The 128023-nt window shown below is 45.1% G+C and overlaps 1 protein-coding gene across 1 annotated transcript; it reads left to right on the forward strand.

The window, feature by feature from the left end:
• The first annotated feature begins 47008 nt into the window (after positions 1-47008).
• On the forward strand, positions 47009-114413 carry SPRED2 (sprouty related EVH1 domain containing 2). The gene is made up of 6 exons (XM_034060899.1): positions 47009-47153; positions 85494-85671; positions 87000-87168; positions 90081-90145; positions 109597-109746; positions 110868-114413. Exons 1-6 carry the CDS (start codon positions 47107-47109, stop codon positions 111516-111518), a joined length of 1260 nt encoding a protein of 419 aa, XP_033916790.1. The 5' UTR covers positions 47009-47106; the 3' UTR covers positions 111519-114413.
• Positions 114414-128023: the final 13610 nt, after the last annotated feature.

Consider the following 128023-nt stretch of genomic DNA (forward strand, 5'->3'; position numbering starts at 1 on the left):
TTGCCACTAAATTGATTTCAAGTGAGTTGAACAGTGCTCATTACAGAGGCTGGAGATAAACTCTTTGATAGAAGTCAGCCAGGTCGACAACTGAAGGCAAGAACATACCATCTCCTTGGAATAAAAGAGTTGGCCCAATGGGATAGATTAAGTAAGACACAACTTGTTGTAACATGGTTGCTTCAGGAATGATGCCACATGGCTGGGTTTCCTTGCATGAGTCCTGTCCTTGGCGGAGGTTGTACTGGTTGCATTTGATGTTTGTTGCTGCACCAAAGAAAGCCATCTATGTGATGCTTGCTAATTATAGTATCTTCTGTTAGAATGGCTACAAACGACCAAGAACGAAAGGCCATGAAATATATTAGGTCCTTATGATTACACAACTTGCTGAACCATTTTGTCAGTCCATTGACAAGTCCATTTGTGAGAGAAGGAATTTTCCAAGAGGTAGGCCTGGAAACTGGGAGATATTCATAGAATCACAGAATGGTTTGGATTGGAAGGGACTTTAAAAATCATTAAAGATCATCAAGTTCCAATCCTCTGCCACAGGCAGAGACACCTTCCACTACAGCAGGGAGCTCGAAGCCCTGTTCAACTTGGCCAATCTTGTGTGAAGTATGAAAACAAGACAAAAATAAGGGGGCAGGGGAAGAAGGTGAGAAGTCACAAAACTACTCATGGTCCATGGATGATTTCAGAACGCCTGTGTTACCTGAACACTTGACCTTGCTCTGCCCTGGATAATTCACAATGCTGGCATCAAGTTGCCACTTGCCAGGAAAATCGTATTGGGTTACTCACCATCACATGAGCTGGGCCTGCCTCCAAGCACTGCAGAAAGTGCTGAAAATTGCACGTATTCATAACCCTTTGCCAATTGACTGCCTATTTCCCAGCCATAAGGGTTTTGGTAGTTTGTCCTCCAGCCTTGTTACTAACAGCACTCAACTGAACATAACATTTCTGCTGAGCATGCTGCGGCACCAACAGATGCTATAAAGCCAAACATGCGCCTGAAGCCTTGCTCAGAACTCTTAGAAGGACTTACCTGGGCTAACACAGGCCTTGGGTCAGATTCCAGTCCCTCATATCAAGGCCAGCAGTGGGGTGAGGAACCAAGATGTGGACTCATCCACTAGATTTTACACCACCAATCACAGTTGGTTTACCCTTAACTTGAGTTAAAGGTTACCTCAATCTACTGAGCCCTGTCATCTCATTCTGAAACGTTGGCTATAGATTTTGTCTTCTTGTTACACAATTGCATTTTGGTCTTGAGTGATGGGTTCTTGAACTCTGGTGGAGCACTTTCATTCCTGTCTGGTCACAGCACAGCATTCACTGTACTACATGAATGCATTTTCCTCTCAGAGCTTTAGTAAAGAGCTTCTGCAGGATGCAAATCTGCACTCCCTCAGGCTTTAGACCATGCATTCTTCCAGCACGATAATGCCAGTATCCTGAGGGCAATACAGACAGTTGCTGGGAAGGACTAGCAAGAGGATCTGGAACTTGCTTTCATTTCTACCCATTACACATTTCTGATGCCCTCTACCCTTTGGCAGAAATACTGAACTACCAGAAAGCAGAAGCAAATTTCTATAGTTTCAAACTAATAGTAGCCAAGGCTGTGTTGACAGGCCGAGTAGTGCCCATTGCCTTTAAATGGATTAATTCTGCTGTTTGGAGAAGCATGCAAGGGAGTCTTGGCAGAACAGGAGTTAAGATTTCAGAGTGGTTGTCCTGTAATAGTAGCTTAGCTTAAAGAGTTACAGGTGTTCCACATGTGGGCCACCATGTTCAAATTGGCATTCTTAATACCACCTCCCAGAACTGCTCAGGACTTGTAGCTCTGTCTTTCCAAGAGTTGTGATTAGTTGACTTCCCCAGAAACCTGAGGTCCCAGTCAAGGCCCATTTTCCATTTCTTCCCTCTAAACCAGATAAATATACTTCTACCTATTTTAATCTACTGTACTTCTTACTCTTTTCTTCCAGAAGAAAAAAATGTTGGCTGTTTCTGTGCTGCAGTTTTGGGGAGGCAAAGAAGTTTCACGCCAAAAAAAGCATTTCAGTCAGTTTGTAGCTGTTACAGCCAGGAAGCACTTGTTCTTCTGTGAACAATGAAAGGGCAATCTCTGCAGAAGTGCAGGATGTTCTGGACACTGCCACTGAACTGCCCACCACTACACAGCTGTCAGAGGCAGCCTATCTAAGCAAGCACAGTGGTCTTGGCCAGGTGCTCTGCAAGGCCTAGAGCTACCCCTGGAGGAGACCAGTTTGGTCTTGAGTGCCTCAAGGCTGCCCCTTCCTTGCAATACAGGCAATATCCAAAGTCCCTTAATACTCACAGGTAAGTGCCCAAGTACTTCTGGGAACTGAGGAGTCCTCTGTAAATATGCAGTGTCAGAAGTGTAAGTGACAAAGGACATGGTATTGCACAGGGCTCCCCGTTTTCCAGCTCCTGGGATCCAAAAGGCCACATACTAATATTGAATAGACAACACACTGACCCCACTGAACTACTTGGGGCCAGTAGAAAAGACTCCCACAGATATTCATGGATTGAAACAGAGTCGCTGATAAGTGTTTGTAGATGCATCCTATTACTCACACTGAAAGAGCTTAACTACTTCTAAAGGACAAAAAAGAAAGCACATTCCTAAATGTTATTTCAAATAACTCCAGTGCTTTAAATAAGTACACTAAATATCTCTTGAAGTGTCAGATTCAGAATGACTCTGCTCATGGTAAAAGAAGGCTTGAGTTTTCCTGGTAGCAAGATGGAGATCTGGTGCATAGAGATGAAAAACATTTCTCTCATTAATTTCAATGGATCTGCCTGGAGACCCAAATCTTAAGCACATGCTTATGTACTTGACTGAACACAGAAAGGACTTAAGCACATGTTTAAGTGTTTTGATGAGTGTTGCCATATGAATTTCAACATGGATTTTCAGATCTCTGGCTTGACTGACAGACTCAACCCTTTCAAACATGTATTATCTAATTAGTGCCTGAAGGAAAAGGCCTAGATATAGAACATTTGTCTTTTAGCATACAACTCACACAGCATTTCATGACGTCTTGACACTTATTAATTGCATTCAGTTTGAATATAAACACTGTCACATGACCCTTAATCGAGAATTGGCTGAAATACCATAAATAAAGGATTACAAGCAGAGAGCGGGAAGGATGGATCTCAGGGGATGCCACAGGGAATTTTGACTGTGTCCAGTCTTGTCCTCAAACGATAAGGAAAATAGAATTAAAAACAAGCCCGTCTGCAGATGGCAGAAAACAGACATGAGAGGAGCTAGAAGAACATACCTAGAAATGTTTGAAATTTGGTGGAAAGAAAGGAAGAGTTACAATGGAAGGGAAGGAAGAAATAAATTTCTGTCTTCTTCCTCTCAGCTGGAACAGAGATAATATTCTTGACACCTTCTGAGTTAACAAAAACCTCCATGAATGATCCAAAATATGCACAGAGCAATAGTAGAGACAGTATCACGGTATGATACAGAGCAGTAACAGTGGAATACTGTCTTCAGGAAGAAAGGCAGAGGTAGAATGTTTCTGTAAAACTACCATGTCTTTTTAAAAAATCCTAGCAGCAGGAATGGCACCAGTATAAATCCCCTTCTGCCTCCCTAATGCCTCCCAACCTTCCTCCCTGAGGCTGTTCCAGCTTTGCCATTTCCAGGTCTACAGACTATGGACTTCAGTCATCCCAACTCCTGTTACAGGCTGGGACTTGTGACAGAGGCAAAACAAACTACTTTTCCTAGCTTTGTCATGACATCTCATCCAGGAAATACCTTCCTTGCTCAAGCAATCAGAGCCTGGGACCAGGATGTGACTGCCACCAACAGGCAGCGGAAGAAGTGGATGACACAGAAGCACTCCTATGGTTTAGTCTTGTACAGGCATGTAGGACTTTGCATGTGTTCACAAGAGCATGGAAGCTCCTAGGGGATTGCAGGACAAGAGCCTAAACTAGCATTGGAAACTAACAAAAGGACTGCAAGCTGACAACCTCTTTCTGGATGGAATATGCTCTACCCTTCAGCTAAGAGGAAGCAGAATGCTGAAGCCTGCATCCTGTGTTTGTAGAGCTGCAAGAAATTAGCCCAAAGACATTTTTCCACATTAGTTTGGCATTTGCTAAAAGCCACTACAGTTGCATTTATAGCATATCATTTTTCAGATGACCAGAAGACTTATTTTCATCTGCCTGTCAATTCATTCATTTATCATTCAGACCTTTCCTTTAAGTAAAAATGTTCTCTCATAACTTTCATACCATTGTAAATTTTTACCATGTGGGGGAATCAAGTAAAATTCATCAGAGCTTTCAATCAATGTGAGATATATATAGATACAGAGAGAAATATATGAAGAAAGTGCAGCAACAGTATTAAATTTCAGAGCAAAATCATTTATTCTGCCTAACAATGAAGCTGCTATCTGGAAACAAGAATGATTATTCATAATACTACCCACTGCTATTACCAGAACTCTTTACAGCCCCCGATAAGCTTTTATCCAACATGTTTAACATGTCAAAGTCAATTTGCCTTTCCACATGTATATTTCGTAATGTTACTTAAGTATACAACCAGACACCCAAGTATTACATAGAGTATACATTTGTTTGTATTTGTTTAATATTGCCCTAGCTCTTGACAACTTTAAAAGAACAGGCATCTTACAAATAACTGAGGTTTCTTTAGGAAAAGATCAGCCATGAAAAGTTATGTTTTTTCTAAGCATCTTAATGGTAGAGGGTTTCTATTTAAAAGTAGGAAGAAAGGTTGTGTAATTATATATCTTTATAGCTACATATTGCAATATATAGTCTAATTTACATAACTAGAGTAACAAAGGACAAGGTTATCTCTCCTAACAGCCAGCAATGGCAAACTCCAGATAACATGAGAAATAAGGGGTACACCAGGGAGCACACAGCAGACAAACTGACCACACAGATTCAGCTCAGATCCATCAGGCCTCCTGACCCCTGCAAGGACACTAGTCCCAAGCCAGCTATTGGAATCACTGACAATGCACTGTGCAGGTGGGGCTTCAATAGCTCAAGTACAGCAACACATAGAGACACAGATCTAAGGTCTAAGTGTGGTCAGTGCTGAATCAGAGCTTTGAGCCCCACTGACACAGGGGTTATCTCTACCTGTGTTCACACTTCTAGAGGCACCAGATCTATCAGCTACCTGCTCAAGAGCTGCTTAACAGTACTGCCATCACTTCTGGCATCAACATACTCCTGAAAGACATACAGTTATTCTCCCTCCTGCATCTAAGCCAACACACTCTATGTCTCTACACAGAGCAAGCTCAGGAAGCCCCATATTCATAGCCGTGGTATAACCCAAAGTACCCTGACAACATCCTGCAAATAGTTTCATCTGCCCAAGGAGCTCCACGATTTTACCTGGAGCACCTGCACAGATAACACCCACTGCTTCCTTCCCACACCCCCCAGCCCATCCCCAAGTACATCCTCATCAGCTCCCAACACTGCCAATGGAGCTAAGAACAGATCACCCACCCTTCAGAGAACAGTTTCTTCTGCCTGGTAACCTCAGGGTCCTGCTGCACCTCAAACACAGAGCCCCATCTCCAGAACCATCCTTCCCACAAAGGCACAGCTCTCTCACTCCACTCCAACTGAACAGCTTTTTATAGCCCAGCCTCCTCATGCTGCACAGGACTCCCAGGCTGACTTGAAGGCTTTTTAATGCTCCTCTGCCTAGTGAGGATGGGAATGTGCCCCCTCACACTGCTTTACAAATACTGAACAACTTCACATTGCCTCTGCAGGACAGAGAAATTGTCTTGTCCTCAATGGGGAAACTAAGGCAAGCAGCTTGAGCATCATCCCTGCTGACTGTCAGTACCAAACCTGTCCCTTTCTTACCTTAGCACACTAAGTCAGGAGTAAGCTGTGTAGGCTCTAAGCAGATCAGCTCCTCACACACAAAAAGCCTGTCTGAAGTGCCCAGCACCGATGAGCTCTGAAGCTGATTTCCATACAGTACTAGCAGGGCTTTCTTTTGGATGAAGCACCTGCACAGCCAAAAATGAAAGCCTGAGGAAAGCTTATTATCCATGAAATGTAGACTTACTGAAAAAATACAAAACCCCTCAGCATTTTGAATTTAGCTTACCTTGGAGCATCCCTGCTAGTTTAATGGACAGACACATAGGCATGCGAACACTGAGGCACAGGTTAAGAACAGTCAGCTGAAACCTAGGGCCCTGCTTTCTTCCTGTTCACATCTCTGAAATAAGCCCATTGGGGCCAGCATGTTTTTATGCTTTCCTTTCACCAAAATTATGAGCAAAATCTAAACTATTTCTGGTAAAAAACTTCTGGAACATTCAGCTTTAAAATACGTGTATTCCTCCCTCACACTACGTACCTGACAGCACAAGAGAATGACAAAATACAATGGGTTTGTGTGATCACTTGTGTTCTTCTGATTAAATACAGAAAATACTGACAATTTCCCCTGAAGTTACTTTGGCAAAGCTCCTGCAGTCATTCTCGCAGTCTACTGAGCAATTCCTCTAACAAATGCAACACCCAGAAAGATTGAGTTCGTGTCACAGTGACACATCTTTACAGCTGAGAATCGTTTTCAGGCTTTGAATCCAGCTAAAAAGAGACGCATTAGCAAATGGAGACAATGCATTCCTGTTTCCTTTTAAAGGAGATATGACCAACACACATGATGAATTCTGAAACCTTTACATGATATAAATAAACAGACATGATTTTTCCTTATTATTAAATGGAGCATTAGGCAAACTTTTTTGAGATAGAAATGAAAGAGACCAGACTTTTTCCCATCTATACCTTGGACAGCGCTGACAACCATGAAAATAGGGTAAAAAGCCTTCCTCCATACCTTGCTATTGTCTGGATGACCACTGAATTTTAATAGCAACTTCAAATAATGAAGATAGGAAAATACCAGGATCATAAGAACAGTGCCATTTTATTGGGAAACCAGAGGATTCATCTGTTAGCCAGCAATGAGAAATCAAAATAACTGCAAGTAGCCTTGGGGCTAGAATCTGCTCTTATTTACACCAACCAGGTAATTCCATTTATTGCAGTGGGATTACTCCAGGCAGATATTGTGGTCACGCAGCTGTTTAACACCTCGTGCAGAATAGAGCCCTCCAAGGAGAGAATTTGGATCCATGCATTTACACTTTCTATCAGGCACATACCCCTCAGGGGCTATAATGCAATGTTAAATAAATAAGGTAAAATAAAAATAGGGACTTCTGGCTCAGGTTTTAACTCTGCCCTCCTGCACAAGGTTCCAACTGATTTACCAAGTTAGTATTGTGCCTGGAAGGCACAGGGAAGTATGAGGAGTAAAGAGCTCATTTCTCCATTACTAATTCCTATTACTGTTATCTGGAGTCAAGAATAAGGTGATTCAGAGTGAAGATATCAGAAAAAACGATCAAATAACTTGAACAGGCAATAACAGCACATTGACTAGCTACAGCAGCTGGATTACAGGTGGTAGTTCTTGCTCCAATAGAATGGCTGATATAGGAAACAATTTTCAGGGTGAATCACGAGACACTGCTCAGTGGAGCAAGAGAAGATACAGTCTCTGAATGAATTCTCCATTGCTGCAACCTGAAGTAAGATATCATCCTAGGAGGAGGAAGATAGACTTCATATTTCCACATGCCCTTATGTTTCCTTATGCTCCCTTAGGTTTCTCAGTCACTGTGGAAGAAGTGTCAGCTGTTGATGAATCTGTCACTGGAAGGTCAGCAAGTAACATGGTTGGGGATCTATCCCCTGCAAAGGGTGTTTCCATCAGGCTGTACTTGAAGATGATGCCTTTGGTTGAGAACAGGACACAAGGAGGTGTTTGTGCACATCAGTAGTTCCAATGGTGTGACCAGCGATAACAGAAATTTACTTCCTACCACTAGCTCAGGCAGCAGAATCTCATCCAGGTGTCTTTTTTTTTCCTGACCTTTCCCAGTCATTGGTGGAGCATATTAAAACAAATGTATTGCCTCCATCAGATCGCCTTAGCTCCTAAGTAGGTTCTTGTGACCTCATCACAGTAAACTGTGAAACGAATGATCTGCAATATAAAATGACTTCCAACCAAACTGATGCAATTCCACAGGCCTTTAAGGACATGATTTCAAGAGAATGTATGCAGATGCTTTTAATCAGATGCAGACAGAAGCGGTTTGCTGAATGAGAAGCTAATGTACAGCTGTGAAAGAGAAAGGTTGGCTTGTTAAGCACAAGATTTCTCACATACCTGGAATAATATACCTGCTTAAGTTGGAGAGAAGTAACTATTTTGTACCTACACTACCCACTGAAGGCCAAGCAACCAAGTATGTCTTTTGTCTGCACTGAACTTGCAGAAAAGTCCAGGCAAACAACTTTGCAGAGAGAAAGCACTGTGTGCCATTGCACAATACGGATGACATTTTTCTTTACAAAACACTGCAGGGGGATGGCAGGGTATCAGCACAGAGAAGTTCTCTGTATTTGGTGACTAATTCAACTTTGGAAGATATTGCTCCTACAGCAGATAACAGACTTAAACAGGAGTCCTGCCCCTGAAATCATTTTCCATCAATCTCAATCACTCTGAAGGGCTCAGCCACCAAAGGTTCCCAAGTCAGCTGGCACACAAATGTCCAGACCCTGCCAATATTTTGTGATCCACTTACTGTAAACACACAGCTAATGAATGTTCATTCCCTTGATGAGTCTTTTGGAAAGTGGAGACACGTCTAAGAGCGTTTAGGAGGTAGTAGTACTCCAAAAAATTGATGAATGTTCTGACACATCTTAAAAGAGAAGCACTAATGCCTTCAGCCAAATGAATAATGCTAATCTTGTATAAAGACATGAGTTATCTCAGGAGACTCAATGTATTCATTTCATTATCACTAACACTGCAGTTGTTAAATATTCTGACCCCATGGCATGGGGAAGGAAGGGAACAAGACTAATACAGATGAAAATTGTTAGCTGTTAAGAAAACCTTTGCATCACTGTGATGGCAGTTTTGTGCCAGCCTGTGAATTACAGATTTCCACCATCAGCAACGGCCATTGCTAACCCAGAATGCCCACTTAGCAGATTCAGAGGCTGTACAGCTCTTCCAGCAAACAGAATGCCCAGACTCTGGGAGAAATGCTGACCTGCAAGTGAAAAGGAGATGTGCCAGAGTTGCTGCTCATCTTCCCACTGAGCTAAGCCAGAAATCATCAACGCAGTATCAGTAGCCTACAGGAAGACTTGAACTCGATTTGTCTTAGTGCCCAGAGGGACTGCTCTTCTAAATAACTGAGAACAAGACGCACTGTAGAGGCACACTGGTGTGCACATAGACATGCATAAATTTAAACAGAGAGTTTAATAATGTTTTAACAATATTGTGCTGAACCACCACGAAAAACATTATTTGACTTGAGTTTCTTTTCACTACAAGGCAGATGATGGGACCCTTTGAACACAGAATTTGGCAGTACGAAGTAACCTGCAAATGGGGTGTCCGACATAGCACATCTCCTATAAGGCTGCATTCACTGACTGCCATCTTAGAAAGCTTCGAGGCATCAAGGAAGCTGAATGTAATCTTCCGGTCCTCTCGGCCCTTCCACAGAGAGCTTGTCTTCAAAGGAAGGGAACAGGAAACCTGCCTCTGTGTGTGATCATGTTGCCATCTAGTGACCGCAACCTAGAGACTACTCAAGCCCTAGCGCTCCTCCACAAGCACCGACAATGCCGTGCGTGGAGCAATGGGGTCTTGTATAACCAAGACCTCAGGGGAAGTCCAAGCTGTTGCCAAGATATACAGGATTATTTTTCGTAATGTTACAAGTCTCACTTAAGCAGAAACAGCAAGTTCCTTGAGTAGAGTGATAAGGATCATAGAGGTTGTAGCTCTTGCAGTATCATTTTTGTGCCACCCTTCAGCTCTAGGGCCAACACAGTGGTTCCCTTTCCTGAATTCACACGGGGAGTTGGCCAGACCAACTACAACAGGCAGTCATGGCCAGGGGGCCTCTGCCACTCCTGTGAGATTTGCTCAACTTTTCCTGTTGTGCACAAAGAACAAAATATCCCAGAAAGGTACCCGGTAGTGCAAGGCCTCCTCTACTGCTTTTTGCACCTAGATTTAATGGCAGATTTTCTGGGAGAGAGGGGGAAATGCAATTATTGTCCACAGCCCAAAAGATGCAGGTAGCCAGCACCCTCTTTTATATGACCAAGACATGTAGGCAAATAAAATGTGGGGATTCCACACACAGGCGGTCCTGAAATCCAGCTCTCCCTGTTCTTTAATCATCCTTTACCAATCCTGGCCCAAGACACAGTCTTCATAAAAGTTGTTTGTTTTTTGAACTTAGAGTTACAATGCCTCTTTTTTTTTTTGGCAATTTGAGAAGCCAGACTTCCTTTCATAAACATGTATGTGCTCAGTCCATATGTATGTAAATAAGTGTACCTATATGTGTGTGTGTGTGCACATGTGTGCATGACTATAAGGACATCTACACCAACAGAGCATCCTCTCCAGGGTCCAATCTTTTTTGCCCCCATATACACATTGTTACAAAGTCATTTGTAGAAAATTGGCCAAAGATAAAAGGATGCACTTACATGTGACTCCTTGCAGTATCTCTGCAAGTTTTTCACCCTGCCTAAACACCAGCCGTTACCACCACAAAGTCTTTGCATCCTGAAAATTACTTCTCCCCACAGTATCAGGTTTTGATAAATCTCTTTTTCCCTTTATTGAAAGAAGGACTCTGTTTCTGCCTTAACAGAGTCACGCATCAATCTGGATCAGTATCATCTCATTGGTTCTGTCTATAAGCATACACACAGAGTAACAAAACCAGCTCATATGTTTTCCTCTTATTATTCTATGTATTATCTATTTTTTTTTGGGGGGGGGGGGATCTAAGAAGCCACTGATTTGTTTTTACTAAAATGTAAATAAATTTTCAACCATATATTCCCTGATCAAATACAGACAATGAAAGGCTAATTTCAGCATACTTTTCTCCTTAAACTGTTATAGAAGTCTCGGTGTGGTTTCCTGAGAGATATGATACACACAAGAATTGCTACCAGATATAATTTACTGGCTCCAATTTATTAAAGATCAAAGAATAGGGAAAATAGGCCTCATCTTTCTTGGCAGTGGAACCTTTAGATCCTCACAAAAGGAAAAGAAATGAACATGAGGATATAGAGTTGCACTGGGGAGAATATCGTGATCACACTGAAATACCCAAAGGACATAAGGATGGCTTCCAAAAATCTTCATAATAATTAAATGCATAAACCAAGTCAGATTAAGATTACCAAGCGCCATGGCTATAAATCAACCTTGGCGCAGCTATGCTAGTGTGAAACAGCTGAAGATCTTCTTCCACTGTGGTGACGCTCTAGGGTTTGGGATGGGATAGTTCCAGTGGAATACAGAGAAGAGCACACAGCATGGGAAATAAGGGAACCACATTTCTTAAAACCTTTTCCATCAAAATACACTAGCTGATGAAGCTAACCTCTGCCACTCTGGTTAAATTTGCTCACTTTTCCTGTTAAGCACAAAGAAGAAAAGCACATGAAGAAGAATGCAGGATGCCCATGTGCGGGATTGCTTTTTTTTATTCTATTATGCTATACATGATTATTCACATAGTTCAATGAATTCTTCCCAAAAATAACTCACTAGCTGAGACTAGAGACAGAAATTTTGTTGTATTCTCTCCTATGAGAATTCATATTCCCCAGGCAATTCCTTGAAATCAGGTTTTACTTTAGTCTTTAGTAAAGTGTTTCCTTTCCAGAGAGACCACCCAGAAGAAAATAGGACACTCCATAGTTTCATATTCTTTGAGGAGCAGAATGCTGAGTTCCAGCCCAATACTTACACAGCCAGCAAGGAGTTAATGTGTGGAGCAGCTACTTCATGTTCTGCAGCTATGTATGTACTGATTAGCAGTGGTTGGAATAAAAGACTACAGCCCAAGGAAGGCGGAGCATTCTCAGAAACAGCAGTCTGGCAAGAAGCTGTCAAGGGAATAGATCCAGAACCCCCAAGAAGAATGAGACGGACTGACTGGGAACAATTAAGGAAAATTATTCCAGTCTCTATAAAGGGGAGAACAGCGCATCTTCCTGATACTGTGAGGTCCCTGGAAATCGCCAATAACATAGGATACTGAAGGGACTAAAAGACCAACAGATTGGATAATGTCTTGGAGGATAACAGCAAAACCCCTTACAAGAAGAATGGAAAGTGTTCCCCAGTATTAGTCCCTACCAAATGTATTGATGATGCCAATAGTGCTTCTATAGCATGTTTCACCACTGTGCAAACCAGACAACTGCTGGCTGTTCATTTGAGGCGTCATTCACAGTAGTCATCTATTACTGCCTTGCTACGCAAAATTTCAAATAACATAGCAAACTGCTCCAATGCCAGTGACCAGAGTTTCCATTCAACCCTATCTGACCAGAAGCTGCACTATGCTGCTACAGAAAGCTATCTAAAAGCCCATTCCCAAGCTCATTAGTTTTTTAATTACCCTATTGACAGTGCTAATGATTAGCAATGTCTATTGAGAGATATACAACTGAACTGGCTAACTGACTGACATTACCAGCTCACTTCATGCAGACACTTGAACAACCCCCAGTCCCACCTAAAAACCTTCTTAGTGAATCTTACCCAATTCCAGCTTGGGAAGCAGACAGAAGTAGTCACCTTAGAGAAAGATAAGGATGTTAGAGATCAACAATCATCTGTTCCCCATCTCTGTACTTAGACTTCACCTTGATTCCATCAGGTTTTGTATCTTCTTCAAAAAACATGTTTTGCATAAACTATTATGAAACTGGTTACCTTAATTAGGCAAAGAAAATTCCTTCTGTCTGTCTGTTGCTGAGTTTTGGTCTCAGTGTAATCACACAGCAGTGAGTTTGGCAGACTAATTCTGCAAGAAGCAGGTCTCCTTAAAGATCGGAGACTCAACTGGACCCATGTTTCAAGCTGGAGTGAGGGCAGTTTAAGCTAAGAGAATTGGCACTCTCTCCACAAAATAGGACCAAATGGGGAGGACTGAGTCATGGAAGTGTGAGACAGAGGCATATGAAAGGAGAGCACGATAAGCAGGGACTCAGTCCCATTGCTACTGCAGAGGATGTGCCAGTAAATTATGTTCCACAGATGATGAAACAAGGAGAAAATTCCTGCCATCATTCCTACCCTATTCCTTATTTGGGGAACTTTATCACATCCCATCTCCTTGATCCTTGTAAGGCAAATGAATCTGTTCTGTGGCAGTGACCTCCTTCTGGTACATGGGGACTAGACAAGCTGAATGCACTACATGACCTCAGCACATGTGTCAAGTACTTTTGTGCCTCTATGCCTCTTTTGGGGATGAAGACAGGAGCAAAGCTGGCGACTTGCATCCTGTCAGTCAACATGTATTCTCAAATTCCCCTGATCATGATGTGCCTGGGTGGAGCAAAAAGATGGTCCTGTTTTTTCCAAGCTAATATGCTCAGCCCTGGTGTGGAAAAAAGAGGCAAACCCATGGCCTGACTTTCAGAGAATTGTCTAATAGTTGAGATTGGAAGGGATCTATGACAGTCATCTTGTCCAACCCCCACTGCTCAAGTAGAGTCACTTAGAGCAGGCTGCCTAGGATCATCATAGAATGGTTTGAGTTGGAAAGGACCTTAAAGATCATCTAGTTCCAAAGCCTCTGCCATGGGAAGAGACACGTCCCACTAGACCAGGTTGTTCAAAGCCCTGTCCAACCTGGCCAGGGGTAGGGCATTCATCACTTCTTTGGGCAACCTGTTCCAGTGCCTCACCACGCTCACAGTAAAGAACTTCTTCCTTATATCCAACCTGAATCTCCCTTGTTTAGGTTTTAACACATTACCCCTTGTCTTATCGCTACAGTCCCTGATAAGCATTGTCCCTGTTGTTTTCAGTGGAAAGTACTGGTGCTTACCTCACCTGTGCAAGGCAGATCTCAAACCTTAGGCATGTGTTTTATTTACAGAAACATATAAATAAGGAAAGCAAGTGATAGTATTTCACAGGAAGTGGTGCTATTTGGAATGGAGATGGACTCTGATACAAAAGACTGTAAAACAGTTATTTCTACATACACACACACACCAAAAAAAGCAGAAATTATTAAAATATTTATGTGCAGGAGTAATGCATAGCCCATAAAACTCTGACTGCAATCTTACATCAGAATGAGCCATCTGCTTATTTATCCATCTTAGTAACCTGAAAATACATAGAATAGCAAAACTGCACAAATTGTCTCTCCCCTGAAAGAAAATACATGTTGCTATCTCAAAAGTGGGACGAAAAGAAAAGCAAGTGTCCCTGCAAATTAATTGATTTATTGAAATTCTTAAAGAATCAACTGGAAATGGTAAAAAATAAGGCTTCTTAGACTGTGGGAAAATTCAGTAATACAAAATCCTGTTATTCTCTTTGAAAGGTCTTAAAGTGCTTTGTAAGGGACTGCTATTAATTTACAGATGGGAAAGCCAAGGCCTTGCAAGGTGATATGATTTATCCAAGATCATTTTACCACCCAGTAGTGGAAAGAGGAATACAGATGAAGTTTCTTAATCCCCAGGCTACCACCAGCTTCCTTTAAGCTTACCTCTATCACAAGCAGGACTCCAACAGCAGTTGATAATGAATCTGTTGACTCTTGTGTCCTCAACTGTGGCTTTGCCAGAATCCATGTGGAAACTTGGAGGGATACAATGTTACTGGGGGACACTGCCACAAATGTTCTTCCTCAGGCAACTAAAGACATGAAGGTGCAACAGGAATCCACTTCTGCATGAAGAAAAGCTGCTGCCACTTCACACTGGGCTGGAGTGAAACAACCTGGTGTGGGAAACGCTGGGCAAAGGCTTTGAACAACCTGTCCCAGACCCAGTCACTTGAAGGCATTGCTTCTTTCTCCCTTAGGGGAAGTCACTCATTAATGTGCCACCATTTCTGTGTCTCCTTCTACATCAGAAGTGGAATGAGAACATGTGAGAACTCCTATTCTTGAGGGTACAGTTCTGCACACCCATGCTGCTGTGTCAACCTCTTCCACACTCCCACTTGATCCCAGGTACCTCCACCTTCAGAAACATTAAACAATGTGGCAGGTTTAACATTGAGGCCACGGCACCACATGGCAGCTGACCAGGCCTCTCCGGCAGGCCGGAGCAGAGAGCCTCAGCTGAAGCGGAGCCCCCGTCCAGATGAGGATGACCCGGCTGCGGGAATCCTTTCCACCACCAATTACCTCTTCCAGCCGAGCAGAGCAGGGATCCCCAGAGCCCCTCGGGCAGAGCCAGGGCCGGGTGCCATAAGCCCCTTCGATGCAGGCGCTGCTCGGCCCGCCACAAGATGTCGCCGTCCCCTCAGGCAGGGGGGCGGTGGCCGCGGGCCCGGCTCCGCTCCGGCTGGGCGGGGGCTCACCGGGGCCGCCCGAGACCTGCGGCCGCCGCCGGCCTGGCTCGGAAGCGTGCCGCCATGTCGTGCCGAGGCACCACAAGGCCAAGGGGAGACGAGTTTCGGGGTCCGCCCTCCGCCCGCGGGGCTGCTGCCGCTTGCCTGGCGGCTCCTGCCGAGGTCCGACGCCTCATAGAAGCGTTTGGGTTTGAAAAGACCTTTAAGATAATCCAAGTCCAACCGTTCACCTACCGCTGGCGAGCCCGCCACTAAACCATGTCCCTAAGCACTGCATCTACAAGTCTTTAAATACCTCCAGGGATGGTGACTGCACCACTGCCCTGGGCAGACTGGTCCAGTGCCTGACAGCCTTATCTGTGAAGAAACATTTTCCTAATATCCAGTCTAAACCTCCCCTGGTGCAGGTTGAGGCCATTACCTCTTGTCCTGTTGCCTGTTACTTGGGAGAAGAGACCGACCCCACCTCACTCCATCCTCCTGTCGGGCAGTTGTAGAGAGTGATAAGGTTCCCCCTGAGCCTTCTCCATGCTAAACCCCCTCAGATCCCTCAGCCATTCCCCATCACACTTGTGCTCCAGGCCCTTCACCAGCTCCGTTGCCCTTCTCTGGCCCCACTCCAGCACCTCAATGTCTCTGTTGTAGTGAGGGGCTCAGAACTGAACCCAGGATTCAAGGTGCAGCCTCACCAGTGCCCAGTACAGGGGGATGATCACTGCCCTGGCCCTGCTGCCACACTATTGCTGATACAGGTGAGGATGATATTGGCCTTCTCAACTGCCTGGGCACAAACTGGCTCATGCTCAGCTCTGTCACTCAGCACCCCCAGGTTCTTTTCCATGAGCAGCTTTCCAGCCACTCTGCCCCAAGCCTGGAGTGGTGCATGGGGCTGTTGTGGCCCAAGGCAGGACCTGGCACTTTGCCTTGTTGAACCTCATACCATTGGCCATAGCCCATCAATCAACCTGTCCAGTTCCCCCTGCAGTGCCTCACTATCCTCCAGCACATCAACACCCCCCAGCCAACTTGGTGTCATCCACAGATCTACTGAGGGTGCACTCAATCCTCTCATCCACATCATTGATAGGTATTAAACAGACCTGGCCCTAGCACTGAGCCCTGGCGAACACCCCTTGTGACCGGCCACCAGCTGGATTAAACTCCATTCACCACCACTCTTTGGGCTCAGCCACCCAGCCAGTGTTTTACCCAGTGAACAGTAAACCATCCAAGCTGGGAGCAGCCAGTTTCTCCAGGAGAATGCTGTGGGAAATGGTGTCAAATCCTCCACTAAAGTCTAGGTAGACAACATCCACAGTCTTTCCCTCATCGACTAAGCTCAGTCCTACTTGCTGAAGAAGGCTTAAGCCCTTCGGTCCCTAGGAGGACCAAAAGGGCCTCCTGGGGCACACAGGCTGCCTCCCCTCCGCAGTGATGTGTCCTGCAAAGCCACAGAGTGCTGGCTCCAAACCAGGTACCCTCTTTGCACCCAGGGCATGGGAGGCTGCAGCTCTGGGAGGCTGTTCACAGGCCTCACTTCCCTGCTTTCCATGGCCAGTTCATTCTGCCTTGTTCCTGTGACTCCACTGTCCTTTAGCCAAACTTATTTTTCACTGTGCCTTCAGAATAAAACAAAACAAATCCATCTGTCTAAAAGGATGCCTGCTGTTCCCTGTTGCTAGGAGCATTTATGGTGACACAGTGGTAAGGTAAAGCTACCATCTTTACTAAATCCCCCCATCTGGACCAAGCATCCCTCCAAAAATTACTAAATACAACAAATTGATCCTGAAATGTGTCTCTTGCAAGCCTCAGCAGCCTTCTCTCCTGCTCAGTTGACTCCTGGAAGGCAGTTACAAGTTAGGACTAAACAACCTGGCTAGGATGCAAACAGCTGCTCTGCTGGAAGATGTGTCCACCTCCCACTTACTTGTCAGCTCCTGCCTGCTAGAGGGTTACCACCTTCCCGGCACTGTAGGTGGGATCACCTTATCTAAGTGCTGCCTAATCCACTTCAGGCACAATCAGACAGGCTGGCTCAGTCTGAATTGGTGGGCTGAGCTCAGGCAGCAGATTTTCTTTGAAGCCTGTAGTAGATGCTAGACACACAACTCCATTGAAGTGGTAGTGGTATTAGCTTGCCATAGGTGCATCCAGATGGAGAAGAGAGTGAATGTCTTGAAAGCTGAATGACCTTTTCCAAATGTACCACCAACCTTTCACTAAAGATGTTCTGGTGATCCTGGAGGTGGCCTCCTATCCCTGACATACATAACATCTAGATCCAGCCCAGACCACACATGTTAGTACTCTTGTTCTGAGTCCAAGAGACTCAAACACATGTGAACATAAGTGTGGGGGAGACGGAAGGAAAGAGGTCATCCACAGCAGCCTCTGAGCAATCCTGTAGCAATGGGGTGTACGGCAATGACGTAGGAGGGTTCAGAACAGGAATCTGCTCTCAGAAAATATTTGCCCTCTGTGACATGAGGAGCCTGCTGATGTCAATGAGACAGGAGTGGCAAGCCCTGGTCCTCCATAAGGAATCAGATTTTCCTTTTTTTCTTAATATTCACAGGATTATTATGAACATCTGGTAAACAAATTCTTAACAATTGACAAGATTTTGACCATTTCCTCTCAGACAGCTGGCTTAGAATAGTGAGACACAGACTCTAGGGTTTAGATTCACTCTTTTTTTCCACATATAGTTTCTTCCACACAAGCACCAAGCAAAGTTTCTGCTTATGCATAACTGTATTCACCATAACTGCTGGGGGGGGGAGAGTTTCCCCTAAGACTGTGTTTAAATCCAACCATCCCCCTTTTCAAGACTGTGCTCATTATTACAAGATGGACACAATGGTACCAGCTTTGTATGATTCAGTGTTTGTTTGGTACCTCTGAAAAAGATTTAACAATCCTAAACTGTCCAGGAAGTTAGAAGAGTTACGCTACGATTCAATGCACAACAAGGAGATAATTAAACTGGCGCACAGGAGAATCCTTTCTAATTGAGTCCCTGGATCAGATTTTGCTGGCAACCATTGGAAGTGGAGATTAAAAGAGTTTAACAGCTTCCATTTTCAGAAAGTGATTTTTAAGAGGAAAATATCATACTTCATTAAGGATTTCATTGGAGCCACAATGAATTATGTTCTAAGCAAGACATACTTCATTACTATCTTTGCTTACATTGGTTCTGTAGATTCAAGTGCATTCTAAGGGAGGTTATTTTTTTTGTTACCATGGTAAAAATTATTTTAACTGTATATGATCATCATTGCCCCCTCTGTTTGCTCATAATCTCTTCTACTCCTCCACTTTCCCCTTCCAAATATATAAGCATCAAGATTTTTTCTTCTTCCTTTCACTCCACAGAAAAACAATCTCTTAAACACATCCAGGGATGACACCTGTTTATTAACTGCTCTGGATAAAAACCAGCTCTCTTTGTATAGTTAAGTATTCAAGACAAATCCAAAAATTTTAATAGCTAGAAGTTAAACTCTCTTTTTTTAGCCTGGCTTCCTAATGAAATGAGGCTTATGTGAGCCTGCTGTCTGTTTTCCTCTCCTTTCCCATCCTCCTCCCCCATTCAAATGCTTTTAAACCTGTTGGCCAATTCCAGCTGAATTTGGCAGAGTGGTAGGAAAATAATATCTTTGCAACCTTACCAAGCTTAATGAAAGTCAGCACTGGGCTGAGAGGAGATACCCAAATAAATGCCCTTGTTTGAGGAAAGATGAGGTAGTTCCACAGTCACCCTTTTGGCTCAAAGGATGACCCAGCAACATGCACACACCCACCAGCCTTTACATACTGGAGCTTTCCCACCACCAAATGTCTGCTGCTTGGCTAGCTGTGGTGCAGGAAAGCAGGTGGGACTTACACAATGTGGGGAACTGGAGGTGGTGTGGGACTGTGCAAGTCACTGTGTGAAGCTGTAGTTACAGGGTTGTATATACAAGGCATGGGGTAAAGAAGCATAGGAAGCAGCTTTCACTGCATCAGCTGCTCCCAGAACAACTACTTGCTGTGACTGATACTACCCACTTGATAATAGCCACCTTCAAATAGCTCAGTAATCCAAATCGGCACGATTCTTTCCCCATGATAACATTTTGCTGTTCTACATAAGCAATTTGGGTAGGTCACATACAAGAAGATTTCCTGTACAAAACACTGAGCAGGAATATTCCTTATCTTTCCTAGCCACTGCCTCCAGACAACCTATATTATGCCCTTTGCATCCTGGGTGGGAGCCAGGACTGCTGGAGTGATGAATCAAGAACATCCATAAGGAAAATGAAATGGAGGAGGCTCTTATTCAGTACATTCATCTTTTGTTAATTGTTGCTATATTTCATTCCAGCCCCCCATCCTTCCAAACGGCTGGGACTGTGACTCAGCTTCAGCAGCTTACATGCTCAGAAGAGAGAAGAGTCACCCTCCTGGGGCTGATTTCACTATTGCTTCATAAGCTCCGCTGCTCAGCAGGCTTGTCCATCACATGGATCCTTTTGCAGATCTCACTCATCCCACATCCCGGATTCGTGTCTTGTCCCAGGCAGCCAACCACAATGGACAAGGACAGCTACAGCATCAGGGGCCAACAAGATTATCCTGCTAGCAGGACAGCTGCATATTGGTTATGATACCAGACAATGCCAGACGATGAGACTAGGTTTTGGTCACCTGGCATCATTGTCCTATCCTCATCACATAATCTAAATGACAGAGCATGAACTGGGCCTAAAGGCAGAGAAACAAAACCCACTCTCCAACCCTGCTGCAGAAATGCCAGCATCAGAAATGGCAGCACCTGATGGACAGGCAATGCAAACCAAGAGGGGCAACTCTTTCTTTGGCTGTTGGACTTAAATCCTGTAGATTTGGGTTGTCAGTCATGAGTCAGCTCTGAAGCAAGCTTGTGCCTTCAAGGTATAGTATAGATGCTTCAGAGTTGACACCTAATAAGTCACTCTCTGTGTATGGAAAGCTTAACATTGCTGTTCCTAGGAAGCAATTACACTAGATGGCAGGTTTGGAAGGAGGGGTTCATGTAACTGGCAGCCAGAAAGGACTCGAAATAAAGTTAATGAGATTTCTTTTAAGATAACTGCTGTGTCCTCTTCAAAATAGGGCAAGGCCCCTTAGGTGAAAACTGAGGGAAAAACATAGTGAAAGCACAACAAAACAGCAGTGAATAGCAACTGGAAAACAAACTAGAAACATATGTAAAACAAAGACAGAGGCAAAACAGACAGTACTTTCCAAGCCTCACCCTTTATGCCCCAGCCCCTGGAGCCAGGAGATTGCATACAGTCCCCACTGTCATTAAAGACAGCATTTTCTCCTTCTTGCTATCCTCTGTAAAGAAGACTTTAAGAACATTACATAGATGCACTTTAAAGGAAAGCCAGAAAAGGCACCCAATTTTGGCTAGCAAACACTGGGTCTTTAAAAGCAGAGCAACCTGGTAATTCCTTGAGATTTGCCCCACAACTTTTGAACAGTGAGGAAACCTTCAAAATGCTGGTAATACTGCCTGGATTGGATGAATCAATAGTTTGGGCCCTGGAAACACTATACAACCATGCTGCTTTCTAAACATAATGTGACTATTTTCACTAAAAAGGTGTTTATGTGCAAATATGTAGCTTTCAGGTCAAAGAGAAACCTGGTATCAGCAAGGAAACAAGGAGGACAGAGATGACTAGAAATGCACTGAAGCTTGTAAACTCTGCATTGTAAGTCTAATGTTCCCAAGTGCATCTGGAGATAGTACATTTATATTGCTAAAGGACCCAGCTCACACCACAATGACAATGGGACACTATAATGATATTGCTGGGACACTGTAATGATGTTGGCAGCTGACTGCAAGCCTTCTACTGCTAATGTTTTAGAATAAGTCAGACACCACAACCCATATTTAGAACATGCTTTTCAGAGACACTGGCCACCCACAATTCCTACAGGGCTGGGCACAGACATCAAGCCAACAGCTGTAAAGCTCTCATTTCCAATGTTGTGTTTCCAGTCAACACACGAAGCTTAGGTAGGGAACATCTTGTCAGGAATGTCTTCTGGGTTTGTCCTTTGGTTTTTTTCTCATCCTGTTTCCCAGCTACTCGTACTGAGGAACAAGAAAATCAAATGACTTGCATGGAGGTCACAGAGTGAGTCATCAGCTCAGCCCAGTGACGGTCAAATAATGCTTATTTGTAAAACTATAATTTTATAGTGCTCTGCTGCATAGCTTTAAAAATGAATGTATGGGAAAAATACACCCACATATGACAAACGTACTTACACTTTCTCTGCTTTGGGTGGACGTTCTGTTAGTCACAGGGAAGCATCTGTGTAAAGCTTTTTTTGTTGCTGCTCTTTGCTTCTCTAGACATTTCATCAAATGGTCCCTGAGTCAGAAGAAGTGGGTTTTGCTATTAAAGTCTGTGTGGAGGCTGCATTCCAAAGCTGTTGGAGGATTCAAAGATAAATATTCCTACTTTGGGGAAAAAGGGAAAAAAATCAAAATCTTTGATTTAAAAACCAGCAACAACAACAATCCAAACTGAATGCAATGTTTATGAAGACAGTAAATAACTAATGATCCTGCCTGATACTCGCTTTGGAACTGAAACCCAAGAGGAGTTTCATTAAAGTACAAGTTCCTTTAAAATTGCTTTCAATTGCATGGCGTGTGTGCCTACCATGCTAAAAAAAAGGGTATTGATTCATATTGAAACTAATTCCAACAGCAACAAAGTATTAGCCAGCAACCTCATAGAGCCACTGTGCGATGAACAAAGCTCTCTGGAGCAGGAGCCATCTCTGTTCTGTGATTTGTATTTTGTGTGGTAAGGGTGGAATGCAAGGCTGTAATAATCTGTCCCAAGAAAATATCTGGGGGTGAGCCTATAGGTTATGGCTCCATTGGCTTGCTACTTTGGAAGCCTCATGTATCCTCTCAAATACAAGGCTTGCATCAATAAAATGAGGGAGAGCTGTGCAGGGGAAGATGGTAGAATCACCCCATCCTGTGAAAGAGTTTCCCAAATACGTATAAAACCAGTAGCTGAAGAAAACACCAGAGGTGCAATATGAGGAAGTTGGACTTCAAATTGAATCTAGGTACAGTACTCAGAGCAGCATCCCCACCTGAGTTCAGGGCAGCCACTGAGCAGCACCTTCAGACCCACAGTTGCCATGGACAGCAGACATGACAAAGAAAGTCTATGTTTTCCCTATGTAGTATCTGTCATCAGCCCTTTCATGGGGGTACCCAAGTTTAGATGATTTTCAACTAAAAGAGGGGAGATTCAGGCTGGATGTGAGGAAGAAAATTTTTACAATGAGGGTGGTAAAACACTGGCACAGGTTGCCCAGAGAGGTGGTGGATGCATCATGCCTGAAGACATTCCAGGACAGGCTGGATGTGGTTCTGGGCAACCTGATCTGCTTGAAGATGTCCCTGCTCATTACAGGGGGATTGGACTAGATGAGCTTTGAAGGTCTCTTACAACCCAAACCATTCTATGGGCTTAGAAGGATTTTGCCCTCCTGCATGAGGCAGGAAGTGTTTCCTCCTTTTTGCCCTGAGTACTCTGACGTGCAGGATGGAGTGGCTGAGTTGTTCAAGGATAGGGAAGTCCACAGCAAGACTGGGCCCTGAGGTTGACTGCAAAGTTGAGTTCTTACCCCATCACACTTTGCCCATGTCCAGCAATATCCCATGGCTGGGATGATCTACTTTGTACTAAGAGTGCTCTGAATGAGGGGAGAAAGTCTAAGAAATCCACCTAGCCTCCCTGACCCCTGTAGCTTTAACTCTTTCTTGCCCGGCCTAGCAGTAAACAGCTTAGAGTGAAGAGCTCTGCCTCTAGAGGTGATGAGCCTCTGAAAGTGGAGCTTTGCGGAATGAAAGCTGTTGAGCAAGTCTGCACAGGAAAAGGGGACCATTTTGTTGGAGCTGGCCTGGTCCCAGCCTCACGTTGCCTCTGTGATCATGACGGGGAAGAACAGTCCTCAGGCAGCATTGTTGCACCTCATCTCCGATAGCCAGATCACCGAGGCAGTTATAGCTCATGTCCAAGAAAAACTCAGAAGATGAATGAATAAAAATGCTGAAATATTAGATCATCAATAGAACGATGAAAACCCCAAACAGACACAAACAATGTTAGTGCCTTTTTCTTCTGCTTTTTTTTTTGACTTCAAGCTGAAAACCTGTTTGGGCCAGAATTGTTTGGAATCATGCTACTGAATGTGCCTATAGTTAGAAGATAAAAAAAAAGAGGCGTTAAAGCTGCTAGGAGATGTGATCATCACAATGAGGGACTGGTTGCAGCCTGCAGGAACCTGAAAAGAAACTGGTGAGTGCAGGAGTTAGAAGGCATTGCTATGACAACAAAGCAAACCACCCCTGAAGAGAATAGAAAATATGTACAGCCATGCCAAGATCATAAGCAAAGAAATGTATATTCTGAGAGGAGGCAAACGAAACATTGGCTTGGAAAACAAAATTATGCCTTTAGCATGATTTCTTCTTTATATATGGCACCTACTCAGGAAAAGCATGCATTTAGCAGAGGGAAAGAAACTTTCGTCAAAGCACCTCTTTGCCCAGTCCTTACCCTTTGAGGAGGTAGCAGAAAGATCTGTGCTCTCTGTTTACACTCTCAGATTTCGGTTAGCCGTGGTTGTTTAAGCTATCCATAAGGTGGCCTCTATGCTTTTTTCCAGCCAACACTTACTGTACTTGTGAACAAATTTAATGCTTACTTGCTTACATTTTCCCTCCTAATAAAATTAATCTCATTTACCAGAAGATGCCTTTTTATTCACATTCAAAGCTTAGGGTACTCCATGGAGGGTTAAACCTAGAAATTCCTCTAGCATTCTGGCAGAGAAGGGCTCCATGTTCCTCTACAGCTGCACATAAGTCATTAACAAGATTGGTCCAAGCAGTTGTCTGGACCATACCTAGCAGAAAGCTCCCTGGTGGCACTGATGCTTGATGACAGTCAACTCTTGAAATCAGAGCCAGTGTGTGGATGTTGACATAATGGTCTACACTTTGTGTGCTCAGCCAGGAGAGGGAAAATCCTCTGGTTCCCAAAGTGAAGGAGCAAATGAGCAGGCCAGGGAAATACACTACAACAAAAGTGTGCTGGAGAGACAGTGAGCAACATCTAGGGTTTGTCACTAGGAGCAGAGCTAGGCAGCTTTGTGCCATGGTATTGTTCTGCATAGCAGATGTCCTACACTGGGACAATTGAACAGATAATGCTGGAGGCAGAGCAGTATTAGGCCCTACCTGGACAGTCTTATGATGGCAATGGTAGGAGGGAGGATGTCATATACACAGGCTCAAGTGGGTTGTCCTCTGTCTCTACAGGGCCCTCATGATGAAGTCTCTGACTCCCTCCAGCAGACCTAAGCAGTTCTGCATCACTTTCTGGCATAAACACTTCCCTGCTTCAGCCTCAGAGATTTCATTCTTCTGCACCACTCCTTAGCCAGACACCAAAACACGGAGCTCAACTGTTACAAACATACACTGTGCCCCATAATACATCTGGAACATCAGCAAACTAATGCATGAAAAACACCATTGTGGGCTAAGGAGATATCCTGCAGTAACAACAACAAAGTGTATATGTCCTTGCCTGTCCTGTGAATGCTACTGCCATGGAGCTGCATGCCCCCAAGCAGAGACATGGCCTGTGCCACCAAAGGGAATTTCAGCCTACGGCAACGCCACCTACGTACCCAGACACGCTAAACTGTCAGAAACACTCATCTGTCAGCATAGCTCTGTCTACACCAGCGCCTTGCCAGCAGTGGGGGAGTTGATTTCTTTCCACACCCTAGAATTACACTGGCAAACTCTGTAGGTTACACTAAGCCACAGAGTGCAGGCCACGTGTGCATACACTTTATTGGCCTTCATTTGATCCTGTGCATTAAAGGCAGCTGGGCTTCCTCTCTTTCCAACTAAATAATAATTACACCTATTGTTCCCAGTGGGCAAAGAGACCCTGTTCGCACATATCCAGAAAGACAAGGCATATAATTAACACCTTGCTGGGATAGAGAGCTTTTGTTCAGGTTAGTTATTACATGTCTTGCAGCCTGAAAACAGTGCTTCTTACATTCATTTCAGCTCATTTCCTCCCTGCCTCAGAGCTTAACTCCCTGCTTCTTCCCAGGTCTTTGTGCATGAATGTGTCCAGCAGCAGTGCTCAGTAAACTGAGGCCAACAGCTTAATACAGATGTCTGGAGCAGGGGGTCCCAAATCACCACATGCATCCCATGTTCCTGCATGCAGAGGGGTGCTGTGGCTGTCCTTGCTGTTGCCAGACCCAGTTGCAAATGAATGGCAAAGGTCTCCACCAAAGATGCAAGGCAAGGACAGCTGTCTCACCTTGAGACTTGAGCTACAGGAAGAAGGTGAAGTTCGACCAGATGGATGGGTTTAAATAACAGCTCATTGCTTTCTTCCTCCTCCTTCCTTTGTCTTTTCTTCCTTATCCTGTTCCCATCCACACTGCAGCTCTCATTCTCATGCTGTGTTCTGTCCCTTCCCTTCCCATGAGCTGGACTCCACCCTCTGTTGACCAGTGTGCTAAAAAAGTCTCTTTTTTTGTGTATGTGTGTTTAGATTTTTTACTTTTTTTCACTTTAGGTTTCATTTTCCAAGCCTCTGGTTCAGTGCATTCAACTGAGGGAGCCCAAACATACTGAAGACCTGCACAAAGCTGGAAGCAGAACAGACATGGTTAAGGGCAGAAAGGGGGTGGACAGGAAGAGGGGGAACATGCTTCCCTCTTCCAGCAGCAATCCGTCATTAGATCAGCTTAAGCTCTCTTCTGTAGCTTTGCCATTCATTTTACCATCACAGTGATTTGGATTATAGTGCTATGAGGAGGTAGGGAAGGTTGAACTACATTGTGTCAGTGATAATGTTGCATAGGTACAGTTACAAAAGTTAGCAAAGTTACAGTTAGCAAAGAATCGCTTCATTTCAGGGCCAAAATCACATAGGTACTGTATTGCCAGAATAAGGGCTATCCTTATGACATGAGCTTCCCAGAAAGGCAACTCATAAACCCTCTGGGACATGGTTACTCCCCAGCACACTAAAAGGCCCCATGACCTATCCAGGCAGAGCAGGGAAATCCTCCCCACTCCAGTGTCCCATATCACAGCCTCTGTGCACATGAACTGCTGACAGGACTGCACTTGCACTGACAGCCACCAGCACTCAGGAATACAAGGCAGAGAGCAGCTGAAGAGCAGAAGCTATACTTAAGCCATGAAGAACCACAGCAAGACCAAAAACCAAATGGGTTGAAACAATCAGTGCAGGTTTTGACCATCGACTGACAAAGGAGCAGCTGTGGCTACTGCCTTACAGGAATAAGCCCTGGCAAGCAGTGGGGTTAGCAACACCCAACTGACAGGCGTTTGCATAGCCAACATTTCATCACCTCACTTCAAGCTCAGCCCAGCTGGAACTACCTGATTTGGTGAGGCCTCTGCAACCCCAAAGTGGTGCTTTGCCCACCAACAGCTTTAACTATAAATACCCAAAGCATCCTACTGATACAACCTGAGTGAGAAGGAGCACTTATATCAGCTTAAAGACACCTAAGTACCAAGTTCCTTTGATGGGACTACTCTCTGGTGCCTGTCATCAGCATGAAGCTAGAGGTCAGCTCTGTATCAGAGCACTCCCAAATCAGCAGGATTAACTTAAAACCCCTTTGTCAGCTCCATAAACTAAACCTGGTGCACAGCTGGGTTGGTAGTGTATAACATTTTCACTGCCTCAATACAGATAAAGCAGCACTGGTGCTTTGAGGAGAAAAGGTATAAAAAAGTCCATTTCACACCTGTACTGACTTAATAAAACCAATGGTAGCTGTGTTTTCTAAATGAAAAGTGCAGTCACACTCATGCGATCCTGGCAGACCTAAATCTCCTGTAGTTCTCTCTTCTTTTGCTGCCTCTAAATGCAATAGCATCTGGTGCCCTGGGGCTTCAGCCCTTCTAATTAACTAACAAGCTTTATCTCCCACTGGTGCAACTGAAAGGTGATTCTGCCATCTCAGGAAACACTGATTGCTCTTTTTTTCCCCTCTCTGTTCTAATTTAAATAACATACAGTCCCACCCTACCAAATAGCCACTGTAAGGAGCTTTAAATAGGTCTGTACTTACCACAATGAGATGGCAGGAGACAGGTAAGCAATTAGGCAAAATAAGCAGCAAGTTCCTCTAATACAACAGCCATGCAAAGGTACTATTCATTTCCTGTGACAATTGCATCTGAATGATACAGGATGTTTAAATGGATTTGACACATAACATTTTGATAATGATCTCTGGGTTGAGACCTCAGTGTTACGAAATAACATGAAGGTCCTTCATGTACATACCCCACCAAGATTAGTAGGAACTAAACAAGCATCTAAAACCACCATGATAGCAATGTCCCTAAAACACATGGTGGTATTGGGCTATGGTTTGAAATGTTATTGTTAGAATTAGCAGTTAAAAAATAAAAGCAAAATAAACCAAACCGAACCAAAACTCCAGCTTTAGTTCTTATTTTCCTGTTCTACTCAATAGTATTTCCCTATGCTCTACTCAGCAGCTGCCTCTGGAGAGGCTAAAATATCCCTGCACAAGAGTCAGGCACTGCCAGTAGAAGGACACACAGTGCTGGAGATGGGCACTACTTCCCCTATCCCATGAAGCCAGCACAGAACAGCAAGCAAAGGAGTGTTCTTTCAGATCCTTTTGTAATACCAAGTCAGGAGGGCTCAGCAGTGCCCAGCAGGCCAGGCAGAGGCAGAAAGGATTTGTCCCAGCTGCCAAGGACGCGCCTTTCCTACTTTCCATGAGAGGTCTCTAATCTGCTTTTGCTGCTGATAGCTGGAGATAATAACAGCTGTGTTGCCTTGGGCATTTTTCTCCAGGATCTCATCTGGTCCCTTGAATAGGAACAGCAGATACACTTCCTTAAGTTCCCAGTCTGTTCCCTGGATGAAAAGTTATCTTCCCTTCCAGTTATCTCAAAAGGAGGCTCTGGGAAGCGTGGCTTAGCCCTGAAAAGGGTCCTGTTGTGAGGAGACAGGGGAAGTAAGATTAAAGAGAAAAGCAGCAGCAAAGCTGGACCACAACATCTGATTGAAATCTCAGGTTTTACTCACAGTTTACTGAAACCCTCCCCCACTTCCAAATTTTCTCATGGCAGGATGAATTGCTCCATCAGCAAGTGTAAACGGAAATGATTAATTTACCCCTCCCATCCAAACTGATTACCAAGACTTCCATATCTTCTGGACCTGAGTAATGAATGAGCTTCCTGTGATTATAGCCAGGCACACCATGAGGGCTCTGGTGTTAGCATTCACACCTCTGGGTCAAAAGCTGTAAGGACCACACAGGGTATGTGTGCTCATCAGAGACAGCAGCAATGTTTTAGCATGGCAAACAGTAACCCCTGTAGTCTTTGACCTTGTGCACAGTAGTAGTATTGGTTTTAAAAGGAAAAACATTACAGTCTGTGTTTCACACCACATGGAGCACCAGGCTAATGGAAAAGTGCTGGATTCCTGGTTTTCCCACCATGCAGACCAGCTTGGACTTTGTATCTGAAATGTGAGGCTCAGTTTCCTGGAAGAAACACAAAAGGAATCAGAAGCTTCTATCTTGCAGAGAGACAAAAAGCTGCCACAGTTAATGGATGGTACCTTGCTTTCTTATGTGACAAACCTCACTCCTGGTGAGACAGAATTCAGCATGAGTTGGAAGCTGCAGTTTCTTACAACTCCTTCTCTTGTAGTGGTATGGTTTCCAGTGGCTGATTTTACCATGTGCCAAGCGAAAATCTGTCCTCCTGCTATCTTTGGCCTCCATGCTATCAAATGCTGACCCTGATTCAGAGCTGCGCTGGTCTGAGTTAAATGGCATAGCAGTACTAACTCGCTCCCTGCTGCTAACAGCGATGGGAAAACCAAGCTGAAAATCCAAGCAGGGACGTGATGGTCACCATCCTCTGTTCTATCCTTCAGGTCAGATGTTGAGCCAAAGCTTCTCCTCCAGCTGCTTTCAAGGTAGAAATAACAGTCACCATCATTCTCAATAGAATAAAGCCCGAACCTCAGCCTTAGCACACAGGCCAGCATCTCCCTTCCCCCCGGAGGAAAATGGTTTCTGTGTTAAACTTTCACAACTAAACTTGAAACCCAGTGATGTTTGTTTTAGGTTTTGTTACAAACCTAGAACACAGGCCAAGTTTGGGGGAAAAAAAAACAAAACCCGCGGGCACAGTTTCAAGCAAATCAAGACCGATTTATGGTATGAGTGGAAACCATACTCAATTCACTACTTTCACAGGGGTTTGATCTGAAACCAGGCACAGTCTGGCAGCCTCAAGCTGACTTTTGCTTCAGGTTACATTGAAAGCCAAACCCAGCACATCTCCTCAAGTACCCATGTCCTTGCAAGAAGAAGGGTTCACAATCACGGATACTCCATAGATCCCATAATTGCACAGCAGTACCTACACACTGCTGTGCACTGCAGTCTCACATGGGCAATAGATCTGCCTTCAAGACATGAGGGCTTTCATTATCGAATGTCATGTAATTCAAATTCTAGACTGTCTTTTTTTATTTGCTGGGGGTTTCCTCCCCCCATTTCCTTTAATTGTTTGTTTTGCTTTTAATCTCTCTGTTGCTTTGGTACAGTTGGCTTTTTATCAGATTGCAGGCAAAAAATTCTGGTGGGTTTGCCTCCAAGGCCGTAAGTTGTTGCAGTAATTGAGAATGCTGTTGCAGCACTGATAGTAATTCACCAATTTTCCAGCGAGATAAGGTGCATGCCTTACTATGAGCATATACTGCATTATCTCTAATCTTTCTCTGCCTGACACTGATACTTGTGTACGTTTTAGGACTGCTTTTGAAATACTAAAGTGTCCATGTGAAAAAAGTGATGGCAACTGTGAGACAGCCAGTGCAGGAGTCAGCGTTTTCAGAGGCACAAGGAAGGCTGAAGTAAATAATGGACAACCAAAGCCATTATTTAATGATCTCTGCCTGGCTTCTACCATTATTTCACATCGTGAAATGTAATGTCTTGCTTCCATGTGCCAGCCCTCCATGTTCCAAGTCCTGCTTAGCACCTTGTGGATCCAGACAGTGAGGGTTTATGCATCCCTGAGCCCAGTGAGCTGCTCCAGACACACAAACATTCACAGCACGATAGCCCTAAGTCAGCACATCAGTTTTAGGGCCATGCAGTCCGTGTCTTATACAGCTGTACATCTGTGCTTGACTATATGCTGGGAGTAGACTTTCATGGGATTAGGCACCGGGAACATTAAGTGCATGCTGAAGTGTTTGTGGGACTGGCAGCCTATCTGTTAACAAAAGAAACAGATACATAAATACTACTTTGCACGTATCCAGTCCCCCATCCTAATTCTTTGTATTTTAATCAGATTAAACTTTGCAGAAACACATTATTTCACGACAAAAACACCACGAGGAACAATCCTTTGTATAGGATATCAAAGAACCATCTTGAGACATGGCTCCAGTCGAGTTGGCACGGAAGAGGTAAAGAATCCCCAGCCACGAATCCTCCCCAAGACGGCAGGAAGCCACAGGGAAGTTTGCTTGCTGGAGCCAGGCTCCTGGAAATGTGCTGCTCTCTGTAGTGGTTTCAACAACAACAACAACAAGAAAATCTGATAGCAAGTATGATGGGCTTAACATACGAGCTGCTCCCCATGCAGCCCCTTGGTTCGCTTCAATGGGTGCGGGGGAATTGTTTCATTGCCACCTATTTCCCCAGGTCCCTGCTGAGATGGGCTTTGCCCCCCAGGCAGTGCTTTCCCAGCGGATATGGGTGGAGATACACCTCCTCCTCTGGCTGCAGCTGTGCTGGCCGAGTCGTTCTCACCATCGCTGTCCCCATGGGTCCCTCGACCTGCTCCCTTCAAAACCTGCTCTTTAAGCCGCTTACCGGGCTCATTTTCACCTTGCTGTGACATTAACTGGAGCCGGGCTGCGAGCAGCAAACATCCGCCTGCATCTTCTCCCACGGGCCAGTGGGGGCCTGCCGGATGCTTTGGCTTCCTTCTCCACAACACCTTGAGCCCCAGAAAGCTGTGACAGCCTCCTCCAGACACTGCTCTGAGTGAGGGACCAGCCAGCAGGTTTTGCCTGCAATTCTTCACTTCTACATTGACTTTGCAGGGCGTTAAACCAAAGTAGTGAATAGCCCAGCACCATGTAACCTGAGGAACCCTAGTCCTTGCTAGCCAGAAGGCAGCTGGGGCTGGTATTTCTTTACTTATCCTTCCCAAATCTACCAGGCTATGTGATATTTTCACCTGGGGTGACTAAGGTTAGGAATACATTTCTAGATGTTAATAACAACTGCCAGCCATGCCACCACTCAGCTTTGTGCACAGAGCTGCCAAGCAGCAGACCGAATTCCTCCCTCATATAATCCCAACAAAAGGAAGGTTATTCCAGCAGCAGTAATTCTTATTTCTTCATGCTGGCCACATTCCACTTCGTAAATCCAGTTTTCTATTTACATTTTAAGTATCCTCCTCAGAAGATAAGTGAATTAGGCTGCCACGCTGTCTACTAAAGCCGACTGGAAGAATGAAAAGAGAAAACTAGTCCAGCTGAAGCACAGCTGGACAACTTTTCTTGTTCTTATTATTTGATGCCCTTCAGGATATAAAGAAAGTCCATGCTCCATTGTTCCAGTGACAGAATAAGGCCTGCTGAGACCCCACCACTTCATTACAAAACATTGCATGCTGGAGCAACCACAGAAGGCCACAGCTGGCCAGCTCTGGGAGAATCAGAGAAAGAGTTTGCTGAGTTGAAATGGCTCAAATTCAGAAGTTCTGTCCCCTGCTAGTTGGAGGACACAGCATTATTTGTTGGTCTGGAAGGAAATGCCTGTCACCTAAGCTCCCAGTTACCATACATCTGGCTTTAAAGGGCTACTGCCTTCACATTAGATAGGAAGAGAAGCTCTAGGACTTGACTGTCCACTGGACATTGTGGTGCAACTGTGGTCTCCCTGGACCAGCTCCCACCTGCCCCTGTCTTAGAGTGCCAACCAGTTGAGCAAACACTCGAGCTGCAAACCACATTTCTGCTTCAGTCAGTTGTTTGGGATGTTTCTCTCACGCCTATCAGCATCACCTCTCTTATCTGGAGTGAGCACAAGGCATTTTGCTTCTCTGTACGTCCTTAGCCTGACTGCTGCTGAGGAAGCAAGCCCCCAGCTTGAGTGAGGAGGTAGCTCCAAGCGTACACATCCATAGCCCTTATAGGGCAGACCCACTGAAGGAGAGAACCTTGCAGAAGCCCACAGAGGGTGAGGTGCATACTAACAAAACTAGCTCCCAACACCTTTCCCATGACTCTACACATCTTCCTCTCTACAACCTGATAGCAAACTGAGAAAACCTGGAGTTTCATCCCAATAGGATGAAAGGCTGGTTCCAGTGATCTGGTTGCTAGAAAGCCAATCATCCGGTCATTTAAAGCCAAGTGCCGTAAAGCTGCACGCATCCATCCCCATCCTCAACTCCTTCCTCACTGCTGCTTCTTCAATAGCTCTGCTGGGAAGTAAGAGGGCCCTGGTAATGCTCTTGCCTTCAGCTATAGCCTGGCTCTGCCTCAGGTGCTGTGATGAGCTTCACCCTGTGCCCTGAAGACACGACCAGGAGCTGCAAGCACTCCTGGGGCCTCTTGCTAACATGAGCTGTAGCCCCTATTCCCCAAGTTACATGCTCCCCTCTTCTTGTTTCTGCAGAAGCAATTGCTCAGCAGAAATTGAATGAGACCAAAAAAAACCCCAAAACATATCTAGGGAAAAGAAAAAAACACAAACCCAAACATGCAATTTCTGAGCTTCTAAAACGAATGAAACATGGCAAATATTTTCAACCGTACCCAAAATATAGGGGGAAAGAACATACATATCTACATTTCTTGAAAGAAATGGTTTGTTTCAAAAATGCCACAGCATTTTATTTGAATGCCTCTTAAACACAACCCTTTGATTTGCTATTTTGAAGTGGCATTTTCCACTCTAAAGAGACCTGAAATAAAAGAAAGTGTGAAAAGCAAGAGGGGTAACTAACCTCAAAGCAAAACATTACATACAAAATGTGATTCGGGTTGACCCAAAATAACATGTTGGGGTTTTTCTCATTTCCCCCAAACAACTACAAAAAAGGAAAAACAAGCATTTCTTTCACTTTGACCCAATGCTGTTCATTTTTCTCTGCATTTTGCAGCTCAGCCCCTCAACTGAGGCAGTTACTGTTTTGCCAGGTCTTTCCAGAGGGCGTGTTTTCTGCTTTCTGCTTCCCTGCCATGCAGTGAGTGCATGGGCAAACACACAGAGAGCAATAAAGCTCTGCTCCTTCGAAGCAAACCAGACCCCCAGCTGCCTCATTTTTACTCCATCTTAACTTCCACTTAAGAGTTGGTATTGTTCAGGGTGACTTCAGAGGTATCTAAAATACCCAATGCAGATATAGTCTCTGCATGAGTGCATGGAGCAGGCAGGGTAAGGGGAATCTGTTCATATTTAATCTTCTTCCTAACGCTGTCACAATTACTGTGTGGCTTTGGCAAGTCGATTTGCTCCCATGGCTCAGTTTCCCAGACTCCAGAGCAGACACGAGCTTTATCAGCACAGCAAGCTGCTGTGCCTGCTCATGGGTGCTGTCTCCTGCAAACAGCACGTTAACCCCTGCGCTCTTGTTCAGCAATATATACTTCTTCCCCCCTATTTCAGCATCTACAGGATACCAAAAGGTTTTAATGGTCTAAAGCATGCATCTCTTGGGGGATGTCACTCTGCCTGCAAGGGCAGCCAAGCTTGGAGACAAACAGCATCTTCCTTCCCCCCTTTTCCCCTTTTCACTTTTTCTCTGCACCTTCCCCTGTGGGTTTCCGGCGGTTCCTCACAGCCCCACAACAGACAGCTGTGCTCACTGTACCTGTGTGTGTGTCTGACTTTTCCTCCCCACAAGATCCGTCTAGAAGATAAGCACAAGCCTGCGGAAATCCTGTGACACCGATCATAGGGCAGCTCTTCATAGCAGGGATCCCAGCAGCGGCATTTTGTCCTTCTGGAGGTGCCACTGACAGACACATCCCTGCATTTTGCATCCCCTGGAAATGTGAAGTAAAGCTTTGGGTGCCTCACACCGGCTCCACAAACACACAGTGCTGCACTGCTGCTCTGTACTTTCACTGTGGCCAAGCTTACTTCTATTTTCACATACTGGAGGGGAACGTGGTTTGAGTTTCAGAGAGGGAATCCTGCATCGATGTCCTCTGCGCTGCACCCAAAAAAGGCTGTGTACACACAGGAATGATCCCTCTGAGTGGGATCAACAGGGAATTTATCCCTTGAGATTTGGGAAAACAGGGGTATAACTGAACCAAAGTTATGAGGCACTTGGTTGGATGATGACTTTGAAGGGAGAAAGGATCAGTGAAGAGAGGAAGAGTTGGGGCGGGTGGTGAGATGGGTCAGGCACATGTCTCCTGCACAGGAGAGTCCTGACTTCTTGACATAGAATAAGGTCAGTCCATTGCAGATTAAGAAAGGCTTGCTGGAAATAAAACCATATCCAGAAAAAACAACCAGGACAAAACAATATCCCACAGATGCTTGTTATGATGCCAGGATGGACCCAAGCCTGAGTCAGAGACAAGTGGGGTGCAGAGTCCCTATGGTTTGACTGAGGTTATTGAGAACCTGAGGGGCAGGCAAAAGGATTTCAACTGTTCCAAAGGAGTCACCTTAGTGCCCGAAATAGCCACCTTCTCCTTAAGGACAAAACTTCCCAAGGCTGATTTCACAATGTCCATAACAAAGGCACACAAATAGACTTAAAAAGTCAAAGCCAGGCTCCCCTTTCCCTGAAGCACTGCGTATCAGACTTTTCCAGCTCCACTCCAGTCAAAGGGGTATACACACACATTTTGTTTTCCTAGTTTAGAAAAGGCAAAAAACATTGGGCTTTTGTTGCAAAAATCACTCTGCTGTGACATTTTTCAGCAAAATATTTCAATTAGGGGTTTATTGTTCTGTTCTTTTTTTTTTCAGCAGGATGGATTTAGTATCTGGTTCCATGTACTCAGCAAGAGTAAATCAGAATTTACAGGAAACTGGGAAGTCCCAAGTGGAAATACCTGGGTACAGAGCAAAGATTTAAGACTTATTTGGGGACATAGAAGTAAAAAGAACAACAGCATTTCCTTTGGGAGGAGCAGCTCTTGTATTCATGGCTTTCAGTTTAAACAGAGATTTTGCATCACAGGCAGCCTGGAATAGGGCAGGGAGGGAAATCCCTAGGACACAATGACAACCTGAAGTAACTCCAGAGAATTCTCCTACAGGAAACAAAAGTCAAAAGAGGAAAAGGAAAAAGGCCAATGTCACCTTCCAGTTCAAACCTCTCTGTAAGCAATTGTTTTGCAGATGAAAATATCAAGGGAGGCAGTGTCTTCTGGTGGTGAATATTCCTGTATTTCCTCTTCCTTGGGAGCTTGGCTAGCACATTCATGTTGAGCCTGGTAACCGCACAGCAGCTGAATAACATTTATTGCAATGTCTAGACACAGGAGAGCCCTGCATCTCCTAAATTATCCCAGGATACTCTCTGACCACGATGCTTTAGGATTGCCAGTATCTGATACTTTAAATGGATTGCAAAATCTTTCCCCCAGCAGTGAGTTACGAGTGAAGAGGCAGAAGAGGAAGTCTCACTCTGGCTGGAGTCTGGGGGGTCTCTCTGTATACCCACATGCTGATGGAGCTGATGGCTCTCTGCAGCTGGTCTGTTTGGCTCCTGGGACTCATGCTCATGGAGAGCGAATTTGGCATCTATCACATGTGAACCCAAAAGGGAGGACTCTGGCTCTGCAGGGGTGCACAGCCTGTGGCAAGGTTTCCATAGCTGCACACCTTCAGACCAGCTGCTGGTCTTTCCATCATACATATATGGAGCTGTTAGAGTGAGTCCAGATATGGACCACGAAGATGATCAGAGGGCTGGAGCACCCTTAGAGTGCTTAAAGAGGGCCTACAAGGAATCTGGAGAGGGACTTTTTACAAGGGCATGTAGTGACAGGACAAGGGGGAATGGCTTTAAACTGACAGAGGGGAGACTGAGATTAGACATTGGAAAAAAACCTTCACTATGAGGGTGTTGAGGCACTAAAACAAATTGCCTGGAGAAGCTGTGGATGCCCAGTCCCTGGCAGTGTTTAAGGCCAAGTTGGATGGGACTTTGCACAGCCTGCTCTAGTGGAAGGTGTCCCTGCCCATGGCAAGGGGTTTGGAACTGGATGAGCTTTAAGGTCCTTTCCAGCCCAAACCATTCTGTGATTCTATGATACCCAAAATGAAGCTGCCAGTGCTGTTACTCCTGGTCTGTACCACAGTACTGGAGAGCAAAAATTTTCTCCTATAGTCTTAAAGAAGAGAAAAACACCTACAGCTGAACAAACAATTCTTTACACTGGGCATGACCAGCCCTCCTCAGCCTGCAGACCACTGAGCAGAATCTTCACACCACCAGACCCTGACCCCTGAGCCTGCAAACCATGTAGAGGAGGAGATGCTGGGAGGCAGAAGAGGGAGAGTTACCCTATCCCTGTGCTCTGCAGCTCCCTGGGTCATGCCAGGTGCCTGGCCACAGGGGTTCCTGCACAGGCTCACATCATCCATCCAGCCCCGATTCAGTGCTGGGCTCAGTCTTCACAGTTGCACATGTCTTCAAACCAGTGGGAATTAGAGGCTTTTTGATCCGACTTCCATGATTCAGAAGCTTGCAATTTTGCGGGATGTGGGTGCTTCCCTCGCGTGGGACATCTGAAAAGCCAAGCCTTGCTCATCTTTGAAATTACATATAGTGTTTGGATATCTTTCATGTCGCAGTGTAATTTCCAGGATGAATGCATATGCTGCACCCCTTTATGGTAAGCGTGTTTTAATTTAGGCCTCTGTGATGTAAGACCCTGAAAAGTGCATTTAAAATGGAAAAGGCAGCTGGTCCTCAACACTAAAGGCACAAATACGATACCACAAAACATTTTCTGAAGGGTGTGCCTTCTTCAAACACACCTTCATTAGAAAGATTAAAATTCAGCAGAGAGGCAGCATCTGCCTTACAGTCATTATTAAAGAAAAGTCAGGGGAAGCATTATAACTAAGAATCTAAGTTTAATTCTTAATCCAACTTACATGTTGGCACAAGTGCAAAGGAAAGGGCTCTTGTTTAGGCAGCAGAGAGTATTTGTAGGTAAAAACACTTCGTTGGAGGGTGAAAAATGTGTTTCATCTGTACAGAGTTCTTTTCAAGCTTGGAAATCAGGGAGTGAAGTGTTTTCCTAGGGTGCAAATGCACACTGGAGTACTTTTACTCAAGCCACACCAAGGCAAATGATTACAACCACGTTCAGTTTGATGAGGCAGCTTCACAGCAGCATTTCATTTTAATCCACGCTGCTATAAATGATGAGAAGAGAATAAGCAGTGTGGTATTTAGGTTTGAAGCATTTAACTTTACTCCAAATTCTCGTAAGATTGGAGTAATTCTGATAAGTCTCTGTCCTTTCTGGTAGCGAATTACCAGGGAACAGAGGGGCTTAGGTGATTTAAACACCACTTAGAGCCAAGCAATTAGACACACATAAATAAGCACGGGGAATTAAGCTCAAGTGGATGTTATTTTCCTGTCCTAGATGACTCCCAAGTGCTCCTAAGTCTGAGTTCTCCCCTGACACCTGGGTATCTCCTCAGGCTGTAATTTCTGCTGTAAGGGAAGACCAGTGCAGTTCTTCAGCTTACAAATGACTGTGAAGGATACTAATGAAAATTAGCGTGTAAGAGCAGACATGATTGCACAGATGCACTAGAGATATAAAAAGTTGCAATATTTCATTTATTACCTGGGTGATTATCTCTTTTCAAGATCTCATGTTCCTCTGTGATTATCTCCTCATGATACTTGGAAAATGAATATGAGAAAATTCTGTACAATGAAGTACCATTGGTAAAAGGTCACAGCCCCTTTTGGGGTAACTGTGTGCCGCACAGCTACTGCAAAGCTTGCACCACTTTCTGGTACAGCAGATGTTATGATCAAGTAAAGCTCTGGCTGTGATTCTGGTGACAGCTGTGTTGTAGTAGCATGAAGTCCTTTCCAGTGTTAGTATTGTTCAGAAAGCAGAAGGCAGCAGGCTCTGGTGCCCTTACTCAGAGGCGGCTTTGCTCATCCCATTACTAGCAGAGGTAAAGTCCATCTGTGAAGGGGACAGAGTTGACCTTGACTCCATACAACAATGTGAATATCACCTCTGCTTTGCAGCCTCTCAGGATTTTAAAGCAAGACAGATATCCATCTTTCTTTCAAAAAGACAAGGACATATCCTGGTTTGGCTGCCTCCCTGAGAGAGGGGAAAGGCCAACATGAAGACTGCCATCTCCCAGGCCTTTGATCAAGTCTTGTGGGGAGAGCTTTCACGTTTGTTACTTCCTTAAGACTCAGAAATGTCAAAGAGGAGATCAAATCCCTTTAGAGCTGAGCAGGAACTGATTTATGAGCAGCTTTTCAATGACACCCAGAGCATTTTATGCAGTAGTAAATGAAACACTGGTAGCGTGGCAATGGCTTTGGTATGAGGAGCAGGAGTTAGACGCAAGGTAATGAATATGGGCCATGTGGTTAGAGTAGTTCTGTCACCCCCTGATGAGTTTTGAACTACATTGTAAATAGTTCACACAAGGTCCTAGCACACACTTGTGTTCTCTATGTCTTGAATGGGACCTCTCTGATGCGTGAATGAGTAGTCAGGAATTTGCCATAAGCCACTGAGGGTACAAGTGGCTATTTAAAACAAAATACCTCTTCTGGCTGGCCTGATCCTGCTTACACTACCTTCAGTAGAGCAGTTATCACCAGTGCCATGTAACTCCTCCCATACAAACCACCCCTCCAGCCATACTTTGTAAAGCTGCAGTCAAACAATTATCACATGTCAGAAGTATGTGCAGGAGGGGATGAAATTCTCTTCCTAAACACAGCTTTCAGCACATCCACTCAAGTGTAAATGCTGGGGTTTATAGACTCAAAGAGAAAAACAGAATCAAAGGCAAATGTTTACCTACCATGGATCTATGTTTCCTTCATAGTCCCTGCAATACAAGTCAAGTATACTCCTGACTATGGGAATTAAGGTTATTTTCCAGAATGTCTTCTATTTGCTGTTTTCCAGCACTTTCTGAATAATTCTTCATTGTCACAATAAACCTTAAATTAACCCCACTCCTCCCCTCTTCAGTTTTAGCACAGAAGTATTAACTGTAGAATGAACAAAAAAAAAGCCCTTCAGTTGCTACTTCAGTACACCCCATATCTTGGATTGGTTTTACTTTCAGCTTTTAAGGTCAGAACAAGCACCCAGCAATAACCAGTCCTTTTTTTATCCACCAAGACACTGGAGAAGCTCCTATCTAAAACAGGAATTTGTGAGCAGGCTGCAAGCTCTGAGGAGGCAAGTCTGTACCTTTAGCTTTGCAGACGTGAAGCTCTCATAACCTGGGTTTGCACTTCTGAGCTTTGTTAACCCTGGTAGCAAACACTGCTGGAGATGCAGCTGGTGGCAAGCATGAGAAAGGCCTTGCACCCAGCTTCTGCAAATGGCAGTGTGTTAATAACCATGCACAAAGCAAAGCTGTGCATCTTCATTCCCTTCCAGACAGAGCTGGAATACATACTGGAGTGTATGTACAGTCCCAAAAGATTTGTGTGGGGTGACTAATTACTTTTCTCCTTAGAAGTGGGCAGGGAAGCATAATATGTTTGTGATTACAAGGACATAAAAGGAGCATATGATTATTTTCCATGGGAATCCTTGGGAACAGTGATACAAGCATCTTGGAGGATGGCTGTCTAAGGTGATGCTTGTTCTCTGCAGGACCATTAAACTCTCCTCCCAGCTTCTTTGTTGTGTTCTGCCATTTACACCTGGAAAAGCTATCCAGTGGTGTATGTGGTTGACCATGGGCTTTCTTTAGCTTTAACTCTCCACCTCTGAGTCCTCCTAGGACACTCACATGCCATGTGCTATATTTGTCTAGCTGAAGTTCTTATGAGGACATTGGCACAATGGAAAATACCTGCCTGAAGCAGAGGGTGGACTGCTACTCTTTGAAATTCAACATCATTGAGCATCTGTGTGGGTCAGTGTCACTGAGCAGCCCTGAAGCCAAGGGCTTGGTTAAGGAGGATACAAGCAGGGTAGAATGCTCATTCCACTTATTTCCCATGCACCATACACCACCAAATATATGTCCTCATTCCCATATTTCAAAAGCTTAATTTAACTCCAGAAGCCCTTCCTGATCAATACTTGTGTGTGGATTTCTGCCATGGCTGGGTCTGGACTGGGTAAACCTGCAATTATAACTGCTCAGGTACTGAACTAAGACCCTCTACTCACAGCAGGACACTAAGTGAGAAAAGCAGGTCAAGCCACAAAAAGTGGTTTTGCCAAAGTAAGCAGTGAACAGTTCATCCTGTCACCTGCTGAGGCCAACCAAAGAGCTTTGCAGTAAAGGAGATATGGGTGTTCAGAAGGGGTGTTCTCCCACTAGCTGTGTTAGAATGGGAGAAACAAGTTGTCGACTGAAGTTTGGGTATTGTAAAGCAATTTACATGTATTTTAATACACTTAAGGGTTCAAGCCTAGTCCATATAATCCCAAAGGAGGGGAGGAAAAGGTGTGTACAGCTCCAGTGTTTTTCCCAGAAAACTTTTGTGCTCCCTGAAGTAAAACTGGATTATTTGGTGTCTGTTTATCCAGTTCCCATGAGGCCCTGGAAACAGCTGTATCAAAAATGCAGAAACCTCTCAAGGATGGAAAGGCACGTTGAGAGGAGAGCAGCCCTTCCCTCATGCCTGAAGTAGCCTGGATTCAGGACTAATCCTGAGGTTGCCAGTGCATCCATGCCACTGGCAAAGCCTGTGCACACTTATTTTTCAATCCAATGGGCCAGGGCATGCTCTGAACTGGGATTGCACAGAAGCAAAGCACTGCTAGGGGACTGATAGTGACATGGAAAGGTTTCGTAGCAGATCTTCTTTCCAAACATTCAGCAAAACAAAGGTGTACCAGAAGTTCAAGAAGCAGCTGTGCACCCATCCCTTGTTGAGTCCATGCTGGGAACTCAGCTCCAGTGGGACTCCCAGAACACATCATCCTGCATCACTGTCTGAAGGATTCACTCCCACCAATGCTGCTGTCTCACTAAACCTGCTAATGCCACTCTGCCATTGGGGTGAGGCTGAAATGCTGAACTCCAGATCAGAGCATTTTCTTGCTATCTGCACCTAAAGACAATGCGCCATGTGCTTGTGAGATTACAATTTAGGGGTTTTATCATCCCTTTGTATCAAAAGGAAGTTATGCACACAAAGGAAACACCAAACCATCATGTCATAGAATCATAGAATCATACAATAGTTAGGGTTGGAAAGGACCTTAAGATCATCAAGTTCCCACCCCCCTGCCATGGGCAGGGACACCTCACACTAAACCATGGCACCCAAGGCTCTGTCCAACCCCACCTTGAACAGTCAGGGGGCTTTAAGTCACATACTGCTGAATATTAAGAGGACATCGGAATGCTCGGTAGGAAAGCAAGGGGTTTTTAAAAGCCCTCTTTTCCTCACAGACCCCTCATTTCAGTAAATCTTGCTTTTATTTTGTGAGAAGGTGAACGAGAGTTCATGGTTTCATGAACACAGCTACAAATGAAACCAGCTTTGTTCCATACATGTGGCTCATGGCTGACTGCATGTGCTTGTCAATGCCTTCCTGGCCGTCATGACATTGCTGTTGCCCAGGTGGATCCTGTGGTGTCCAGAAGTAGCTGAGCTAATATTCCACCTCTGTCTTCAGCTGAAAGCACTGAGCTGCTCCTCTAAACAGCCATATATTTCATTTGAACCTGTGAGCACCGGGTTATTTTGGAGATCTCTACTCTCCTTCCTGGTTCCTCCTGTTCCCTTCACTCCCCTGGCCACCCGCCCCAGCATCTCAAAGTTGCACAGAGGTGCACACATGCAGTAGCTAAGTGATCACATAAGCTTTGTTGCCATTTTCTGTCATAGTAAAACACATGCTTATAAAACTCAAGAAATGGAGAAAACTATGGGATACTCAGATCTTGGGCAAAGCAGCCCATCTGGCAGAGAGGGTCCCTTTCTGCTCTCCTGCTCTGGAAGGGCTTTACCTTCAAAACATCAAAAGGACATCCTGGGAGGACTGTGAGGAACTTTTCACCTCTTCTTCTCCCAGCAAGTGCCTGACAGTTCTCTAAAATCACGTGCTGAAATCACACTCCTGCTGAAAAACAACCCCTTTGTATTTTCAAACGCTGTGGTCCCCCAAAATGTGTCAACTCTGAAAGCTTTCAAACTGACTGCAAGTGTTTCAGATTGTTTCTGCAGCTCTTACATTCTGAGCTATTATAACGGGGGAAAACACGGATGTAATCATTGCTTTTAAAATATGATTGCTGCTCGAAAGAATTATCGGGGAGGGGGGTAATTGTCTGGAGGATGGCATGATTCAGGACTGCTGACTTCCACTCCTCACTCATTCAAAGTCACCGAGTGACTCAGTGGAAAAGTCATTGAAACTAGCACAGTCAACAAGGTACCAACATTCATATTTAGATTCCTAAATAGACTTCGTGGAATATTTCAGCTCAAAGGCATAGGCTTTAAAGGCAAGGATAGGTGAAGGTAGGAGGCTACATTGCAAGCCTGCAGTAGATAGAATCACAGAATCATAGAACAGTTAGGGTTGGAAAGGACTTGAAGATCATCCAGTTCCAACCCCCCTGCCATGGGCAGGGACACCTCACACTAAACCATGTCACCCAAGGCTCTGTCCAACCTGGCCTTGAACACTGTCAGGGATGGAGCATTCACAGCTTCCCTTGGCAACCCATTCCAGTGCCTCACCACTCTTACAGTAAAGAACTTACAGTAAAGATGCTATCCTAAACTCTGCCGCTTCAAATTCCAGTGCTTCTCACCCTAAAGAAGTACTAGCCAAAGGTGTAACAGCACTCAGGGAAGTCCATTTTCAGTCCAGGGGTCCATAAACGAGGTTCTCCACAGCAGCTAAACTATTTCTCTGCAATATAAATGGTCCTTTTGGATATAAAACACAGAATAGCCATAGCATGCAAACCATCAGTGTGCAAAATCTGCTGTCTTGAAGCTCTGCCACCAATGGCTAATTAATCCTAGGTACTGTAACGATCTCATCACAGGGAAGCGCTACTCTGCGTGTAAGCAGAAGCTCTGTATCTGAACAGCACAATACACAAACAGAAATCGCACCTCTGAGAGCCTCTTCATTCAGAAAAGCCAGTCATCTTGAAAGCGCTATTCACAAGAACGAGCACAGTAACCTGAATAGCAGCAAAATAAAATCCAATATTTATCATTATGAATGTAAGAGGGTTGTACAGTAAGAGAAATCCCTCAGAGAATAAACAGCTTAGCAGTGTCCAAATTAGCTGGACAGTGAGAGCAGAGATCAAATATGAGATCTCACAAATCAGCAGGAAATGAGTCAAGAAACTAGATCAAGTAAAGACTTCAGTTTCCAAACCTCAGACACATTTGCTTCTCGCCACTGGGGCAAGTATACAAATACACACGTACATAAAAATACATCCAGATCATACAATCAAGCTCCCAGGCATTAATCACAGATTAATACCCAGCCCTCCTCAGCCATATATGCTTTCTAATGGCCTTTTAATTACATGATTGTGTCCTTGGTTTTCCACATGGCCATAGCTCTCTCTTTATTCTGGTTCTTAGTAGCCAACTGTTGAATGCCATGCTCCCCACTTCACATGCATCAATGCTCCTGCTGACCATGGAAATTTTTGGCATGAAAGATTTTAAGGCTGTTAGATGTCTGTGCAATCTCAGCATCGTTTAGGGGGAATAAAAAGACATAAGATGGGTGGAAGTGTGTCAAATTGTTACATCTGGTCTTTTATGGTACAGCAGCTGAAGACGTTCCTGCCATTTCCTTGCCCCCAACCACTTACTCCTGCCCTGACACTTCCTTTCACTGCCAGCTCAGCTTTGCCAAGATGTTTATCGTGCCATTCTGCAAGCTGGATTTTTGCATAACTTTCCAAAATAAAGAGGCATTGGGAGGGGGGACAGGGTATTATTAGCTGGGACCATTTAGCGGATCCAGCAGTGTTACCCCCCAAAGGGGGGATGCATTAGCACAGCCAAAGGGGTGTCCAACTGTGCTTTGCATTGGAATGAATGGGTGGGAAGGGGATGGGGAGAGGGACAGCATCGCCATCCGAATGAGCATGCCACAGGCTGCCGAGGGGCGGGAAATGGGCTTGTCTTCTCACACGTTATCCCATGTTATAGTGAATCTCTATCAATGAGAAATGTTTTGATATATCACTGTAATGTCACCAAAGCTGCAGATTTTGGACATGCTGCTTCTTGCTGCGGGGAACCTCCCATAAAGAAGACCTCAAAGCTTTCATTAGCTCTTGCCTCCATTGCATTACTAGCAGTCCACAGATTCTTCTCCAAGTGTCCTCTTCTGGTCCTGAAACAAAAATTTACAGCACTTAGAAACTGATGCACTGCAGTAGAAACACAATTTCCATTCCAATATCTGAAGGTCCCTTCAAGACAAAATCCCATAGACTAGACTTAAAAGATAAACCAGTAAGGAGCTTCTTCAGGAACTGCAGCTGTGCAGGGTCTGAATATCTCTATACAGTGAGAGGGGTGACAAGACATCTCCCTACCCACTGTGTGAAGGAGATGCTGCAGCTGAGGAGCTTGTAGAGGCCAGAAGGGCAAGGTGATGTGTTCAGACGGGACAACAGATTTCTTCTCCCAAGATTGCCCTGGTCACAGAGGACCCGATGGAGAAAGCAAAACCAAAACTCGGTGCTACTCATTCAGCTTCATAGACCAAAGTTTCCTTTCAAAACTCAGCTCCTGTCACCCCCTCTGCTGCTGACCAAGCAAGATTCCAGGGCAGGAGATGACACACCACATGCTGGGAGAGCGTTTATGGTTATGGCACTATTCATTGTGCAAAAAAACCATTTAAACTGACCTAGAAAATAAGCTGCCCCATGCTACCAGTGCTCACCTCATTATCTTTGTCATCACGGCCCCAAGGGTTGATGTGAGCTCTTGTAAAGGGCAAGGTAGGGTGGGAACTACACAAGGGTGGTGAGACACTTAGCTGTATAGGCAGAGAAGCCTCTCACCTTGCACAACAGCTCGGCAGGGGCAACACGGCCTCTCTGAAACTCTTCTACCAACAGGTTGCTAAACCCCTCACCGTGTGTGTAAATCCTTCCTACGGGCCTTGTCAGCCGTGACAAGGCACTGTGCCAGGCCAGCTGGCTTGGGCCGGGCCGAGCCGAACCAAGACGGACCAGGTTAGGCTTGGGCTTAACCCCACGGACGGGGCTCGCCCTGAGGAGAGCTAGGCCTGGCAGGACCGATATGAGCCAGTCCGTTCTGAGCCGGGCCTTGCTCGGTCAGGCTGAGGAGGTCAGAGCGAAGCCGGCTGAGGCTGAGCCCAGCCGGGACAGGCTGAGGTGAGCCGAGTAGAGCCGAACCGAGCCGAAAGCCGAGCCGGGCCGAGCGGGCGGGGCTCGGGGCTGCGGCGCGGGGGGCGGAGCCGACGGGAGGAGGAGACCGCGGCGGCGGCCGCACCCCGGGCGCAGCGCCGCGGGGGCTCGGGGGGCCGGACCGGGGCGGGCCGCGCCGCCGGGGGAGGTGCCTGTGGCAGCCGCGTCTCCTCCTTCCTCGCTGCCGCCGCCGCCGCGGCTCCCTCCCTCCCTCCTTCCTTCCCTCCCTCCCGCCTGGGTCCGGCGCTGCCCTGCCCGCTCCCGGCGGCCGCGGCCGCTCGGCAGCGCCGCCGCTTCCTGCCGGGGCTCGGCCGCTCCCTCCCCGCTCCGCCGCCACCCGCGGCTCCTCGCCATGGCGTGAGCGCGGCCATGGGGCTGGCCCGGCGCCGCCGCCTGCCCCCGGGCGCTGCGCCGCTCCCCCGGGCCCGGACCCCGCGCCGCCGCCGCCGCCGCCGCGCCCCGCCGCGCCCCCGCGGCTCGCTGACCGCCGCCTCGCCGCCTCCTCCTCCTCCTCCTCCGCCCGCCGCCGCCCGGCGACGAGAGCGGCCGTAGCCCCCCCTCCTTTCCCTTCCCACCCCTTTCCCCCCCCTCTGCCGCCGCCCGCGCTCCCGCGCCGTCGGGCCCGGCGCGGCCGCCAGCCCCGGCTCGCCGCGGCGCGGCCTCCCCCGCCATGTGAAGCTCGGGAAGATGCGGAGGCGCAGCCCGGCCGCCCGCGGCGAGGGATGAGCCTAGACGGGGAGAAGATGACCGAGGAAGCCTACCCTGACGAGTGAGCGGGGCCGGGGCTGGGAGGGCGCGGGGTGTGGGGGGGGCTCGCCCTTTGTTGCCCCGGTGCGGGTCCTTCACCCCCTCTTTCCCCTCCACAGACACACCGACCGCGGGCGGACAGAGGGACACGGACACGCGCGTACGTGTGCGCGCTGCCCGCCCGTGCATCCGCCATTTCGCGCTCCCCCCCCCCTCCCGGGCCGCGCTCATTTGCATACCGCCTTTTCATTCATAAAAAACCCCCGGACGGAGCGGGGACTGTGGGGCGCACCCCGGGCACCCCGCACCGGCACCGCGCCCGCCCCGGTGCGGGACTCGGGGCAGCCGGCGGCGGCCTGCGGCGGAAGCGGGGGTTGGTGATGGTGATGGTGGTGGTGGTGGAGGGGGGGCCCAGAGGGGGACGGCGGCGGTGCGGTGCGCTCCGCTTTCCCCGCAGCGCCGGGGCTTTGGGGGGGGGGGTGGATCGGGGCGTTGAGGGGGACACACACGGGACGTCGCGGGTCCCCGCCCCGGCCGCCGCCGTTTTGTGAATAGGAGGGCGGCCGCCGCCGCCGTCACATGACGCCGCATTCATAAACCCGGTCACCGGCGGCCTCCCCATTCACCACCACCTCCCCCCGTACCCCCGCGCCTCGGGGGGCTGCGGGTGCCCTCTGCACGCAGCTCCCGCACCGGCACCCCCTTGCTCGGCAACGCTCCCATAGCCTCCCCACGGATAAACCCTCGGAGAGGCCGTGCCGAGGGTTTCAAAATGCCTGACGGTGCTCTTTTCCCTTTGGACAATTTTTCCTTCCCCCAAAATACAACTTCAGAAGGCAATTAACGGCGAAATTCCAGGAAAGGCTTTTAACAAACCGTGCCGGGCCCAAGTGTTGTTCCTGGCTATCTCTTTCTGCGTTTTGACAGTCGAGAAAAATGAGTCACTTGCGTGCAGGGCTGGTTTCGTGCCAAGCGCCATAGGATGTACCACGCTTTAAAATGACTTCTCTCAGGGCTTATAAAGCGGTGTCGGAATTGTGCAACTTTTCGGCTCGGTTTTGGAGCCCTAAAAAGAAAATAAAATGCCATAATTGGTGGCGTGTGCTGCGCTTATACCTTTGTAATGTCAGCCTTGTTTTGAGGGGGTTCACTGGAGGAGCGCGAGTGGCGAAGGAAATGGCTTCTGCCTGCGACACGTGTGTGAAGAGGAATTGTTTTTGGCACTTCTTAATGAAGAGACTGTAAATACGTGTTTATGTGTAGCTTCTGAAATTGTGGTTATTTTGAAGTTGGGATGGTTCTTCCCAAAAAAGAGAGGAAAAGTTGACTTTCTCTCTCGTGGATTGCCATGATTCCAGCAGGCTGGGAAAGTACAGCCAACTTGTTTCCAATAAAACCCCACCGGTTCTTGGTTAGTGTTTTGGGTTTCATTTCTGAGATTGGACAAGAGGAGGAGAGATGTATCCCTCCCTCTGGGTTTGAGAATATAGAGGCAAACTGAACCTGATTGAGTGGATGAAAGATGGTGCTTGCCAAGCTTCATCTTGCAGGAGGCTCTTGCTCTGAGCATGTTTTCCTGCAGGGCTTGGTGTGGAGGTGAGTGTTGGTGTAAAACAGTGAGCGCTTGGCTCTGATGGTTGGGTTGGTTGGGTTTTTTCCTAACTTAATTGTAGGCTGCAATTTGTTTTGGAGTGAATCCTTCCTCCACGTGCCACTGTGCTGCCATGCCCAGCGAGGCTTTGATGGGTGGGTTTCATGTGCTGGGCTAGGGAGGGAGGCTCTTGGGTCATGCTGCCTCTATTGGGAGTCACCAGTCAATCCAGCACTGTTGTGCTTTGGTCCCTGGGAGATGGGGAGTGCTTGTGGCCACAGGGAGATGGTACCCACCCCGCTTCCCAGACCAGCGTTGGCTGTTTTCTTGGCGTACGGATGTGTTGGCATTCAGGGTAAATGACACACTGTGGCCCTTACTCTGTGCACGTCCCAAGCAGCTGTTTCAGAGGCTGCGGTTGGACTGGTTGCAGTTTAGTCCAGGCCTTCTCCTTGCAGGGCATGGTGAGGTGTTTTAGGTAAGCCATGGTTTCCTCCATAAGCTCTTTGCTTCCAGCCTTGCATTGATTGATAGCGTCGCTGAAGCCGGTGACTCATGGGTTGTTTTTCATTTCGGCAGTGGGTGAAGTGATTTGATTTTTTTTTATATCCAATATATATGGTGTTAAAAGAAATAAGGACAGGCTCTCCTGATAAGTTTTCTCAAGCTGTCAGAACAATGGTAGTATACCGTGCTATTTGCCCTAGATATCTGGCTTTAATTTGCATAGCTATTCTTGTTTCACTGAGTGCACTGTGAGCAAATGTTAACAGCCAGATCACAAAAAAAAAGGACCACTGTTAGGATGCATTTTAAAATAACCCTCTTCAAGTAAACGATGAGGGTCACCCCCTTCCTTTTTTGGCTTTATTTTTGTTTTAATTTGAGAACAACTCTGTCGGATTTTTGAGTTTTGACACAATTTATAAAACCAAGGAGGGGAAAAAAATAGGGCTCAGGATGCTGGAAACTCATTGGTCCCTTCATGACTGCACCATTTCAGATCGATACTTAGAGGTCAATTTGTCATTGCAAAGTGAGCACCTCTTTCTGCATCTCAGCCTTTATTTCTGCTTCCCTCCTCCCCCCCACCATCTCCGCTGTGCTTCTCCTTTGCACGTTGCAGGGCTGGGGGGGGGGGGGCGGAAATGGGGCCGCCCTGTAATAAATCGGAGGCATGAAGCTGTGGTGCTGAGTGTAAGTGGTGGGAGAGTTTTGGGCAGCGCTGCCTGTACCCAGGAGAGGGGCAGCTGCCCATCACCATCCGTGACCTCTTCTGCAGCTCCCGGGTGGGCTGCTGGCGACTTTCCATTTGTAAGTAGGAGGATGGAGCCGAACCCTTAAAACGATTTGGTTATGCCCGGAGGCTGCCGCCTGCTCGTTCCGATGCACGGTTCCAAGAAAGTCACAGGAAGTAATTAAATGGAAAAGGTCAGAGAACGAGGAAGTGTTGGTCCGCAGCCTTTCGCGGCTGGGGATGGAGCCGCGATGCCCTGCCCGAGCCAGGCAGCGGCTGCGGCCCCGCAGGGTCCCCATCGCTTGGCTTGATTTATTCCAGCGAGCCCCAAGTGTGTGTGCCAAGTGCTTGCAAGTGGGAACGGTCCCCTGGAGGCTTTAACAGGCTTGGTGAAGCGGGATGTGCCTTGTGCAGTGGAAGCGGTTGCTGTAGTGTTGTCCAGGACAGCAAAATGGGATGCGAGATTACACTGATGCTTCAGGGGGATGTGTTTTTCCCAGTCCAGGGAAAGAAAATTCAACTTGACTCACTCTTGTTTGTCCATTTGCTGGTTCCCAAATCCCTCTTCTCTCCATCACTGAGCAGGGAGCAGCAATACTTGCTCTGAATACCAAGGCATTGCAGTTTGCCCTTTACACTGAAAAAAAAATTCCTTTTTTTCCTTTTCCATCATTTTCACCACACTTTTGCCCAATGCTGATGATTTTTCTGTAGGTGTCATAAGTGGCTCATCCAGCTACATTTTTTTTGCTGCAAGCTTAAGCTGGGGAGGAAGGCATAGGACACACTGTGTCATGACATTATTGCTCACAAATAGGACAGGAAATGAAGGATTGCCAAAATATAACTGTTTATTTCTTGGCCTGAAAACATGGCTGTCTAAAATACAGCATGTAAGTAGCTGCTTTGTTCAGTTGCTGGGAGAAGTTGCTGTTTATGAGGGAGTAATAGCTCTGTTTGGTGAAGGAGGGAGGAAAAAAGAAGGGATTTACCCTTTCTACTTCTGTCTTGGGAATGCCTTGGAAAGGAAGGTGGAAGACCTATAGAAAAGGCGTTTGGCCAACTGGATGGGGTGACCTGTGTGAAGAGGGTGCCACAAGCATGAGGGAGCTGGACTTGTCTCAATCCATCCTCTGGCCACAGAGCCCTGGGATAACCCCTAGCTTGTACTGAAGAGGAGAAACCAAACAACCTGCCTTTGGGTGAGAAAATGAGGTTTTTCGGTGAGGCTGCCCTCAGCAAGAAGAGTGGTGGGACAGCTATGGTGGGGCAGTGTTCCAGTGTAGCACAGATGCCACACCAGCAGTGGGATCACCCTCCAGTGTGGCTTAAAAGGTGGGCTTTATCCACCCATGTAATGAAATCCTGAGGCTGCAAACAAAGGTATGTTGTGCAGTTGGGCTTGCTCTTAATGTGGACTTGGTTTACTGATGGCTGGATTTAAACCACAAAATTGCTTCCTGTCAGCCAGCAGACTGCAGGAAGATGATGGTAATTGTCCTTCTTCTTCTGGACCAGGCTGGAAATAGTTCGGAAATGAGACACAACTCTTGGTTCCAATTACTCCTTTTGCTTTCTTACACACTCTGGCATGCTTGAGGAATCGATAAATCCAATTTCCTTCCCTCCAGCAGAATAAGGATAAATGATCCTCCAGAGGTATTAAACCTGGGAGAGACATGCTCAGGAAGTTTGAATACCGAAAGGGTGCGGGCAGTTGGCCACATCCTGACACAAGTGATGTTGTGTGTTGGTCCAGCATGTTGAATGCCAGCAGAAGTTGAGATCTTGTGGCTCATTGGCAAAGGTGCATCTCTTGCTTTCTGCACTATAAGGACAAGCTTTGGCCGTAAGAACTGTTCCCTACAGCAGATTCATTGAAAAATGTGTTTTGTTTCATTTTCCATTTATTATTTTTTCCTTTCTTTAATACCAGTAGAAGGTAATCCTGCTCACAGGAGATGTGCAGGAGTAGAGCGGGCACGGAGGTCAGTAGAACTAAAAGTACAGCTCTGGAGGCTGCATTTTTGATACCTGTCCTGTTTGCTAAGTGGAGCTTTTGCTTTTTGAAGGACTTGCACTCCTGAATCAGTGCAGAAATGTAAAAGGAAAGAAAACGAAAAAGGTCGGTGGACTAAAAAAAGGCACAAATAGACTGTGGAGTTGATTGACAGCAGATGAGAGCCACAGCGGTCCCTGTTTCTGTGGACTACCAGAAGCAAGTGAGAAGCTGTTGTCACATGAATCCCAGCACTGGTAGGAGATGTCCTCTCCTGCAGCACATAGAGCAGCGCAGCATCTCCCAGCACCTGCCTTACACTGACCCTTTCTTCCCACTTTGGCTGTGGATAAACTCAGCTGATGGTTTCTAATGCTGCTTTTTTTGTTGTTTCTTTTCTTACCTATTGATTTTCTGTGAAGATCTGGTGAGTTTTCTTTTCCTTCCTTCCCTTTTCTCTGCCCACGTCCACCCCCTTTCCTTGTCAAATTTCCTTTAGTCATTTATTTTTCTGCTGCTTGCTCAGTACTGAAAACCTGAGCCTCTGAAGCTGCAGGAAAAACATAGCAGGGCTGCACCAGCCGCCTGTTTGATGCCTTCCCTTTGCGCCTAACCCTCACCTTTGGTTTTGCAGCAGCCTTTCAGAGCAAGGTTGGGTTTGCCTGTATAGGATCTCATTCTTTGTTTCCTCACATGGCAAGTCTGGCTGGTTGTGGATCCCCTCTACTCAGTAAGTCGAGGGTGATGTGTTGCAGACAGAACCAGGGAGAGGGGACAAGCCCTGCTAATGCAGCAGAAATAACAAAGCAATGCCCACACACTGCTTCTGCCTGCTGGTGCAGTGGTTTTGGGGGTTTTATTGTATCTGTGTGACCACCTGCAAATATCGTGGTGATGCTCCTCACCTCTCTTTCTACACCAGCTTGATGCTGACCAGATGTTGGGTGGGCAGAGGAAGATCACCTGCTTTAGGTCCAGGAGGATGTCTTAGTTAAGCCTCATTGCTGTACCTCCTCTCGCACAGTCCCTGGTGATTCCTCCCTCGCTTTCCCCATACCCATCGCACCCACCAGCCAGCTCTTCAGTGCAGGAGGCTCTTCTTTGCCTTGGGCTGAGGTTGAGAGAAACTCTCCATGCAGAAATGATGAGGGGCTGTTCCTTCCGCTGGGTTTCTGCACTTTCCTGCCCGCTTTCTCCATTTCACTTCTTGGTTTGTGTTCTTTCGTTTCCTTTCCCCTGTACTCGTGGGGGTTTGTTGGTTTGGTTTTTTTTTTCTTAGTTTATTCCTTCATGTGTTGCTCTTGTCTGGAAGCAGAACTTCTGCCATTGCTGCCTGCTCCTGTTGCAAGCCAAACCCTGCTGCCCATGTTTTTTCTCTAGCATGTTCATTTCCCTAGGTGTTCTCCCATAACACACACCTGGTGTAGCCATTGGAGCAAAACACTGCTTCATGCTTCACCTTAAAAGTAAGCTGTGTTTTATCAAAAACACTATTACAAAGTACGCTTTCAAGGCTGTTAAAGCCCTTTCTGCCAACAGCTGGCAGGTCCTACCTGTTGCAGTAGGTCTAAGTGAGATTTAACCCAAATTACTATTTTTGTCTCTGGTTTGCTTGTTCTTAAGCTCTTTGAATAACTTTCTTTGACTTTCTTTGCTTGCAGCTCGCACTTCACAATGTTTTGGGTTGTTTTTAGTTTCTTCCCCTCCCCTTTGTTCTCAACTCCTACGTGTGTTGTAATCAGAGAAGAGATCTTGAGTCTATCAACTGAGCCCGAATTCTGATGGCTCTTCCAGCTAGGAAGGAAGCTTCGTACTGGCAGGCATGGGGAGGAGGGGTTACAGGGCTTTCTGACAAAGAACTTGGCTTTTTCATCTGTGGTGCTTTCAAAAGTGAGGTTGCAGAGCTGTCCACCTCCACAAAGTTCTTGGACTTAGACGGTGGTGCCTAGCAAAGAGAAAGATTGAATACTGCATAGTCTGAATACTGCTGTTGTAGTGGAGCTCGTTCCTTGCTGGCTAGTGCTTTTTATCCAGCGTGCTACAGAAACTAGGCAAAATGCAAGCCAAAAATAGCATCTTCAGTGTACTGACTAAACAGGTAAATGGATGAGGCCATGCTGGATGGGGCTTGGAGCAACCTGGTCTAGTGGAAGTTGACCCTGCCTGTGGCAGGGGGTTGGAACTGGATGAGCTTTAAGGTCCCTTCCAACCCAAACTGTTCTATGATATTTTTGTTTGGCCTTTCCAAAGTAACACTGGGATTTGTGCCCCGTGTGCATCTTTCTCTAGGAACAGAATTCTGTATGTCTTATTGAGAGCAACCACTTCCCTCCCCTCGTTCAATTGCAGAGTTGAGTTGGGCGCTGTTACACCTCTGCTGCTGCTCTTTGCGTCTCGCATCAATGGCGCTGGGAGACGTGTTGTAAAACCTGATAGTGTCTTTTGATGTAGTGTATGGGGAGCTTGTCTCTCTGCTTGTAAGGACCTGCGCTGCCATGCAAGGACAGGAGCATGTTCTGCATATGCACTCAAGTCCCAAGGACGTCTGGAAACGTTTAGATTATTTTCTTTAATTGCATTATACGTACATCCTGTTTGGATAGTCCCATTACTTCTTTTTTGCCTAGTTAAAAGTGGGTCTGAAGAACAGGCAGCTTCGCTCCCTGGGCTGTACATTGAAGTGTTCAGCATTGCTTGCCTGTTCATTGAGTAGTTTGGAACAGGGTTAGTTTCCTTTGCGATAGCTGAAATCCACTGAAGGTGTTTGCACAGCAGTCAGAGTTTCAAAACGCTGTGGGAAATCACAAAACTTCTTCCCTAAACAGAGCCTGGTGCAGCACCATGGTTTCACCTACCAGCTCCTTCCCGGTCCTCCCCTTGCCTGCGGAAAGACAACAGTTCTTAAATGATGTGGTTTTATAGGAATTAAGCCTGTGTTTAGGATTAGCTGATGCCACTAGCAGCAATTACCATCTGAGCTAAAGCACATCTGGGTAATTATTCTTTCTTTTCCCTAAGTCTCTAGACTTAATGCTTTTTTATTTATTAATTCACATACTGGTGGTGGGAAATGAAAATTCACATGCTGGTGGTGGAAAGCATTTTTCAGGGGGGACGTGAGGTCAAAGAAACTCTCCTTGTGTATATCTGGATCTTGGTGGGCTGTTCTTTCATTTTGATATGAGCCACACTCATTTTTCTGCAGCCAGAATGACTCCTCACCCATAGCACCTTGAGCAGGTCCCTGTGATGGGGGAGATGCAGCCCAAAAAGATAACCCATTGTGCTCATTCCCCTTCCATCAAGTGCTTGTTCTTGCTGAAAGCTGAGAATTCAGCTTACCTCTGCTCACTGCATTTCTTCCGCTGACATGTCCAAACACTCCTGCCTGGATTTTTAAGTGCTTGGGAGGCAAGCTGGCTGTTTACGTGGTTTTACAAGTGGAAAGGTATGCCCCCAAGCTGATATAAGGTTACTAATGCTTCAAGTTGAAGCACATAGGGGAAGCGTGTGCTTTGTCTCAAGCTGGGATGAAACAAGGGAAGGGGGAGTGTGAATAGCTGGGCTTGTGTCCCTCCAGTGTGCAGCAGCTTGGGCAGCTTGTTAGGGGCATCCTTCTTCCCTTGCAGCCCATCACCCTGCCTCTGGGCTGGCGTGCCAGGAGGATACCACCAGAATGGTTGTTCTTGGGGTCTTTATATTGTCTCTGAGGGCTGAGAACAGTATCCAGGTGTTAGCACTGGAAAGCTGCTTTTTTTTGGTTGTTTTCTGGAAATCAAAGGGATGCTCTGAAGAGCTGCTAGAAGGCATCAGCATTGCTGGCAAGTAGACTCAGCTCCTGCTGCAGGGCTCCTGGCTCTGGGGTTGTGGGTTATTTACAAACAGTCAGGTTCTTAAAAATTATGTAGGGATCTGAAAGTATCACCCTGGCTAATTCAAGGCACACTCAAAGGGGTTTTCAGCTGTTTAACTTAGTTCTTGTCCAGCTGCGTGATTCCTGTAACACTTGCACCTTGGCATCTCTGTTGTTCATCTCTATTGTATGGGTGGGAGTGTGAGGACAGAAGTCCAGTGGCACAGTGGGGAGATGAGTGCCTAATTTTGCCTTTGCTGGCAAGCTGGGAAATCCACCCTCCTCTGCTGCCAGATTGGCCATTGAACAGCTGCATGAGAGAGCATGTTGCTGGAGGTGGGGGCTAGACCTGCCTTTAACATCTTCCCTACAGTTTTGGTAGTGCAGCTGCTTTATTTGATCACATTTCCTAAATCCCAAGCTGCCTGATTCCTTAGAACTGATTTATTTTAATTACTTTTATTTCCTTCTCTTAAAACCCCCCATGCCTCAGTGGGGACGAAGAACCAGGTACAGCCACCCCCTGGTAGACAGCAGTGGAATCCCTGTATTTCAGAGCTTGTTACACTCCGTGTATTTACAGTGTGTGTGTACATTACAGAAAAGCCACAGATACTTCAGCAGAGCACACTTGAGCTTTTTTCTTTAAATGCTGATGAAATCACAGTGAAAACTTTATCGCTGGAGATTTATAGCACTGCCAACATAGTTCATCCTCGACTGAAACTTGGCATAGGAGGTGTTAAGCTGGTTGCGGCCCATCATTGCCTTACATGTTGTTGCTGGATGTATGCAGTTTGGTGGTGGCTGTAAAGAGCGAAAGGTTAGGAAATGGTATAGAGTTTAGTAGAATAGTACTTCCAATCCTTACATTGTTTGAATGATCTTGTGTTTTTCAAAGGGCATCTGATGTTCAGTTGAACTAGAAGAAAAACTTACTGCAGAGCTTGTTTTCAGTCTTCAAACCCAAGAATAAAAGGCTGCAGTACAATTAAACCACTAGAGCTGCTTAAGAGAAAAATTTCCTGTTTTATTTCTCTGCAAGTACTTAGCATTTGTATTGTAATACTGCAGGAGAGCCCAAATGCTGAATGGCTGGGAAGTTATTCAGCGATGCTGGAGACGAGCTTCTGCTTGTTGTCTGAAGGAAGTGAAATGTGGAGAGTTGGCCAGATTGCTTAAAAACAGCAAATAGAAAAGGGGGAGTTACAGGAGCGGGGGGGAGAAAGGGAATTCAATGCATTTTAAAGATGTGGTTAAAACCCCATACAGTGTTATGTATTACGTTATATAGACAAGGGTAATTTGCAGGTTTTTCTAGGAGAAAGCACATCAAGAACAACTGTAGTTTTCCTGTATCTTGTCTGCCTCAGTCACTTGGAGCTCAGTCCTGCTGACCCGCAGGACTTCTCATGAAGCAGCTACAGCTTCTGTACTTCTAAGGCACTGGGTATAAATATTGTGGACAGACAGGCTCCTGGGGGGGAGCGGGAGGCATATGGAGAGCACAGTCTCACAAATGCAGTCAGGAAGTTCTAGAAATACCCTTTATAAACACTGCATCCTACAGGAAGAACCTTAAAGCCCAAATAAACCATTTCCCCTATGCCTATGTATACATAAACTCCACTGGCCTGGAAGATCTTATCAGGTCAGTGATGTGCCTTTTTACAGGAGTTCCTAAAACAAGTTGTCTGATAAATAGCAACTTTTTGTTTGAGCTGTTCATCAGTGCCTTTATCAGCTATTAAAAACCCTTTCCCAGGAGTCACAAATCTTCCCAGGTCAGTTCATCTGAATAAGTGACCGGTTTTGATTAAAAGCCTTCCAAATGCAGAGCTGTGCGGATGAGCAGAGGCAGAAGGAGGGTGGGTGATATTATCCATTCAACTTGATGTGTGCGTGGGGAGTGGATCTTCCCCCACCTAAAAGTTGTGCTCATATGTATATGGTATGTGTAGAAATGATTAACAGACAGCAGGTAAAGGGGAGGCAGAAATAGGCTTATTCTGATACCTTGGATTGAACTCCAGAAGAGTTCGTTGGTCCTGGGGTTGCCATGGTCATCTGGCATGATGCTAGGCTTGACAATGTATGTGTGCTTGCAGTACAGGTTGTTTTCAACCAACTTTTCTCCTGTGTTTGCCCATTAGAAATCCCCTTGCTTCTCTTCCAGTTTTATTATTAGGCCCCACAAATGTTGGTGCACCCAGAGGCTAGGATCTAACTGGGGTCTCCCACTTTTTGGGTGTGGAGCTGGCAGTTGATGTGCCTGTTGACCTTGGCCATGCCCATCATTCCACAGTAAGCAGTTAAGAAGCCCTTCGATATCACAGCCTATGAATGAAGAGAATTATGGCTTAATGAAGCCTGGCACCAGCCACTCATTCGGCTTGGTTCCGCATGCACGCCTTTAAACTAGATCCCTGAAATCCATTTCCACAGCATGCAGAAAAGGCTCCCCCCCACTTCACCCCAAACCTCCATAAGCAACAAAAAACCCTGTTCCTAAAGTTAACAGCCGCATGGATTATTTTAGGAACGGTGATCATAGAGATCTATAAATTGAAAGCCCCATCTGTGGCATTTTTATCTGGGATGTGAGGGTTTGGCTATGGAGCACTGAAATTCTGCAGTGCTTAACTGCCTCTGCAGCCATGTACTTCTATATTTCCTTGCTCAGGAAAGCGCTGGGTGAATTGTAAACGGGTTCATTTGTTGCTATAATTCACCATTCTGTACAAAAGTCATTAAAACAAGTATTTCTGGCAGCTTTGTTGCTGGTGGGGTGTTTGGGTGGGTTTTTTTTCCTCCTTCCCTTTACTGTATCTCTAAGGAAGTGTGGGCTACCTTTATCAGAGTATTGGTGGAATAGCTTCCCCAAGCTTTCATAAGGTCGAATAGAAAAAACAAACACTCCTCCTTATGGGAAGGAAGGGATGAGGAAAGAAGGGTGTTTGTGTACACTTTCCCATTCATGTTTTAAAAAGAAAATATATAAACTTGTGGAGTGGGTGCTGTGTAATTCATGCTATTACAGGAGCTGAGAGTCAGAAGCTTAATTTGCTTTCTCAGTGCTGACTTAAAGAAACCAAACGAAAGGGGAATAGCTGTGAGCAGGAGAGCACTTACTGCTTTGGTTTTGCCTCTATTGAACAAAATGCACTCCCAACTTCTGCAGTGACTTCAACAATAAAACCATCAGGTGCTTTTGCTTATCAGTTCTCTTTGGATTATGGATTTATCTGAGCTTTGTGTGTTGATTTGGGTAAGATGCTACAAAGGAAAATGTGTCCTTTGTTCCAGCACTTACATGTTGAGATTTCAACTCGTACCTTTTGTGCAGACGTTGGTCAAGAAAAACCAGTTCAGTGTTGCTGGGCTGTTTCCCCCTTCTGCTTCCTCTCTTGCTGCAGGAATAGGAGGAATCATTTTTCACAAGACCGGGTTGTGGTTCTGCATTGAGTTGGTACCTTCTGAAAATGCAAGCAGGACTTCTCTGTATGTGTTTTAAGAAGGAAAAGGTTCTGCGCTTGGGGTACACATGGTAGAGGTGGGACTAGAAATGAGCATCCCTGGTTGAACCTTCTCTGGGTGATCATCAACTTTGGGTCACTCATGGTGAGCCCTGCCTGCCTACTCCTGATACAGACATTTAAAGCAACCGAGTGCTGTGTTTGTCCAACAGTAAAGCAGCCCCTACCCTGTAAGCGAGAGTAGGGAAACCTAGCTGCTTTGTGAGAGGCTTCTGGGTCTCTTGTCTCTGTCTGTGGAACAGTTGGGGACAATATATAAGATTTGTTGTTTGCTGCTATTAATGCTATGAAGGACTTAGTGAACTTTCAAGGATCTAGCAGCCTGGTCTAGTGGAAGGTGTCCCTGCCCATGGCAGGGGTTGGAACTAGATGAGCTTTGAGGTCCCTTCCAAACCATTCTGTGATTCTATGGAAATTGCTGCTAGTGGTTGTGGGGAGAGTGCTTGTGTCTGGAAGAGATTGTCTCTTCAGATGGGAAGAATGGGATGGCAGAGAAATTTGTTAATTGGTGATGGACAGCAGAAATAGCACTCATGTTTTCTGTATTGATTCGTTCTGGTTTGTGGTTTTACAAGTTGCCATGATGTAAACCTGGGCCTGTTGGGTCATCGCTTGCTACAAGGGGCATGGGAAGGTGGCAGCTGTATTTTTCTCAGACCAGTAGAAGTGAGTCATCTTCATGTGTGCAGATAGAGTCTTGCAGTGTCAGATGCTGTGCATCTTCCTTGGCTTATCATTCAGGGGCATGTTACTTACCAGGTACAGAGCACCTGGCTTTTTTCTTGCCTGTTAAGCCTAGTATTGTGTCTTCCTGGATTAATGGCAGAGTGCGGATCCCCAGCAGCATGGCAGGGTATATGCTTTTACCTTCAGCCCCAACCTCTAGTTCAAGCACACATGCCATAGGTTCATACTCATTGCCTTGCTCGCTTTGTGTCACCCACATACAATCATAGAACAGTTAGGGTTGGAAAGGACCTTAAGATCATCCAGTTCCAACCCCCTGCCATGGGCAGGGACACCTCACACTAAACCATATCACCCAAGGCTCTGTCCAACCTGGCCTTGAACATTGCCAGGGATGGAGCATTCACAGCTTCCCTGGGCAACCCATTCCAGTGCCTCACCACCCTGACAGTAAAGAATTTCTTCCTTATATCCAATCTAAACTTCCCTGTTTAAGTTTCAACCTGTTACCCCTTGTCCTATCACTACAGTCCCTAATGAATAGTCCCTCACCAGCATCCTTGTAGGCCCCCTTCAGATACTGGAAGGCTGCTATGAGGTCTCCACGCAGCCTTCTCTTCTCCAGGCTGAACAGCCCCAACTTTCTCAGCCTGTCTTCATACAGGAGGTGCTCCAGTCCCCTTATCATCCTCGTGGCCTCCTCTGGACTTGTTCCAACAGTTCCATGTCCACATGGGTGATGCCAGTGTGGCTTCAAGTGACTCCAGAGGTACAATGACAGCAGTTGTATGCAGTTGCTTGGCAGTGCTGAGTTACTGTGATGTATGCAGAGGAAAACCCAAATCTCTTCTGTGAAGTGGTGGGGAGCACAAGGTCATGGTGAGCTCCTGTGTGCAACATAGCCCAAGAGAGAGGGGTGCTTTGGGTTTTGCAAGTTCTTTAATTAAGGAAAGCTCTTTAAACCTATCATTTCTGTAGGTGGAAGGAATAAATGCTCAGCTTCTTCCCTCTACTTTTGTATGTGACTTTTGTCAGCAAGAAAGTTCTGCCCTGTGAACTTCTGAGTAAAACCAGCTCCTCGGGACAGAAAAGGGAAACTCCTTGAGAGCACTTTCCAGCCTTGAAACGCACCGTATAAAAGCACGTTTGTACATTGTGTTACGTGAAGGAATTCCTGGCCGTACCCAGCCTTAAGTAAATAGCCAGGGAGAGGCGACTGAAGCATGACGGATGGCTGTGGTTGGCGAGGAAAGGCGCGCGGCGTGGAAGTCCGTGGTGCAAAGCAAACGATGAAGGGAACTGTGCTGCTCTTTACAGAAGTGGTGTTGTGTTAGGAGAAAGCTGTCCGGTGCCTGAAGCTGTGCCCAAGGTGTCCTGCAACAAGTACAGAAAACACAGAGAGGTTTTCATCAATCCATACGTAAACTTTCCTTTTGTGCCATGTATTCCAAGCTACTTGAAAATGATGAGTCTTTACTGATGAGAGGAAGTAATCATTGGGATGTGTTGCTGATTGGATCTTCAGCTTCAGATTCTGGGTAGAAAAAAACTTGAGAAGCTTAAAATCCTTTTCTACATAGTACAAGATGTAGGAAGGTCCAACCCATATGGCAGCTCAGGCAATCTAGGTTGGTGAGATGGCAGAGAGCAAAGCAGGGTTTTCCTTGGATGGCTCAAATAGGAATGTGCCTGACTGAGCACCTGGCTCAGGCACCTCTTGCTGTATAATTCATAAAGGGGATCTAGAAATTCCCTTTACAGCAAAGGTAAACTTTTAAAACCCAGCAAAAACTTAAGACTGGAGAGGGGGAAAATCTGGCTGTTGGAAGGTGCTGCCTTGCAGAGAACATGAATGCTGCTGTCCAAGAGTTTCTTTGGTTGAGTAAGAGAAGTTGAAAGAGTTGTGCATGCTCACAGCTTGTGCATATTCTTGCTATGTTGTATTTAACTTCTTCTGAAGACTGCATGCTTGAAATATGGGGAAAGAAATACCTAAAAGGCTAAAATTGAGTCTGTATATATTAGTTTTATTTTGGAACATCTTAAATGCAGGAACTTTTTTTTTCTTTTTGCAGGAATGCGGCTTTGTCATTCATGATCTAATTAAAATACCGAATACAGTAATCTCTTTTGTGCTTAAGGAAGCTGTTTGCTTCTGTATGTGGTAACTTCCCTCTGCAGGATAGCCTTAACTTGTCAAGAGTGCCTTGTTTAAAGGTCAGAAGACGGTTACAGTCTTCCCAGTGATCAAATGTGTGCAGGCAGATGTGGAAATAGCCTCTCTGAGATTGGTCTTTGTGTTTTTTTTTTTACAAAAACATGCAACAACCTGGAATGGGGATGTGTAAGCTTCCAAGAAACCTGTTTATATGAGAAGGTATTTACCACAGAATCATAGAATAGTTAGGGTTGGAAAGGACCTTAAGATCATCCAGTTCCAACCCCCCTGCCATGGGCAGGGACACCTCACACTAAACCATATCACCCAAGGCTCTGTCCAACCTGGCCTTGAACACTGCCAGGGATGGAGCATTCACAACCTCCCTGGGCAACCCATTCCAGTGCCTCATCACCCTTACAGTAAAGAATTTCTTCCTTATATCCAATGTAAACCTCCCCTGTTTAAGTTTGAACCTGTTACCCCTTGTCCTATCACTACAGTCCCTAATGAAGAGTCCCTCACCAGCATCCCTATAGGCCCCCTTCAGATACTGGAAGGCTGCTCTGAGGTCTCCATGCAGCCTTCTCCAGGCTGAACAGTCCCAACTTTCTCAGCCTGTCTTCATATGGGAGGTGCTCCAGTCCCCTGATCATCCTCGTGGCCTCCTCTGAACTTGTTCCAACAGTTCCATGTCCTTTTTATGTTGAGGACACCAGAACTGTACATGGGACTCCAAGTGAGGTCTCTCACCATGTGTTCGATGATCAGGAGGTACCTTGATGATACATACAGTCTTCTGCCTGGGCACAGCCAGCAGCCTCTGTTATGCCTTTGGTTATGATAGCTTAAGGATGAGGTTTACAATGGGCTCCTTTAGTGCAGATGTGCATGGTAGCTTCAAGGGTTGTGTAGGCTTTCTCCCCACGTTGTATAGCTCAGCACTCTTGGCTTATGCTGTATATGACTGTAGCTGTGGTTTTGTGAAGCCTTTGTGCCATTTAGTGCTCCCCTGTGTTACGGATCATGCACAGATTAGTGTGTCCGTGTCATGGAGCAGCATTGGGGCAGAGTGGATTTTTGGTGTATTTCTTTAGCTAGGCAGTGTGCTGAACATGTTCTTCCTTTTGGCTAAAATTAAACCTTCTCCCCACCCCAAGCTACTCTCCCACCCTTGGACTTCCACTGCGCAAGGCATGAGAGACATGCAGAGCACACCATAGGTTGGCATGATGTTTCAATGAACTATTACATTCATTATCCTGGGATATGACCTAATGAAGCTTGAAGAGCATGCTTGCCCCAGGTGAATAGAAGGCCTGCCTGAGCAAGCATTGGGGTACCGAGCAAGCATTAATGCATATCAGAGGAAAAGCTTAATTTTAGCCCTACAAGTCTAAATGTGATGCGGCACCTTCAGCAGCCAGTGGATGTGGGTTATTGTGCTGCCAGCTTTTAATAGGTTAGAGTTAATAAAACCTGTTACTTGGAAATGGTGTAGGCAGTGCTGGGCTTATAAAAGTGCTGTAAGTGCCCATTTCACACCAGCATTTCAGGGAAGCAAGTGAGGAGCCACTTTGAGCTCACAATACTGCCTGCTTGGCAGAGTGTCATGAGGAAGTCCCTAGTGCCAGGAGCGGGATTTTTGGGATAGTCCCCGTACCATCCTCCATACTGGGAACAGCTGGTCATTAAAGGCATGATGGGCATCTGGGATCCCTGGCACCAGAGCCCAGCCTTCCCTCGTGCTACCTTGGTTGGCAGGGGAGTCACTGTCTGCAATGGAAATCGTCTAAGCTGCTTGGTTTTCCTTTGTTGTTATGTTTCTGATCTCATTGGCATACATCTGACTTGCTGAAGTACTCATGGACCTCAGACACTCCTTGATTTAATGGGTAGGGCCAAAACTCCCTGTTTTGGCTGTGCAAAGCCAAAAAGCTATGAGATGCCCCAGAAGAAGAGATGTATGATGCTTTGAACATCAGTTGGTTTACAGCTGTCTGTGTGCAGCGTGTTCTGTAACTAGGACTTCCAAAGCTTGGGAGGCTGCTTTGGACCAGGCACCCATCGTTCTGTTGTGCTCTTTTGTTACTTCATGCTGGTTGAAGAAAGGGACTTTCAGAGTCTGTCTTTGGGTATTGGCAAACAAGGAGAAACACAGACTGTTGTATTTGGTACCTGGCTCTTGATGAACTGCCTTAGTGGCCAGAGTCAAAGTCTGGTATTTCTGTGGAAGTATTGTCCGGGTGTGTTTTTTGGTAGCTCATCCTTCATCTCCATCTAGGGCAAAAAAAAGGGTGAAGCCAGAATATCTGGGTGCAATTTCAGGTCTGAGATTACATTTGTGGGTGACATTTCAGGGTGCAAAGCACAGGGAGCGTTGTCAAGCACAGTATATGGGTGCAGCTTCTCACCAATGCCTCAAACACTTCATTAGCCAAAGAGTGTGAACTTTAACAACACTCTTGATAACCATTTCCTAGAAGCTGGTGCTCAAGGGCTCTGTCTGTGCTTGTTATTATTATCCCAATATCTGCTTGTAATTGATGCAAGTTTAATTACTGATGCTGTCAGCTAACATGAGGAGCTACAAGGTGGTGTAGAACACTTTGTCACACAAACCCCTGGTACACTAACGTATGTGGGAGACAACAAAAATGAGGACAGATTAACACCTGGTCTACTTGGATGTGCAGCAGTTCAGCAGGATTTTAGTGGAAGTAATCACTTGGAAAAGGGAATGGGAATTGGCATAAGGCAGGTACCCACTAGCTAGCTCTGGTGGGCTTTTGAGCATAGATCTTTGCTTATCCCTCATGACTGGGGAGCATGTTGTTGCACTCTGTGCCACTGTAGCAGCATTAACATTCCTCTAGACAGGAATAATGTGTGTGAAATGGGGTTTTAAATTGTTTCTGGGTTGGATACTTGCTTCTCTTGGTTTTTACAGCAGTTTAACTGATGATACTGTTATAATCAGTTGCTATCCTAGTTGATACATACAAAACCAGAAAGTATGTGACTTTGTAAGTTGTGTCAGACAACAAATGCTTCATATTTGAGACTATGTATATTCATACAAATGTTCCATGCAATAAGCACACAAATGGTGTCTAGGTCTTCATTGCAGTTGTGGTAGAGCTCAAATCCAGGTGGAAAGCAGGGTTGATAGTATTGCGCTTGTTCTTTTTGGTGGTTGCTTTTAGTGCAGATCACTTCCTCCCCCTGTAGTTAACTAACATCTGCTCACTAAATGTGGAAATACAATTTCTGAAGCAATAAATGCCCTAGTTCAAAGGGATCACTTCCAGTAGACAAAAATAATTCAACTATATATGGTACTAAAGAGTGAAGTGCCGAGAACGTATTAGAAGCATAAATATTTAAACCTCGTTTCAGGTTAAATTAAACTTAATTTCTGTACTGATGGCTTTCCACGCTCTTGGAATTCTGCAGGCAGATGTGAGCTGAATTCAGCTCTGAGGGTGGCATTCAGTTCATGTGCATAGCATTGGTTGTGATGGGAATGATATAAATTTCTTGAAGGCTTTTGCAGGAAAAGAGTTGGAGAAGTTGCTTCAGAAGGTTCCTGGGTTAGGACAAATGGATGGAGTGTCCCTGTCCCCTACTCTCCCCACCTTCTTTAATAGAAGAAGACCCCTTGGTAGCTTTGTGTCTCAGCCTGACTCACTTAAAATAGCTTATAAGATGTGTTGCAAGGCCCAGTGCTCCTTGTGATGCCACCATGAGCAAGCATGAGACGTTTCTGAGGTGGAAGGAAAGGTTAGTGCCTCTGGGCAAAGCTGTGGCATCTCTTCAGCTTTGGTGACTTGCATTGGTCGAAAAATGCTCATACCACCAAGTTTCTGCAGAAGCAGTGGTTTGCTCAACGTGTGCCTGCTGCATCCTTAGGGGGACAGTAACTCATGGCAGTGGTAGTAGTTTTACTTTCATTTGAACAAAACCCAAAGCAGGAGAGTCCAGAACAGCTTTTCTTGATAGCTTTGATGTGTGGCAAAACCATTTGTTTCCAGCAAGCACTACCTTAATATTGAGTATTACAGTAAATAACACCAATATCTGTGTATCTGCAGGGAGCACCTTCATCCTGCAGCAGTGAGGGGAAATGCGACAGCAAAATAACTTGATTTATTGGTATCACCTATGGAACATTGTCCATGCAGTGACAGCCCTTTCAGTGACTTTAAATGGGGCGAAAACTGAACAACAATGTTGGCTAGGAGGCAGCTAATCCATAATGTACAGGATGGCCTCCCCGGATTGACAGCTCTTGGGACCTGGATGAGGAAACTCTGCGCAGCTGCTTTTGTATAGAGAATAGTGTGACCTGCAGATGGAGGCTTTTGCCGGTATCTTAAGCTTCAGAAAAACAAATATTCCCTCAAAATAACACAAAAAAAATAAACTTCCACTTCTTCCTGTTTTTATAGTTCGCTTATTTCCTCAGTGTCATGGTTTTGTCTCCAGTACTGTAGGTTATTAATCTTCAGAGGATCAGGACCTTCATAGAAGTATTTCCTGTACATGTTTATCTGTCTCTTTAACAAATCAGTATCTACTTGTTCTCTTCTGAATTTTCCTTCAAATAATGGGAAGCCCTCCCTTAGTAATAAGGCTTTTTGCTAAAAAAGAAAGTCTAAATGAATCACTGCCAGGGGTTAAAGTACCTTTTGTATGACTTAGTTGATGGCATCCTTTAGGACATCTGCGAGTAGTACCAAATTCCAGAGGTCACTGTCTTCGTGTTGGTTTTGGCAAAGCACTGTTTCAGCTAAACTTCATTTATTTAGTTGTAAGTGCATCTGGAGGTCTCCTGTTCAAGTGTTACTTGGTCTTCTGGAAGAGGGGTGCTGCTGTGTGTAGAGCTGCTTCTGAGATGGCTATGGATTCCCACCTAATTTATTAGTAAGTGATCATTGGCCCTTGGTCAACAAAGAATGCCCATTTCATACATGCAGCCCTTGCATTGCTGTGTTACAATGGGATGGAGGCAATCTTTTCAGCCACTACACTACTAACATAGCTAATCCCAACTCAGTTTGTAAATACATACATTATATATGTGCAGTTAAACATATTCCTCCTAAAATGTGCATGCATGCATGTGGTGGCGGGGAACTCAGCTCTGAAGTTCTCCGCAGACTCATTACAGCCTGAGCCCATCTGGACAGGCTGAAGTGAGGATGTGGTTTCTCCCTTCTACCTCAAAACTGATGGTGTGCATCATCCATGCATCTCCAAGGGAGAGCGCTGGATTGGGATGAGTCTTTCCACCTTGACTTTCCGTTTCAGATGGAGCTGTCATCATCTAACTCCATCACTGAATCTGCTGAAGCTGGGTCTGTTACGCTTGTAACTCAACCTTTGTGTGGTACTACCTTGGGTTTCCACAGCATGCACAGGATTACATCTATCTCCACAGCATCTTCATAGTGTTTGCCTGGCGGCTCCTCTACTGCTATCCCCATGGTGGAGGAAACATGGGGTGGGCGCCTGCCTCATCATGATGCTAACATTAATACAAAGGCATCTGTGGATGGAGGCATAACCTTTTGAATTGCCCCTTGTCCCACCTCACAGATTAATACTGGCAATGGCACTTGATCAGAAAAGCTGGATTTTTTTTTGGTTGTTCAGCTTTGGTTTGTGTTTTGTTGTGTTTGGGGGGGAAGGTGAAGTTCAGACAACTTGTGATTTCCCATCACGGTGCGAATTGTTTAGCAAACCTCATGCTCAGCTTGCTTTGGAGGAATGTGTTCGTATTTCTTCCCCTTAGCACACCAAAATGCCATTGCTGTTTTCTCTGAATATTAATTTCTAGCTGACAACAAGGCCTTGCAGTCTTGGCACGTCACGCTTCCGCCGCTTTCTTGTCTGGGAGCCAGAACGTCCCACTGGAGTGCTGGGCGTGGAGCTGCCTTCCCTTTGCACGAATGCAGCGGAGACCCATCTTCAGTCCAAAGCCCTGTAGTTTCTCTTGCTCCAAAATGTCAGTGGAACATAGTGGCAGAGGCAGGTAAATCTAAGCAAGGAGGTCAGAGACTCACAATGCAACTGGTTGAAACCACCTTAAGGAAAAAGAAAACCCAAGTTTGTAGATGGGGCGTTGAAAGATAAGTGTTCACCTCCTGTCGATACTGTGTCCGTGGTAAACAGGAACTAAAACCCGAGTTAAATCTGAGTTTAAGGGGAGGGAAAGTAAAAAACCCAACTTATTTTGGATTGAGATAAATTGCGGTTCCATTATCATCTGCTGAACATGCATAGAGTGGTTGTAACACAGCTTGAGAGGGAAAAAAACAAGTGGGAAGCTAGGGGGATTAAAATTCAGGATGTATCTGGTATATCTTCTTTCTCCATTCTAGATGCTACCTTAGTTTACTGGAGGTGGACAACGTATAGGATAGCTGGAGGTCTGCCCAAACATTAAGGGTGAATGCTTTCCTACTGCAGATCTTCAGCAAGAAGATAATGTTGCTTTTCTTCAGTAGTCATTTTTGATGGTTTTAAGCAGTGTTGTGGCCCATTAAATGAATAAACTTGCATAAGCTGTTACTAGATATTTTCTAAGTTTGGTAGTTCTTCTGGTTTTGTGTGGGGCATTGATATTCCGGTATTCCCTGATAAACCCAGAAGATTTAAGATTGCAGCACCCAGTTTATACTGTTTGCATGAAAAACCCTGATGGGAACAGGATGTGAAGCTCCTTCACCATCTTTGCTGCTAAAAGGAAAGACTGTGGGAGGCTTCAGTCACCTTCAGATATGCCAAAGGACTCCATTTCCCTCGGCAGATGTACCCAAAACTTAACCTTTTTGGAAGCAATTGGCATGAAAACATGAATTTGCAGCATGTTGAACAGCTCCTCTGTCAGAATGAGAATATAAGATGACCCCGAGGTGATCTCCCCTGATTGACTTCTCTGCTGTATGTGAACAAAATCACTCTTGCCAGTGATACATTCAGCAGGCACTTCACACCGCCGTATCTTCTAGCATTTAAAAGATCTGCCTGTTAAACCAGAGCGCAGGAAATATAAGCTGTTAACTGCAAGTGACACTTGTGACCGGGCAAAGGGCCGTGGTAGGAAGAGAGGCACGCAACTGCCTGCGGCTTGAGGAAGCGCTTGTTTGTTTGTGCTGTTTCCAAAGCCCTTCAGCTTTGCAAGGGAAGCGAGGCCAGCGACGTAAACAGGAAAGCTGGCTGCAGGGAGAACAAAGTAGAGGTTGGGAGATGCGCACAGTTGGGTGGAGGAAACTGAAGTTACTGGTGAGAGATCTCTGGCTGCTGTAGGACTTAAATAGTAACAGCAGAAGGCTGAATAATAATGCTGGATGTCCTGCTACAGGACAGGCATGGCAAAGCTTGCAGTACCCAGTGTACCTTTCTGTGCTCCAAAAGAGGCAGGCTGCAAGGATCACTGTCATAAATGAACAATAAAGTAATTCCCACAACTACTAGAAATGAAAGCAGAATCACAAGCATTAACTATCTTCCTTTAAGTCTACAAAATAGACTTAAGGTTGTTCCCAAGAGCACTGAAAGAGCTGGGCAAGGTGCATTTTAAGGGCAAGATAATGTTTTACTAACACCGTATCGTGGTGCTTGCCTCTTGATCTGCTGGATCTTGTTGCCTTTGCAGATGCTGTAACATGGAGTATTGAGTGCTGGCATGAGGGCTTTGTGAAAGATAGCACCAACACTTAAAGCAGCAAAGAGGATTTGAAATCTAGAAAGAAGACATTTGAGAAGACAAGAAACTGGATATATGTGGTCTGAGATATACAAAATTAGACTAAGAGTACTTGCATGGGAAAAGAAACTTACCCTACAGAAAGGGGAAGCAAAGACACAGTAGTTAGAAGTTAAATAAAGATTCACAACTTAAAAACCCCATATTCTTTTAGGGATGTTGTAGGTTCTTCATCACTGGTGATCTGTTGCAAATAAACGGGAGTCGTGCATTTGTTAGACTAAGCAGTCTGCACTAAAGCTGAAATGACACAAAAGTTTGATTTAGGAACAACCAGCCAAGTCAAGCTCTTCAACCTGTATTATGAGCAATAGGTGTTCTCAGGGGATCAGAGGTAAGGATCAATTTGTGGCAGTGATTGATCTTGGCTCGTAGAGGAAAGGAGCTCTTCAATGGATGATTTGAAAGAAGCAGTTGAGCTCTGCTGTCTGGCCAGTCTAGGAGATACTGATATTGCTGCAAAGAAAACACAAATCCAGCTGCAAACTGAGGAGGGGCAGGACATCAAGAGCACCCCTCCTCAGAGCTAAGTATTGAAGTGTGTGAAATGGGAGGAGGAAGGTCTTAATTTTTTACCAGCTTTCTTTTTTGCCACTTTTTCATCATGAAGATGAAAACTGGCTGACCTGTGATGATGGAGTCCCTGGGACATGCATAAGGCAAAGTACAGGGTTAGATTTCCTGCAGTGTATTACAGCTGTTTGCTCAGGTATCAATTAGAAGCTATGGAGGAAGGGTTTAATTAGAAGAAAAGCACACAAGGCTTTTCCGGCGCAGAGGAGCTTGGTGCATGTCATTTGTGTAACCTCTTTTCTGGTCATGGATGTTTATTTGGAGTCAAGCAAGACGCTCTCAGCAGCTTCTCTTTGATCTGTCTGCAGGAAAATTAAATCCATATGGCCTTCACTCAGAACCTTTCTGCATCCTGGATGGAAATACCCATCTATACTGGGGTCATATTTTATTGTCATCCGTATGTACAAAGGTCCATTCATCTGTGAGAATGATGTGTCTGTCCAAGGCCTAAGCTTTAAAACACCCAATAAAGAAAAATGGTTGTTGCAAGCTGTCAGTCACCTGGAGACGGACTTTTTAAACCAGTATGTAGAGCGTTGTCTTGGTTTGCACAGTTTGAAATGGCAATGCTGCCTCCAACTTGCCATGCTTATTTAGCATCTCTGTAATTTATAAACAGGTTGTGTCTTTGCTGGAACCTGGGCTTATAATATGTGTAATTATCTGGTGTCAAAGGGATGCCTGCACTAGTCCAGCTGGAATGATGTCCTGGGCCGTGAGCTGCAAAGCTCTCACTGCTGGATGTTAATGGCAAGGTGATCCCACCATGCTGGTGGCTTGCAGCTTGCTGGAGCCAACTGCAAATGAAAAAAGGGATGGATCCTCTCTGTTTTGGATCAGATGATGTCTACAAGAGATTCAATACTGCAGCTTTTCTCTCTCTTTAGTTTTATTGGAGAACTTGGGGTGCATTTGTGTTGGGAAAGCATCACGTTCAGTGGCAACATCTGGGGAAAGTCTATATTGCATATAGAAATGCATAAGGAGGATTAAGCTGTGCTGTGAGCAGATCTGTTCCTGCATGGGTTCTTATGGACCATCTATCCCCCAGAATACTCAGCTGCTGAAACACTATTCAGCTGTACTTTTAACACACAGGTGTGCAGCATGGGAGAGCCTGACTCTGGTTTCATGGAAAATAGGGAAATCCTGGTAAATGGTGAATAGAGAGGCACATTTCGGTGCTCCTGAATATTTAGCAGTCCCAAGCATATCATAAAAAGTTTGAAGTCGTTCCTAAGAATCAGCTTTTCTGCCCTTTTCCTGGTTTTGCTATACTTCAGCTCTTCCTTACAGCATGGCTTGAATGAACACTGCATGCAAGAGAACTTTGTGAGCAACAAAGACGGCATGAATGACATGGGCATCTCTGAAGTGCTGCACAAAAAGCTACACTGACCATGTCTCTAAAGTCTTTTGTTTGGGTTTTGTTTGTCTCATTTGGAGTTAGTTTTAATTAAAAATGAGAAAAGCAATGTCTTTTACACCTCACAAGGCACATTTAGGCGATATTGTTACAGCAAATCTTGACTACTGCACCTAAGACAGATTACTTGGTGTTCCCAGATGATGAGACATTGCAAGTTTCAGAGTGTCCTATGCAGAGCTTGGGCTCCATATACTCAGCAGCCTACACTGTGCCAGAATGAAGTGCTGAAACGTCTTTTTGCCTGGCTCACAAGCTGCCAGGGCTTGGTCCTGTGTGCTGTGCTAATGTGGTGCTGCAGAAGTTCAGACCATTAATGCAACTGGCATTAACGAGGTGCCTGAATTTCATTCTCTTAGTCACAGTCACAGCAGCTACAGTGATAATGGGCTCCTCTTGCTCTGACCACAGTCTTGGCTCTTTGAACTGTGCCTGTAGTTGGCCAGTGGGCAGCAGAAAGCAGATCCATTGCCTTGCTGGCTGTCCAGTTGCAATGTTTACTTTGGATTTCTAATAGCAAAGCCCTGTAGCAGCATGCTTCCCATTGGAAACTGGGGAAAATGTTCATTTGTTAGAGCAGCCACTCATCAGGCCAAGCTAGGAAATGCACAAAAGCTTTGGAGGGTATTTCAGTGTAGCACCAAGCTACTAGGGATGGATGTGCTAAAGTGTAGTATTTAAGGGGAAAAATAATAGTAATTAAAAGAAAACAAAGAGTTCAGCAGTATTGTCAAGCCTGGAGCTGAGGTTTGTTAGCTTAGCCTTGACTTTAAATAACATAACCCAACCAGTGATTCAGTGATGCTCACAACTATCCGGTGACTTGATATCCGCTTCCTTTCAGAGAAAACCCTTGAGAGCAGGGCTTGAAGCCAGCTGTGTTTGGTGATAGCGATGGTGGTTCTTGACTGATGCAACTTCTTGGTGCAGACAGAAGGTCAGGGCTTTATATGCATCCATACGGGTTGAGGATGCTGTAACATTTGTAACAGAGCTTTCTGTCTCATGTTTTCACATGCAGTGTTTCTACTTACCTGCCCCAGATCCTGGCCCGCAGCAAACAAGTGACTGAGGAAAATTCCGAAGTCATGGCTTGACTGGAATTCATTGCTGGAATTGTGCTTGTTGCTGCTCCTCCATAAACTGCCTTATGTCGGTGCACAGTCTGACTCCCACTGTGTGCTGTGCTTTGAGTGAGCAGTGACTGGTCTGTGGAGCAGCAGGAAGGCAGGAAAACAGGGAAGCTTTGGGGAGATGCAGCTGCTCAAGCTCTTGTCTCAAAACCATGATTACAACACAGCTTATTCAAGGATAGTTTTGTCTTACACTGGGAGACTTAATTTCCATGGTCCCTTGGGGAAAAATCTTTAGAAACTGGACGTGCAGCAGAAATGGCCAGGCATCCTTAAGTTTCCTGGCTGATGTTGCTTTGGACTTGTGTGCTGGTTTCTTGCTGGAAGCAGCAGAGGACAGAGGTGATGGGTGCTGTGTTAAGGGTGAAACCAGTGCTGCTGCAGAGGTTGAAGAGGGAAGCAAGGCCCACTAAACTTTAAATTTGCTTTTCTCACTGAATTAAGAATCTTCGTTATGAGAGGGTGGTGAGACACTGGGACAGGTTTGGATGGGGCTAGTGGAAGGTGTCTCTGTGCATAGCAGGGGAACTGGAACTAGGTGAGCTTTACAACCCTTCCAACCCAAACTATTCCATGGTACCATGTTTCTATGACTTCTTTACGTTGTGTATTGAAATAGGGTATATGTAGCTATCGTTTGATCCCACTGGAACAAACTTAAAATGCTGTTGCCTTCAGTGTGACTTTGGACTGTAGCTTGATTCCGTTGTTGTTACAAAATCCAACCAAGCTGCACATAGGTGCCTGCAGCTACACCTTCACACGTGCTTGCTGGGTGCTGGAAGGAAGCAGCAAACCTGTGTGTCTGTCCTAGTGCCTTGGGATGTCCTTAGCATCCTCGGTGCAGCTTGGCATCTGTGCAGTGAGAATGGGTTCAAGCCTTGGTGGTCTCAAGTTCCATGTTCCCATGGTCCAAAGTTGAAGTTTTCAAGATCATGTGTGATTTTAGGTTATTTTGTCTGTAAAATGGGGCTGTATCTCTCCTAAAGGATGCTTTTAGTTAACATCACCTCAGCCGCCATTATCCATCCTAGGGAAAAAGGTATTTTTGCCCCAGTTGAGGTTTAAAATACTTTGGATTTAAGGAAGGCAGAGGCAGCTGTGCCTGGAAACACTTAAATTAGCTTTTTCCCCTCCCCTCTCCTGCCTAATCATCAGTGTAGATTAGTTCAGAAACCGGGCAAGTATTTTTAGAAGCTGCTTTCAGAGCCCCAATGTCACAATTTTTGTTCTCGTCGTCAGTGCTGAGGCAGTTCTTGAGCAACATTCCTGCTTTAAGGAAGCAGGAGGACATTTGGGGATGATCCTGTAACTTGAATGGGGAGCACACACTGCCTGGTGAGGAGATAAGGTGATTCTGAAAGCTTGTGAGTAGTGGGTGCATGAGCCCGACTGCCCGAAGTGAAGCAGGGTGTTGCTGTTTTGGCACTGCGATTGGCTGGACTGCCTGCAGAGGTAGGGGTATACAAGGACCTACAGCTGATATTTATTAATACCAACTTGTTGCAGACTGGAAGCACTTAAAACCCTGTTAAAAGCTGCAATGGAGACGAGCGCTTCCCCCAAGCCTATCCAGTTGTTTTGGACCCTTGTTCCCAGCGCTGCGTTAGCAGCTTTTGGGGAATAAAGTGCAGCCAGGGTTACCGGAGGAGATGCCGCCTGGTTCAACTTTGGACCTGTTTGCAGTGCTGGGTGAACAAGTGACGTGCCTACCGCTCTGGTGCAACCTCTGGGCAGGGTGTTTGCTCTGTCAGCTCCTGCTGAACGCCCCCATTATTAGTTTATGGCGGTTGTATCATAATCACTCTATTTTTTTTTCCAGCCTATAACCGGGGTGGGGAAGCAGAGCAAGGATCTTTGGTCCGTGCGTGCGCGTGTGCTCTTGGAGCCGGGAGGAGGATGTTGGGAATGAGTAATGGTCCGGCCGGAGCTGTAATATGCAGAATACCTCTGGGATGACTCACCCGGTACAATGCAGCACATCCCTCAAGGAGACTGAATCACGCATGGGGGGAAGCCGCTGGCTCGGTAGCAGCCAGCTGGGACTTGGGGCAGCTAACGCTGATCCAGAGGCTGGTAGTGGCAGTGATGGTAGAATGGAGCAACCAGGGTGTAAAATGTAGAGGAAATGGCATCCCCCAGCAGGTACGTGTGCGTGCTCCCACCGGGTGTAATTTCATGTTTTCTTACTCTTTTCATTTTCCTCCATCCTCCCATCTGCCCCCACAGCCCTTCTGAATCTCTTCTAAATCAGCATGTAATTCATCAGTGAATATGGATGACTGTGAAACACAGGCTTCTTTGATGGTTACAGGTCGAATTCTTTGAGAAGTAAGGGTTTAATGTGCACCCTCTCTTAAACACTGAGAGGAAAATAGATGCTGCTTCCCTTGATGTCCCTCTCCATGGACACTTTATGGAGTAGGGAGCTTAGAGAGAGGTGGAAGGCAAAAAAATCAATACCCATGTTGGTTTTGATGTAGTTAAGACTGTCTTCTTTTGTTTTATTTCTTTAAATGCATTTACCTGGCAAAAGATAAAACCCCTTTAGATTCAGAGCACAATTATCCCTCCTCCGTTCTCTGGTGGAAATTCAGCTGGAATTGAGTCATAGAAAATGTATATATATTTGCAAAATGCTGTCTTCCCTTTGTAGTCAGATCATACATGTCACGGAGGATGTTTACAGGGGGATAAATATAGTTGTGTTCTGCACTCATCAAAATGGAGGAGAGTGGTGGGAAAAAGCATATTGCTTAAAGCGAGAAATTTGGGGGTTTTTCCTCTGTGAACTTTGATATTTTCCACCACTGTTGTGTATATTTGTGTGTGCACACAGAAGTATTCTTATGGTCTGGAGCATCATTGATTCTGTAGCTAAGGTTAAGTATCCTTTGCATTATTTTCTCTTGTACTGTAATATTTATGGGTAGTAGTATGGATGGATAGCACTTAGTGTGCAAAATGTATATAAGGGAGTAATGGGATAGCTCTTCAGGCCAGCTCCTTTGTGGCATCACAGTTTACAGTGTGACAGCAAAGGCTCACTGACTGGGGAAGAGGGTCATGTGGAAATAGCATCGTCTTGTGAATTGAATGGATTTCTCCATTGCATTCCTCTGTAATTTTTGGCAAGCAGAATCAAACCTTGACTTTATTTTGCAAAATAAGGAGGGTGATAAAACTTTGTAAACCTGGAATACAGTTGCTGGGCTTGTTAGTTTTGTTCTTTTTGCTAAATATCACCATTCATTAAGTAACAGGATAATAGGAACGGAGTGTGCATGGTCAGTTTATGCTAGGAAAAAAGGGTAAAACTTAGTTGTGGCTTTGTCTACAGTCACATAGGGGGGAATCAGTTCAGGATGCAAATCCCATGCAGCTACCTGTTTGGCTGGGTAAGCTTTTATGTGACTTTTGCTTATCTTGCATGAGATGTAAAACAAATACCATCTGTCATGCAATAGCAACATCCTTTCCCATTACAGTAAATGATAATGCTAATTCTCTTTTCTTGAAACCTGTTAATGTGTGTGTCCTTGCACAAAAACAATAGCAGGACTTGAGCGTGCAACTCTTACCTGTACTGCATGCCGGTGGGATGAGCTGCAGGGCAAATTATTCAATACAGTATAGTATTAAACTGATTTATTTTGTTCTGCTGCTCCTTACCTCTCTCCAAGGTGCACTATCCTGTGCCGTTATAATGATTCACTGCTAAATTCATCCATTAAATACATTTGAAGAAAAGTCTTTAGTTTTTGGTTGGGTTTTTTTGAAGTATACCCTAAACCTGTAATTTGCCATCACTGACAAAGCAGCTGCTGGGCAGAGCTACAAGGAAGCATGTCCTGAGGTAACTCAGATCTCCATTGAGCCTGAGGTTCACTGATTTTCTGGGTTACTTTTAAAGAGGTTTCATTAAATAGTCATTCATTAAGATCTTTGTCATTAGTGTGGGTCCCAGTGGTGTTGTGGTTGTCTTTTAGGGAGAAATAAACTAACAACTTTTGGGTGTGTAGCAAGGTTTGCTGTGGGTTTTGATAAGTCTGACATGGTTTCAACAATCCATTACATAGATGCTTCAGTAAGGCCATAAGGAGTAAGTTAGTCTGCCCCTGATGCGGTTAGACTTTCATTTTAATCCAATATTGTTTGTGTAGTAAGCTAATTTCTGGGGATAGCCCTTAAAATCTGTGCGTTTGAGCTGCACCAGTGGATCTTCACTTGCCCATCATTGTGTTTGCAAGCCTGCTTTTTCCACTGAAAAGCCACTTGCTGGTTCATTTGGGGTTTTGCTTACATCTGTGGCACTTTGTGGGATCACCAGGCAAGCCTGGCACAAGAGGAGAGGTTGTGCTGGCCAAAAACATGGGTTTAGCCCATGCAGGGCTAAACCACCCAACCCTACATCTGTGTGGATAGCAGTTGTGTGACCCTGCCTACGCCAGACCTTGCTGGTTTTTAACACTAGATCCATAGGGAGAGAGGGCCGAGGGCCCATCTGCAGCTGAAAATTGCTCTCATAGAATCATCCCCTGGTTCAGTGCATCCAAATTAGTTGGGACATTGCACTGTAAAAATGTGCTGAGATTACTCTCACAGCAGAAGCTGATGCTTTTGTGTGTCATTTAAAACGTTGACTTTCTATATGGCTATAATATTTATATCTATATATAATATATTTATATTAGATATGTTTGTACCTATATATAATATAGATATATAATATAAACATAATATATATTTATAATATAATATTTATATCTGTATATAATATTATATCTATATGGATATAATATTTATATCATCATAGAATCATAGGATAGTTTGGGTTGGAAGGGACCTTCAAAGCTCATCTAGTCTAACTCCCCTGCAGTGAGCAGGGACATCCTCAACTTAATCAGGTTGTCCAGAACCACATCCAACCTGGCCTTGAGCATCTATAATACAGTAACTCTATTATAAATTATATATATTAAATATGTTTATGAGACAAACAGTTTTTCATATCTACATAGATACATATAATGTAGATAGAAAAATTGTGTTTCATGTTGATACGTATATAATTTTTATCTTTAACACATAAATATATTAAATATGCATTAAAAAAGAGTTTTCTGTGTACTTCCTGGAAGGATCTGAAATAACCATGGAATTCTGAAATCCCACTTGAGCAAGTCAGGATAGATAGAGCTGTTTCTCGTAAACTCAATAAAATCAGCTTAAATGCTTAACAAACGTTTTGGTGAAAGGCTTCCTTTGTTCCCGGTTGCCTCTGTGTTTCAGGGAGATGTGGAGGCGGGTGGCTGGATTGTTGCAGGTGTCTTGGTTTCTTGAGAAGTCCTTTTCCTTCTGAAAAAAACAAACAAAACTGCTATTAATCTTTGCTATGGGGGGGTTTTGGTTGTGCTGCAATGCTGGAAGCAAACCCAGGCTTGCTGGGTGCTGGCTGCAGAGGACCTGGCCCCTCTTTATTCTGCCTTTGGACTGCTCTAGACCCAGAAAGGCATCAAGGAATGAAAAATCAAATCAAAAGGTGGTACTTCAGGCTTGCTTCAGCCTCCTGGAGCTGTGCTCCTTGCATGAGGCCATGTGTTGCATAGGAAGACAAGTTTCTGAGAGCTGAAGGTGCTTGAGCCTTTGAGTATCCCTGCCACATCACAGACTCATAGAATAGTTGGGGTTGGAAAGGACCTTAATATCATCTGGTTCCAACCCCCCTGCCATAGGCAGGGACACCTTACACTAGACCATATCACCCAAGGCTCTGTCCAACCTGGCCTTGAACACTGCCAGGGATGGAGCATTCACAACCTCCCTGGGCAACCCATTCCAGTACCTCACCACCCTAACAGTAAAGAATTTCTTCCTTATATCCAATCTAAACCGCCCCTCTTTAAGTTTTAACCCGTTACCCCTTGTCCTGTCACTACAGTCCCTAATGAAGAGTCCCTCCCCAGCATCCTTGTAGGCCCCCTTCAGATACTGGACCTCACAGTCCATCAGTGATGACCCCAATGGGATGGGGTTTTCTTGCAGCACACAAGATTTTAGGCAGCACTCAGCAGAAAAAAAAACCCAGCATTGGGTATTCTGTGTGCAAATCTACTCCTGGGTGCTTTATGGGATGTGCAGGTTGGACTGTGCATGCACAAGCATTTCCTTCAGAGCGGGATTTTCCTCTTCCACCTTCTGCACTGCTGAAGTTAGCAGTGTGCTTGGAATTCCTTCTTCTTCCCTCTTTATTTTGTGAAATGGTGCAGGTACAAGCTGAACATGCACTGCAAACCTCGGTTCAGCAGCCAGGCATGAGCTGGGGAGCTGGAAAACTCCTTTCTGTTTCCAGAGGGAAGCTGGAGGAAATACTAAATGCTAACAAACCTTTCTCATTTTGTTGAGACAGAAAGATATGGCCTAAAATTGAAGTTTGTAATGTTCGTAGTGGTTTAAGATGCAGTGGCCCAGGACAGGCATATTGCAGGACTCTGCCAGCATCTCTGGAGCAAGGCATGTGGAGATCAAAGTGTCTTGTATTTACTCTGACCAGATGGAAACAGGAATTTCACTGATGCCTTTTAATTCTGGCAGTATTGGACTGGAAAGATGGAAAAGTGCAGGTTGCAAATTCATTGTGTTAGGGATGGGTTACATATACAGTGGTGCTGCATTCCTGGTGTGATGCAGAGTGAGGGCAAGGAAAACTTTGGGGAGTTTTCTGTAGGCGCCGTTTTACTGTTGGACCTGACAGGAGTGATGCTGATGGCTTTGTTTCCTTGCTGATACTTTATATTTCCAGTGAGTTTAAAGCCTTTTATGAATGGTACTGAAATATCAACTTTATTTTGCCGTGGTGCCGTGCGTTCAGTTTGCTTTCTAACAAAGCAATAAGTTAGGGTTGTGAAGAAGAAAATGCTGGTTATAACCTGCAGGTATTTCACCCTTGCTGGAAGGTTCATGACCCAAGCATCAGATCAAGAAAGTGGGAATCCAAAAATAGCCATTTTTTCATGACTTCCATCAAAATGCTGCTGCTTTCTGGCTGCAGGATCAACTCCAGAGGGGATCTGTGCAGTGTAATTCCCACCAATCACCTGAGTGGAACGGAATGGCTTTAACTCCAGCTGTCAGAGTTGCTGGAGCAGGGATGGAGGGCAAAGGAAGAGCACCATGAAGCACAAGCCAAAGACAGGTTATGCCACAGTAATCACAAAGTTAAACTTGCATGGTTCCAAGTACTTTAAATTGTGTTTAAGTGCCCAGTGTCTGTGGTTCAGTTGAACAGCCCATCCTGTGCTGCTGTTGCATTAGCAGCATCCTGCTGTCCTTTTGGCTCTTCTCTGAAATCTGGGAACGTTGATGCATTAAAGACAGCAGTCTAATTTTGAAACCTATTATATGCAGTTATCTGAGACCTAAATCTCCCCTGGCCTTGTAAGATTCAAAGTCAAGAAGGGGAAGAAAATGCTGAAGTGCCATACAGCGGCATGGACAGGGGAGTTTGTAAGTCTGTGTTTTGGTCAGCTATCGTGGCTAGAGGAAGAAGTGTTACTGAATTATGGACCATGTCTGGGAAGTATTTTAGATGCTAAATGTGACTTGGAGAAAAGAAGTAAATGTAGTGGGTTGGGCTACTATTGGTTAGGGGTTTTATTCCTTTAGGATTTTTAGACATCTCAGGTGGTATTTGCAGTTGCTTTGTTTGAAGCGAAGTGACTGGTAAAAGGGAGCTGTGTGCCTTGACCTTCCTTTTTACAAAGTCACTGGCAAAACTAAAGCCTTAAGGAAGGAATTACTTGCCATTCAGTCCTGGATGCAGGATTGCAGCTGCAAGTCCACATCAGGCATACAACAAGGCTCAGGGCTTTGTGCCCCGCTGGTTTTGCTGCGCTGTGGTTGCTGTAAGTGACGTGGCTCATGCTGTAGAGCTCTGGATGGTGTCAGCTGTGTTTTACACTGTGATTCGCGTATGTCGAAGGAAAGCACTTTTACCCACCTTAAACATCACCTTAGACACACAACTGTGCAGTAAAAGTCAGGCTATAGGTAATAAAACTGTGGTTCAGCTATCGCAGAGGTGATCATTCAGTCACTTATGTAGAGAAACTCAATATCCTTCAGAGTAGCAATTATACATGCACACACTTTTCTTAACTACATTTTTCATATATACATGTATGCACACCCACGAGCTATCATTTTTAAAGGGCTCTCTTTTCCTTCCAATAAAAACAGCACGTGGTTCTCCACGCTACCTTTACTCCCCATGTTCATTATGGGTTTTCTGCTCAGGGTGGGGCGGGTGAACAACCTGAAGCAGCATTGGAACACACTGGCCGGCTGCCATGCAGCTGGGTAATCCCTGCAGATACTTTCTTCCCAAGCTTTTAAGGCTGCTGAAGACAAATCTGTAGGGTTAAGATAGCAAAGTATTGCATTTAAGAGCATAATTAAGAATAGTTTACATGAAACACGTAGCGTGTAGGCCATAAAACCAACAATTAGAGCAGCCTTAAAGTTTTAAGAAGGCAATAAACTGAAGGGAACTAAGGCTACTGCAGGTTTCTTTTGGCTGTTTCATTTTTAACTACATAAAATGACAGAATAGTTAGGGTTGGAAAGGACCTTAAGATCATCTAGTTCCAAACCCCCTGCCATGGGCAGGGGCACCTCACACTAAACCATGTCACCCAAGGCTTCATCCAACTTGTTCTTGAACACTGCCAGGGATGGAGCATTCACAACCTCCCTGGGCAACCCATTCCAGTGCCTCACCACCCTTACAGTAAAGAATTTCTTCCTTATATCCAATCTAAACCTCTGCTGTTTAAGTTTCAACCCGTACATGAAAGGTTTATCAAATCTGAGCTGTAGTCAATGGTAATGGGAAACATGTTTTCATGTATCTTGTTAACCTTTTCTCCTGCAATAGCCAAGTTGCACAGTTGCCGTGATAAAAGCGCAGGTGAATGAGTTGGACATAGTTGTTTTGCTGCTTCAGTCCACCAGGGTTTCAGCAGTGACATGCACGTGGGCTTTGCTGGTCACTCCTTCACTCCTGAGGATTCTCAATGCTTCCAACCAGCTGGAGCCTTGGTGTGGTCGTGTAAAATTAAATAGCAAAGAAAATAAACAGCTTTTACTCTGAGGAAGCGAGGTCCTCATCTGGACCTGAAACATTTGAGTACCTTACAAATAGTTATAATGCTGGCATAAGGGAAAGAAGCGTTGCCTCTTCTAGGTTTGTGGATGGGAATGGCAGGTGAGATTTTGCCATAGAAAACAGAAGGAAGCAGTATGTAGCCTTGAAAATCCACTGTGCCGCTTCCAAGACCTAGTCCAGTGACTAATGCAAGATGTTGAACCCTAAGAAGCCTTAACCCCCTTCTTTCCTTATTTCTTCTCTTTCTTCTTCCTAAGTCACTTGGCATAGGTTGCACGTTGGGAAATGTGCTTGTGGCTGGAGTGCAGTGGGAGCAGGGACGGGGCTTTCCAGGAGTGCAGCGTCACCGGTGACTTTTGATCCTGCAGGAAGCGTGCCAAGGGATTATGTTAATGGAGCCAGAGCTCTGCTTACCTTGCCAAAGGTGAGCCTTTCTGCTCAACAAGGCCCTCTTCTAATAGCACAGTAGAGGTCTTGCCATGGTAGGGAGTTGGAAACAAGGTTTTCTGGCTTGATACATTCAAGGAGGTAGCTCTCTTCAGGGTGGGGGAAGTGCAGTTTATACAGTGGTCTCTTGGCACGTGGGTGAAATCAGTGGCTTTTATGGCAGAGGTTAGGTCATGGTATTGGTGTGGATATGAAGATGAAAACCATATAGCTCTGTCCCAGCAGATCGTGGTTATATTGGGCAGGTATAGCAGTCAAGGGAGCTAAATTGAACATGTAGACATCCACTGGTATTCAGATATAATGATGAGCCTAGAGAAATCATGGAGAGGTGATGGAAACATGCAAATAATCAGTAGAAATGACAAAGCACTGAGGAGCTGCTGCTTCCTTCATTTTCCTTTAAGTGGAAGATTCCTGCAGCAAAGAAACCGAAGAAGACATTGCTTGTGGGACAGCCAAAGGCTCTGGCTGCTGCTGTGGAAGTGAATGGTAAATCCTGCAGGAGAGTATAGTTACTAGTGGCAGTTTCCAAGTGTGGAAAGAGAAGCAGCAGTTTGTGTGGATGACTTTTGCGGGAGGATGGGAAGGAAGGTCATATTGATCAGCTCCGGCTTCCGAAGGGAGCTAAAAATAAGTCCAGAAAGGATCCTTGGTGAACAGGAGGAAAATATAGAAACGTATAGTTGCCTTTCTTGTTTTATTCATGTGTTAATTGCTAATTCTTATAGATCATACGGGAAAGGTACAGGGAAGGAAACAAAATTGTCTTGGACAGAGGCAGCTCAATGTTTGCACAGTGGAAAATTGGCTGAAGTATTTTGATTAATTCTGAGCATCAGGAAGCCAAGGGACTCAAGTTGCCACTGGTAAAATCCAGAAATGGGTTTTCATTAGAAAGTGAACAGGTAACTGGATCTGTTTATAGACATGCTTGCCCTGTTTCCTGTACCAGAATGCTGCTTTAAGGACTCAAGAGCAAAATTACTCTATAAAATAGAGTTTCTCAGGTCTGTGAATGCCTTATGTGTGTTAGCTGTGGTACAGGCTCTGTATCCAAATGTGCTGAAAAGCTCTTTATCAACGAGTGCAAAGTCTTCAGAGCAGCAGGGAATGAACCTTCAGTATCTGTGTATTGCCTTCATCATGTAGGTCCAGTGAGAATGTCGGTGTATCCGTAAAATAAAGCTGGTAAAGGGAAAATTGCAGCCTGTGTTTTGCAGGATCTGTCTAGCTGGAGAAGAGATGAGCTGGTCCCAGGTGCCTCTGCCCAGAAGGTGCTTGGTCTATCCTCAAAACTGCCTTCAGGTAGGATCTGTGAGGCTGCTTGCTCAGGTATTAAATACAGGCTGGTCGTATTAGAGAAGGGGAACTCAGACTTCAAGTATTAGCACTTGGATTACAGAAGTGATTTGAAAATGTCTGAAAGCAAGAAGCAGTTTTGCATGGTTCAGGGTGAAGAAAGCTACCACTGCGTCTAATTTTGGATAGAAAGGGCCTGTTCTCTGTACAGGATGCTGGGAAAATGTTTGGATACAGAGCTTTTCCCAAGCGGATTTTCTTTTCCTAAAGGTGTGATATCTGTTCTCAAAGGTTGAGCTTCCTCCTTGTGTTGCGCTCTCCTGATGGCCTGGAGATGGACAATTCCTGGGCAGTTTTCTTTGCAGATCCAGTTTCTTAGCCCCTGTTGACATTCCCAGGTTTGAGCGCCCTGCAGGCACTGGTGGCTGTCTCGGCAGCCCTGCAGCCCACAGTGCCGTGGTTGTGGATGGTTGACATCCAGCCATGCCGTGGTGACCTCCCTGTGAGGGCGTCACGGCTGTCAGTGCTCTTGCTGAGCAGGCACTGGGTTAATCAATGCCTAACATGTGATGGGATGCTCTGAGCCAGGACTTGGCAATGTGAGGACAGAAAAGCCAATGTGGGTATTTCCCAGCAGCTTTGGGGTGGGGACAACTCGTTTCAGCTTGGATCTGTTGTGTGTCCCATGCAAGGAGAACAGATTCTGCTTACATCCTGTAGTGGTTTTCCTGCTCCTAAATGACCCCCTCCCTGTGATGCTGGAGCAACTGCTCTATGAAGGGGTATGGGAGGAGGCCTGAGGGGGCCCCAGTATTATCCCCAAATCTCAGGTGCTTCCAGAATAGCATCTTTCGAGCTTATGACATGCTGCCTTTGAAAGCCCCTCGGAATGTTGGTTGAGCTGTTACAGGGACATGATGTGGTCTTCGTGACCTGACCTGAACTGAAATGATTCTTGTCTCCTTTTGTCTGAGGTGCTAGCCAGAGCCACACCTATGGGGTGTTTCCCATGAGGCTGTCCTAGTTGTGGAGGAATTCGAGTGTCATCTTCCAAAGCTTGCTTCATTACTTTGATCATGAGTTATTTGTGCTCTGCGTGTTCTTCCGATGCTTTGGAGACCTGATGCCCCAATGCGCCTCTTGAGGGTGGTGGCCTTGGGGTGCTCCCTGACTCACCCTGCTCTGATATTCCCTGTCTCCAGCTGCATGAGAGAATGAGTATCAGGGACCATAGGTTGTTCGATCGGTATGTGGACATCCGGAAACTTAGTGGGTTCCTTCCTTGCTTTTTGATGGGCCTTCCCTGTGGTGGCTTGAGTGGTCAAGGCCATCCATCATGGAGGTTGATTTCAATCCCAAGCGGAAACTGTGTACCAGTGTCAGAGCAGTGCTGTCTAAATCCAGCCCTCAGGAAGAACGCTGTGATGACTGTGTGATGCTGACAAAAGGTTTTGTTTTTGTTTTGTTACCATTGCAGTGACAGCTATATTGTGCGAGTCAAAGCTGTGGTTATGACCCGAGATGACTCCAGTGGGGGATGGTTGCCACAAGAAGGAGGCGGTCTCAGTAGAGTTGGCGTCTGCAAGGTCACATACCCGGAGGGCAATGGAAGAAGTGGATTTCTAATCCATGGTGAAAGGCAGAAAGACAAACTGGTAATAGACCCTAATTCAACTTTTGTCTGCTCTTATAATGAGAATTATCCCAAATCTGTTGCTATTGTATTCTTGTACAAGTTTTCTTTCTAAACATAAAAGCCAGCCATGTTCAAATAGTACCAGATTGGACCAAACAAACCCATCCTCACCTAGAACTGCCATCTTTTGCTGTCTAGGTTGGCATGCCGCCACCTGGAAGGATCAGGTAAATTGTCAACATCTATATGCAAAGACCCCCTTTGATTGAAAAAGAGCCTGTGTGTTTTTTATCCCTAAGACCTAGCAGGGGAAGTGAGAAATGAATTGAAGTGTAAAGAACCCATGAAGCCAGTCACATTGCACTGAGTAATGCGGTGCAAGCCTTTAAAACGGCCATGAATTATTTATGCTGCGTGCTGTTCAAGGTTTGAACAGGCAGAGTGAGAATATGAAGACAAGTTGTCTCTTATGAATTGACGCACTCCGTTTCTCCTGGTAGCTGTTTATCTAAGAAGGAGCCCTCTTCTTTCCCTGCACAAAGCAAATTAATAAAGCCTTTTCCCCATTTTCAGGGTCCAGTTTAGATGTTCGAGTTTGTTATCTCATCCCTATATATTTGATTCTTCTGAAATTGACTCCTGTGAAGAGATGGGCTAGCTTAAAACTCCCGCTCCCTGCACAAGCTCTGTGAACTCAGTGTGTGAGCAAGAAGAAATACATTAATTTGAGTCAGAAATTATTTTGGCTTCAAAAAACCCCAATGTTTTAAAGCTGTTTCAAGTGTACTTTGTCTTTTGCATTAGTACTCTACTTAGGATTCTTTTTATGACACTGTGTGGGAGCCATGCTTATGGTTTTGGGGGATGGAATAAGACTAATAAGCCATTCCTGTTTCTCCCTGAGCATCACCCTAAAGATGGTTTTGGCACAGCAGAGCTTGAGATGGGTGCCTGGCTGGGGGTGAGGGAGGGAAAAAAGGTGGGGGGAGTGTTGCAGCACCTCCTAAATCTGCTGCTGGCAGATACCATTTCTGTTGAGCACAGTTATTGAGGGAAGAGGTTCTTCTTCCAAATAATCCCCTACTAGTAACCAGTACCACACTGGGTCCAAAATAAGCTCCTAGGGTAGGGAGCAAGCACCTATTCAAAGCACAGGCAAAAGATGAATGTGCAATGGTTATGAGAACAATTACAGTGTCTGGTGTTTATTAGTCATCGTTCGGTAGGGAAGGATGTTCCCCTGTGCGAGGCGTGACTTGGCTTTCATTTGGGTCTGGGCTGAGGTGGTGCCAACTGTGCCCTTGGAAAAGTGACTTTGCTCCTCTTTTGGGGCTCACGCCCTGCCAGGTGGTGCTGGAGTGCTTTGTGAAGAAGGACCTGGTGTACACGAAGGCGAACCCCACCTTCCACCACTGGAAAGTCGACAACAGAAAGTTTGGGCTCACTTTTCAAAGCCCCGCCGATGCTCGAGCCTTCGACAGAGGAGTGAGGAAAGCCATCGAGGACCTCATCGAAGGTACCAGGGCATGTGGCAGTGGACACTTCGACCCTTGGAAGAGTGGGGAAGGGGCTTTGAGTCACGGAGCTGGGAAGAGGGATGGGTTTAAAATCAGTTCTTGGGCTTGGATGTCTCTTGTGCATGTATCTGAGCGTAGCTGGGTGCTTACACTGTGCCGAGCAAGCCCCACCTTTTAAGAACTGAGTTTTCTTATCCCTTAAGGAGAAAATAAGGGATTTCAGCCCAAGTATTTTCCAATCCTATCTGGCCTGGTCTGTCCAGACTTCCCCTCCTTAGTTTCCATTGAGTTTGCTATTACCCCTTTTTGTGATAGGCTTGGATATCACGCTAGCAATGGCAACTCAAAGAGCCCAGCTCTTCTTCATATGCAGCCCAGTCTTGTCTGAGTGAGTCTTTGTTAAATCAGAGTATGAATTCCTGCCTGGAGTTGAATAAAACTTTGTTTTGTTTTGGGGTTTTGTTGCAGTAATTAGTTCTGTCTGCGTCCTCTTGTCTGAATGGTCCTTCTGGAAGACTTTGTTGTGTTGTTGGTTTGGGGTTGTTTTTATTCTGTAAAAAAATGCGTTTGAATTGCCTGGGCTTTGAAGTCGTCATAAATTTTTCCTTTTCACGTTTCGTTTCCATCAGAACAATCATAACACGGCTGGAATTCAATGGGGCTTTATTGTAAGGAAATTGGAGTCTTCGTGAGGGACTCTATTTAATTTTCCTTTTTTGAGGATACTGGCGCAAATGTACATACAGATGTATATGCTTTTTGAGGACATTAGCTCCATAAGACAGATTGATGTTCTGAATGCCCTCTTCCTTGCTTTAACATGGAAATGGTAGATACTGGGAGAGAATCAATCCCCCAGGGCTCTCTCCTGATGAATACCTCATCAGTTAAAGAAAGGATCTTCTCATGTAGTTATTAATTTGCTATTTCCTCTGTGATGAAGGTGAAGAAGTTACAGTTAGGCCTTCTGCTTTTTTCTTGCTTGCTAAAACTGGGAAGCATTTTGAGTCATAAAAGTGATGTTTTATGTAAGTAGCACGGGATTGATTGAAATACTTCACTGCGAGAGACTGGCACAGGCTGCCCAGAGAATCTGTTGCTGCCCCATCCCTGGCAGTGTTCAAGGCCAGGTTGGACAGGGCTTGGAGTAACCTGGTCTAGTGGAGGGTGTCCCTGCCCATGGCAGGGGGTTGGAACTGGATGAGCTTTAAGGTCCCTTCCAGCCCAAACCACTCTGTGATGATATGCTTATGCAAAGTTTCATTGAGATGATAATTCAGTCGTATTGAGTAGTATTTTGGAGATGCCAGTATGTGGCAGCTCCTTTTCTGCTCTTTCTGATCCATTTTACAGTGGAGGTGTTTCAAATCGAGTTCTGCTGTATCTCGGATACTTCAAAATCAGCGAATCTATATTTATCCCATTAACAGCACAGCCTGATCCTCATGAATGCATTCCTCCTTAACTTCCAAATAAAGCTTTCTGAATGAAAAACAATAACTGGCTCATGTGCACACCGCATCAGGCAGTGGGTTTTGTTTATCGTTCATTGTTTTGATTCATGCAGCTGATCAGATTCAGCAGGTAACATTAAGCTCTGTGCATTCCGAACTTCATGAAATCCCTGCCGCCTTTTAATATTTAACCAGGAATTTGCTCCCTGTAGCATCAGAAGCATGGAAGTTTTGTGCACCAGCGCAGGAATCCTGTGCAGCTCTGTAAAGCTTCTGGATTTTTTACTTTTAAGGCTAATGTAGCAAATGGCACAAATGTTTTCACATTACTTAGTGTTTTAAGTGGGCTTTCGCACTTAGCTCTGCACATCTTCGTGATGATGCAACTGAGAGCAGGCAAGGCTGGTGCGGAGAGCATTATGTAAAGCACATTACTTAAAAAAATTCCAGAATGAAGGTGGTACAAACTGTTCAACTGATTCAGTTGGGGATGTGATATGGCCTGAATTCAGTGTAACAGTGGGCTTACACTAAAAAGAGCCTTTGACTTGGGGGTTTCTTCCCCCTCATCAGAGCATCTTCTGCACCCACCCTCCTTGGCAGCCCCATAGAGGGGGAAGCCAACCAGGAATGGGGACCAGGATCCTTGGGGGTAAGGAGAGGGATCACCTCTATTTTCCCCCAGCATAAATTTGCTGCTAAGTCCAGCAATGGCATGTTGCACCCTCCCTGCTGCCCTCCTATGTGGGAGCTGACCAGATGCTTGGGCAGCTCCAGAGGGGGACACTCGTGGGGTGGGGAAAGAGGTTGGAGGAAGGCTTTTCAATGTCATTCCCCACTTTTCCAGATGCTTGCTGTGTAATGAATGAGAGCTGCACCCAAGTATTTTCCTCCTGTTCATGGTACACACTTCAGCTCACATCAAATTCTTGGCTGACGTGGGGCGAGGTGGTTCTCTTGAGAAATAGGTAATGACAGAGGAGACCTTTACAATAGAACAGCTTCTGAAATGAGGAGAAGGAGGAAAAAACCCTCATTGTCACAGTGAGGTTTATTTCTTCAAATAAAAAGTCATTTCCCCCCACCCCAGGTTTAGGGCACACGTGAAGAATAACTCGTGCAGGGTTCCTGAGAGCTGAGGGCCAGTCTCGAGCACCAGTTAGCTCGTAGCTTTACCATTCTTCAGAAACAAAAGTCTTCTGTAATTGGAAATGGTAACTGCTATTTTTATCATAGTTAATTAGCATTGGAAGCCTTGCAGTTGCATGTCAAGAAACACTTTCAGATTTTACCTTTCCAACCCAGATGGGTTTTTCTTCCTTAATTTGAGCCACTCTTTTGCACATCCACAGCATACAAACTTGTGAGCATCCAAATGTTTACCAGCCTGATTATAAAAAACCCCTAAAGTCACATAGAAATACCATGTTTAAAAACCTGTTGTGTTATTTTTCTAGGGTCTACAACGTCCTCATCAACGCTTCACAATGAGGCTGAGGTCGGCGATGATGATGTCTTCACTGTAAGTACACATCACCTGAGGTCATTCTCCTTGATGCTCTCCTTTACTTTGTCAAGTTGGAAAGGGTTTTTCTTTCTGTGTCTCAAGGGTTGGCTTCCAGCAGTCATTGTGTTTGGCCAATGGGTATGTTTTCTTTGATGGAAGCATGTCCTCTACACAATGTAGAGCATTGGGTTTCTGTTGGCCTCCCATTGCCATGTGAAAAGCAGATGTTTCGTGAGGGCAGATGTTGTCAGGCATAGAAGTGAGGAAATAAGCACAGTCAAATTTCCTGTATTGGAATTTTGAGTAGTGTGCACAGCTCTTAATACCTCTCTCTGTGTCCTCGAGAAGCTTCTCATAAAATGAAGTAGGTGGCTTCTACTCAGGTACGTGCTCAAGGAAGTAAGATTTTGAATTGCAGTTGTTACCAAAAGCCAACTTTAAAGGTGTTTGAGCTTTCTACATCTCATAATAGGTGAAACAAGTGGTTTTCAGCTAGAGGAAGGCACAGCAGCATGCCATTTACTAACCAGCGGTGACTTAAATAGGAGTGAGTTGTGGTAATGTCTGAAATGTACTTTGGAGCTTTCCTGAAGCAGAAGCAGCTGGTCCCCACTACACTTGCACGCTTTAAAAGGGGGGAGAGAACAACAAAAGTCAGATGAAATGATAATCTGGTCACAGATATTCCATGGGCTTGAAAACAAGACACTCGCAATGAGTATTTTGTCTTGCTGCATTTATTTGCATGGATCTGACCTCAACCCCGCACACGTCTGTGCATTTGTTATAAGTGCTCTCCTTGTCCAGTGGTGCAGCTGGGGACTGGGTGGCAGGAGGACAGAAGGTGGGATGTCCTCAGCGCAACAGCAGCAAACTCAAAGTCATATTTGGGATACCTCCATACATCTCTAAATGTGGGAAAACTGAGGGCAGGCATGAAGCTGTTTGAAGATGGGCACTGGGAATCACTGCAGTTGGAAGGTGTTTCCGAGGGGGATGTTTTTGCCAACACGGGACCAGGGCAGGTTCCCTGCTGTGCTTTGACCAGTTCCTCCCCACGGCTGGCATGTTGTCTGCATCTGTCCTTTTGTCACGGCTCTGGGAGACAAACAACAGCAGGCAGGGTTAAAAGGTGACTTCCTGCACTCCACAGCAGAGCTATCATTAGCAGCTGCTTCCCAACTACCTGCCAGAAGTGATTTATAGACACTGGGATGGGGCGGATCAGGGGAGGCACCGCTGGAGCCAGAGCACTTTGCCAGTTTGTGCTGCTTTGTCCCCAGATCCTCTGCTGGGGATGGATGGTCATGCTGAAAGTGTGTGCAAGTCTTCTGTGCTCGTCACATAGGGAACTATCATCAAAATGTGCCTTTGGGGGGTGTGTGGTGTGTGCCAGCTTTCACTGGGTTAGACATGGAATTACTCAGTGTTAAAGCAGTGAAAAGTAGTCTGTGGAAAGAGGGAAATGTAATTTTGCTAAAATTCAGCCACTGATGTTTTGAGACCTGGGAGTGCTCCTGAATTTCTCCACAAGCTCAGTTTTTTGTCTGAGTGTTGATTTCTAAACTCATAGGATGCCTTTTACCAGGCGGAAGAAGTTGTTTCCTGTAAATAAGTGTTGCTTTACATTGGGGAAGTTGGATGAATGGCGCTCCAGCTGCATAACTCCTGCATTCAAAGTGAAGAGTTGAAACTATGAGAGGTTTTTCCCCCCTACTTGACCCTGGGGAGGTGACAGATAACTCCCTGCTGTGCAAATATTTATGGGTAGGATGCTTGATGGAGAAGGAGGAACAAGCTACTTGACAGCATTAGGAAGGAGGGAAGACTTGGCTGCAGTTGGCACCTTATTGGGATGCAGGGGGACATTCACACCTCAAGTCCTGCTTGGCAGATCTCTCTGTGCATTGCTTGATCTCCAGAGCATGAGAGGGACTTCGATTGTAGTAGCTCGTGTGGTGCTGTTGGTCAAGCTGTCATATCAGGGTGGGTGTGTTGTCAGACTCCGAAAATAAGGCTTTATCCTTTCCCCCAATATTTCTTCTTTGCTTTCCCAGCGTGAAGTCACTCCTTTCCCTGCAGTCCTTCAGCTCTTTGAATCTCTCAACTTCCCATGTATCTGGTGGGAGATGATGGAATATGAAGTCTGCCTAAGCCAGAAATAACATACTGAAGCGTGGAAGGGTTTTAGACTGGAAGAAATTGATAGGGCTGTGATAGATTTTATTTTTACCCTTCTGTTCCATTCTTTCCTTGCACATCTTTGACTTGTGTGCTGCAGTCCATTTGGTCACCCTTGCACACAAAACTTTACAACTTCCCTGTAAACTCTTTTCCCCAGCCCCAGCAGGGGATTGTTCAGGTTTGGAGGTCTTTTTGCTCCGGTTTAAAGAGAAAAGAGATTTGTTCTTCTTTTATTTCCTAAGGTAGTTATTAAAATCTTCACAGCCCTCCCCCTCTCCCACACATGCATGAATACACTTAACTGTGTGCAGCAGAATTTGCAGAAGCATCTGCATGATTGAGTCATTTAATCAGTCATTTACCCGTCTCTGAAAATCCCAGCCGTCGCTGCTGCCTCAAACATTTGGCCTGAGGTCCTGCCTCTCCTTGAAGATGTTTCAATCCCTTCAGCCACAGCAGCCCAAATCCTTCACATTTCTTATGCTGTTTTGCAGATGGCCACCGCAGCTTCATCTGGCACATCAGCACTGATGTTTGCACCACTGTAATGGTACCAGCATTAAAACAACCACCCTCATTACATACAAGCACTGACCCTGGTGTGGCTGTTGGATATTGGTCGACACGGGGCTTTTGTACTGTTCCTGATCCTGTTAGATTCAGTACAACTCTGTGTGTATTTTTGTGCATGTAACTCATTGTTATGAACGCTCCATCCCTGGCAGTGTTCAAGGCCAGGTTGGACAGAGCCTTGGGTGACATGGTTTAGTGGGAAGTGTCCCTGCCCAGGGCAGGACGGTTGGAACTGGATGATCTTGAGGTGTTTTCCAACCCTAACTATGCTATGATTCTATGATCATCCGTTTCATTTATTCATCAGCCGGCACGCAACCCTTCCAGGCATCCAGCAAGTTATTTTCATGGGGAAAGGAAGGTTTGCCCCAGAGGTAGAGCTCTCCTTCGGGCTATGATCTTGTGTGACTTGATGGAGGATCATTTTCTTATACCAGAAGGTGGTTTCTTTTGTATTTCAGGGGGTGAATTATCTGTAGCTGTGCCTGCATGAGCATTTGTTTGGGAAGCATCACTGGTGTCAGTGGCCTTATCCCTTCCCATTGCTGTAACTTGCAGTGCTAAGACAATAACTCGGGCAGCAGGACCTTGCCCCATTCCTATGGCACGTGCTACCCAGCCATGATTCTAACATGTGGGTTATATCTTTAAAGACAAGGCCTTGCCATCTGATGATTTCTGTGTATTAGACCTACAGCAATTAGACAAATCAATATAACCCCCTGTTCTGAAACTCATACCTGACAGTGCAGAAAGCAATGTATAGAACTAAATGTCAGTGGCTTCAGGGGAAAAATGCCTATTTCTAAAATGAACTCTCCACTTAGAACTTTTAACAATATGTAGTTGTGTTTCTTTAATTCCAGATCCTCAGTAGAGCCCATAAATGTTTTCCATATGTTAGCAAATAAATTTCTCCTGTCTTGTACATTATAAATCGTCCTCTCCAGAGATGCAATCTGAGTAAGACTAGCCATCCGTTCTGTCTCCATTGGGGGAAACATTGTCATTGCAATGGGCTGAGATTGTTCTGTTTGTCTTCATCCAGCCAGCCTGCATCTTCAGCCTTCTTTAATTAACATTCACTTCAGAGCTAGTACTTAAGGACTGAATATATTCTGTAGTTCCTCTGCCACAGAATTTGCCATATGATTGAGTTCTTGGGCAAATTTTTGTCTTAATCTACACTTTTAGTTTCAATTACAGATAATAATCCCACATGATCATGAAGTGAAAAATGTGAATTGAATCCAAGGAAAGAAAGGTCAATGTCTTCCAGAGTCTGCAGAGTGCCTGAAATGGTCTCTTTTAGCAACCCATCTGAAAAAGCAGGGGTGTTTGTTCCGAAACCTTATGACCAGTTAACTGAAACACTGCTCATATGTTTTTCAGATACATCCACAGCCCTGTGCCTGCTTTAGTGCTAAAGACACCCACTGGCAGGAGGAGCAGCAGCTCCCATGTCAGTTCTGATTTGTGAGCCTAAAAACTGCAGTCCCCTTCTGCCTAACTCAGCCCTCCTTAGTTTGATGTGCATGTTTCAATCATAGCTGGTTTATGTCATCAGTAATAATTGTTGAAAAATCCTAGGTTTTGTTCAACATGAGACTTGCAGAGTTTTGCAGGTAAAGCAAGCATGACCTAGAGGTGCATGACTGAGCTACAGGGTTGCATTTTTACACAGCTAGGCTTGATCCATTGTTTCTTATGCCAAGTACTGGCTAAAACTACCAAGACAGCAAAACAGAACACACTGCCCAGTGAGAGAAGCTGTGGCTGCCCCATCCCTGGCAGTGTTCAAGGCCAGGCTGGACAGGGCTTGGAGCAACCTGGTCTAGTGGAAGGTGTCCCTGCCTGTGGCAGGGGGTTGGAACTGGATGAGCTTTAAGGTCCCTTCCAACCCAAACCATTATGTGATCCTATGAAGCATTCTCCTACTTCACAGAGGTTATGTGGACAGATATTGCTGTTCTTCTTGGGCTTGCAGCAGAAGTCTTGAAACTCACGTTTTCACCACTAAGCTTCATGTTTGGAGAGATCCTGCACCCCTTGTTCCTTTTTCTCAGCATGAACGTGCACTCCTATGCTCAGGGGTGTTGGAGTTAGGAAGTTTGTCATGTGGCTTGGCTGCTGCTGACAGTCGTTTAAGAGACAGACACAATCACCCATTCTGTGCTGTAGCGGTGCGGATTGTGGCAGATGTTAACGTTACAGTCCTCCTCGCATCTCTTCTGGTTTCCTAATTAAAAAACCAGATCCCTCCCTGCTGCCTTTCCTTGAAACCTTTTCCCTACTTTCATCTCCCATGTGGGCCTCAAGTGTGTTGCAGCCTCACTATTAAAATTTATAAGATTTATGTTAGTTAGATAAACACTAAATCTAATTTTTCTTGCTGGCTTCGTCGCTTCACGTTCAGATGGTTCTTTTAAAGAACGACTGCACCTCTTTAAAGCAGACATGTAGAAACCCAGTCCAATTACTTTGGAATATACTCGTAAGTTCTGTGTGATGCTGGAGAGTCTCTCGTCCCATGGAAAACGATGTTGCCGAGAGCAGAGAAGCACTGAGTTGTAAGATTTATTTCTTTCACGAGTTGCAGTCGGGAATTGAGGAGCCACAAGAGCCTGTTATTTCCTTTATCTGAAGGCTAAAGTAGAACAACAGGGAGGGAAAATGCCTTTTGGAGGAGCAGAGCTCCGGATGGGGGTGGTGGGGTGCGGTGCTTAGGTTGTCACCGTGAGCAAATCCACCTTGTTTGCTCTCTGAGGCAGAGCTAAGCGATTAGGGGATTGTCACAGTGATAGGACTGGATGGCTTTACTGATGTTGTTCTTCCTGCTCAACAGCCAGCTGTGCTCTGCATGTACAGCCGAAGGGTTCATTGCTGCTAGCCACATCCTCTGATGTCTGGATTTGGGGCTTGCATTGGAAACCACAGCTATTCTAATTCAGATTTTAAAAGAGAAAAAAATGTACTTGCCAAGAAGGGAGAAATTCACATACAGAAACCAGCAGGCTCAAATCCTCCCTCCAAAAAAGGGGAAAAAAGAACCGTTCCTGGCTTTGAGCAATGAACTGGACTAAGATTTATTCATATTTCCTTATAGTTGAGTCTTTCAAGTTATATACAGTGCTCTGGGCATCCCTGCCCTACACTTGAGCAGTCAGTGAGACACCAACTGAGCAGTGGCTCGTCCTGCCTGAACATGGCTTTCGCTCTTCACACTTCAGAGCTGTGAAATCTGCCTTGATTTGCTCCAGCAGACCAAGGTAGATCCGGAGTCTGAAGTCATTGCTTTATCTGTAGCTTGATTTTTTCCTTCCTCCCATTAACACCAGGGTGTATCGGCTTCTGAGTGGAATTCGTCCTGCTTTTATGCCCGGGGTCAGGAGAGGTGCCACTAAAATAGTGGAAAGGTCCTGAACATCCAGCTATTTTAAGGCTAGCTTCTTTTTATTCCCTTTTTTCCCCCACCTTTCTTTAGATTAACTTTGCCCATGACAAGCTCACATCACTCAATGGGTATGGATACCAGTGCTCAAAGAGTTTTTTCAGTAGGGAAAGTCAAGTGGAAAGTTTTCTTGGGCTGTCAGGTTTGTTATATCCTTTCCTTCAGGAGCTCCTGTTTCTTTTAAGTGATTTGGGAATGAACCCATTTATTTGCCTACTCTTTCCACCAATACAAGCAAGCAACACTCATTGAGGATGCAATACGACTGTCACTGAGACGGAGGTACCGCTGCTGTCATCTGGGATGGCAGCTGCTCTTTTTAAGTCCTTCAAAACTTCAGGGGCAGTTACTCTCTGCTTCTGCCTATGGGTTGATTATCCTTGCTCAGTCACAGCCTGGTTTCTGGACAGGAGGAAATACAAAAATAACTGTGGTATGGAGGTACACAGAACATGAAATCTGTTTATTCTTGTGTGTATAACAGAGACATGAGAGGTAACTGAAATGAAGAGCTAAGGGGAACTGAGAGGGACCCCCCTGGAGAGAATCATGGGGTAGATGTGAAGCTTTGTTTGCTTTCCTTAAAAGAAAGGATTGGGAAGTAGAGGTCTTGCATGATTTATGTATTGCTTTATTGTACTTATGCTATTCTTTTGCTTTTGGGCCAGTCTCTGGTGGGCAAAGCAGACCTTTCTTGCGGCAGATCAGGAATACGCAGTTTAACACAACTCCCGAAAGCATTGAACTTCAGTTGCTTTGGCACCGTTTCACTCTCAGGCTTTCAAACAGTAAAACCTTCTTTTAATTTCTTCCTTTTTTAAACCAAATCACTGGTCTGGTCGTTTCCCCACACACAGCCCTCAACCTCCCCAGTCCCTGGCAAGGACGGGATCACCCCACCAGCACTGCAGCACTTCCCGAGGGTCTGGCAGCCGCAGCCGTGCCAGCGGGGAGATGATGGGAGCGCGGTCGGAACTTTGGTCAGTCCCAGGCACCCGCGTGCACTTTGTGGAGGAGGCAGAGAGGGATTTGCTGTCACAAAACCAGACCCCAAAGAAAGGATGTGATTTTTCTAATGTCTTTTTTTCATGCCGGCAGCCCAAATATGGGAAGGAGCCCTTTCCTGCAAGCCTTCTAGAGCTTGGGGCTTGTGGGGTGTCTGTATGAAGACAAGACAAGGAGCATCTCCTGTTCAGTAACAAATTATTAAGCAGAAAGTATCTGTATTCCTGTTGGATATTCCAAGTCTCACTGTTGTGTAGTTTTTACATAGCTAATTATAGCAGCAACTTGGATGTGTTGAGCTACTTTGCTGAGGGTAAGCAATTTCTCTTGTCACAATTCTTCCTCTCAAGACCGTTTTTGTAGTGTATTTTCTGGCTCTGTGTCATTCCCACATACAAACACAGTTGGTCCTGCGCTGGGATTGGGATATATCCTACAGGAAACTGAAATTTGATCTTTTGCTGTGATGGAAGTTTCCTTATAGCTGTATCTTGCCAGAACTTGTAAGTGGTGTAATTTGTGCACCAGTATTGAGTTTTGTTCGGTTGGTCCCAGCAGTTCAAAGGAGATGTCTGTCTTTTTGCTTTCTTTCTTACTTTATAACACACATTTTCCCCTTTTCCCTGTGCTTAAACAATGTGGTGGTGTATTTTAGTGTGCTGTCTCTTTTTGGTTCTATGGATAATATACTCTATATGTTACGTATAACCAGACTTGCATTCATGTAAGTAATCTTCAGATTACTGAAAGCCTGTTTTCTTGTGATTCTCAGTCAGCTGAGGCTTGGAGTCACCAGCACACCTGCCTGTAGGATTCCTGGGCCAGGGGTGCCTCCCTAGCTGTAGTTCCTAGCTGATGAATCCGTGATCCGAGTGCATTGTAGCACCGTTTCACACTTGCAATCAGCTAGCTGCATGTTTGTCTTCTGAAGAAAAGAATTTGGCTGTGTAGTAATGTACTTAAACTATGTGATGAGTTAAAGTGTGAAGCTGTTTATGAGCATGTTCCCTTTTAATTCATCTGGAGCTGAATGCTTTAGTGCGTTTATGTGCTTAAGGCACAAATGTGTCGGAAACAAAACACAGCCAAGGAGAAATTGCCCTTTCTTAATGTACAGTAAAATGGAGGGTGAAGAGGGTTTTCTTTTTTTACATTTTTCTTTTATGAAAGGATTGGTTTGTAACCTGGATCAGTTTACTGCCTGGACTCAGCACACAGCCCCGCAGGCAATAGCAGCAGCCCAGATAAAGGGGGATGCAGGGGGGTGAGCATCCAGAGGTGGAGCCAGAACTGCTAGCTGCTGACAAAGCCATCCCTGGGACCCCTTGCTGAAGGTGAGCTTTGCTGTTTCTCCCCAAAAGCAGCCTCTGTGGCCCTTGCTGATCCCTCATCCTCAGCCAGGAGGATTGTTTAGTACAACTCCTCTTTTCCATGTTTTGCCTACCTTGGTTTGTCAGCACTGCTTTGCAGTCTGGATTCATGGCTTTCTCACTCTGGCCTTGCTTTTGTTCAGCTGTGGTTCCCCAGGCATTTCTTTGGCCTTATGTAAGGGGGACCTGATTTGAGGCAAGATGCTCATCTCCCTGGTGTGGGAGAGCAGGAATGGGGTTTTAGGGTTATTTTAGTGCTGTATATGAAGCCACAGCCAAGGGATGCAATGGGGGGTGCAACTTGACTGATGGCTCTTTAGCCTCAGCACTGCTGAGAGGCAACAGAATGGAGAGGGGCTCCTGCTGTCCCCCTTTCACCAGCATGGCTGACGCTGTGCTGAGCCAGACAGGGGAAGTGAACCAAACCTAGCCCTATAAAAGAAAGCAAATACTTTTCCGGTGGTTTAGCTCCTCTAGCCAGCTCTCTGTAGGGCTGGAGAAGCAGAAGTGCTGGCTCAAGGGAAGACATAACAGTGATCGGCTAAACGGATGGCAAGAAACCTCTGCTACCCCACTAATATCATCCCACCTGAAAAGTGTCATGTACCCCCTGGCCATGAATACACCTTGTGCAAGACGAGCTTCACTGCAGACTTTTGCTGTGCTAGTGCCAGTGGTACAAGTAAGGTGGCTCTTGCACTTGTGGATGAGCCTGGTTTAGCATTTACGTCATTCTCCTCTTTCATATCACTACCGCAAAATTCCTCCTTCAGCTAAGACAAGGAGAAGACAGCAGGATAGCTAAGGCGATGTGGGTAGGGGTCTGTTATGGCCAAATACTATGCTTTTACTTTGAAAATACACAGTTGATATTACTACAGCTTTCCATTAGGTTCCTTCTTTAATCTGCACAATGCAGTTAGCCTTTGAGGTATATAGTCCTTTCTTTCGGCCACAGAGTGCTTGAAAGTTTCAGAGAGACAGAAAGTGGCCTTTCCCATTATTTCAATAGGCAGCCTGAGGAAGTTGCTTTCAGCAAGCAGCTATATTTGTAAGCTATGATCTCTCTGGCTGCTGCGGTCAAACACAACACTTTGTCCCAGGGTGCTCATGGGAGGCAGCACCGGGGACGCCGGCCGGATTTGGGGTGTCTCAGCCAGCCCCGGGTGCCACCTCTGAAGCTGACAGCAGAGCAGAGCCCATGCAGGGTGTAAACAAGGCTGCAAAGGGCAGCCTTGGCCAAGGGACAGAGCAATGATTGACAGCTTCCTGAACCATGGCTGAGATAAGGGACTCGCTGCCCAGCACATAAGCCAGCATTGCTGGTTGGATGTGGGGCTGGAGAGAGCAGGCAAAGCCGTGCTCAGGCCCAGCATTCCAGCCTCTCTGAATAATTTAAAGGGCAGTGAGCATTTAGGTCCTGGTGCCAAACTGGAGCATCCTCTTGGCAGTAGTCTGAAGGGCACTGCATTGGAACTGTGGGGCAAATGACTACGTTGCCCTGTTCTTCATGAGGGAGCCTATAATTTCCACATGCTGTCTAAACACTGGCAAATCTGGTTTGAATTTCTTGTCTCATATGACAGGTAGAAAAGAGAAGAAAAACAAAGCATGGAGTTCAGGCAGCTTGGAAGTACACTGTTGTTCTGCTAGTCTAGCCATAATTTAGTTGCATCCTCTCAAAAGGTTGGTTTTGGTATCTGGGATTTCTTTTTTGGGGGAGCTTGGAAAGGAAAAGGAGGAGTTTGTTAAAGCTGAACAATGAAACGTGCTTTTACATGAGGCTTCAAGAATGATTTTCCTTTAAAGTGGCAGGCTCTGCTTTTTACTGTTTTAAAGAAAGAAGAAAACACCCAAAACACAACCTTCTGACAAAAACCTGGAGCCCTCTGCCCCCAGGCATGTGTTTGGTAGTAACTGAGGATGAAGAAGAGAAGAGTCTAGGGAGCTCAAAATGGACCTCTGCCCAGTCCAGATACGCATTATAAACAACTGCCTCTAAGCAGCCCTGTTTCCCTCCCTCACCTGCCTAATGTGTTTTGCCAAGGGTCTGTATCTTGTAAATATTTGATGAAAATTAAATCAGAAGTGATTATAGGAAGCAGTTCATCTGGCTCTGGCTCTGCCTGCAAAAGGAGAAGGAAAGGCAGAAGTAAGCGAGTACCATCACATTTTTAAGCAGAGCCTGACATATTTGCAGTGCATGTGAAGAGGGTATTTTAGAAGTTTGCATCAGCTGTTGGGTTCTATTTTGGTGATAAATTCCACCTAAAATAACGTGGATGCTCATAACTGTGTGAATAAATGACCCCTAACTGGCTTCTTAAAATATCATATCAGTCTGCTGTGGGAAGTCTGCATTTAACTAGGGCTTCCCTATACTGGTGTATAGTAGCAGTGCTGCTGAATTTGAAGGTGAAGTGTTGAGTTTGTACATGACCAAGACATTAATGATGGATTAGGTGCACTGATTCTTTTAGTTTAGCCAATCCAATCTTCCTTAGCATTTTTTTCTCCCCTTCCCCCAGTCTTTTCTACCCCCAGGTAATGTCTGCGTAGAGGAGCTGAGATGCAGTGGTCAGTTATGTGGATCCATCTGTTCCTAGCTGCACTCAGCAGCAGCGCATGCTCATGCCCTGTGCGTGTCCACCGTTGAACACCCCTGGCTGAGCTTCACTCCTTTATTTCCTAGTATCCCTACCCATCTTCCAAAAGGAGTGCTTTTCAGCAGCATTGGATGTGCCAAGTTCTCTGTTTGCACCTTAAAATTAGGAGGTAGTGCTTTCCAGATTAATTGCAGCCATGCTGATGACAAGCAGGTTGAAGACACAAGACTAAAGAGGAGCTGGCACCTACCTTTCTTTCCAGAACCCCCATCTTTATCCCCTGCTTTGCCTGGTGACCCTCCTGCACCATCAGGGCACAAACCTCTACGAGTGGTCAGTCAGGGCCAGGGAGTTGATACAAAGATGGTTTGGGGCTGAATTGCTGCGGTTCTTCACCCAAACATGTACACAGGGTAGGTGATGGGACTGGTGGGAGGGAGAAGCCAGGACCATCACCTCCCCACAGCAGTACAGATCTCAGCGGCCGTCTCTCATGGTCTTAGCAGAGCACAGCTGTGGTAACGTGGCTAATATTACTCGTTAGAGGAGGGAGGCTTTGCTAATCTGCAGAGCTGTACGAACACAAATATTGGGCAGCTGATCATCCCAACAATGCTGTAGTCCACACCAAGATGTCATTTCAAAGGCATAAACAGATTAGTGGAGCCCTTTATGCAAAAAGGAAAAGCCTCACTCTGTCCCTAGACGGTTTTAAGCAATTAGTTAGTTTAAATAGTTCCCAGGTTTAGGTAAAAAAATCCCACTGGATCAGTGTAGCTCGTATCAGCATGGAGAAATCCAGTCAGGCCACAGCAAGGAGTTGTTACAGGAACGAAGAAGGAAATGTAGGAGTCCTGGTAAGGAGATCGGTGAGGATTTGAGCGCCTTATGGGTAGGCAGAGGCACCCCACTCACCACTGTGGGATTGCTGTGCTGTCTGGGGAGCAGCCCCAGTAACTGGGGCTTGTGGTTTGGGGGTTTTCCCATTACAGCATTTTGGTTTTCCCTTATAAATACCTGTTGCAAAGACTTTTCCTTCCACTGAAGTGGTGCTCTAGCCCAGTGGTGCACGGCAACGGGTACTGTATGGCAAGGAAATGGTGTGTGCACCCGCTCACAGCCTCTGGTTCTGGGCTGAGCCCACGCCAGTTGGCGTACTGTCTGCCTTCAGTCCTCTGACTTTGGAGGCATCTCTCTTTGTATCTCTTCAAATGCTTGCTTTTGCAGAGATGTCTGACGCCTCCTATGACTGGCAAGTAGTGAAACAGGAAAATCTCACTGAGGTTCCCCCTTACCACATCTGAGTGTTTGCCGTATCATTTAACCGCGTCTGATTCTTTTTACTCCTCGAAGTGAATCATTAAGTCACATCTGTGGTCCATGCAGGGCTGAGCGGTGATGCCAGAATCGGGTTTAGCATCAAGCTTAATGGAGATGATCTTGTGCACTGAATCCTTGTAAATGTTCCTGAAGTTTTGCTGACTTAAGACGGCACAGCCACCAGCATCTTTCTGGCACTAAAAGCTATAACCACAAAGCTTAAAAATAAAGAAGGTAGCAGTAAAACTAGATTTCTGTGCTTTATATTGGCATTTGTGTAAGTGGTGACTAGGAAACAGTCCAAACGTTGGAGAAATTATAGTCCTGCTCTGGTTTGAGAAAGAAATCTGAATCCGTGCTTATTGTCATAGTTGTGTACAGCCAATTTGTCTTTGAACTGCACTGAAATAGGATCTAACATGAAGCTTCTCCTTCAGACTGTCTGCTAGGGAGCAGAACTAGATTCAGCTCCAGCAGTACTCAGTGGATGAGAGCGTCAAAACGTTTCACACATGTATGGAAACAATTTTCTTCAATACAATTTCTGTCTTGTCTTCAGTGATAGCAAACAAACAGAAAGTTGACAAAAGCAGTTTTGTTCCATGGCTTAATCTTGCCGTAACAAATTAAAAGCTTGTGCTCAGGAGACAGGAGTCTCAAATCTGAAGAGTATTTTCACACTGAACCTTCTTCTTAGTACTTGGATAATCTAAGCCCTCTTTGAAGTGGGCTGCCCTGAGTATATGGGGCACACTTAGAGGTGGATGCAAAATGTCAACTGTTTCCTTTCCTCATTTTCTTGAATAGGGAGAAAAAGGTGTTTTGAGACAAAAATCAGGATTCTTGCTGTGAAGTTCAAAAGTGCTGTGTCTCCTCAGGCTTTGAAATAAAGAGGGGGAAAAAAGGACTTGTTCTGGCAAGATTAAGCTGAGGGAGTTCTGGGAGACTACATTTTATCTTAATTTCTTTGGAAAGGTGGAAGTTGCTTTGCCATGTGTCCGAAATAACTCTCAGACTTCCTCTTTGTGAAGTTCATAAACAGTGGAGGCTCTGCAGATAAACTTCACATTGGCGCTCAGCACGGCACTGCTCATTGCAGTACTGGTTCACTGGCTTTATCATTTTCCTTTCCGTATTGATAGCACAGCTGTGTTTTCCTTTATTCCAGCAAATGAAAAGGGCCAAGCAGAGAAGAGCTGGCTTGTGCTGGGGATCCCAAGGGATTGCACCTGGGCAGAGCACACAAACAAAGGGCTCTGGCTGCCTGTGGGGAGCTCATCGCATGGGTCTTGGCCAGAGGTTGAGGCTGCAGCATGGGGAGGATGCAGATTGCTGGATGTCATTTTTCCAGGCTCATCCTCAAGCGGTGAATTGGTGAGGGAACTGGTGTCCTGTCCTGGGGATGGCACAGTTGTATTTCCAGATGATGAGATGGTGATGGGCTCCTCTTTAACATGTCCAGGCTTCCCAAAGTGAACACAGGGGCCACTGCAGGCAGCTTTGTCTTTTGCCTTGGTAAAGGTGAGACCGTGAGCCCCCACCATTGTTTTTTGTTTTCCATGCTGTGTGTCCACAATCCCTGTTAGATACAGGTGGTGAAGTGAGAGGCTTTCATGGCAGTGGGAGATGAGCAAAGAGGAGCATGGCAATAAAGAGCAGGTCAGCTTGTAAGAGGCCAGGGTGGCACAGGGTTTTGATTCCTTTAGGAATCATTACTTGCAGAACTACTTGTTCAACATCATGATACTTCTATTCCCCCGTGTCCTCTCCACCTCACGTAACCATTAAAATCGTAGAGGGGAAAAAAGCATCTTGTCTTGCTTGACCCACAATTGTTTTTGACAGCAAGCTTGCAAATACTTGAGCTGGCTGAGAGCACTTCTGGAAGTTACAAGTGACAGAGCTCTATGATTTCCCTCTGGCAGCCAATTTCTGACAAGCTGCTTCAGATTTACTGCTTCAGAGTTTTGAGATGAGTCTCTCTTCTCTTTTCATAGTCACCCTTGAATGTTGCATCACATGGGGTGAACCTATCCTGTAAAACCATTAGAGGCAAAGTGATCTGTCCAGTTCAGGAGCAGGAGAAGGCTGCTTGTTCTCATCAGTTTTTATGATAGATACTTATCAGAATGTTACTTAAGGCACCTAATTAGCCTGCCATTCCTGTGTAACAAATCCATCTCAATGAGAAGCAAACTGCAGTAAATGATTAACATAATCTTCTTTACTAATGACTGTGGGTTTTTAATTTAATGAGTCACTTTGGAAAGTCAGAAGGAGAAACAGGGCCACTTTTTAATATATATGTGTGTATATATATATATATACACACATATATATATAAATTATCACAGTGCAGCCATTTGCATGTAGAAGCCCAGTGCTGTGTTTCAAAGCAGCCATATCAAACATGCAGTACGTGTGCTCACTCAGATACGTACAGCTCACTCGCAAAAGGAAATGTGTTGCACGGGTTTTACAGAATTACTATTATGGTCATGATTAATGATTTTGTTATCCAAGCAGTGAAACCACAAGACTTCATGAGCGCCATAGCAATCACAAAGCTGTAGTACGTGCGGCACAAGCTTCTCTAATTGAGCAGTTGAGGGCGTGTTGAAACAGAGGTTCTTACCGGACTCCTTGTTCCAGCAACTTTAGTTTTGGGTTCACTTCTCTTATGTGGCTACTGGGCATGTTTTCAATACTTTCCCCTCAAAAACAAATACTGGAGCTGGATTGGTTTCAACAGGCTTTAGAGGAAGACTGTTTCTCTGACAAGACTGGTGGCTCGATTATTTGGGACGTTTTTCCCTCAGTGAAATAGCCTGGCTCTGGTGACCACATCCTTTCTAGATGTATTCCTCTAGGTGAATGTGTTGTATTTGTGTTACCTGCAACAAACCTCTCATGTCTCCCTCCTCCAGCATTCTTCCCAGAATTTTCACAGCTATGCTGGTGGTAGAATATCCCGGTCAAGACCTGGTGTTGTTGTGGAGAACAGAAGTTGTTGTGTCTCTGTCACCATCAAACTCTTCTCATCATTTGTTTGTAGTGGCACTTGGCTGAAGATGAGAGTGCCTTTTCTTTGAGAACATGCCTAATTGTTGCCAGTCACCAAGTGCAGGTTCCGTCCTGATGGAGTGGTACTGAGAGAACAGAACCTAATTCTGAAGGCCTGAGCATCATCATGCCTTTGATCCTCAGTCACTTACTTTGTTCTGAGGGTTTCCATATGGTTTCTTGAGCCATGTTTTAACTATGAACTCTGTCAGAAGTACCTCCCTGTGTTTGAACCTTATATGAGCTTGTTCCAGTGAATGCTTTGTGATCTTCTTTTCTGAAGAATACCAGTAGGATAATCTCTTCCTGTTCATGTTCCCATGGGACTCGGGATTCAGTAAACTTCTTCTCTTCCCATCATCTTGGTCCCTTCCATCATCTCTTTTCCAGGCTGAAGAGACCCAGGCTCTTTAGTTAGCTGTTGTTCAAAAGCCATTCTATGTCCTTGATTGTCCTGACCATGGCTCTGTGAGCTTGCGATGAAAATACCCTTATTGACACAGGGGCAGAACCACAGATAGATGGGGGAAGCTCAGCAGATACATGCAATGCCCTGATGATGATCATCTTCATTGCTGCTGCTTGATTTTGTTTAATCTTTTGCTGAGCCACCAAGCTGACACTGTCACAGGGCTGTCTGGTTTAATCCCAAGACCTCTTTCCTGAGCAGTGATAGCTGGCTCAGAATGCATCATTGTACACGTCAGATGAAGGTGTTTCTGTCACTTTGCTCTTCAGGGGGTAGTTTTTGGTTTACCATCCAGTCTCTCAGCATTATGACATTCTTAAGCAACTTTTCAGGATCAGCTTTCATTTTTTACCTCCTTGAGTAATTTACGTTTCATCAAAGAACTGTGTCATCTTGTTCACCTCTCTTCAGCTCACTGATGAGTATGCTCGTCAGCATAGGGGAGGATCCTGTGGGGTTCATTGGTGACCTGCTGCTTAGGAAAGGGGGTATTTTCTACCTTTTATTCCCAGTCTTCAAACCATATATGAGAAGAGAGAGCCTTCTTTCTTCTGCTATAGAAGTTTGAAGCTTTGATGGGGGACCTTGTTGGCAAGTAACAGTGCTTATCCCAGCCAGCGGTCATCAAGGTAACCCTGCACACACTGCATTTGTCAACCAGTTGCCTTTAGAGTCACCAAACGGGAGGCAGCATGAGCTGTTTTACGGACCAGTGAGCAGAGCCCTAATCTGGGATAACTTGCTTTCCCCCATTCTGGGCGCCTAGAGTAAGTGTTTGTGTTGGCAAACTGCCCCTCTAATCTGAGGACATTGAACGTGGAAATACAGCAATTTTTAATAAGGTGAAGGCAGAGGCCAGAGCCGCAGCCACTGTGGTATGCTGCAGGCAGGTTCTGTAGCCATGTCAACACGTGTGGAGGAGAGGCTCCGTTGCCCTGCCGGCTCTGAAGGAGAAGAAGGTGTGGAAGAAAGCAAGGGTAGATACGAATCAGGCAAGATAAAAATCGCTACAGCCTCTTTTCCAGTTGCCTATTGCCTGCCCCGAGAGGCAGCAAATAGCACGCAGCTTGGAGGGCTGGTTATAGCTCCCAGCTGCCCCACTGAGATTATTTTAGCAGTTATATCCAGTTTGGGACTTTTATTTTCATCCAGGAGGGTGAGGGGGTTGCAGGTTGGTATGTGCAGCCTCCTCCACTTGGGTAACTTTCCCAGGCTTCCTTATTTTGACCTTGAGCACCTATGATGTTTTCAGAGTGTATCCATGAAAGGCTTGTCCAGCAGGGCTCAGCCAAGGTTCCAGTGAAGGTAAAGGGTCCTGCTGCATGGCACGGCGTTAAAGCCCTGCCTCCTTTCTGGTTCATGGCAGTCAAAGTTTAACTTTGAGAGCATGCTGCAGGCTGAGGCTGTCCCGAACATGGGGTGTGTGCCTTTCTGGTGTTGTTCTGAGCTTAAATTACAGCTTGGCATCTGGGTCTGCACCACACACAGCACTGCAAAAAGGTACTCTTGTGAGGAGGCTGTTGTAACCAAATCCGAGCTCTCCTTTGGTTTTCAGGTAGGCTGGAAGCTCAGTGTTACTATGAAGTACTTGTTTGTGGGAGCTGCTTATTTTCTTTTGAAATGCCCCCAAAATATGCTAGGTATTGTAGGACCTAAAGTCCTCCAAGAATTGTCTTTGAAGGGTTTAAATGCCAGATTTGAAGTGCCTTTGTCTTACAAGTCACGAACACTGGGCTGAGCAAACCACTTTTCACAAAGAGCCTGAGTATCAGTGCAGTTACATTAGGGAGGCATTAGCTACCTTTAGAGTTCTGCTTCTACATACTGGTTTAAAAAAAGAAGGAGAAAAAACAACCAAAACAAACACATGCATTAAAAGTCTGTTCCTAATGGGTGGGTCAGCCATTCAGAACTCATTCTGCTTGTTGCACCTCTCCAATAACCCAGCCTGGCTTTACATCACACTGCAAACAGATCTCTCTATTTGCTTTCAACAAAGTAAGTTGGGAGTGCAGTGCTTTTTAAGTGCTGTACAGGTTAAAGAGGATCAACATCTGGTTTGTGTTGTAATGCTTTAAGGTGTTCTCACCTTTGGACAGAGTCCTGCAGAGCCTTGTTTTCAGAATAAACAAGTATCCACAATGAACGTTCTTGTATTTGGAGTAAGAGACGTGTCTAGTACGATTCATTGGAAAATAACATTCAGAGAGTGCATTCTCGACAAGGAGAGAAGGTTTTTCAGGTGAAACCAGTCTTCTCCCATTACCGATACAACTTTTTTCCGCTCTGGAGGTTTTGTCTCTAGCTAACTGTTGTGGCAAATGGAAACCTTTCCCTTGGACTCAAGCACAGCTTATTCATTGGAAGGGGGATGGAGATTTTTTGTAGTTCAAAGTACCAGTATTTAGTGCAGTATTCCAGCTCTTCGGATGCATGGAGGTTCTTTTTCCTGCTCACAATCCGTTGGTGTATTTAACAGTTGTCCTCTCATGGTAATACAAAAAAAGCCCAAGCAATCTATGAAAAGAATTAATGGGTAAGATCCTGAATGTCTGGGTATCGCATGGAAACAGTTTTAACCAAGGAAGGAATATGGAGTGAGGGTGGCTAAGAGTGGTACCCCACTGTGTATTTCCCTAGGAAGAAAAATACGTAGATTAAGAAGCTGCAGGTATTGGCAATACCAGGTTATTGTGTGGTATTTCACCCTTTCATGGTCGTTGTTGTGTAATGATATAGCCAATTAACCTAAAGAAAGCAGTCACCATGAGGCAGTAATGTATAAAAATACAAGTAACACTCATTGCACGTTAGAAATTGGTCACAAAGTGAGGGGGAAAAGGTCCCTGAAGTTTCTAAAGAGAAGCTGATTGTTCAAGTAGTCTGTGATGAACTGGAATTCAGTGAGTGTTTTGAGAACTTGTAAGGGAGTTTTTGGCTTAGTGGGATGCCTGCAGGTTAACACAATTGCCAGTATTTTTGTAGCCTGAGTAGCTATCAGGGTACAGCCTGGGCATACAGATGCTCAGTCTGAGTCTGTCCACAGGACTTACACAATTGCATCAATTCACAGGGTTTAAATCTGCTCTTCAGAGGTAGTTTCTAGTGTGAGCACTCACCATCTCACAGTGCCCAGTGTAACAAATAGCATGCCAAGCAAATATAAGTGGTGTTGGTGAATATGTCACGGGTAGGCTATGGCATATTATTTTTCCATGTGTGTGGCGACAGCTTTTATGGCCTGGCAACAGATCTGCCCCTTTCAAGTATTTTATGTGAAACTTTATGAAGCTGCCTGCTGTCAGGTGTTGCCTACATTGCAGGTGTGCACGAAGTCAGTGAGTAGTAAAACATCTCCTTTAATACCGTGTGCAGTAACAGCTGTATGTGTGACAACTTTTTCCCCTCCTTTCCCTTGAAAACAGAACGCTACAGATAGCTCCTCTAACTCCTCTCAAAAAAGGGAACAGCCTGTGCGAACTCTGGCTTCTCCTGCATCCTGCGAACACCGAAGAATTTGCACTCGTGGACACCTTCACGACCATTATAGCTCTGACCACTACCATCTAGAACAAGTAAGGTTTCTTCCAGTGTTGCCACCTAAAGGGTTGTGTCTGCCATAGCTAAGACTGGTGTCTGGGTTTCCCCCCACAGCCCTAAAAGACACCACCCCCCTTCTTTTCTGCCCTTTTCTTTCTCAGTTAGCTTTAAATAAATAAATAAATGGGTTTGCTCTATAATCCAAGTCCAGAGGAGGCCACAAGGATGAACAGGGGCTGGAGCACCTCCCATATGAAGACAGGCTGAGAAAGTTGGGGCTGTTCAGCCTGGAGAAGAGGAGGCTGCGTGGAGACCTCACAGCAGCCTTCCAGTATCTGAAGGGGCCTACAGGGATGCTGGAGAGGGAATCTTCATTAGGGACTGTAGTGACAGGACAAGGGGTAATGGGTTAAAACTTAAACAGGGGCAGTTTAGATTGGCTATAAGGAAGAAGTTCTTTACTGTGAGGGTGGTGAGGCACTGGAATGGGTTGCCCAGGAAAGCTGTGAATGCTCCATCCCTGGCAATGTTCAAGGCCAGGCTGGACAGAGCCTTGGGTGAGGTGGTTTAGTGTAAGGTGTCCCTGCCCATGGCAGGGGGGTTGGAACTAGATGATCTTAAGGTTCTTTCCAACCCTAACTATTCTATGATGCTGCATTCTCTTAATCAGGACTGTAGCAATAGGACAAGGGGTAATGGGTCAAAACTTAAACAGGAAAAGTTCAGGTTGGATATAAGGAAGAAGTTCTTTACTGTGAGGGTAGTGAGGCACTGGCACAGGTTGCCCAAAGAAGTGGTAAGTGCTCCAACCCTGGCAGTGTTCAAGGCGAGGTTGAACGGAGCCTTGGGTGATATGGTGTGAAGTGTCCCTGCCCATAGTAGGGGTATGAAACTAGATGATCTTTTCAACCCTGACCATTCTGTGATCTAGTATTTTATGCTGTACTGTGTGCACACAGACCATTATAGGTCTGTGACACTTGTTCTTATTCCCAAGTCAAAGGCTGAAACTCTGCGATTTGTCAGGGAACGGGATACCAAGAAGGAAAGAAGAAATTGTTAAATATTGGCTTTTCAGATAAGCAAGGAAGCAGTGATTGCTGATAGCAAAGTGACCTTATTTATCTTTCCTCCCTCTTCATCCCTGCTTCCGCAGTCAGTACCGCGATCCTATCGGCACGTCAACTTTCCAGATGATGATGAGGAGATAGTGCGCATCAATCCTCGGGAAAAGATTTGGATGACTGGATACGAGGACTATCGCCATGCCCCAGCACGGGGAAAGAACTTTGATCCTGATGACATGGACTCCTACGTACGTTTTGCCAAAAGTGAGGCCTCAAAACACGAATACACTTATCCTTACGTAGACAACTCGGACTTTGACCTGGGTGAAGATATCAAGGGTGCTGTGATAAAGACTCAACCTGTCAAGTTTAAGCCCAGGCGGAAGGAAGATGGGGAGAGGTCACGGTGCGTGTACTGCAGGGACATGTTCAACCATGAGGAGAACAAACGGGGTCAATGCCAGGATGCTCCAGACCGCGTCAAGACTTGCATCCATCGAGTGAGCTGTATGTGGTGCGCAGACACTATGCTCTATCACTGTATGTCCGATCCAGAAGGAGACTATACAGATCCTTGCTCGTGTGACACCAGTGATGAAATGTTTTGCCTCCGGTGGATGGCCCTTATCGCCTTGTCTTTCATTGCTCCATGTATGTGCTGTTACTTGCCGCTTCGGGCTTGTTACCACTGTGGGGTCATGTGCAGGTGCTGTGGTGGAAAACATAAAGCTGCTGGATGACTACAGATGCATTCAAAGTGTTACGTTTTTTCTGTAGTTCAAGGAACACATTGGTTTCGGAGCATTGATATCACTCATTTTGATGCAGCCACTGTGCCCAACAGCATCCAGAAACCACCAGTTCGGATCACTTTACATTTGGTCGTCTGGGGCTCACACTGCATTGATTTGCTCATCAAGTGTTCTAACTAACTAACCTACAGCATAGACTTTTGTATTATTAATCTGTAATCAAAACAGACTGTCTTGTACATGTTTTTTTTGTTTTGTTTTGTTTTGGGTTTTTTTCCAGTTAAAATGAGTTTGAGAAAAGAACTTTAAATGGTGGTGGATTGTAAAACATCTCCAGGTTGTGTCCGTCTTGCCTCCGCTTGTGTGGTACCATCAGGGTGTTAGCAAGCTGTGGCATTTCTAGAAACGGGGTGGTGTAGTGAATTGAAATCTCACTTGGAAGATATTTTAACTTGCCGTCAAGTTATTGTGTGTGTATAGAAGGTGTGCTAGTAACAAACTTGTACCACAACACAGTATTTCTGTCACTGGTTTTCTTTGGGGTTTTTTTGTTCTGTTTTCCAAAGCAAAAATAGCCATCCAAGCTGCAGTTTCTCTTCTAGAGTCCATCGTCATTTCCTTCAGCAAACAGCTTGAATTATTTCTGTTCATAAAGCTCTGTGAACAGAAAGCAAGGCTCAGTTACCATAGTCGCATAGCCATTGAGGATCTGGTAGTTCTCCTTACCTGTAATCATTTCAGACCACTACTTGAAAGAGAAACTTAAATTTTAGGGTTTTCTTTTTTCCCTAAATAACATTGGAAAAATAAAACTGTGTTTTTTTCAGAGTTCTGCCCAAAAGAAAGGGAACTTCTTCCTTAGCCAGCCATGTAATGATCTGTGAATAAAACACTAAGATTCCAGATAAGGAAAATTGTTGTTATGCAAAGAATTACTAACAATGCAATGTCAAAAGCACTATTATGGCAATTCTGGGGAAATGCTGCATTAAGTGGTGGATTATATGGAAAATTGTATTTGCTTGTTCGTTTTCTGTATAATAACATGAGCATGAGAACATACGCGTCCACAGTAGAAGCTACATTTAGCAATCTAAGCAGGTATGTAAAACCAAAAGCCAGGCTGTTAACCACCACTTCCATTTCCTGACCTGCGGTCCCAGTCCTCCAGATGCTTACACGTGTCTCGATGTATTGCGTGTAGGATGAAGCATGTGAGGCTTTGCAGGAGCCAGACCGAAGCGTCTCCCTGGCTTTCCCTTCCCCAGTTCACCACCCAGATTTATCAAGTGGATGCATAAAGGTGCATATACAGCAGGATAAGATTACTTTAAGTTTTTTATTGTTTTGTTTTTTTTTAATGTCATGTTGTCTTGTGTACAAGGCTTGTAATTAGCTTGGAAAAAGAGTATTTTTCTAATATATTACAAGGAATAGCCAAATAATTTTTATTAAAAATAAAAATAAAAATGATTTAGCGCAGTGAGCTCTAACTAGCATAGTACAATCTGAATACTTTGAGGCAGCTAGGGATTGGCTTGTCAAAGCTGGCACTGCTGTTCCTGCCATAATTTCTTTCTGCAGTAAATTGCCAGTGGGCGCATGTCCTTTCCCTCCCTCTATTGCACATTGACATCAGTCTTAAAAAAGAGAGGAATATTTTCTTTGTTTTTATTAATTTGCCAAATAAATGTAAAAGGAACGCTTGCCATTCTTTCTTGGTGGAATTTCCCAACAGTTCCTCTGAGAGTTAATCACAGCTTTTTAGTCAACCATGAATTAAGTATGCAATGTGCTTATACACTATAGAGTTTGGTAGGTTTAATTCGTAGCAGTTGCTGGGGATTTTTTCGGTTGGGAAAAAGAAACGAATGACAGTGGAAAAGGGATGGAGTGTTACGCTCTGGGTGATGTGTCTGGGTTTGCTGAATGAAATAGAAGTATTTTGTGCCTAATAGCAGTTGACAAATCTCTCAATGGTGTCTAGTAAACATCAAGCCAGCCTCAAGAAAAAAAAACCACAAAACCATAATGGAACAACCTTTTCCTTTTGATTTCTGTTCTCCAAGTTGTTTCATGTAAACAAACATCTGTAAGATCTTCTCTCTATAAAGCACAACACTACAAAAAGATCTTACAGCTTTTTGTCCGGTCTTGAAGTGCCCCTATTTATTTAAGTAAAGTAGACATACTCCAAGCCTTTCTGTATGTCTGGAAATAAAAGTTTAACAAAAAAAAATCCCTCTTTTTTATTATTATTATTATTAATTTTTTTCCTTCCGTTTCCACCCTTTTCTCTTGGGTTTTTTGTAATACTTGTAGATTTTTGCTGCGTGTGTTATTTGGTTTGTGAAGGCAGTGGTGTAAGGGCACAATGATAGAAATGGGTGTTGTTTTGTAAATACTTCTCCTTACTTTCCACACTGCTGCTGAACAGTGTGTGGCGTTCTCCCCGTCAGCTTTGCAATACTGACAGCGATCATTTGAGAGGAATTATTCAGATTTTATTTTTGTATCTGTGGTAACAAACCATTAACCAAATTTTCCTTTTTTTCTGTTTTTTTTTTGGGGGGGGTGTTTTTTGTTATTTTATTTTTCTCCAAGCTATCGCTCACATTAACAAATTAAAGTGCCTGAAGCCTCATCATTATTGTATCTATATACTAAAAGTTAAAACCCTGTTGTATTGATTTTTATAAGCCTTTTTACCTCTGTGTAAAAAAAAAACCAACAAAAAAAAACAAAAACAAAAACTATATATACAAGTGTATGATGTACATTTTAGTTCTTAACTTCTTTTTTTATTGTTTCTAATATGTATGATCAGTGTAGCTATTGCTTTAAAATGTACCATGTAAATATAAATACATCATATCAAAATGATGACGTTTATTGTCGCAATGATGCTGTTTCTTGTTGTTCAGCTGGAAAATGAGGGGGGAAGGAAATGGGGACGCCTCAGGAGCTCCTCCCCAAAACCTTGGGGTTTCTGAGGTAAAACCTTGGTTTATTGAGCATTTTTGGGTGGTGAACATTCCCTGCCTTGGGCACGGGCTGTTCTCACCTAAATGCAGGGGGGAACAGGTCTGTTTTCAAGTGGTTTTTAGGACATTTTTGGGTGTTTCTCACATTCTGGGGGAGGGTGCCCAGAGGCCTGTGCCCCAGGAGGCCATGACAGCAGCCCAGGTTCCTTCCAGCTTTCCCTTCTCCCCATGGGCTGCTTTAGGCAGAACTAAATACATTAGAAGGGCTGTTATTATTATATCTTGCTTCACACAAGCAGCGCAGCCCCAAACGAAGGGGAAAGCAGAGAGAAAAGCAGCAGATAATGGCTGCTGAGCAAGGGCGGCCTGGCTTTCTGAGGGCTGGCCAGGGGCTGCTGCTGCTGAGGGGAGAGCCCTGTGGCGGCTGGCACTGCCATCCCTGCTTGGAGACATGATGGAAGAAGAAGAACCCTGCTAATATGAACATCAGGCTGCAGAGAATTGACTGAGGAAACCAGGGGAAATCTGGTGAGTATACTGGAATTTTTATGTTTAAATGGGGCTAGTCAGGCCAATGCCAACTGCTTCAGTTTTATTGACTGTAGGTAACCTTTTAGCCCAGAGAAACTGTGTTCAAGGGAGGCTGAATGGGGCTTGGAGCTACTTGGTCTAGTGGAAGGTGTCCCAGCCTGTGGCAGGGGGCTGGAAGTGGATGAGATTTAAGGTCCCTTCCAACCTAAACCATTCTATGAGTCTGTAGGTGATAACCAGCTGTGCTCCTTTGTCTGTGTGCTGCTGCTTGTTGCACTGCTGAACAGGAAAGCTGCCTCAAGCGGCACATAAGAGGGGAAGCAAAGAGTTACATGCACCTTGTTTTGCTCCCTGCAATGGTGCTTTGCATGATCTGCACCCACCCAGTGCATGGGCTGGCACATTGGTTGTGTAAGTAACCTCAGTGTTTAATTTGCCACAGCTTTGCTGAGATTCCCGAGTCCCTTCTCACTTTTTATTGGTTTCTATTTGTATTGACATACTTTTAGAAATATTATATGCTTATATAAACAGATTGCTGTATATGTTTATTACACAACTTATGTTTGTTATACATTTTAAAACAAAACAACTTTGTGTACTTCATGAGAAACACATGCATGGTGGGTTCGGTTTTGTGTTCAGGACTCACTGCACACAGAATCCTTTGGTCTTTGCTGGTGTGGGCTCCATCTGTGGCTAAACCAAAGGCAGAGTAACTGTGACAGCCTGTTGCTCACAGTCTGTCATGCTCTCTTGGCTAACTATGGCAAGAAGACTTCTACCCTGCTTCCTGGCTGTTTGGATTCAGCTTGTCCCACAGGAGACACAGCTAAGCCATGTATCATGCAGCCTGCAGCCTTCTTGCTTTCACCTGTGAATCAGAGGGGTTACTTATGCCTTGAGATTTCTAAAGTGAACCGATAAATGGTACATTTGGACTCTGGATCCATGGAAAATGCAAACTCCACTAAGATACAAGGCAACATGAAGGTCAATCAACCTTCTGCAGGCTAGTTGGTGTGGAGGCCCCAGGCTTACTCCTGCTGATCATCTGGGATGGGTACTATCCTGTCAGTAGGATACAATCAAGGAGATTTGGAGAGGATACAGATATTACAAGCTCACAACCACAAGAACCAAGGATGAGTATTTAATGGCCTTTAAAAATATGTATATTTCACTAGTAAACTTAGTACAAATTGCATTTTAGAACAACGCCCTTTCACCCAGGCTGAGTTTTAGGGGCTGACAATGCAGCTTTGCATTTTACAGCGAAGAGACAACACTAAATCTGCTGCTGTCATTGCCTGGGTCAGAATGGCTCTCCTGGCCTCTCCTTTGCCTGCTTTGGCAGCAGGAGCAGCACTGATCCCCTTCACCCCCAAGCCTTTCTCCTAGGGAAGCATCCTTGGATTCAGACAAACTTTATCACAGCAGTCCCACCTGTGTGAGCTTTTCTCCTTGTAGCCTGTGTAACTGAAGAGGCAGAGGGCAAGGAGAGGATTTTCTTGGCTGTGCTCACTCAGGAAACCTACAAATACTTCTAACAAGCCTCTCCTCATAAAAGCAGTGTCAGGTCAGGAACTGCAGGGTGAAAGGAGGGTGACTGCGAGGGATAACCAGTGTGGGTCCCTCCAGCTACAACAGCTGTTTTCCTGCAAGTTATCAAGATAACTAGTCAGAAGTGACGGTAGCTGCCCACTGTTGCCTTCAAGGGCAGAATGTTTGCATGAGGAGGGCTCACCCAGCCTCCTTTAGTCACTCAGTAATAAAAAGTTTTCTGACTCTGTTATTTAAATAGGAGGAACTGACTTATCCCTGTTGTGAAAATGAGTATGTCCAAGAGAGTGTGAATGACTTGTGTAATGTCACATAGTAATCTGTGGTCTGGAGTATCCTGAGTGCAAATCCACCACCATCTTCATCCAGAGGTCATCCCTCTGGTCACTAAAGCTCAACTGAGAGGTTTGGGCTTCTACAAGAGCCCTGTGGCATGGAGCATAAATCAAACCAATAGGCCCAGCCAGCAAGGAATGTGTAAATCTCCTTTCTCTGCTAATTCCACTTAGAAATGCAAATTGGAAGTAGCTGTCAGGATGCCTGGAAACAAGAGGTATCACTGCATGTGTTCCCAATGCTTATCACAGGCAGAACTTGGCTTCTTGTACAGACCAAATGCAGCCTCTTTCACAAATCGTTTGAGAGTGCGCTTGCAGCACTAGCAACAGGAAATGCTTTCCTTTTTTCGCCACATGATGCTAGGTGACTTAACATCCTCCTAACGCCTTGTCCTTTTCCAGGATGTTCAGCCTTCTGGTATTTTCTTAACATTTTGAATTAGGCAATTAAATTCCTTAGTATATTGGTGGCATACGTGGAAATAAATAGAAAAATGTTTGGCTTCCACCCAGAGACAAGATATTTAAATGGTGGAAAGTATGTGTGTATTTTTGGGGTGGTGTACTTAGATCTCCACAAATTCTTTTAGTTGCTTCCCTACACAAACATCCCATGCCATTCATCTCATTCCCCCGTTCCCCACTTGTAAATTCATTTGGGAAGAGTTAACAGCCTTTGGTTTGGCTCCTGCTAGATTTCAAGCCTGCTGCCTAATGTTGTGTGAGACAGGATCTCACAGCAGCACTCTGGGTGGTTGTAAAGGGAAAGGTTTCTGAGGACTGTAACACACCCCATCTCTCTGCATGAGCAATCACAGCTCCAGCACTGATGTGTGCTCTGAGGTGGCAAGGAAAGTACAAAGTCATTTCCAGACCTCATATAATTCATGTAATGACCTAAGGAGTCACTGATGTTAAGAATACATATCCTTGCATGGGGAGCTAGAATTAATGCCTGCCGAGGGATGGCTAAGACATTATCAAGTCATACACAGCCTTGAACTTAATTCTTATCTAGAATATTTAATTCCTCTTAATTACATAGGGAGTGTAATGTGAACTGGCATTTCTTTCTCTGCATTTTCTAAGGTTATGTCACAATGAGCTGCAGAATTGGCCAACATCTGTTTTAAGGGAACTGACAGGACTGCTATCGGGCTTACCACTTTGAGTAAGCATTTTTCTGATTTTCACACTCTTATTTCCTCTGTTTCAGTGTTGTGCCAATGTTAACTTATTATCTGCTTAAGCTCTTGATGTGAGATTTCAGTATGATGAAAAAAAGAACAGGGATGGGGAACTTGTCAGTGCAAACAGCGAGATCTTTAATGTTGAAATATCAAGTCTGATGTGTTCCCAAATGTACCCTATCTTCTAATCTGGGATTTCCGGTAGTCACATCATGTTTAGCTCCGACCTGATTCAGAAACTAAAAGCTCAGACACTTCTAAAATTCTAAGCATTAACATCCTTGTGCCCTGGAGGGCCATTTCCAGGCTTAAAAGCTCAATTCCAAACTACTGAACTCAAGTGATTTTACTTTAAAAGTGCTTACTCTTTACAACTTCCTGAGAACAATGATAAAAGCCAGGTTAGAATGTATAACTTTCAACCACATTTGCAAAAGTGCTGGCCACAACTTAAAACAGAGAGCATTTTGATGTGCATGGCCAAAAGAAGCAGCACTCTGCTGGTTTTGTTCATGAGTCTAAACATTGCAAAATTCAAATCCCAGTAAATGTGTCTCACAAAATTCTGAGCAGCTAAAAAAGACAGAGTAGAAGCTAGGGCTGAAGGTGGGGTATATGGTTCACCCCAGATATGAAACATAAGTAGAAATGCACTAATTTTTCTTCTTTTTGGATTGGGTTTTTTTTTTCTGGGGGGGTGGTGCCTAAAATAAAGGTCCTGGTGTCACAGTAAAGTATTGATGCAGGGCCTGATGTTCAAGCTAAAGTACCCCAGCAGTTTCTGCATATTCCTGCTGGGAAGGGCAGATGATCTGTGCCTCTGAGTGTTCAGACCATCACTGCAGCTCTGGCTGCCAAGCAGGAAATGTATATATGTGTGTGTGCGCACGCGTATCCTTTTGGAGCAGAAATTGCCAACATGAGCTAAAACCACAAGTGATAGTTACCCTTTAGATAAATAAATAAGCAGGTAAAACTCCAGCTGTGTGGCTGACCCTGGTGGCTTGGCAACAATGAATGGGGTTTTCTGTGCAGTGGCCCCAAGTGTTGGGTATCACGGCAGGATTTCTTTGTTCGTGCAGTGATTAGACCTCAGTGAATGTCCTCATCATGGGGAATACCCCAGAACCCCATTAAGTGGTTGAGCTAGCCACAGAAAGGGAAGGCTTCCAAAGGAGAAAATGAAGCAATAGGATGAAGCAGAGTATTCTGCTCAGAGTAGTTTTTTGCTTTGCTATGACTTGAGGGTCATGTGCTGAGTGGTCAGTGGCTCTGTTTCTCTGGGGCCAGTGAGTGGTCTGTGGGGAAACCATGGGCATTCTGGGGCATAGGAAAGCGTATTTATTCATTCATTTGCCTGAAATAGAAGGATTTGTGCAAAGGCTGGAGCAAGGCAGCCTTTGCAGTGATGTACCAAAGTTTATATATGGTTTGTACCATCTGCCACAGGGCTGAGACATAGCTGTATTTCCACGTGTAGCCAGAAGTGCCACAGGCCTGGAGCAGGCTGCTGGGTGAGAAGAGTCCTCACACTTAAGCCCTGCAGATTCAAAGGGCTGTCAGAGAGGAAGCAAGAAATACCACATACATTTAATTTCAAAACTCTAGCGTGCACCACAGGTGCAATGCTATTTGCTGCATTTGTGCTTCCCTAGACTTTAAACAGATGGACTCCTTCCAGCATCAGGTAGGAGAAGAGTGGAAGAAGAAAAGAACATTTGACAGCAAGAGACTGCATTCCCCAGTTCGCTGACTGCATTTAAGTCAGTGGCAAAAATCCCATACACTTAAGCCAGGATTTGTCTCCCAGGGTTTGAAGGATTTGGATGTCAGTATATCAAGATTTGACACTGAGAGTACCCCATCCACTAGCACCTTAGGTGTACTTTCCATGGCCTTCTCCCTTCGCCATTCTCGTGAGGGACGCTATGTACAATGACAGCCTAAGTCCATAAAAAGGGATTGCTTATTCTACACAGTGCACCAGCTTTACAGTCTTGTCTTTAAGGAGCTGTGTTTGAAGTGGGAGCCACTTTCTGCTCCTGCAGAGTTGCAAGTAGCGAGTGAGGAGTGAGAGTATCCTGCTGACAGCCCAGGAAAGGCTTTGTGGGACCCCAGGATCACTGGTTTTAACCTTAGCACCTTGCTATCACATTTTTTTCTGTGCCAAACTGCCAGGTCATTTCATGCACTGGGACCTTCAAAAATAACCGATGGCAAAGTGAAAAAATACATCTAGGAGGAGTAAGCATTTTTTACTTAAAAAGTGACAAATTGGCAGGGACCTTCCCTCAGCTACCTTGCACTCATTTCTGACAGCTTAGAAGGTTTTGAGCTGTCACCAGTTCTTTCCGATATTAGGTTGAATTTCCATTCAAAAAGGCTGAAAGGATGCCTATGTACTAACATACATGGGAAAAAAGCCCTGTAACAAAGAAGTACCCCTGAAAGGACTCTGTTTTCAAACCCACTCACATACATAATGTTTTAAGAGCTGTCACCATCAGAGCACATTTTATGGCCAGTTCCTGAAGGAAGTGGTTGTAAAGATGTGGCACGAAGAGCAGAAAATCCAGGTGCTGAGCAGAGAGCTTTTGAACTTACAGCAAATGCGTGATAGTTTTTTCTAACCAGAACAACTGCTGTTTGTGACCATCTGAACTTTGAGCTACAAGAAAATGTCTTTGGGGTTCGTCAGGCTGATATCCTGTCTCTAACCACAGCCTGTACCAGATACTTCAAAGGCAGAGAATACAAGAAACTCTGTATTGGAATCATCTGCTAGCAGAGGCAATTTCTTCCCAACATCAGACAGTTTGTCACTGATTTATCCCCTCTGACAGGAAAGTTTATGTGCCTCCTAAAACACAATCCAATTGAATGTAACAGTGATGTAAGTTTGTTCATTAAGCCTAACAATTTTTTGTTTGAAATGTGCTTGGTTTCTCTGACCTACCACTACAACCCTCCTACCATTTTCTCTGGAGATTTTTCTAGTGCTGAAGTAACAGTTTGATTCTTTTTCCAGACAGTTTTTATATAGATAACCCTGCAAAGTTAATGATGCTCAAGAGCTGAGGCCCTATAGCAGCCATTTTGCAAATGCCAGTGTCTCCTTCTTCAAATCCTTCTCCTGGCAAGTGTTTTTAATCCCCTTTTATGGATTCTTTAACCTTAATTTTCTTATTGTTGGGATGATACTGTGTTCTTATTGTAGTACAGTTTCTCTGAAGCCTCTTATGTGTCAAAAGACACAAAACAGATTGAGGATATGAAAACACAGCAAATTTATTACTTTGTTTATGTGTCAGATTGCTGACATTGAGCTGGATTTGTACTATTTGCTTTCTGGGACTCTGATACTTTCAAATAAAGATGTCTGTGCTGTGACTCTGAATATAAACTAAGATGCACTGGGTGTCTGAGATGAAGGTGTAAAGTCCATATTTAGGCTCTATAGTACAAGTGGCTTTGCTACAAGAGGTGCTGAATGTCATTATTTCTTCCTGAAACCCACAGTATTTCCTAGCTGGGTAGGTGTAAAACATTGGCTCCACTGAGGTCAATGGCAAACTTCCCAATCTCTTCAGTAATGTGCAATCACCCCCAAAATACAGAGTTAGGAGACTAGTTATTGGCAGCTATTTTTCTAAGAGCCCAGTTAATACATAGGCCATTATCCAAAATGCCTCTTTGTGTTTATATCTTTGTGCAAAGCTCTTCTACGCATTTTCCCAACTTCTATAAAGAAATACAGAAAAATTCAGCAGCCTGAATTGCCATCACAGCCTATTTAAAGGCATCTATTCAGCCTTAGCCATAAACAACACAAGTGAAAGACCTGCTTTGCTTAAAACATGGCCTGGCTAGGTGAGCAATTCAGCCAAATAGTAGAAACTTAGTGGTTCTGATTTAGAAACTCATTGGTTGATGTTTGGATCCTAGTTTGAGACTTCTAATTTGATTGTTTAGCAGTTATTGATTGCTTCAACATGAACTACAGATGATCAGCAATTCAGGAAATCAGGCCATAGGTTGCTAAAAGTAGGGAGGTTTTAAGCTGTGGGTCCTAAGGCTCTGCACCTCATTGAATTTATTCACATCTTGGAGTAAAAAGACACAGATTCAACCTTGGCTTGGTTTCTAACAGATCTGAATTTGCACCATTAATCTTCTGCTTGCCCTACTCCCATAATGGTTCTTGAGCCGCATGGTCAGTGAAAACCAAACTGAGGTCTTGCAGAAGTTAATTTCCTATGAGCTTCATAAAAATAGGCAGCTGGGTAAAATAGAGAGCTGTTAGTGGTCTTGCTGAGCCCATCCATGATCAGACACTGGGAAAACAATGTGGGAACAGCCCTGTTATGAATGCCCTACCTAGGGATAAGCTCCGCTGGCAGTCATGCCCTGCTGGACACTAAACATCCACCCCACAAGAGCAACTTCACTTTCACACCATTCCTCTCTGAAACAGCCAGTCATGCTCAGACACATCCTTTGGAAAGCAAGTGCTGTTGTTTTCATTGCTTGTGAAATACTTGTTTTAACATATACCAGTGATATCTAGGAGGGAAGTGACATGTTTTCCCAATCAGGGCAAAGAAATGTGTCAAGTAATGCCCTGGTTTTTTTCAGTCTGGCTCTAGCTGCTAAAGGTCTGCTTCACAATTTGTTAATTCAGCTGAGAGTGTTGGCTGTATCTTTGAAGGGCTGTAGGTGGATGAATTGCTTTTTTTTTTGTTGTTGCCAGATTAGAGTCTGCTTTCACCTTTTTCCTTGCTTATGCATAAATATGAGGATCTTTCCATCTATGAAACTGAATTACTGTAGCTGGAAAGTCAATGATTCCAGGAGATTTCCTTGGGCTTCTAATTGCATGAATAAAGAGATTCCTGGGCTCCAAAAGGCTGAAAATGTCTGGATCCTGCTAATAATAACACCCCAAAGGGAATAGTCCGGATGACTGTATGTAGGCCAGACTTAATCAATTAACAACAGAGATAATTATATACCAGCTTATGAAGCCACCTAAATATGCTCACGTGTGAAGACAGCCACTGGCTACAGGACATCTGATGGCTTAACAAATTAAATAGCACAGAACTGTCAATGGGGTTGGAACTTGATGGTCTTAAGGTCTTTTTCAACCCTAACTATTCTATGATTCTCTAATACTTAGCTCTGGGATTTCCAGAAAGCCACACTGAGATTGAGAGTAACAGTGGTTTCTGAAGAAATGTCTATCTTTCCATGCTAATATCTAAACTAAAACCGTGGCTCAGGGGACACTGATACCAGAAATAAAGTCTTTCAGATGCACTCCTTTATGGGCCGGTGGTTGCAAACTGATACCTGTTGGAGCTGTTCAGCCAGAGTCAATAGGACCTTTCCTGCACATGTCTCTGCAGAACGGGGTTCCACGTACAGAAATGTTGCTTACTTTGGAAGTTTGGATTGTACACGTCTCCACATTGTTCAAGCTCACATGAGCCAAAGTTTGCATAACAGCTCTTGAAAAAGTGGGCCTCAAAATGTCAAAGGGAGCCCCCTTTCATGTGAAAGATGAAAGCCACGTTGTCTTGGCTGAATTCCAGCATCTATACTTGTGTGTTCAAGCGGATGATGGAGGTTTTCTTGTGGTGGCTCCTGAACTGGGTGCCCTTTTACAGCCGATAAAGCTCCGTCGATTTGTCTTGATTTTGCTGTGGGCTGAATTGCGTACAAAGGGGTTACAGTAAACTCTTAATTGGTGGCTTCTTGAATGTGTGTGTGAGCCTGTAGTTCACCCATCTGTACCATGAGGGCAAAAAAAGGGGTCCCTTCCTTTTTGACCCTTTTGTCTGATGTGGTTTGCTTGCAAGATCTTCCAAGCAGAGATTGTTACCACATGGTTGCACACTGTCTATTGGGATGAGGGACCCTGGTCCCAGTAGTAAATAATAGCCTTCAACAGTTACTCTCACGTGAACAAAATACGACCGACAGAGTGGTCCAAGTCATTTATCAAATAACCCACAGCTCCACCCGCGTACAGCTCCTCCATATGAATCCTGAGGTTAATTAAAAGAATCTAAAGAATGGTGGGGTTAGGGTGATTTTAGTTGAGCACTGAAGATTGATGTATCCTCACAAGGTCCCCCTGCTCTTCCTCGAGGCTGACAGTTTTGCATGGTCGCTGGCAAGGCCCCGAAAGACCACAGCTAGGTTTCTAGCTCCCCTGTGCAGGCTATGCCAAAATACAGGTTTAAATATTCATTGCATTCCTTACATGCCAAATCATCTAAGTTGGAAAGCAGAAGCCTAAGATTTTGCAAAGCTGCTTTTGCACATAAAGACCATTAAAAATTCATCATGACAGGGAAAAAACAACAACATTGCCAGTAGTAGGGAACTTCGTGTTGACTTGGCTAATGCTTTGTGGGGCTAAGTTAGAGCTAACCCACATTAATCCACTTAAATGGAATGGTGAGCCTGATCCAGTAAAAGCAATAAATCCTCTTTACAGATGACCATACTCCACTTGCACTATAGGAGACTGGGGCTGAATGGGAAACAGTTGACAGGAGGTAACTGGATGGGGCCTGACTTTCCAATGTGCCACGTAATTTAACCCACAGCATCCCCTCTCCCCCTTATGCACAGACCAGTTGTGGGTAGGACCACATCCCAAAGCTCTTGGCACCAGAGGTGGAATGATAGACTGCGGAGTGGGGAAACTCCTTGCCAATACAGAGCTGGAAAGGTTCAAGCAGCTCTCTGTCATCGCAGGGAGTGGGTACCCAAGATGCCTGTGTTGGCAGACTTATTATCCCAGGCAGCTCGAGATGCAGGAAGCAGAGATGGACAAACACCTGACCTGGAGGTGGTGAGGCTCTGCCTTGCCTTGGAGACAGCCTGCAGATGTCAGGAGAGAAGGGCCAGCTGCTGCCGCCTTGCTATGGGTGAGGGACGAACCGAGTTGCTGTTAAACTCCACAGAATGACATCTGAAGCTGAACTGGCTCTGAAGCAAGTGGACCCACACGTCTGGGAAGTGGCTGTTACTGTCAGAGAGCAATTTTCTCAAGGCTGACCCAAGGCATGGAGCTAACTCCAGGCTGGGTGAATATCTGTTTCCTTATTCCTCTGAGAAACTGGGCCTGAATTTAAAAGGCCGTTTAACACTTTGAAGCCACCCACAGTTCTGTCTTTGCCTCCCACACAAGCTCCAAGGAACTGACTCATTCCCACCGTATTTTCAGCTGCGTGTAGATCCTGCTCGCAGCCCAGGAGGATCCCCGTTCAGCCAAGCGAATCAAGCACACATTGTGACTTGAGTTAGTGGGTCTTGAAAGGGTTTTTGCCACGCCGACTAACAGTCGACTGTATCTGAAGACATCTGGCCTGCCTTTTAAAGTAGAGTAGGAACCATATTCTTTAGTTAGCTGTATAATTTATGCCTTGTCTGCTGTTCTCTATTCATGATGCTTCCTTATGTTAAATAGCTGTCTGTGAAAATACGTGACACTGTCATCTGCTGTTAAATGAAAAGAGGTCTGCTCTAGGAGCAGGCATTCACCTCTTCTCTTCCCTTCTCTGTGGCAAACTCATGTTGCTCATGTTCCCATGAGACGCACCTTTGGGTTTTGCAGCACTTTAGAGAGTGTGAGTGATATGTACAGCTCTCAAGGGTTCATAACTCAGGAAAATCAATGAACCTTTCTGCAAGGGGAGACATAGGGTTCTCCCTCTGTCCCCTGTCAATCTGATTAAGTTCAAATGCTCTTTCCAATTTGGACTAAAGTCCTGACATCCCTGGATTTCTAGCTCGCTAATTCTTCCACTGCTGAGGAAAACAACTCACTTCTTGCTGACATCATGATGTCCTCCTGTTATGCCGTATCCACTGTGAGTCTTTAAAGCTTCATGCTATGCCTGAACAATTACACCCACGTTTTGGCTGGGAAACAGAGACAAGTGAAGGCAGTTAGAAGCAGGACATGGGAGCCCTGCTTTCCATTTTCCTGTTCTTCACACTGGGCTCATTACTGCTGTCTTTCCCTCTGCCTGGTAGCAAATCCCCTGCAAATATGTGTTGGGGTCACTGCTCTGTGCCTTTTCCCTGCTCCTCTGCAGACATAACCCAGGTCTATTTGGTCTCTGGAGCCTTTCTGCATGCTGTGACACCACAGCACTCTTTACAGATAAACATTTGCAGGTTTTTGAGCATAATCCTGCTCACTGTATTGTTACTGGAAAGAGGGGGAGGAAACATCCTTTGCAATACAAAGGAATTGTCAACAACTCAGAGAAGAAGGGGAGAAATGTCCAAAGGCTGCTCTGGTTTTGGTTTGTTGCATTTGGTTTCCTTCATGCAACTCACTGGATGTTTGCCCCCCTGTGCAAAAAATCTGGGGCAAAGGCCTGGCTCTTGTCTACACTATTAGCTAACAAAGTCAGGAATTTACCTCTGTCACCACCTGGGAATTGAATAATGTAAAACCAAGCTCCTCCATCCTACTGGCGCTGGGCTGAGTTCCATCAGCTTCTGAGGAGCTTTTTGGAGTGCAGAGTCCTGACCTGCTCACGGTGGCTAGTATTAGCTGAGACATGAATAAACAATAAAGGAGATAAAGGAGAGGCTGGCTTGAAAGCAACAGCTGTTTCCTATGGACTCCTGAATAAATTCAGGCTCCTCTTGCTGAGGGGTTGGGCTTTTGTCTTTGTGCAAAGGAATGAACAGCACTGGGAATTGAATTCTGATATGAGAGCAGAGTAGTATTTGTTGATCACTAAATATAAAGGCTCAGCTCAAAACGTTTCAAGAATCAAAAACATCTATTTTAAAATGTATTTTTTTCAGGTAGTTCCAAAACTTTAAGCTGCATTAGTTCTCTTCAGCTGTGACTCTAGGGGCAGAATTACAACTCAGACTTGCATCTGTAGATCATATATGGCAAAGAGCAAAGTCCTTGGCCCGAGATAGCCTTTTGCTGACTCCAGATGTGCTCCCCTGCCATAAAACACTTTGGAGGCCTGATGCTACATTACATAAGCCACACAGTGGTTTTAACATTGATTTCAACAGAAGGAGCACCCCTTCTCTGTGTAACTAAGCAAAAGGTTTGGCTTTAGCCTGTTGCTAGAGTGGATTTCTAAAGCTGGGATTGTGGGAATGACTCCATTCGCAAAGCATGAGTCTCTGCTCTGCTCTACCCTCGGGAGTCTCGGAACTTTAGGCATTTACTCCTGATTTCCACCAGTGGAGCAGAGAGAAGAGCTTGGCCTGGAGAGGTGGATTTTCCTGCTACTTCTCTTGTATAAGCTCATTCCATTGGTGTGGAAATCTAACATTTTTCTTTTATAGGGAGACACAGCCTTCAGTTATCTCAGCAGTGCAGCAAGAGGAAATTCTAACATCACGATCCAGGAACCAGATAAGTGCAATCTGTCTTAATGCAACAATCTCCTTTTCAGTTCCTACAACCAAGTTCCTATATCTGAAAACCCTTTGCAAAGTCTATGCACACAGGTTATCTCTCAATTTGCTGAGGGCCTGCCCGCTTTTGTTTGCATGTGTAAAACCTGCAACAAATTTGGATTCCAGATTAGTTGACCCCTGTCCTCCCCCTCTGCTGCCCAGCTGTAGATGGGTGGCTGCAAACTGCAGCAGTTTGCTTTTGGCAGCACTGGCACCACAGAGAACTTCCCCACAAAAGCAGAGTTTGGAGATTTTGTAGGGAGCAGAGTTCAAACAAGCCCCATTTTTAATTTTTTTCTCCTGTTTTTTTTTGTTTGTTTGTTTGTTTTTTTTAAGTGGTGGGGGTAATTTGTTTTAATGTATGAATCAGCTCCCCTGGTGTATCTGCCTTTCTGATATGAGGCTGCAGTGGGAACTGGGGGCAGCTG

Source organism: Melopsittacus undulatus, chromosome 3, assembly GCF_012275295.1.
Source record: "Melopsittacus undulatus isolate bMelUnd1 chromosome 3, bMelUnd1.mat.Z, whole genome shotgun sequence".
Classification (NCBI taxonomy): domain Eukaryota; kingdom Metazoa; phylum Chordata; class Aves; order Psittaciformes; family Psittaculidae; genus Melopsittacus; species Melopsittacus undulatus.

What these genes read in the sequence shown, in the direction of transcription:
- SPRED2 (XM_034060899.1), top strand. Translation starts at nt 47,107, where the DNA reads ATGAGCCTAGACGGGGAGAAGATGACCGAGGAAGCCTACCCTGACGA. An exon ending in GAGGAAGCCTACCCTGACGA is followed by an intron (nt 47,154 to 85,493) that starts GTGAGCGGGGCC and finishes TTACCATTGCAG; the next exon opens with TGACAGCTATATTGTGCGAG. An exon ending in ACCACTACCATCTAGAACAA is followed by an intron (nt 109,747 to 110,867) that starts GTAAGGTTTCTT and finishes CTGCTTCCGCAG; the next exon opens with TCAGTACCGCGATCCTATCG.